Source organism: Natator depressus, chromosome 6, assembly GCF_965152275.1.
Source record: "Natator depressus isolate rNatDep1 chromosome 6, rNatDep2.hap1, whole genome shotgun sequence".
Classification (NCBI taxonomy): Eukaryota; Metazoa; Chordata; order Testudines; family Cheloniidae; genus Natator; species Natator depressus.
In genome coordinates this window covers 65,795,760-65,917,655 of record NC_134239.1, presented here as the reverse complement: position 1 = coordinate 65,917,655, position 121,896 = coordinate 65,795,760, and the positions used below count along the sequence as shown (strand labels likewise).

At 41.7% G+C, this 121,896-nt stretch overlaps 1 long non-coding RNA gene across 1 annotated transcript; it reads right to left on the bottom strand.

Moving 5' to 3' along the window:
* Positions 1–586: 586 nt before the first annotated feature.
* Positions 587–102,192, bottom strand: LOC141989182 (uncharacterized). Its single transcript, XR_012639929.1, has 3 exons — positions 102,083–102,192; positions 101,080–101,143; positions 587–628 (listed from the first exon to the last, which is right to left on the bottom strand). It is a non-coding gene; the product is annotated as an uncharacterized LOC141989182 (long non-coding RNA).
* Positions 102,193–121,896: the final 19,704 nt, after the last annotated feature.

Genomic DNA, 121,896 nt, shown 5'->3' with positions numbered 1-121,896 from the left:
ATGACTGGAGAGCTATGCTGTTACAGCTAATCATGGAACAACTGCACTTTGTAGAGCTGCAATTTTGGGACCATCCAACAAGCATTGAGCACTTAGACCAGATTGCGATGCAAACCTGGAGGCACTATTAGTCATCCCAGAACTGTCAGATGAAGAAGTCCACACTCCTGGAACCACGTGCCAAGTTCAGGACAGTCCTGCAAAGCACGGATACCAAGATGAGAGTTGCCCTTACAGTGGAGATATGAATAGTGATCATCATATGGAAGTTTGCAGCCCCAGATTGTTATTGATCAGTTGGTAATCAATTTGGCATTAGGAAATAAATGGTGGGGTTATGTCATCAAGGTATGCCAGGCAACAAAGCACGTCCTGCTATACAGGGTGGTCAGACTAGGCAATGTGCAGGAAATAAGAGATGTATTGAATGAGCCAGGCTTCATATTGTTCTCCTTCACCTTCTGATTCCCCTTACCTTAGCTCCTTTCCCTTTGCCTGTCACTAATACTCCTCTCCCTAGTTTTCAAATTCTGCCATCTCGTTCACCAAGTCAGTGTAAACATTCTTGTTCCTGTAGGAGTGCCATACCTGCACGTGTGCTCCTTGCCACAAGGAAATCAAACACCTCCTTCCGAGACCAGGCAGCAGCACAAGACAAAGAGCAAGAGATATGCTTTCAGTGAACAATTAGCAGATAACAGATGAAGACTACACTGAGCATTTAGAAAAGTTTTGAGACTGACTTCTAATTACTTAGATAGAATTTAGCATGGATACATGACAGGTTACGCTAGAAAATAAGGCAAATTTTGCCAATACAACTTTCTTATGCAGACCTGGCTTAAAACCTCTCATGATAAAAATGAAAAGCATTCAAGCAAAACTGGGTTTACCTTACCCTTTCAGCTACTCTTGTGTGAACATGAATGTAAATTAAGCCCTGAGGGACAAAATCCAACAAGCTACTAAATTTGTTTATGATACAGGTATCACTTAATAAAAACAGAAATGTTCTGCATACCTCTAGCAGAAACTCTCTCTGATATCAATAATTTAAGAAAAAGATTATATGTACCTGTTATAACAACATTAATCCAGGGAGAACAGTCTCAGAAAAGATAGTCCTCAATCAGTAAACTTCAGCAAATGGGTCAAATGTCAATTCCTAAAAGCAAAGATTTCAAAAAAAAGGTGTGCAGCAAAACAGCATTCAGTGCCAAATATATCCCTGGGGTTACTACTGACTTCAGCAGAGTTATTACAAGTACTTATTTGGCCCTCAGTGTTCAAATTTCTCCTCTTAACAGATTATCTCCTGATTTTAGCTCAGGGATGGTTGCAAAGCAGCATGTATGGTGGAACAGCTGGCAATGTGGTCCAAGCCAAACTAAGGAAGTAGTAATTTAAATCTTAAATTAAAATCATTTAGTTCTTCTGATTTGTCTGTATATACTTGCTATCTATTAGAATCTCTGGTCCTTATACTGGAATTTACCACATTATAATCCTTCTGTATACCCTGTAACAATTTATTTATTCGGGATTAAAAGGTTTTGCTTCAGATGATTACTGTATAAATTATAGCAACTAACATATATAGCTTCTATCTCCAATTAATCTTACATCTTTGGGGGTGGAGTATCAAACGGGAGGTCAGAGAGCTTTGAGTGGGATGAAACAGCTGTGCCTACTTTAGGATGTATGCAGTGTTGTAGCTGTGTCAGTCCCAGGATATTAGAGAAACAAGGTGGATGAGGTAATATCTTGTATTTGACTAACTTCTGCTGGTGACAGTAGATGCTTTCAAGCTACACAGAGCTCTTCCTCAGGTGTGGGAAAGGTACTTAAGAGTGTCACTGCTAAATATAAGATCAAACAGAATTATATTACCTCACCCATCTTGCCTCTCTACTTTAAGATATATAATTCAGGAATTTAGGAATATGGGGTATAATTTGTGAAGTCTAAGCAAATTCCAAGGAAAGACAATGGATGCATCAGGGACAGCACATCCAGCCTCCAGCAACTTGGAAAAGAGGAAGCCACTAGCCCACCTTCTCCTCATCATCACCTTGATTAATCTTCAATTAGAAATTTTAAGGGTCAGCCAAATAAAATCTCCACAGGAATCAGTAAGTGCATTGGGTAATACCACTCTTCAGGGAATATCATCTACTTGAGGGAATCTCTGGATGGTGGAGAACAGTCTCTAGAGACAGATCTCTCAGGAGTGTCAAACAGGGATTAAGGTCCTGCAATGAAAGCCTGAGAAGTGCATCTGAAATAAGATCACATATTCTACTTTCCTCTGTGGAGCTTGAGGAGCTCCAGATTTTCTGATCCCTTCAAAGATTCTACTCAGGTGAGGATGAAAATCAAATAAAGCTTTAAAAAGGCTCATGTATAGGCACCTGCTGGTGCTGCAAAAGGCAGGAAAAAACTTGGAAGCTGGCAGGAGGGAACTAGTAGAGGTGCCAAAATTACTTTGTGAGACGGATCCACCTGACTGATACTGAAGTGGACTTTACAGTGTATTGCTCACTAGACAAAACCAAGCTAAAAAAAACTGTGTATATTCAGTCTGAGAATTTTGGATGTTCTTCCACCAAATACATATGCCAATCTGGTAGTACTATGGATTGACTATTCATTGTTAAAATCTTTGTCTTGCCCCATCCCCTTGCACTGAGACTGTCAATTTTTTAAAAGTTGTCGAAGACCCTATAGAAAAGCTGTAACAAAAATTGCTGAATATTTGACTTGGCTTTCTTTATCATCCTTTGTGAAAGGATTAGCAAAATGTCACTTCTAATTACTTCAGTTCATGCTTCTGAAGGTAAAAAATTGAATAATCTTTTGTGAATTTATCATTTCTTGCTTCTATTACATATAGTATATTCGATAATATATTCTATTCTATATATTTTTAAATAAAGTTTGAATTAAAATGTACACCCTGTATACAGTTCAAAAGCAAGTAAACACTCCACCTATTAGATGAAACAGTTGTGACCCTGTGGATACACACCACAATAAAAAGTTTTTTCTGAGGCTTAAAATATTACCTGAGTTTTTAAAATTTAGGATTATACATTTAGAAGAAAACATGCTATCATCTAAAACGACCTTAAACTGGGCTATATTATAAAGGAGGAAGAAAATAAGTTTTAAAATTATATATTCCTAATGAGATCAGGTTGATCTATACAGCCTATTTAACAAAGATGGGGTCGTCCTCCACATATCCAAAGAAAGAATATTGCTCAGGCAAACATGGAGTAAGCTTCCATACATTATCTATCAATGTGCCTCAACTCTAAACAGCAGGATTCATCCGTAACAGAAAGAAGGTAGTTTAGTCACTTGTCCTTAGACTACAACAAGGATTCTAATTTATGGCAATATTGGTGGTTCTGTGATGTAGAAATCTGTATTAACTGGAACCTGAAATGACACCATCAATTTTTTTCAAATAGGCTGAGGGTTCTCCAGCCTCTTAGCCTACAGAAATTTCGCTGAGAGAAATCCTCTTCATGAGTCACCCCCCCTCACAACGGCCCCTCATTACTCTGGTCTCAATCAATGCCATTCTTCAAATCACACGAAGGCACTAACTGAACTTTTAATTACTACCAACCTGGACATAATATGTATGAGTAACAGACTAAAAGCTTTTTGTCATATCAATAGGGTCCATAAGCCTCCACTGTCATTCCGCCCCATCACTTAAAAAAACCCAACAACCTTCGTTAGACTTACTTTTCAAAAGACAGACTTGACTTTCAGCATTTTGAGGCATTTTATTAAGTGGAACTTTTACAATTCCCAATTTAGTGGAATGCTCATATGCATGCTGGCTATTGTGTTTTTACTCATCACCTGTTAGCTGTTTACAAATATAAATTTGTTAAACAGAAGATTGGGATGTAAGTGCAGTGGGATGTCCAGAATGCAAACTAAATACACCCAAATATGCCACCTAAGATCACATGAGTTTACAGATTGTGTATTTTCCCCACTTTTGTTGCTTTTAACATTCAAGCATACCACTGATCTTTTTATAGCTACAAATATTATTGTGGTAAACAAATCTTAATACATAACCAGTCAAATCATAAATTGATTAAGCATGCTCAATGGAGGAAAAGATATGCTATACAATTATTACGGCCAGCAAATAATGTCAGCATCAGAAACACAGTTGTAGATGTTAGCATCAAAAACACAGGAAACAAAGGTTTTCAATGTCAGCTTAAAACTATACAAAAGGCAGGCACATGAATGCTGAGCATTCAAAAAAAGCGAAAAACACAATCAGAGAAAGGATGGCGTCAAACCAGCATAATCAACATTGAACTTGGGACCTGAATCTGACATGACCTCAAACCTTTTCCTTCCCATGATGACCAGAGTCCAGAAACAGGAAGTGCAAGAGGCATTTATCAATTTCTCAGATGTTATAATCTAAACAAGACAAATGTAAACTATAGTATTCTGAATCAGATGCAGCCGCACAAAGAATTGTATACTTACCATCATGGAAGAGTATTTTTGGCTGTACAGTACAAGATTAAAACAAACATCTGGGTATTATGAGAATTAATGGAATATTCCTCAGAAACTGACTGTTCACAATTAAATGTGCCCGAATGTCATCCATTCAATTTATGCTTAATCATTAATTCACCACCAAAATTGTAACTGTAGCCAGGTATGGAAGGAAGACTATATTTTTACTACTAGAAACTACTAAGATAATTATTATAAAAATTTCTGAAGTTCATAAAAACTAAATTAATCAAATCTGATGTGTATTTTACAACTACATTACTTCAAAGTTACAGGGTTGGCAGCTTATAAAGGGAGTTTTTATATATATATATATATATATATATATATATATATATATATAAAAAACATATACACACACACACACACACGACACTCACGTTTGAGCGCACACACGACACTGTCAAAAAATTGGGATTTTTTTGTTTTTGCCATTTTTATTTAAGTTACGTAATTTAAGTTACGAAACACTTGTTTTTCTGTTAAAAAAATATAGGAAGCTGGATGTTTGCTTTAAAACAAACTCCTCTCTCAATAAGATACAGTCCTTTACTCCACCTTCCCGCCAGGTTTTGTGTGCCAGACAATATTTGGAGTTCAACTGCCAAGAGGATGTTTATAAGCTTAAAGGATGTTTATCAATTGATTTTGATTAGTTAGAAGTCAGATGCTGATGCCTTGTTAAAAACATTTTACAGAATGCCTTCTAGCAAGCAACACAATTACAATTCAAAATACATTTAAATAAAATTATTTGACTCACTTAGGTCCTGATCCTGCAACCAATCTGCACAAGTGGCCCCTTTCACCCCCGTGGAGCCCCACAAAAGTCAACAATGCCCTATGCAGACTCAGCTGCAGGAGCAATGCCTCATGTAGATTCAGTTGTCAGTTTCTTTTATATCTAAGCATTACTTTATTAAGGAATAAGGCTCAACAAAACTGCTACCTTGAAGTATTTGGTTATCAATTACTTAAGCATTTGGTAAAATAGTAATTATAGAGAAGTTGGTTGCCTTCACATTGCCTACAATACAGTTGATCATTCCATAAGACCTTTGCTTCCATCTCCAACAGATACGGAAAACCCCATACATCCATCAAATTTGCAAACTAGCAAAAACCTTAACAGGGACCTACCTCAGCAATGTAAAGGCAGAGTAGCATCCCAAGTGTAAGGAGTGTGACAGTCAGATGTGTCTCTCTGTTGATTTGTTAAGACTGCACTAATATGATTTGTATTTAAATGGCCCTCCATAGTATATAAGCACCTCATAATCTTTAATGTGTTTATTGTTGCAGCACCCTGTGTGCAGTAGGGAAGTGCTATTATCTCATTCTAGAGATGGGGAAATAGAGCACAGAGAAACTAAACGATTTGCCCAGGGTTACACAGGAAGTCTGTGGCAGAGCCAAGAAGTAAAGCTAAGTCTGAGGCCCAGGCTAGTGCCCTAACCACTGAGCCATTTTCCACGAACGTACAAGTCTGATTAAAGTGAACTACATATCGCTTTTCAGTACCTGTTGGAAATGGAAGCGAAAACCCTATAGAGTGTGTTATCAGCAGTGCTGTACGCATTTTGCAAATGGCAAGGAATGCAGGAGATTCACCCCTTAATTTGTTTTTCCATCATTTTTGTGGTTTGAGTCAACTTTAACAACCGCTAAACATTGGTGTATGTTTACCATATGTAGACAGTTTATCATCATACGATATACAATTCGCTTTTTTCCTGTATCTAAGATCAGATCCTTATCAACTGTTCAATACTTAAGAACAGCCCTACTAGGTCAGACCAAAGGTACATCCAGCCCAGTATCCTGTCTACCGACAGTGGCCAATGCCAGGTGCCCCAGAGGGACTGAACCTAACAGGTAATGATCAAGTGATCTCTTTCCTGCCATCCATCTCCGCCCTTTGGCGGACATAGGCGAGGAACACCATTCCTTACCCATCCTGGCTAATAGCCATCAATGGATTTAACCTCCATGAATTTATCCAGGTCTCTTTTAAAACCCTGTTATAGTCCTAGCCTTCACAACCTCCTCAAGCAAGGAGTTCCACAGGTTGACTGTGCACTGAGTGAACAAAAAAAATCCTTTTATTTGTTTTAAAACTGCTACGCATTAATTTCATTTGGTGGCCCCTAGTTCTTATATTATGAGAACACGTAAATAACTTTTCCTTATTCACTTTCTCCACACCACTCATGATTTTATGTACCTCTATCATATCCCCCCTTAGTCTCCTCTTTTCCAAGCTGAAAACTCCTAGCCTCTTTAATTTCACCTCATATGGGACCCGTTCCAAACCCCTAATCATTTTAGTTGCCCTTTTCTGAATCTTTTCTAATGCCAGTATATCTTTTTTGAGATGAGGGGACCACATCTATACGCAGTATTCAAGATGTGGGCGTACCATGGATTTATACAAGGGCAATGAGATATTCCCCGTCTTATTCTCTATCCCTTTTTTAATTATTCCTACATCCCGTTTGCTTTTTTGACTGCCACTGCACACTGCATGGATGTCTTCAGAGAACTATCCATGATGACTCCAAGATCTTTCTACTGATTAGTTGTGGCTAAATTAGTCCCCATCATATTGTACATATAGTTGGGGTTATTTTTTCCAATGTGCATTACTTGAAATTTAATGTGCATAAATGTAATTTGCCATTTTGTTGCCCAATCACTTAGTTTTGTGAGATCTTTTTGAAGTTGTTCACAGTCTGCTTTGGTCTTAACTATCTTGAGCAGTTTAGTATCATCTGCAGACTTTGCCACCTCACTGTTTACCCCTTTCTCCACATCATTTATGAGTAAGTTGAATAGGATTGGTCCTAGGACTGACCGCTGGGGAACACCACTAGTTACCCCTCTCCATTCTGAAAATTTACCATTTATTCCTACCCTTTGTTCCCTGTCTTTTAACCAGTTCTCAATCCATGAAAGGATCTTCCCTCTTATCCCATGATGGCTTAATTTATGCAAGAGCCTTTGGTGAGGGACCTTGTCAAAGGCTTTCTGGAAATCTAAGAACACTATGCCCACTGGATCCCCCTTGTCCACATGTTTGTTGACCCCCTCAAAGAACTCTATTAGATTAGTAAGACATGATCTCCCTTTACAGAAACCATCTTGACTTTTGCGCAACAATTTACGTTCTTCTGTGTGTGTCTGACAATTTTATTCTTTACTATTGTTTCAACTAATTTGCCCGGTACTGACATTAGACTTACCGGTCTGTAATTGCCAGGATCACCTCTAGAGCCCTTCTTAAATATTGCCATTACATTAGCTATCTTCCAGGAATTAGGTATAGTAGCTGATTTAAAGGACAGGTTACAAACCATAATTAATAGTTCCGCAATTTCACATTTGAGTTCCTTCAGAACTCTTGGATGAATGCCATCTGGTCCCAGTGACTTGTTACTGTTAAGTTTCTCAATTAATTCCAAAACCTTCTCTAGTGACACTAGATTTGTCACCTACAAAAGACGGCTCAGGTTTGGGAATCTCCCTAAAATCCTCAGGCGTGAAGACTGAAGCAAAGAATTCATTTAGTTTCTCCGCAATGACTTGATCATCGTTAAGTGCTCCTTTTGTATCTCGATCGTCCAGGGGCCCCACTGGTTGTTTAGCAGGCTTCCTGCTTCTGATGTACTTAAACATTTTATTACCTTTTGAGTTTTTGGCTAGCTGTTCTCCTTTTGCCAAGAGTTAATTTGCCAAGAGTTAATTTGGCAGTGTTTAAGCTCCTTTCTATTTACCTCACTAGGATCCGACTTCCACTTTTTAAAAGATGCCTTTTTATCTCTCACTGCTTCTTTTACATGGTTGTTAAGCCACGGTGGCTCTTTTTTAGTTCTTTTACTGTGTTTTTTTAATTTGGGGTATACATTTAAGTTGAGCCTCTATTATGGTGTCTTTGAAAAGCGTCCATGCAGCTTGCAGGGATTTCGCTCTAGTCACTGTACCTTTTAATTTCTGTTTAACTACACTCCTCATAGTTCCCCTTTCTGAAATTAAATGCCACAGTGTTGGGCTATTGAGGTGTTCTTCCCACCACAGGAATGTTAAATATTATTATATTATGGTCACTATTTCCAAGCGGTCGTGTTATAGTTACCTCTTAGACCAGATCCTGCACTCCACTCGGGACTAGATCTAGAGTTGCCTCTCCCATTGTGGGTTCCTGTACCAGCTGCTCCAAGAAGCAGTCATTTAAAGTATCAAAAAATTGTCTCCGCAATGCGTCCTGAGGGACATGTACCCAGTCAATATCGGGATAATTGAAATACCCCACTATTATTGAGTTTTTTATTTTGATAGCCTCTCTAATCTCCCTTAGCATTTCATCGTCACTATCACTGTCCTGGTCAGGTGGTCAATAATAGATCCCTACTGTTGTATTCTTATTAGAGCATGGAATTACTATCCATAGAGATTCTATGGAACGTGGATTCATTTAAGATTTTTATTTCATTTGATTCTACATTTTCTTTCACATATAGTGCCACTCCCACCGCACGACCTGTTCTGTCCTTCAAATATATTTTGTACCATTGTACAAAATGTGTCCCACTGATTGTCCTCACTCCACCAGGTTTCTGTGATGCCTATTGTATCAATATCCTCCTTTAACACGAGGCGCTCTACTTCACCCATCTTATTATTTAGACTTCTAGCATTTGTGTACAAGCACTTTAAAAACTTGTCACTGTTTATTTGTCTGGCCTTTTCTGATGTGTCAGATTCTTTATGTGAATGTTTCTCCTCTGATCTGGCCCTTACTTTATCCTCTTCCATCCGCTCCCCCTGACTAAAACCTACAGAATCTCAATCGATAGACTCTCTTCTAAGAGAGGTCTCTGTCCAATCCACATGCGCCTCTGCAGCAATTGGCTTTCCCTCATCTCTTATTTTAAAAACTGCTCTGCAACCTTTTTAATGTTAAGTACCAGCAGTCTGGATCCACTTTGGTTTAGGTGGAGCCCATCCTTCCTGTATAGGCTCCCCCATCCCAAAAGTTTCACCAGTTCCTAATAACTTATATCAGAACTGGAATGTATTCAAACACCACATACTTTATGGGTCTAGTAATCCAGACAGTTATTGTCAGTGAAATTATCTCTGCTTCTTAAAGACATCGTATTAATTGTGTTAAGAAAATACATTTTAAATCCTTACCATACATTGACTTTGGTTAAATACTGATTTCATCATCAAATTAATAGGATTAATTAGAATATTTAGAAAGAAGTATGTTTTTAAATAACCCTCATGTATAAAAACATGAAAAATAACTATATAATATATAAACTAGTGGTATTTGTAGCAGTTTACTAAAATTATTTTTGGTTTGATTTTATGCTACTGAAGATTTTCAATCCTCTGTGACCCAAAAAGGGCAAAAACGTGTATTTTTCACTGGGTAAGGTTCTTACAGGTTGTAAAGTCCGTAATTTCCCAGCGGATCAGAGCAATTTGTGTCACACGAATATTGTATGTTACAGAGTTTATAAATTACTAATGGAATGGGGGCAATTTGGTGGTTGTGTGGGAGGGGGTAGAATGTCAGTTGATCATAACTTGCTCCAGAACATTTAATGATATCATGGTAGATTTCAACAAAGATGGATGAGATAGGACAGCCCAACTTGCAGTGGCACAGGGAATCTAAATGCAGATACCAAAACTCTGGACCAATATCCTTGGCTGGCAAGCCACTTCAAGTCAATCCTCTTTAATACATGGAAAGACATTAGCAGCTCCAGAGGCAGAGATGGAGAATCATAGCTGTTTTTTAAAGTTACTTGGCCCCTTTTTTTTCCAAAGGTACCTTCAAAAATATAAACCAATGTTTCAACCCTAGGTATATAAACAAAACACAAAACAAAAACAAACAGAAGTCTGCTAGATCCACAGAGCCAGTTGCTGGTAAGGAGATTCTCTATGAAGGCTCCAGGACACTGGAACTTCCTTCCTTCTTGGCCCAAAATAGTCCAAATTTGATGACCTTCCAGGCATGTTACAGAAGACACTTATTTGGTTACGATTTTGGAGAGGGCTGAACACATTCTCCCCAGAACCATGAGACTGTGGAAAAAAACAGCTTTATAGGTGGCAAGCTAGCTGAGTTTCTCCTTTTGAATTTGTAGTTAATGATGCTGAGGTTTTCTTTTGTTGTAATATAAATTATGTGTCAGTGTGTCTAGAAGTCTCATTAATCAAATCAAAATTTAAAAAAACAAACCAGAAACTGTAGCAGAGGGCAAGGGAGACTCAAGATCCATACATACACTATTTTTAATAAGATGAGTCAGATAAGATTAGGGTATATCTTCAAGAATCTTCTCACTGAGCCTCCCCAAACATTATAGCAGCAATGTGATCATGGAGGACAGGAATTGATATGTTTTACGGAGGGAGGGGGAGAGAGCAGAGCTAAAAAGTGTTTTGGTCAGAGGCATCTAGAGGGATCAAATGTTCAGATAAGAGAACAAGCTGCCATGATACAGGGCCTTTGAGGTGATGGTAGCACAAGGGCAAAAAAGGATGCCAAAGGACACTCTCTGGTCAGACTGCCGGAAGGGGAACCAAGATTCTTTTAACAAAAAAGACATGCTCCTAATGAGAGGGAAAGGGCAGGAGGGAGAAATTTAAATAAAAAATTTTTAAAAAAGAAGCAATGTTTGGCAAATAGAAGAAAAATAATTTGGTGAAAATTATATTCAAGCTTCTAAGAAAACAGGATAGAAATAAGTTAAGTATTTGAAAGGATCCCATTAATAAGCAGGTAAAATATTTGTAAACATTTGCTAATATAGGGCCCAATCCTGTGAGATGCAGAGTACCAGGATACTGGCCCCCATCTCTCCCTCTCACAGGATTGGGCCCATCCTGTATATCAATGTTGAATATGTCAAGCTTGATTAAACACTGTCTAGGAGGTTGAAGGGGACACAAATATCTGAAGAGTATAAACACCAAACAGGTAGAGAAAGGATTGAGAGTAGTAGAAAGAAGTAAAATTAGAAGTAATGGAATGAAATTAAGAGGAGGAAAATTTTGGCCAAATATCAGGAAATAAAGCTTGACACCAGATCTGTTAGATCAAGGGGTAGTGTCCTATGAGCCGTGGTGGAAACCCAGTCATTTTGAAAATGTAAAATCAGACTGGACAAAACATTAGCAAATTTACAACAGGGTCTAATCCTGTATTGGCAGAGAGATAGACTAAGTAACCTACATAGACCATTTCCAGCTCTACCTTTTCTAAATATTGTTCTTGTAATTCCCACCGACATTAAAATTAAAGTGTGCCTTGAGAAAACAAATACACCCAACAAAATATTTTCCTCTATCTTTTGATGCACTGCATATAGTGACTACAATGTTTGTAGGGCTCTATAACCTGCTTATACGCTTTAAATAATAGCTGAGGGTTTCCTAGGATTGGCTATGCATGAACCAGTGCTGGAAACGCCACACTTCAGATTTTGGTTTGTTCTCAGATATAGTACATCCCAAGTACATCCCTTTGTCATTTACCACCAGAAGAAATCACTGCTAAAATGAGTACTGAACATAAAAAATAAAAAACCAAAAAGACTAAAATTGGGGGGGAAAAATTAAGTGAAGATGGAAAAATACCAAGAAAATTGGTTTTGCAGCTAATGCACAAAATGTTTCCATGAGAATCAGCACAGTATTTTCTTAAGTTAAGCCATACAGTTCTACTTTAACAGATTTCCTGCAGCACAGAGAAAAATGTGCAGCTCCATCCACTACACCTACAGAATCAACCATCTGAAATAATTTTAAAAGGAGTGAAGAGCTTCTCTATGGTTCACAAATCCATGACAAATGACTGACTTTCTGGGAAAGGAGAGGGGAAGCAGCAGGGAGGTTTGTCGGCTTAGATATTCTTGAGATTTTTCTTTTGGGAAGACAAGAGAGGGATACCTTGACGTACTTGAGTTTCCATCATCCAAGTATGTATTGAGTAGGTCATCCAATAACGTTTGCTCCTCTTACAGCTCAAATGCATACATTAATGCGGACATTATAGTCACAGCAGGAACCTGAGCTGAAGGTGAACAAGAAGAGGTGAACCACACACGATTATTTTTGAGTGTCAAACTAAGTACACCTTTCAGTCCTTTAATCAAGTATGTAAAATCTACCTATTCACAGTGCATGTGTAAGCGGGGAATAGTCCCGCTCTTGTGAGGAACTTTCCTGGCTTCTGCACTACCGCGGTGAAGTGGGCTAGCGAAAGGATCTGAGCCTCACTCCCACTTCCTTTACCCAGTGGCCTCCCCGCCCTTGAGGACTCCCCTTCTGCTCTCCTGTCTGGCAGAGTCCTCATAACCCCAACAAGGCTGGGCCCAGGCAGGATTCCTGAGGGGCTTGACCCCCAAACCTGCTGTGGTCACCTAGGACAGGGGCTAGGGTGTCCCCACTCGGGGTACTCTCTCTGCAATGGGCACTTCTCTGACCCACTGACCATTACATACAAGTTAAAGTTATTTAATCAACAATTAATTTTAAAAAGAATAAGGAATAATGGGAAAGGTTAAAGGAAACACATCAACCCGCTCTGTGGCAGGGAACATCACAAACAGTGTCTCTGGAATGTCAGGGCAGTTCACAGTCTGTTCCTTCTAAGTCCCAGGCCGCCTTCTCAGGCCCTGGCCGTGCTGTAGGGATGCTATGGGTTGGACACTTGCTCTGGTGGTGGCCACACATTCTCAGGCTCTAAGTGGTAGAACCCTTCTGCCCAGTGTCGCCCCCGCCCTGTCGGGGTTACGATCCAAGCCTGGCCTGCAGAGCCTCTTGGCTGAGGCGTCTCCCTGTGCTGGGCCTGCTGCCCAGGGTCCCCCTCGCTCTCCCCAGCTGCTCACCGCACCCAGCTCAGACTGCTCCAGCCCCCGCTGCACCAATCTGTCTCTGCACTGCAGCTGCTGCTCTGCCTCCAGCTCCCTGGGCTGCTTCTTTGGCCCCTCTGGCTTCTGGTTGCTACAGCTCTGCTCCCAGGACAGGTCTGCTCTGCAGGCTGCTTCTGTGACTCTGCTCCCAACACTGACCTGCTTCGTGGGCTGCTTTTCTGGCCCCTCTGGCTCTGGTTGCTGCAGCTCTGCTCCCAGGGCAAGTCTGCTCTCTCTGGGCTGTGCCTCTAGCTTTGGGGCTGCAGCTCTGCTCCCAGGACAGGGTCTGCTCTCTCTGGATCTGGCACAGCTCTGCTCCCCAGTTTAGCTTGGGCCCCTGCTTTCTCCTTAGCTCGGCCCCACTCTGTCTGACCCAGGCAATTCCAGCTCACACAGAGGATGGGACCTCCCTGGCCTCCTGACTCCCTGATTAGCCTGCTCGCCCTGTCATTCAGGCTGACTTGGAGCATTGGCCTCTCTCCATTGTTCCTGGGGACTGTCAGTCTCAGGGTCCTGATTTCTCATAGACCCTTCCCCTTTTAGTACTGGGAGCTAGCCAACCAAAACACCCCCACTGACTGTTAGTAAGGGGGCAACAGTTCCCTTACACGTGGTATCATGATGCAGGGGACCAGACTGAAAGGTATTCTTAGTTCCAAGCCCTCAACCACTAGGCAATAAACTAACTGGTTATGGCTCTCCCCATGTATATATTCATTTCTAGGCCAAATCAATAGATTTCACCTAGAACAAAGAAGGAATAATAAAAACATGCCAGTAGATGGGGAAGGTGATCAAACAAAGACAGTTTGTGTTTAATGCAATGGAGGACAGGAAGTCGTCAGAGGGATGCAAAGAGGGGGCAATGTGGTCAGTGATGATCCAGGAATACGATCCTGGCAACAGAATTCTATTCTAAGCAGGTTCTTACACTGTGCTTATCACCATAGTATCGGAACACCTTCCAGCAGTGCACGATTAAACATTTATCACATCTCCCCAGGGTGAGAAACATGGGCAGTGGAGTGTTTTGTTTTGGTAGGGTAATGGTTTGAAGGAATTTTTTTTAGGATTGTTTGTTTTTAATATATATGTCACGACAGATTTATGTTAGAAAGCAAGGAACGTACCTTCAGAAAAATGCACCTTGCACTTGGAGTGGAGATGGTGAAGTCTGATGTTCCTTAGTTCCTGGGAGGGTTTCATTCCACAGTCTTGGACAGATTGCCAAGAAAATTCCGTCTCCCACACATGAGTTTTACCCTTATTATAGAAAGTTGCATTATTCCAGATGAGCAATATAGTCAACCAGAGTCTTTATTCTGGAGCCTCAGGAGCCTCCAGGCCATGGAGCACCCTGAAGATAAAAGACTGGGACCCTAAACTTTAGTCAATATTCTATGGGAAGCCAGTAGAGAGCGTGTCAAACTTCAACATACTTAAGGAGAGGAATGTGGTCGATATTAGGGCTAGAGCAGAGGTTCTCAAACTTTTGTACTGGTGACCCCTTTCACACAGCAAGCCTCTGAGTGCGACCCCCTCCCTTATAAATTAAATACACATTTTTATATATTTAACACCATTATAAATGCTGGAGGCGAAGTCGGGTTTGGGGGGATGGAGGCTGACACCTCACAACCCCCTGAGGGGTCACGACACCCAGTTTGAGAACCCCTGGGCTGGAGAGAGGATTACTGTAATAGAGATGCAGGATGAGGGCATGGACAGACACAAAAGACTAAGAGCAAAATTTCCCGTAGTACCTAGGTAAGCTGAAGTCCCTCTGAAGAACATTGGTGATATTAATAAAAATTACAAATATGATGTGAACCTCTGTCTATTTGATTTTGATCCTTGTGCCTGATACATAGGTGCAACTCAGTTCTCGGTGGCTTTACACATCTGCAGGAAGATAGACAATGGTCACAGATAGCCCAATCACTGGTACTCAAAACAATATATGTGTTAATTCCTTTGAAGGTGTATCCCCACCACACTCTGTTCAACAGGATGGCTGGTAGGCTGATAACTCCCAGTGTTGCAGAGATGTGGGGGATCCTTGAAAATAGAATTTGGAACCTGTTAAAAGCTTAATTCCTGAGGTTGATGGGGGAGACAGAGTCTACAGAGAAAGAGATTGTAATCTGTTCTCCAGAACAGCAGAGGTACCAGGGATAAGTCAGGCCTACCCAAGTGATTGCATGGGTAGATCTTTTCTTATTTCAAACTTCCCTCTCCAGTTGCTGTATTACTATGAATATTTTGTTTTCAAGAAACTGTTTGGTGTCACTGCACTTACCTACTGCTCACAGCTCATGAAGGGGTATCTACAGCAAGTGCCCAACCCAGCTGGACGTGCTGAAGACACATGGTTAATAAAAAGGAGAGCAGAATCCGAGGGGGCGGGGGAGACATTATAAAAGTGGGGTGCGTTCACGATTCTACTCAGAGGAGTGAAGCCACAGGGCCTGTCATTTGAAAGGATGCCCATGAAGAACCACAGAACTGGAAGGGACCTCGAGAAGTCATCTAGTCTAGTCCTGTGCACTCATGACAGGACTAAAGTATTATCTAGACTAGGGGGGTCTCAAACTGCTGGTCGTGACCCCTCAGGGTGTCACAAGATTATTACATGGGGAGTCATGAGCTGTCAAGTCTCCAACCCAAACCCCACTTCACCTCAAGCATTTATAATAGTGTTAAATATATTTTAAAAAGTGTTTTAATTTATAAAGGTGGGGGGTGTCACGCAGAGGCTTGCTGTCTGAAAGGGATCACCAACACAAAAGTTAGAGAACCATTGATCTAGAGCAGGGTCGGGCAAATTTTTTGGCCTGAGGGCCGCATCAGGTTTCTGAAATTGTATGGAGGGCTGGTTGGGGAGGATGTGCCTCCCCAAACAGCCAGACATGACCTGGCCCTCGTCCCCTATCCAACGCCCCACTTCTCGCCGCCATCCCCCCCCCTCCCGGGACGCCTGCCCCATCCCCGCTCTCTGTCTCCTGACCGCCCCCAGACCCCCGCTGCCCCATCCAACCCCACCTCTCCTTCCTGACTGTCCCCCCCAGGACCCCTGCCCCCATTCAACCCCCGTTCCCCACCCTCTGACCGCCCCGACCCCTATTGATGCCTCTGACCACCCCCCAAACTCCCCTGCCTTCTATCCAACCCCCCCCCGCTCCCTGCCCCCTTACCACGCAGCCTGGAGCACCGGTGGCTGGCAGCGTGGCTGCACCAGAACAGGCAGTCGCGCTGCGCCATGCAGCACAGAGCACCGGGTCAGCCTGGGCTCTGCAGCCCCGCCGCCCAGAGCATTGCGCCACGTGGCAGTGTGGCTGCAGGGGAGGGAGGATAGCCTCCCGGGCCAGGAGCTCAGGGGCCCGGCAGGACAGTCCTGCGGGCTGCATGTGGCCCACAGGCCGTAGTTCGCCCACCTCTGATCTAGACCATTTCTGACAGGTGTTTGTCTAACCTGCTCTTAAATACCTCCATATGATGGTGATTCTACAAGCTCTCTTCTATTCCAGTGGTTAAATACCCTGACGGTTAAGAAGTTTTTCCTAATGTCCAATCTAAAACACCCTTGCTCCCATTGCTTCTTGTCCTATCCTCAGATGTTAAGAAGAACAATTTTTCTCCCTCCTCTTTGTAACAACCTTTTATGTACTTGAAAACTGCTATCATGTCCCCTCTCAGTCTTCTCTTCTCCAGACTAATCAAACCCAATTTTTCAATCTCCCCTCATAGGTCATGTTTTCTAGACCTTTAATAATTTTTGCTGCTCTTTCTGGACTTTGTGCAATTTGTCCATATCTTTCCTGAAATGTGGCACCCAGAACTGGACTCAGTTGGACTACACTTCAGTTGAGGCCTAATCAGCGTGGAGTAGAGTGGAATAATTACTTCTCATGTCTTGCTTACAACACTCCTACTAATACATCCCAGAATGATGGTTGCTTTTTTTTTTTTTTTTTTTTTTTGCGCAAGTGTTACACTATTCACTCCTACCTAGCTTGTGATCCACTATGACCACCCCCAGATCCCTTTCCACAGTACTCCTTCCTAGGCAGTCGTTTCGCATTTTGTATGTGTATAACTGATTGTTCCTTCCTAAGTGGAGTACTCTGCATTTGTCTTTATTGAATATCATCCTATTTACTTCAGTCCATTTCTCCAGTATGTCCAGATCATTTTGAATTTTAATCCTATCCTCCACAGGACTTGCTACCCCTCCCAGCTTGGTATTGTCTGCAACGTTTATAAGTGTACTCTCTATGCCATTATCTAAATCACTGATGAAGATATTGAACAGAACCAGACCCAGAACTGTTCCCTATAGGACTCCACTCGATATGCCCTTCCAGTTTGACTGTGAACCACTTATAACTACTCTCTGGGGACAGTTTTCCTACCAGTTATGCACCCACTTTATAGTAGCTCCATCTGGTTGTATTTCCCAAGTTTATTTATGAGACTGTCATGCGAGACAGCATCAAAAGCCTTACTAAAGTCAAGATATACCACATCTACCGCTTTCTCCCTGTCCATAAGAGATTGAGAGGTCAACCATATAGCTAACCTGAGAACCATGACACTAGCATTTTCAAAAGTGAGACACAGACAGTTAAGGAACTAAGTCCAGCTGACTTTCAATGAGACTTAGGTTTCTAAATCACTTTTGAAAATGAGTCTTACAAAAGTTTTTGAAAATTTTATACTGAATCTTTGAAACATATATGTAAAGATAGTAAGACTTGGATACAGCCTGAGTGCGTGGGCACAGACAGAAGGCTGACACCCAGATTTCAAGCCTGAAGGCAAGTCTGCATTTAAAATACGGCATCGATGCAGCTATGCCTCTTTAGCACTTAAGTGAAGATAATAATGTGTCAATGGGAGAGCTTCTCCCATCGGCATAGTTATTCCACTCCCTCCTGTCAACATAATGTTCATTTACAATTACATTCTGAGACCGATCAGTTAACCAGTTTTTAACCATTTAATGTCTCATGTTGATTTTGTATCATTACAGTTTCTTAATCAAAGTGTCCTACATAATCAATTCAAATGCCATAAAGAAGTTTAAGTATATAACATTATTGCCTTTAGCAACCAAACTTGTAATCTCATCAAAAAAGGCATCAAGTCTAACAAGATCTATTTTCCATAAACTCCCATGTTGACTGGCATTTCATTATATTACCCTATAATTCTTTATTAAGTCGAGTGTCATATTAGGCAGTCTGTTATTTTGCCCAGCCATCAGTGTCAGGCTCACAGGCTTTTAATCACCTAGGGTCATCCCATTTCCCCCTTTTTAATATTGATACATAAACTTTTCTTCCAGTCCTCTAAAATTTTCCCAGTATTCCAAGACTAACTGAAATCAACATTAGCAGTCTATAGTGCTTCTCAACCAGCTCTTCACGAGAGGGGCAGAGTAGTTCAAATGTTTCTGGAAGACATTCATTTACCTGTATCATGACCACTCAAACAATGATACGGAGAGCAAACTACTCACTTACTCCTTGTTTTTATATAAAATTATTTGTGCTTTTTCCCCCCCTTACATTCTTAGACAAAAAACAGTACACAGATGTCTGATTAACAGGTAATCAAAGTTGTTGGCTTAAGCCACGATCCTCCAAAATCACACAGGTGCCTAAGCATTTGCAGCACTGGGGCCTCAGACATCTGTATTTAAGTCAACATTCTCCATCAAGACAAAATTAGCCCTGGAACATAGGTATCAGTTTGCAAGCTCTTGCGCTTACCACAACAGCTGTGCTGTACGAGAAGATTCATTATTAGTTCAGTAGTCACAAGTTACTAAACTATCCCTATAAACATCAAAATTGACCTGCAAAGTTTTTTCAAGTTGGTACTCTTACTTAGCTTATGAAGTTCAGTCTGAGGATCCACCTCTATTTTATTTGTCAAAATCCATGTTTTCATATTTTTTTTAAAACAACCACCACAAATCTGACCCTTCACAATTCCTTTGTGAAGAAGAGACAGAGAGACCCAAGCTCTGCTGTATGCTGACATCACTGTTACTTGCATGCTAAAAAATACAAATACTATTTCCTCACTCTCACATATATAGTTTACTTGTACATTACTACATTGATTTGGTTAAAGCAACTACATTGTTGTGAGAAAGCCGTTGCATTACTACCTCCCAGCCCAGAGTGTGAATATGTATGTGAGGAGTGGGGTGGGGAGGCTCACAGACTAGGAACAATCAGATTGCAGTCAGTAATTAACATGTCCACAGGATATGTGATACCACTATTTTAAAGAAAATAAAGTTATACAACCCTCTATTCTCAGCAGCTGGTGTATCTAAAAAGCAAAGTTTAAGGAAGAAGAAGAAAAATATTTGGGTTAATTTATTAGAAAGCTTTCAGTGTGTGAGTGGTGGTAGAAAACGTCAAAAAAAGTTTTGCAGATCACCATTAGCTTTCACCCGTTTTTCAGAATATGTATTTTTAACTAAAAAAATGAATAATATGAATAAAACTATGTTCTCTATCCCATAATAATAAAAAGACATTGGGTCATTGAGCTCATCAGCTATTTTTCAAGCACTACAAGAACCAAACAATGACATAGAAAGCAGGAAATGTTAACAGTTATACTCTACCTTGGATTTTTAACAGCATATCACCTATTTATGTTTAACAGGAGGTTGAACAGGTTTTAGCTAACATGGGTTTAAATTATTTTCTCCCTGAGATATTCTTAAAGATATTACTTAGCCCTTGACATCTTACAGCTTCACAATTATATTGTACAAATTAATGGTCCAGTCCTCCAAACACATGTGTAGTTTATGCTCCTGTGAGTAGTCCCACCGAAGTCAATGGGACTGCTCAGAAGCTTAAGAAGTTAAGCACTTGTGTAAGTATTCGCAAGCTCGGGGCCTAATTTAACCTTTAGGCAGCACTGCATATATAGATGGACAAAATGAGATATAAAGAAGTGAAATGACTTTCTCAAGGTTTACAATGAGTCAGTAGCAATGCCAGAAATAGGATTCAGATGTTCCTGTTTCCAAGTCCTGAGCTTATTTCTCTAGATTGTGTTGCTCCTCAAATAAAAATTAAAAAAAAAAGAATACTACAAATATTAGTCATCTGCTCATCCATGTCCTGTATCAGCCCTGCAAAATTCTATTCATTCATGTGGAGCAATAATCTTGTTGATAAGGAAGTAAAATAAAATAAAATTTTATTATATTGGGATTTCAGCACCAAAATGTGCTAATCACAAGAAACAAACTCCCCAAAGAGCTTACAATTGTCACGGTAAAGTGTAGGCATGTAGATTTTTGTGCCTAAAGGGGAAGTTACTCACCTTGCAGTAACTGAAGTTCTTTGAGATGTGTGTCCCTGTGAGTGCTCCACTCTAGGTGTCGGTGCATCCCGGCACCGTTGATCGGAGATTTTCGGTAACAGTGCCTAGTCGGGACGCAGGTACTCAGTTGGTATCTCCCATCTCATTGGACTCTTCCTGAGCACCTGCGTCCTGCACCCCCTTCAGTTCCTTCTCTACCATGAAGCAATTATACTAGTACTCCAAAGTAGAGGATAGGAAGGAGGGGAGTGGAGCATCCACAGGGACACACATCTCAAAGAACTTCAGTTACGGCAAGGTGAATAACTTCCCCTTCTTCAAGTGCTGTCCCTGTGGGTGCTCCATTCTAGGTGAATGTGTAGCAGTTCCCACTATGGTCGGTGGGACTTTGAAGACGCGGCAGTGAGTACTGTATGGCCTACTATGGTGTCTGCTGTGGTATCCTGCGTGATAGCACAGTGTTTGGCAAACGTGTTCAGATGACCATGTAGCCACTTTACAGATGTCAGAAATGGGTACGTTATGTAGGAAGGCAACAGATGTCGACATAGCTCGAGTGGAATGAGTTCTAATGCCTTCGGGTGGTTGAATATTTTGAATACAGTAAGAGGATCTGATGCAGTCAGAGATCCACTTGGACAGACGTTGTTTAGAGATAGCCATACCTTTCAATCTTTCAGTGATGGAGACAAAGTCATGGAGATTTACGAAACGGCTTAGTCCTGTCTAAGTAAAAAGTGATTGCTTGCTTGACGTCAAGAGTATGCAGGTTTGCCTCGTGTGGAGTCTTGTGAGGTTTGGGATAGAAAGCAGGTAAGTATACAGGTTGGTTAAGGTGGAAGGTGGATATCACTTAGGGATAGGGAGAAATTTAGGATGTGGTCTCAGAGTGACTCTGTCTTTGGAGAAGACTGTGTAGGGAGGATGGGCCATCAGGGTGCTTATTTCACCTACTCTCCTTGCTGATGTTATTGCAACTAAGAAAGCTACCTTCATGGATATATGGAGAAGAGTGAAGGTAGCCAAGGGCTCGAATGGAGGTTTCAGGAGAGCATGAAGAACGAGGTTAAGATCCCATGTAGCTGCCTCTGGGTAAATATCAGGGTAGAGATTTTGCAGGCCCATGAGAAATTGTTTTATGGTGCGATGGGTAAAGAGTGAATAACCTAACAGGTCATGGAAGGTGGTAAGCACCTCCAGGTATACTTTGATAGAGGTGAGCGAAAGTCCGTCCTGTTTTAGTTTCAGGAGGTAGTATAGAATGTTAGGGAGGGTCACCGTATTGGACATTGATTACGTGAGCACCAGAGGGCGAAATGCTTCCACTTCTGCAGGTTAAGTTTTAAGAGTGGAGTCTTTTCTACTGTGCAGGACGACATATCGGACTTGCTCAGAACAAGCTAGTTCATGGGTGTGGAACCATGAAGGAACCACTCTGTCAGGTGGAGCTTTTGGAGCTGCGGGTTAAGAACCCATCCATTGTCCTGGGAAAGGAGATCTGGTCTGTTAGGGAAAGCCCGTGGATGATGGGAGGACATGCGGAGTAGGTAAGGATACCACGTCTGTCTCAGCCAAGCCGGGGCAATAAGGATGACCCAGGCCTTGTCGTCTACGATCTGCCAAAGAACACTGTGTAGCAGAGGAATTGGTGGGAAGGCATAGAGGAGAGAGTTGTTCCACGGGATGAAGAACGCGTCTCCTAGGGATGCAGTCCTGAGTCCTGCTCTGGAGCAAAACAGGTGACATTTTCGATTCTGGGTTGTGGAAAAAAGAGGTCTATTGACAGGGTGTCCCAGAGGGAGAAGAGCTGTTGAAGTATTGCAGGATGCAGTTCCTGTTTGTTTTCTGTCAAGAAGCGCCTGCTGAGTGCATCAGCAGTAGTGTTGTGATAGGTAGGAAGTGATGATTTGTATTTGATGTTGTATGCACCAATTCCATATTCGGATGACTTCCATGCAAAGGGAATGTGATCAGGTTCCCCCTTGTCTGTTGATGTAGTACATACATGCTATGTTGTCTGTTAAGAACCGAATAGATTTGTTCTTTGTGAGCGGAAGGAAGTGAAGGCATGCTCACCTCACTGCTCTGAACTCTAAGAGATTTGTGTGTAGTAGGTGTGTCTCTGATGCAGACCACCGGCCTTGTGCCCCCCTAGATGCGCTCCCCAACCAATTAAGGAAGCGTCCGTGGTGAGCATGAGCATTGGGGATCGCTGCTGGACGGAAACCCCTGTGCAGAGGTTTTCTGGTCTTGTCCATCAATGTAGGGAAGCAAGAACATTGGGAGGAGGAGTTGGAAACGTCCCTAAGGTGTGTCTGTTGGGTTTGAAATTGGAATTGAGCCAGCCCTGAAGACATCTCAGGTGTAGCCTGGCGTACTGGACCACAAAGGTGGTGGCTGCCATGTGACCAAGGAGCTGTAAACAGATTCTTGCCTGTGTCCTGGGACGAATAGAGAGCGTGCGTATGAGCTGCGTGATAGCAAGGAACCTGTGATATGGGAGCAAGACTCTGGATTGAGTTGAGATGAGCTCCAATGAACTCTGTTGTGTAGGTGTCAGGGTGGATTTTTGGATGTTTATTTGGAGGCCTAGGCTGTGAAAGAAGGAGATGGCGAAATGCATAGCTTGAAGTGTCTCGCCACAGGAGTTGCCCTTGATGATGCAATTGTCCGGGTAGGGAAAAAGCACGATCCCATGTTTGTGGAGATGAGCCACGACCACGGCTAGAGTTTTGGAAAAAAAGACTCTCGGTGCTGTGGAGAGGCCGAAAGGAAGAACTCTGTATTGAAAATGGTCATGACCGATTGTGAATCATAGGAAGCGTCTGTGAGCTGGATGAATTGATATATGAAAATAAGAGTCCTGTAGGTCGAGAGCTGTGAACCAGTCCCCTTGATCCAGTGCAGGAATTACTGTGCCCAGTGTGACCATCTTGAATTTTTGTATCCTCACGAATTTGTTCAGTTGGCATAGATCTAGTATAGGCCTCCATCCCCCGGTCTTTTTCTGGGTCAGGAGATAATGGGAGTAGAGCCCTTTCCCTCGATGTTGCATCGGCACAGGTTCCAACTGCGCCTAGATGGAGAAGGTGAGCCACTTCTACACAAGCAGGTGTTCATGAAAGGGGTCCCTGAAGAGGGACGGGGAAGGGTAGGAGGATAGGATATGAATGGGATAAAGTAACCGGACTGAACTATTTCAAGGATCCAGCAGTCATGTGTAATACGCTGCCAGGCATGCTGGAAACTCTGGAGGCAGTGGCAAATGGGCAAGTAGGCTGTGGAATCAAGGGGTGATCGTGCAGACCCTCGACCAATGTTTCAAAATTGTTTATTCCCAGATGGGTGGGAGGTGGTTGCTTGAGCTTGATTTTGTCTGTGCTTAGGGGGTCTAGCGCGATTCCTCTTTACGTCGTATGGCTTGGGTTGAGGCCGATAATATTGTTGTGTGCGCGGTCTTTGGTATCGTTGTCTCCTAGGAAGAGAAGGGTGAATGCCCAGGGTGCACAGTGTCGCTCTAGAATCTTTCATGGTGTGAAATAGTTCATCGGGTTTTTTGGAAAACAGTTTGTCTTTATCAAAGGGGAGGTCCTCCACTTCGGTCTGCAAATCTTTAGGGATGCCAGATGCAGAAAGCCATGGAGATCTGTCCATAACCACAGCAGTTGTAGTAGTACAGGCTGCTGTGTCCGCCGTGTCTAAAGAGGCTTGTAGGGCCATTCTGGAAATCAACTGGCCCTTGCTCAGAATTGATTTAAAGTCTGCTCTCCTATCGTCTGGAATGTAGGAGGCAAATTCAAAAAGTTTACTGTAGTTATCAAAGTCATAGCTGGCGAGGAGTGCAGAGTAGTTTGCAATCCTGAATTGTAGTGTGGAGGACGTGTAAACCTTGCAACCCAAGATGTCAAGGCGTTTAAGGTCCTTGTCTTGTGGGGCGGGCCGATATTATGGCTGTTTCGTCCTTTGTGCAACTGCATCCATGACGAGAGAGTTCAGTTATGGGAGAGAAAATAGCAAGTCAGCATCCTTAGCAGGAACACAGTATTTACGTTCGGCCTCTCTCTAGGTTGGTAATAAAGAAGCTGGAGTTTGCCAGAGTGTGTCAGCTGGTTTAAGGAGTGCTTCATTTATAGGGAGCGCGATCTTTGAGGATGCAGAGAGTTGAAGGATTCTGAGGAGTTTGTGTTGTGTCTCCTGAACCTCTTCTAGCGGGATGTCTTGACTGAGTGCCACCCTCTTAAAAAGCTCTTGACATTGTTTACAGTAGTCCATGTTCTGTGGAGGCGGGGGAGACAGGGCTCAGTCTGGAGCAGATGGAGAATTAGGGTTCGTAGCTCACGTTCTCAGGAGAGGGTTCAGGTACTCTAGAAGTGGACAGAGCTGGAGATCAAGACACAGAAGCAGGTAGTGGTTTCGTGGAAGAGGTCTGAGGATGAGTGGTAGGAAGATGTGGCCAAGGGTACCACTGAGGCCAAGGCATAGGGTAGGAGAACCCAGGTGCCATCCCCGGGGAAGTATGGAAACTGAGGCTGGTGGCTGTGGACCGTAGCCCAAGGTGGAAGAGGTCTTCTGGTGGAGGAGGAGAGGCAGGTAAGGAGAACTCCGCCTGCTGCTGTATATCGGGTTCGCTGTCAGTGAAGGTAGCCAGTTCAGGTAGTGAGAGCGGCTGTTCAAAGAATGAGCCCTGTGTATCCAGGAGCAAAGAGTTAGGCTCAGGTGGCACTGAGAGGTCACACTGAGTGAGTAACTGTTGCTCCTGCTCCCTGGGCTGCGCTCTAGCACATTAGCAAGTGAAAGTGAAAGTGTCAGCGGTGCCATGGGTCTGTTGGAGGTGCCCTGCAGGGGGTCCGCTGCTGGTACAGGGGCAGGAGGCAGGCTCGGTGCCGACGTTCTTCCCAGCACCAGGGCAGAGCGCGCAGTTGGCACCAGGGCTATTTTTAGCACAGAGGGGGTTGGTGCCGACTTCCTTGTCGGCACCGAGTCAGAGCGCGCAGCCAGCACCGCAGCTGTGTTTAGCACTGAGGCACTCGGTGCCGCGGAGACCTTCCCAATATGGGAGGTCGGGTTCCTGCCTCTGTGGTCTGCAGGGGCCGTGGCTGAGGCTTTAGAAAAAGCTGAGGTGCCTGCCTGTGACACTATCAGCACAAAGGGTAAGGCTCTCACGGGAGACCCTTTACCCTTGTCAGAGTCTCTCCTACGAGACTGCTGTGCTTCTTGCCTCTGCTCCAGAGAGGGTGAAACAATGCTCCCAACTGGTTCGGATCTGGCCAGGGAGCGTGTAGGAGCGGATTTAACTTTCCCCGACTCTGAAAGCGGCTGCGGGGATTTTTCCATCGGAATAATTTTAAGCTGCAGGTCCCTGTCACGCCGAGCCCTTGACTTGAGGCTCGTACAGTGGAGGCACTTTGCAGGGATGTGGGTTTCCCCAAGGAACTTCACACAATGTGAGTGCCCATCCGACCGTGGCATGTAGTCCTGACAGGAAACACACTTTTTGAATCCTGAAGCCCCTGGCATTGTGAATTAGAGATGGCAGGGGAGAGTGTCTCAGTGGGAGACGAGCCTGAAGCGAAAAGTTTTTTTGTTTTGTTTTTTTAATTAACTAACTATGTAACTACACTAAAGGAAGGGAAACAACTGGGATGTAATGAATAACTATTTCTATATTCTTTGTTACTTTTTTCCTACAGAGACCAGGGAAGAGAAGCAGCACTGCCCCAACTCCCGTCTTCAGCCGGGGACGGTTGAGAAGGAACTGAGTGGGGTGCGGGCACTCAGGAAGATTCCAGCGAGATGGGAGATACCAACTGAGCACCTGCGTCCCGACCAGGCACTGCTACCGAAAATCTCCGATCAACGGCACCGGGATGCACCGACACCTAGAGTGGAGCACCCACAGGGACAGTACTCGAAGAAGAATTAGAAATTTCACATGCCAATTTTTTCAACTCTGCCCTAAATGTTGCATGGAGTAGCCCCAGTACATTCAAACCAGCCTCAATACATTCAAAGAGCTGTTCTATGGCCCACAAGTGCTTCCATCCCCATTAAGAAAGTCCAAAATAACTAAATTTTTTTATCTTTAATTATACTCAAAGTTTCCAAAAGTTCTTACTGAACGGGATTCCTACTTTTTCATTTTTATTAATTTCTCACTATAAAATCATTACAGGTTACTCTGTAGTGCCCCAAAAATGTGATACATTTCCATTCATTTGACTTGAGGGCATAATGAAGCCTTCACAACTATGTCCACCATTCAGCTCAACCTTGTATTCACCACCAAGGTCAGAAACACGAATGTTATAAATGTAATTAAATTAAGTCTACAATCCATTGAAAAGTATCAGCAAGGACTATATTTTCAGCAACAGCTTCTTATATTGTGTGTTCAAGACTGTTAATTGGATAATCATCTATTTGAATTCTCTGCACAAATTTGTAAATATTTTTGTAGGCCCAAAATTGGAAACGGATTTTAGGCCAGCTGAAAACTTTACTCCGGCAGTCAGTGGGGGTGAAAGATCGTGTGACTGAAAATTGTATTATTGTTAGTTTTAAACTAAAAAAAATAAAAACCCCTTTCTAACTTGAAGTCTTCCTACCCTCCATCCTCATCTGGAGATGAGGGTCTTCGGGGGATGGTAGTACAAGGAAGAGGGAAGCTGTGGTTTGGGTTTAGTTTTAGAATGTTCAGAGATCACATGCATGAACTAAAAAAATTCTTGTAAATCATTACAAGAGTTTAAAATCAAATCCAGATGCTCTGCTTATGGGGCTCTACTTGTATTAATAGAAGGAAAGATAAATAAAGACCCCACAATTTAGTTAAAATTTGATATATTTTCAAGACAAAACAAAGGTATTTTCTCTCAATTTCTTCTGTTCCAACATTCCTCTCATTCACATTATGAGAATGGAATTTAACCTCTCCTGAGAAAGGAATGATATGGCAGGAACAGCCAATAGCTGCAAATAGTGGGAGGGAGATTTCATATCAGCATTTATTCAATTTCAGGAAAGCAAATAATGCATTCAGGCTTGTTCTGATTTTTTATAAAGAACAAGCAAAGCATTCTCTCTCCAGTTTACCTGTATACCTGTTCCAAACTTATGAGCAACCAAAGTACTGAATTTTTACTTCAAGTCATACCATCAAATATGGCCTAAATTTAAGGATTTCTAAAATTAAACTTTCAGGATCAACACAAATGTGTTTCCATGATTGTTTTTTAAACAGAAATGGAAACTTACTTCCCAGCTACCCCAATCAACATCTGCCTCCCACATTTAACACAACGTTTATGAGAAAATAACTATAAACCATGATGAAATACCTAATTAAGGTTAGAGTCCAAAAGAAGAAAAATTAAGATAAGCAGTAATATAAACAGCTAAAAGCAAAAGTAGATTATAGTTTCAGTGTTAATGAGTTAAGGATTTATCTGTAACATATGCAAGGATTTGTTCTTTAAATGTTTTAACCAAGATTTTCAGAAGTTACTAGCAATTTTGGTACCTCAATGTTTAGGTGCTGACTGCTGAACCCTCAGTCTTTGAAAATCAGGCCCTTTCAATGTGTTACAAGTTGGACATCTAATAAATGAGACACCCCCAAATCACGATCACTGTTGTATATCCAGGCCACGATTGTCAAATTACCAGGATCCCTTTAAAGTCATACAGTGTCTATGACCATGGAATCTATTTCAGTCACTTTTTAGGTAAACGAGTCACCCAAATAATCATATTCCTTAGATTCCTGCACATTTCAATTCTCTTCTTGCAAGCAAGAAACTGACGGGCAGACAGAGAGGAGGGATCAATCAATATACAGTTGCGCAAACACAAAGAAATCCAATCCAAGTCATAGCTACTAGGTAAAAATTTAAATTATGGCTGCAATATTGATAAAAATGTTAAGGAAACACTTTTTCAGGATCAAGAGTTCATTTTTAAAAGAAATTCATATTCAAGGTAAATAATTTGAGCACTACAACCTCCACAATGCCCATTTTAATAAATTTATCATATTTGTAAGCTCAATATCTACATCTGAGGTTTCCAGTGACCATAATGCACAAGTGTGTGAAATCAGAATTAACCAGCAAATTTTGATTATGGTACCTCAGTATTAGATTAATCAAAAGCAGCAGCAAACCAACTTGACTGAATCCTAGTCACTCTAAGACTACATTCCTAACACTCATTCCAATAGTAAGGTAGAATTAAAATGTAAGTCCACTCTGTACAGTTTTGTACAGTACATTGAAATGCTTTATTCCATTTTACAATATTCTTTTCTCTATAAACATAGAAACCCATATAATCTTCTAAAAAGCTCAGAACAGAGACAGTATGGTAGATAGTATGTTATGTAACAGAACATATTCCAGCAAAGATTAAATTTCTGTTACGGAAAAAGTAAATGAACTGTCAAGCTTGGGGAAAAAATGGTTTCAACATATAAGAAAAAAAACATTCAGATTTATACAGAAAATGTAGGCATATACAGAAAACTGACGGTGGAGTCAACTACAACAAAATATGTAATTCACGTAACAAACATTAGGAATATGACAAAATGTTAAGAAAGGAAGTTCCACTAAAGCCAACTTCCAATGCCCATGTAAAAAGTGGTTTTTAAAATGTCAAGGGAAGTTCTTCTGTTGTGATTTAGTAATGGAGGAAAGATTTAAATGTTTTAAAATGACCTTGTTTCTGGTGAGAGGTTTATTATTTGAGTGCCATTCACACTCGAAAGGAACACTGTCACTGCCCAAGGGAATTTAAAATGTAAATCAAACACAGGCAATGCAAGGCAGATCCATACATATAGTACACCAGGTGAAGGTCTAATCTTTAAATGACTAATGCTTCATCACTGGCCGATTACTGAAAAGCTCGGTTTTAAAAGAGGGATGTGAAGAGAATGGGAAATTGGTTAGAGCATAAAGAGAAGAAGCATAGGGCAGCAGGCAAGAAGTTGCAAAGCTGGGAGCAGAGGAGCAAAAAAGGAGAAATTAACGAGGAAGATAGAAGAAGTTTAGGCATTGATCCAGAGCAACCCATGTCTGCCGATCGTGGGAGGGAGGGCCCAGAATGAGGGCAGCCGGCTTCAGCAGTTTTACTGAGCTTCAGTCCGTGTGAGCATGCTCAGTACAACCCAAGCAGCAAATGTGGGGGGGAGGGGGCCGACCTTGCCCACCCACCTCCAAAAACGTCCCCTCTGCATTGATCCTTCAGTGAAATCTGTATTGGCAGATCCCAGCACCCTGTATGGACTGCAATGGGAGCCTGTGCAGAGGTCCACCTGCACGTAGCTCTTTGCAGAATCGGGAGCCTCAGACAACGATTGAAAGAAATAATAAACACAGGCACAGCTACTTGGGGCTTTTAAGGTGAAGAGATGAATCTTGACACCAAAAAGGACAATAGGAGATAGTCAGTTAACTAGCGCAGTAATGTGAAGAGCGTGTTCTGAACATGTTGCTTTTAAGAGGTTGTCTATATTTAAAATGCTACAGTGACAGGAGAAATCTCCCTTTAACCTAGTGCTGTCTACACGATGCATTAAGTCAGTTTAACTGTGTTGCTCAGGGATGTAAATTTTCACACCTTTGAGTGACAGTTATACCGACTTAATTTCCTAGTGTAGACCAAGCCTCAGAACATTGTAGCTGCCCTTTTTGTATAGGTTGGAGGCCAAAAAGGAGAAGGGCTTGCAGCAATAAAAGCTATTGAAAAAGCATAAACAAGGGTTTTACCAGTAGGGAGGGAAATGGTGGATTCTGGAGATGATACAGGGAAGAAGTTCCAAAAGCATGGTCCACAGAAAGTTGGCTTGGGACATGGGGCTTATTCAATTCCAGCTGCTTCTTCAGTCACCCAGGCTTTTTACTTCAAAGAGCCTAGAATCCTGAAAAACAGCTGGAAATGACAGGGACCCTACTCGGGATTACTATAGAACAAAAAGGAAAAAAAGTAGCTACTCTCAGATACAGAATTCAGCTGCCAGCCACCAGGGGCTATCTATCACACTATTTGAATTTTGTTCCTGTTTGTCTCCAACTGCCATGCTCTTCTGATTGCTGGTTCTCAAATCCCCTAGCTTTATGAGAAAAACTCATTTAAAGTTGAGTATATCTATATTTTCAGACAGTACTGCTATCGACTCATAGGAGAAAGTTATACTATGCTTTGTATATGATTTAGATATCCTTGAACAAAGTGTATAAGATAGAAACCTCATGTGGCCTGTTTGATGTTTTTCTCTTTTTTTTAAATGTATACAGCTGAACAAGTATGAACTATTGAAATACAAGTGGACAAAAAGTTCATAATACCTCAGCTGAGAAAATAATTGAATTCTTCATACTAATAAGCTCCGAACTCCTGTAGGCAGTAGGATAGAATTCTATTAAGTAGTTATTGTGTTTAGCTTTTTTATTTTCCTTATTATTGACAGTTATAAATATAAGGGACTGCGAGGTCAAGCATAGAGTGTTATTTGCAGCGAATTTTTTGGACAGTTTGGATCAAGAGTGGATTTTTCCCCATTCATTCATTCCTTGTCGCTATACAATGCTCATTTTATAGCTAATCTTATTCATTTTAGATGCCAATTCAGAAATAAGAGGCAAGACTTGCTTTCAACTTCTAAGCATATTAGCAATCTGACCCAGTTTACAAGATCCTCCCATAAAAAAGTTCAGCTATAATTTAAATCTAGCTAGTCTGCAATGAAGAGACTGATTCCACCTTGATGTGCAAATGAACCTCAAGAAACTTCCTTATTCTAGTAGGTTTCAGAGTAACAGCTGTGTTAGTCTGTATTCGCAAAAAGAAAAGGAGTACTTGTGGCACCTTAGAGACTAACCAATTTATTTAAGCATAAGCTTTCGTGAGCTACAGCTCACTTCATCAGATGCATACTGTGGAAACTGCAGAAGACTGTCTTCTGCAGTTTCCACAGTATGCATCTGATGAAGTGAGCAGTAGCTCACGAAAGCTTATGCTCAAATAAATTGGTTAGTCTCTAAGGTGCCACAAGTACTCCTTTTCTTATTCTAGTAGTCACCAATACAATATAGTGTATGCACTTTCTCTTATCTGATGAGCAGCAACAATCTTACGTTACAAGTTTATCCCAGCTTATTGCTTGAAAAAAAAAGTTAAAGCAGTATATTACTTATTAGACATGTCAAATGAGACAACATATTTCCAAAAAACACCTCACAGATGGTAGATTCATACCATTTTTAAAAATCTGAAAAGTAATGGAATAAGTAAAGACTATTTTCATGATCAATAACTATACATATATAAAATATTGGCCGCAGCACAGTAAAGTTAACTTTATTGTGAAATATTGCACTTGAACTTAGGAATCTGAATATTAAAATCAGTTACTTTTTTGTATCCCTCAGGGGATGATTTAAAACCTGTACTCTAAAAACCAGACATTACTAAATATCATCATTGTGTACCCAGACACCTAAATAAAGATTAGGGCCCTTACTAGGTGCTGGACAAACATATAGTAAGACATGCTCTCTGAAGCAATAATTATTGTCTAAACCACCTATACCATTTTGTGCATTACACTGATGATAAATATTGAAACGGCATTGTTGTCAGCAAGAGAGAAAGGTTGCAGAATAGTTACTAATCAATACCTACAATTTTTTCCAATTTCTTATTTTGATTGGTTGTGACTGATCTGCATAATGCCTGTATAGTTATTGCTTGACCATACACTATGAAAATACGTGTACTCAAGCTGGTTTACAACTATTATAGTATTTAGCAGTTCAAGGAATCACAATTGCCCTAGTAACACAGGCCTGAATAAAGTAGGGACCTGGCTAACACTCAACTTAAGCAGAGGAAAGAATATATGAAACTGTCTGAAAATGGGACCTTGTCCATCACTGAAGGCACCTGCTCCCAGGAGCCAAGTAGTTCACAGTCTCAAAATCCTGTTCAACACCTTTATTGTTCCAAGAGGCCCTAATAGTAGTAGTGATTAAAAATCCCTTCTACGCTCTTAAACTGACCAAACAACTACACCCATCTCTATCTGATGTATCTATTCACAACCGCAAGCCACACGTTTTATTTGTCAATAGATTTTAAAACTTAATTGCATGATTAAAAAAATTAATCTTGATTAATAGTGCTGTTAAACAATAACAGAATACCATTTATTTAAATATTTTGGATGTTTTCTACATTTTTTAAAATATATTTATTTCAATTACAACACAGAATACAAAATAAATATAAAGTGAGCACTTTGATTACAAATATTTGCACTGTAAAAGCCAAAAAAAAAAAAAAAGTATTTTTCCATTCACCTAATGTAAGTACTGTAGTGCAATCTCTTTATCACTAAAACTGAACTTACAAATGTAGAATTTTATACAAAAACCCTACCCTCAAAAATAAAAACAAACAATGTAAAACTTTAGAGCCTATGAGTCCACTCAGTCCCTACTTCAGCCAATCGCTCAGACAAAGGGGGGGGAGGGATAGCTCAGTGGTTTGAGCATTGGCCTGCTAAACCTAGGGTTGTGAGTTCAATCCTTGCAGGGGCCATTTAGGGATCTGGGGCAAAAATTGGGGATTGGTCCTGCTTCAAACAGGGGGTTGGACTAGATGACCACCTGAGGTCCCTTCCAACCCTGACCTTCTATGATTCAAACAAGTTTGGATACAATTTGCAGGAGATAATGCTGCCTGCTTCTTGTTTACGTCACCTGAAAGTGAGAACAGGCGTTCGCATGTTGTAGCCGGCGTCCCAAGATATTTATGTGACAGATGCGATAAAGATTCATATATCCCTTCATGCTTCAATCACCATTCCAGAGGACATGCGTCCATGCCGATGTCGGGTTCGGCTCAATAACGATCCAAAGCAGAGTGGAACGACTATTTTCATTTTCATCATCTGAGTCAGATGCCACCAGCAAAAAGTTGATTTTCTTTTTTGGTTGTTTGGGTTCTGCAGTTTCCACATCAGAGTGTTGCTCTTTTAAGACTTCTGAAAGCATGCTCCACAACTCGTCCCTCTCAGATTTAAGATGGCACTTCAGATTCTTAAACTTTGGGTCAAGTGCTGTAGCTATTTTTAGAAATCTCACATTGGTACCTTCTTTGCATTTTGTCAAATCTGCTGTGAAAGTGTTCTTCAAATGAACAACATGCTGGGTCAACATCCGAGACTGCTATAACATGAAATATATGGCAGAATGCAGGAAAAACAGCAGGAGATACACAATTCTCCCTCAAGGAATTCAGTCACAAATTTAATTAATGCATTTTTTTTTAAACGAGCATCAGCAGCATGGAAGCATGTCCTCTGGAATGGTGGCTGAAGCAGGAAGGAGCATACGAACGTTTAGCATATCTGGCACATAAATATCTTGCAATGCCGCTACAAAAGTGCCATGCGAATGCCTGTTCTCACTTTCAGGTGACATTGTAAATAAGAAGCAGGCAGCATTATCTCCCATAAATGTAAACAAACTAGTTTGTCTTAGCAATCAGCAGAAGAAGTAGGACTGAGTGGACTTGTAGGCTCTAAAGTTTTACAATGTTTTGGTTTTGAGTGCAGTTATGTAAAAACAAGAAAAATCTACATTTGTAGGTTACACTATCATGATAAAGAGACTGCATTACAGTACTTGTATGAGGTGAATTGAAAAATACTATTTCATTTGTCATTTTTACAGTGCAAATATGTGTAATAAAAAATATAAAGTGAGCACTGTACATGTTGTATTGCGTTTGTAGTAGAAATCAATATATTTGAAAATGGAGAAAAACATCCAAAAATATTTAATAAATTTCAATTGATGTTCTATTGTTTGACAGTGGGATTAATCATGATTAATTTTTTTGAGTTAATCGTATGAGTTAACTTTGATTAATCGACAGCCCTAGTTTTATCACATCAAATCTAGTCTATTACAAACGACTACCTGGGTCTAACTCCGGGGGTCATCTGGAAGATGCAGCATCACAATGCAGCGTGCCTCTGGCGTGGAGACAGCAGGAATTAACACATGATCACCAGTACTCCACACTCTGCATTGGGTGATGAGTCAAACTCCAGATCTAGTTCAGGGCCTGATTCCATCCTCAAAGGCTAGCCCTGAGTGAGCTGAGGCCCAGCTAATTCAAGGGCCATCCCTGTATATATGCCCCATCTCACTTGCTAACATTCAGTTGGAATATAGATATCCATGAGTATGAAACTTCAGTAGTAGAACAGGTTGACCCCAAATCTTAACACCTTCAGAAGGTGCTGTGAGGTCTTCAAGTGACATCTCCAGTACAGAGGTTGTGAACCACAACCTTCCATCTTTCACTATCACAACACAATCATACAACTTCCACTCTCCTTTCTGACATAGATGGCTCTGTTTTTCTATTCCTGATTTGCCTGCAACCTTGCCCGATAGTATGAGTGAAGGAATAAGGTTGCTCTGTGATCAACAAGCAATGTGCCCACAAAAAAAAGTTACGTACAGAAGATCTCCATTAATTGTGCTCTTTTTAAAATTCATCCTTCTGATCACCTCATTCATAGTTATCTACCAGTAGTTAATTTTTAACATCCTTCTTTAACATCAACACTCAAACACTTTGAGTTATCTCAGTGTTCTTTTTAAATGCCCAGCTCTCACATCTATACAGAAGGGATGACCATATGTAGCTCTTCAGCAACCCAGTGAGGATGTAGAGTTGCAACCTTTGACAACACAGAAGTCTTTGTAAGTTGCTGAATACGTTTTTTGCAAGCAGTTCTTGATTTCTTTGTTGCATCTTATCTGATGTTATTTGACTTCCTAAAGAGGGGAAATTATCCACTTGCTTCACCATGGCTGAGAGGCAAATCTCTTAGAAAAAGCATCTCCCTAAAAAGCCATATAGGGAAGACATCCAATACAGAAGGCCTCAGTCACTAGCACACTAGCTTAAAATGAAGGAAGGAGAGGTTTACTTGTTGAGACACAGTTTTGATGCACGTTTGTTGTTACACAAAATATTATGGTAATAAGCACCACAAAATCTTTTGCAAAAATAAAAATAACTCCACCAAAAAGTTACCCATCTGTAACCACATTGTAACTGTGCAAATCTCTCTACTCTGACTAGCTACTATAATAGCTGACCAAAATGACCAATGAGGAGACAAGATACTTTCAAAAGCTGGTAGGAGGGAGAGAAACAAAGGGTTTGTGTGTCTGTCTACATTTTGTCTTTGCCGGGGATAGACCAGAAATGAAGCCTTAGAACTTTTAGTAAGTAATCTAGCTAGGTATGTGTTAGATTATGATTTCTTTAAATGGCTGAGAAAAGAATTGTGCTGAATAGAATAACTATTTCTGTCTGTGTATCTTTTTTGTAACTTAAGGTTTTTGCCTAGAGGGGTTCTCTATGTTTTGAATCTAATTACCCTGTAAGGTATTTACCATCCTGATTTTACAGGGGGGATTGCTTATTTCTAATTCTATTTTTATTAAAAGTCTTCTTGTAAGAAAACTGAATGCTTTTTCATTGTTCTCAGATCCAGGGGTTTGGGTCTGTGGTCACCTATGCAAATTGGTGAGGCTTTTTATCCAACATTTCCCAGGAAAGGGAGGGTGCAAGTGTTGGGAGGATTGTTCATTGTTCTTAAGATCCAAGGGTCTGGGTCTGTAGTCACCTAGGCAAATTGGTGAGGCTTTTTACCAAACCTTTTCCAGGAAGTAGGGTGCAAGGTTTTTGGGAAGTATTTTGGGGGGAAAGACGTGTCCAAACAGCTCTTCCCCAGTAACCAGTATTTGTTTGGTGGTGGTAGCGGCCAATCCAAGGACAAAAGGGTGGAATATTTTGTACCTTGGGGAAGTTTTGACCTAAGCTGGTAAAGATAAGCTTAGGAGGTTTTTCATGCAGGTCCCCACATCTGTACCCTAGAGTTCAGAGTGGGGGAGGAACCTTGACAGCGGTAAATATGCGCAATGCCCTGTAATGGGTTGTTAGATGAGGTGGGATCCGAGTTACTACAGAGAATTTTTCCCTGGGTGTCTGGCTGGTGAGTCTTGCCCACATGCTCAGGGTTCAGCAGATTGCCATATTTGGGGTTGGGAAGGAATTTCCCTCCAGGGCAGATTGGCAGAGGCACTGGGGTTTTTTCGCCTTCCTCTGCAGCATGGAGGATTCACTTGCTGGAGAATTCTCTGCACCTTGAAGTCTTTAAACCATAATTTGAGGACTTCAGTAGCTAAGCCATAGGTTAGGGGTTTGTTACAGGAGTGGGTGGGTGAGATTCTGTGGCCTGTATTGTGCAGGTGGTCAGACTAGATGATCATAATGGTCCCTTCTGACCTTAAAGTCTATGATTCTATGCCCCTCTTGGAGTAATGCCGAGCTGCTGGACCTCATCAGCATTTGGGGAGAGGAGGCTGTTCAGTCCCAGTTGCAGCCATAGGAATTATACCACCTACAGACAGATTTCACAATGCATGACAGAAATTGGCCATGACCAGGACACATTGCAGTGCAGGAGCTGTGGAACGCCTGCCACAAGGCACGGGAGCCAAACCACCGCTGTGCCCACAAGCTGTTGGTTTTACAAAGAGCTGGACGTGATACTCGGCGGCAACCCCACCTCCACTGCGAAGACCACCGTGGATACTTCGGTGGCTCGCGTGCCAATCGACAGTGGACCGAGCCAGGAGGAGGAAATCTTGGATGAGGATGTGGACGAGGAGGGGGACCCAGAGGCAGAGGATGCCTTGGAGGTCAGAGATGCATGCAGACAGTAGCTGTTTTCTACCCAGGAGGAGGCTAGCCAGTCACAGCAGTCGGATGTTCACGAAGGGCAAACAGGAGAGGAGGCCCCTGGTAAGTGGATTTGATTTTGGGAATCGCTGAAGAAAGTTGTTGGGGGCAGGAGGGTTGCAGAAAGCAGGCTTGTCTCCCACTGCATGCCTAGTCAGAGTGGCGGAACAGGGTGTTCATTGACTCCCTCACTTTACGGGAATCTCCCTCAGATCGCAAGGAAACTCTCGTGGAGATATTGGGCAATCTGCTGCCGCAGGTTCTTTGGCAGAGCTGCTTTGTTTCTTCCCCCATTAATGGTAACTTCCCTGCGCCACTCTGCCATCATGGGGGGGAAGGGGACATACCATTGCTGCACACAGGCGAGCGGCATAGGGGCCAGGGCGGAAGCCACAGGCTTAGAGAAGACCCTCCCCCTTGATTCCCTGCTCACCCTCTGCAGCAAGGTATCTTCCATAACAATCACATCCTGGGGAAAGTGTGAAGACAGCAATGATTATCTGGCCCCCACTACAGTGCTGGCTCTCCCCAAGAGCCACGTGCCCAGTGTACAGTAGGGTCCGGGAACACATTTACCCTGCCCCTGGGGCTACTCACCATTTTGGGGGTCTTGTGGCTCATATATGCTTGCCTGGGGTTAGCCAGTTAGTGACAGGTGTGAGTGTACTGGCTGTGTTTTAAACCACTGAATCAGTGTTCTCTGTGTTGCAAACAATATTGCTTCTGTAAAATGTTGCATTTAAACTTTAACAGAGATGACCTTGGGAGCCCAGCCTCCTCTTTGTTATCAGCAGCTGAACAGCTGCGCAGAATTAGAAAGCGGCCAATAAGAACTAAGGAAGACTTTCTGCGTGATGTTATGATGCACTTAGCCACAAAGAAAGAGGAATTGAAGGAGTGGCGGGACAGCAAGAAGAGGGACTGAAAGGAGAACGCGGCACACCAGAATGAAGCCACGGAGCAGCTCTTAAAGGTTATGGCACACCAAGCAGACATGTTCTAGGCGATACTAGCACTGCAAACCGAGCAGCTCCGCGCCCGCCCTCCCCTGCAGCCGCTGTCGCAAAACTCTTTCCCATGCACACCCCAGACACCACCAACACACTCTTATCAACCTCCTGGCTCCAGTCTATACCCATGGCATTCCACTCCTCCCCCATCATAGTCCAGCACTGCAGACTCCTACTACCCACTACACTCAACACCCATCCCTCTGTAGTTTGGCCCTGAAAAGCAACATACAATTATGTTAAACCCACATATTGCATTGTCTGCACCAATCACCTCCTAGCATCACAAGCACTGCACTCCCGAGCACAGCAACAAATATTAGTGACTTTCAGCTTCAAATTGCTGCCTCAAGGCATCCCTGATCCTTATGGCCTTGCACTGTCTCCCTCCAATAGCTCTGGTCTCTGGCTGTTCAAACTCAGCCTCCAGGCACTGAGCCTCTGCAGTCCAACCCTGAATGAAGCTTTCACCCTTCCATTTACAAGTATTAAGGGGTGTACAGCACGCGGCTATAAGCCTAGGAATGTTGTCATCAGCCAGGTCCAGCTTCCCATATAGGCAGCACCAGCGGGCCTTTAAATGGCCAAAAGCACGCTCAGTAGTCATTCTACACTTACTCAGCCTGTTGTTGAACCACCTATTGCAGCAGTCAAGGTTCCTGGTGTATGGCTTCATAAGCCACGGCAGTAAGGGGTAGGTGAGGTCACCCAGGATCACAATGGGCATTTCGACTTCCCCTGTGGTGATCTTCTGGACCGTGAAGAAAGTCCCTGCTTTCAGCTTCCTGAACAAGCCAGTGTTCCGAAAGATGCGTCCATCATGTACCTTTCCAGAGCAGCCTGTGTTAATGTCAGTGAAATGCCCAGGGTGATCCACAAGTGCCTGGAGAACCATTGAGAAATATCCCTTGCGACTAATGTACTCGGTGGCTAAGTGGTCTGGTGCCAGAACTCGAATATGTATGCCATCTATCGCCCCTCTGCAGTTAGGGAAGCCCATTTGTGCAAAGCCATCTACAATGTCATGCACATTCCCCAGAGTCACGGTCTTTCAGAGCAGGATACGACTAATGGCCCTGCACACTTCCATCAACACGAGCCCAACAGTCGATTTTCCCCACTCCAAACTGGTTAGCGACCAATCAGTAGCAGTCTGGAGTAGCCAGCTTCCACAGTGCAATCGCCACACGCTTCTCCAACAGCAGGGCAGCTTTCATTCTCATGTCCTTGTACCACAGGGCTGGGGCGACCTCATCACACAGTCCCATGAGTGTGGCTTTCCTCATCCGAAAGTTCTGCAGCCATTGCTCATCATGCCAGACGTGCATCACCATGTGATCCCACCACTCAGTGCTTGATTCCCGAGCCCAACAGTGGCATTCCACTGTGGTCAACACCTCCGTGAATGCCACAAGCAATCTCATGTCGTAGCTAGTACGTGTGGGAGATCAATCTTGCACTCCTCTTGCCTTTGTAGTTTAAGGAATAACTCCACTGCCACTCGTGATGTGTTGGTCAGAGCGAGCAGCATACTGGTCAACAGTTCGGGATCCATTGCTGCAGCCCAAAAAGAGGCAGGGTGCGCAGTACACAAATCATTGAAAGATGGCGCCAAATGCGGATGGAAGCACAGGGATTGCTGGGATGCGAAGCAATGAATTACGGGGCATTGGGACAGGACCCAGGATGCCCTGTGACCCCCTCCGTCTTCCCACAACTCTTGGCGGCAGAAGAGAAAAAGGTGCTCTGTGGGATAGCTGCCCAGAATGCATCGCTCTGAATACTGCTGCAAGTGCCGCGAGTGTGAATACTCTATTGCGCAGGCAGCTGCCAGTGTGAACACAAAACAGCAGTTTCCCTTCAGTGCTCTCTGAGCAGCGCTGTAACTGCCGGCACTATAACTCTGCCAGTGTAGACAATCCCTGAGTAAATTTCCCAAACCTGAAGAGCTCTGTGTAAGCTCGAAAGCTTCTCTCTCTCTCCAACAGAAATTGGTCCAATAAAAGATATTATCTCACCCACCTTGTCTCTCTAATATCCTTGGACTGACACAGCTACAACACCACTGCATACATAGATATCAATATATTTAAAACAAGTATGCTTCAGATGAACTACGATAGGTTAGTAATTCAAAAGACTGGTGAAAATGTCATTGGTTTAAAGAAGGATTCTCATTTATTTAAATTATACTTGGAACAGAATGGGAGCACACACTTTCAGGCTTTCTTTATAAGACATAAAAAAGCAAAATGAGGACACAAGCCCAATCTTTCCTCTGCAGGTCACCTTTAAAGCCAGATAATTTCTGACTTATTTTAGTCTTCAATCGCAATATTTCTAAGGTTTCACCCCAGCTTAAAGTTACCAGTGTAATATTCTGGTTTGGATTTCAAAAATAAAGGAAGAACTGACATTGTCAGAATAAAAAGGAGAGAACAAAACTAATGTCCTTTTAAAAAACTGTAGGAGACAAAATGGGGTAAAATAAAATGCAATGAGCCCTAAGCAACTTGCAACTTGCAAAATAATTTGAATGGCAGAGGGCAATAATTGCTGAGAGGAAGTGGGCCAACAATTCACAATTAACAATATTTGGTTAACTTAATCTCTCTCTCTGTTCACAAAGACACTGATTTTTATGAAGTCTTCACAATTTGAAAGTTTATATTCTGTGCATATGAATTTCAGCCTATAAATGGTTCACATTGTTTGCTCAATGCCTAATATTTACAATTAAACAGTTAAGTTTTATGCTGGCTCATCATTATATAATAAAGAATACCAAAACCTGTCACTTGGTCTCATTCCATTCACTGACTGACTGACCTTACCATAAAAGGCCTCTTCTGCACACCATTTTACATTTTGTGATTAAATGAATCTCTGCTGTAGATCCAAAATTCTCTCAATTTTGCCCAAACAATGCTTTTAAAAATCAAAGAGCGTAGACACAGTCAAAAGGAAACTCTAGTTAGAAGTTATTCAAATATTTGTGCATAATTTTTCCTCACTATATGCCCAGCTCTCTGCCCATCCATTCTTTCTACTATAAAGCTTACTTAACCTTCAGGAACCCCTTTAAGCAATCTACCAAACAGCAACACCATTCCCAGTGTCTACACTGTGGTACATAGGTTTCAGAGTGGTAGCCGTGTTAGTCTGTATCAGCAGAAAGAACGAGGAGTACTTGTAGCACCTTAGAGACTAACAAATTTATTTGAGCATAAGCTTTCGTGGGCTAAAGCCCACTTCATCAGATGCACGACATGCATCTCATGAAGTGGGCTTTAGCCCACGAAAGCTTATGCTCAAATAAATTTGTTTGTCTCCAAGATGCCACAAGTACTCCTCGTTCTTTCTAATGTGGTACATAGTTACTTTAGCTATTGTGTTAAATGTCAGTTATCTTCAGCCAATGTACATAACATTCTCTCTCATTTCAGTGAATGTGTTTAAAATCAGCTACTGTTACTGCGCCTCATTACTCAGTACTCACTAAACAACATTCAGGAAAAGTAGGAGGTAACTGGGTTTAGCTGGAGAAAGCACACAGCAAAGAAGCTACCATTCAGGCAAACACATTCACAGAATGTTTGAGCTTCAGAGAAATTAATATGAAAGTCATTGTTAATATAAAATAAAACATCAAGGTGCAGTAGAGTAACTAACTTAGTCAAGTAGCTAGTGATAAATTAGACTTCAGAAGTCTCCTGGTAACTAGCCTTTAAACTATGGCATGGTTGGAAATTACCCTGTACAGTTGCCTGAATTGGCAAATATTACTACCTTCTGTGGGTAAATGTTGCAACAGATGATCTTGAGAAGTGCTGAATGTTCCCTGAACAAATGTACATTTTTATGTTCTTTAAATAATGTAAATGTATTGCTGTTCTGCTCACTGACTGCATTCAGTTTTATTTCCTCTCCAACATATGGTATTGTCCATTTTTTACTCCTTTCAGGAAGGAAGTTTAAGTTTACTGTAATCCAATATATCAATTATGAACAAATAGCCAGTGTCTTTCTTTAACAAAGAAGGAATTTAAAAATGGTTAAAATAGTCATCTACACAGGAATTTTGTTTCCTTTCCATTTGAAAAAATAAGACATGCAATTTGTACCATTCTTTTAAATTCATCTGTTAACTGTGCAGCTGAGAATAATGGAAGGAGAGTGGAGAGAGCAGCTCCTAGCAGTCTGTTAGTAATATCATCACTAGATTATTGTGAACAGCTAGAGTAAATTCAAGCTATAAAAAACTGCTGTCATTGCTGTATTCACATAACCTGACTGAAAATAATTTTCAATAAAATGCTCGATTACAAAAATTTTTTACAGGCCAAACCATCTTTTTATATTTTTTCCTAGCAAATATATCTCTATTTTTCCTATTTTTCTCATTCTCTGTTCTGTTTAATATATTAACTTTTCTTCATACCATAAAACACTGCTAAAGTGTTGCCAGCAACATAAAATATAATGGAGCCATTATAGTCTCCGGAAAGAAGTGAACTGTTTAATGTCTTTCCATCTTTCCTTCCTCTTGTGTGCCAAGTTAACTTTTGCTAAAAATCTCAAATGCTACAATGTTCTACAGAAAGTTCAACAGAACCTGCAAGACTGTGGCTTTTGAGAGCGTACTTTAAAAATATTTGGGAGAGTTTGAACTTAGAGTTCAGTTTTCATGAACTAACTAATGGCACTGACAAAATAAATCTCCACAAGCTTCCCCAACTCCAGACATAGTCTTGCCAATGCATCACAATCCTGGACTGCAACATTTCTAATAGTCCTGTCCCTCCATCGCTCCTGAGCAAAGACTACAAATCCATGAGACGTGGTGATTTTGTGACGGAGGCAAACATTCATCAAAAACTAGACTACAATGCATTTCCTTGGGATATAACAGGTTTAAATCAAGGTCTAAGACAGACAATGTGTCATACTTAAACCTTCATCCAACAACCTATTAAAAAAGCATATTTAAAATTAAAAAGCATATACAAATTATATCTGGTTTCTCAAATGGGGGTCTGCAAGGATACTCCAGGGGGTCCGCAGGCCTTACTGATCAACTTCTTCCCCTCCCTCCCAGCACCTCCTGCACACAGGGGAACAGCTGATCTGCAGCGTGCAGGAGGCACTGGGGGGGGGGGGGGGAGAGTGGGGACGAGGTGTGCTCAGGGGAGGGGGCAGAATCATGTCCGGGGCCGCCAGCCCGTCTGATCAACTCCTCCCCTCCTGTCCAGTGCCTCCTGCAAGCCAGGGAACAGCTGTTCAGAGGAATGCAGGAAGCACTGGGAGATGGGGGGGGAGGGAGGAGCAGGGGCGGAAAGAGGTGGGCTGGGGCCTTGGGAGAAGGGATGTCGTGGGGGCAGGGCCTCGGGCTGAGTGTGGGGCTTGAGAGGGTCCGTGAAAAATTTTAAATCAAATCAAAATAGGTGTCCTCGGGTTGCTAAAGTTTGAGAAACAGTCACATAGGGTACTGTTTCTCAAATTCCAAGACTAGCCTTCCTAAAGGGAGCAAGAAGAGGGTAGAAACAAATCTATGGAAAATGAGGGACTGTGGTTTTTTGGCAAAAATAAGTACTACTAACTATGGGTACAATATTCAAAAGCATTTAAGTGATTTTGGACTCTAAGTTCCATTTTCAAAAACAATTTAAACCAACATCACTTTTGAAAATGGGTTTTAAGTGTTTTTCACAATGTTACCCTACTGCTGAAAGACAATAGGGTATGCCATATTAGGCTACTGAAGCATACTTTTCATCACCCAAGAAATGCACCCACTAGTATTGTCTCAGAGTATGTTTAAAAAAAGAAAAAATGAAAAAATGTTGGTGCAATAAACGTTGATGGGGGAAATGCCGATTTACCAATATGGAAAAGTGCTTCCCACTTTTATTATGACAAAAATTCTTTGAGAAACCAAAGGAGGGCTTATGTGCCAAAGGACAGTTTACATAAACAAACACAATGGTCATTGGTCTATGGTACAGGTAGTAAGTGGCATCTCAGCTCTTTGTATAACTGTACAAAGCAACCACACTGAAGACAACGGAATACATGGGGGGAGAGGATTAGACAGGGTGACAGTTTTGACAAAAGTTAGACCAAGATTAAATACTTCCTGTTACATTACACATCTGCTCAATGTGGAGGACCCAGCCACATGTGGTTATGAATTGGTGCTAGGCTCAATAAATAAAAAGCCAACAAGGATATAAACAGAAATCCATTTCACAAAAAATAATAATATTGGATATTAAATACTAATATTTTATGTTCAGTATAATTCCCTCCACTTGCTGTGCCCAAACTAAAAATGATCCAGTAGGTCAGGTAAGAATGTTTAACATTGTGGCCATAATTAAAATGCTCTTTTGATATGCAAAACTTTTCATTTATTCTCCAGTGCAACCTCTTCCCCTGCTCCAAAAAAGAAAATGTCTTTCAAATTAGAAACACACTTTAGTCACCATAGGTATGGTTACACAGCAGCTGAAAGCATGCTGCCCAGCACAGGTAGACAGACACAGTAGCTGTGCTCGAACGCACACACTAAAAATAGTGGCTGTAGCAGCAAGGGTGGTGGTTTAGGCTAGTCAGCCAAGTAAACCCCACCCAACCACCTGAGTAAATACTTGGGTGGTTAGCCCAAGCGGATACCCATGCCACCATGGCCATACTGCGGGTTTTTTGTTTTTGTTTTTGTTTTTTTGAAGACTAGCACAAGCACAGCTAGTACATGTCTGTTTATCTGGGCTGGGAAGCACTTTTCCAGAAGCTGCGTAGATGCCTCATTACACACAATTGTGACTTAAAGTTACTATATAGTCCCAGAGGTGCACACAGCATTTTACAGATAACTAAAATGACACATCCCTCTCCCCAGAAATGTGGAATCTAAATTAAGCTTACCACAGTAAAGGGGACAAACAGGATGTGGAGAGATGGTAAAGGACAAGAAGAATTGCTACACAAAGATTGGGAAATGTTATTAATATTAGAGGTGCATATGATGAGTTCCTCTTCTCTTTTTTTTTTAAACTGTATTAAAATTTAAAGATGGATTCCAGCATATCTTTGGGAGTGGAGGGTTGGTAACCAAAGGCTGAGCAAATAGTGAGTTTAGAGGAGGAATTTGAACAGACTTTGGAGATAATCTAATATCTTTAAATACCTGAGGACTGTCCAATCAACTTGTTCCCTGCTCCTCTCAGTGAGTAGAGCTTAACTGTGGACAAAGTAGGCTTTTAAGAGTAAAGTCTACAAATGAGTCATAAAACCTTACACAGTTACGCTCCCATATAAATTACTTGAAAGTAGTCTTGGTTTGTCTTTGTTGCCAAACATGTTCCAGAATTGCCATTACTCAATCTTTACAGTCTGTAGAATGTATGGTAAATGCTTAACTATCAAACTACACACCTTTGACAAAATAACCCATGATTCTCCTGACGTAAAGCTTACAGGGGACCCTGTAATCCTTTCCTTTACATCAGAACAGTACGTTTCTAAACTTTAAATTAATTTCTGCATCCAGCAGAATCTTACATCTGTTGAGTTCCAACCCAGCAGAGGGAAAAAAAGGAATGACTACATGAAATGGAGAAATTTAAGTATTGTCATCTGATTAAATTACCTGAATCTTTTTCATCAGTGAAACAAACCTAAATAGTCCTAAAATACCAAAAAAACCCAAAACCCACCCATCACAAAATTTAAGATTACTTTATCACCCAATCCTGGAAAGTGCCAAACATTTGGGGACCGAAGTTCAAGACTCACATTTAGGATGAGGAAAGGCTAAAAATTATTCTATGTTGGCCCAAATTTAAGTTACATTGCCCCAGGGAAGGGGCAGAGACCTGCGAAGACCTCACTGGAAGAGTCAGGAGTGGTCTTGACTGGCACTCAAAGACAGGAATTTTTAACCACACAAGCGGTTAAATTTGGCAAGAGCAAAGCTGAAAAACAAGGGGGATTAGAGTCAAAGGTTTAGAGTAGTGATTTTCAACCTTTTTAGGCTCAGGACTCGTTTGTAAACGTTTATGGCCTGTTGTAACCCAGTAAAAAGTCTGGGGCTAGAGGCCCTGGGGTTATTTCAGTTGGATTCCGCGCCCTGGGGGGGTTGGGTCCTGCCTGGCACTCACCCCACAGTGGCAGCTCCTGTGCTGTGGGGCTGGCTGGGCTTGGTTATGAGCTCTGGGTGTTGCAAGCTCCAAAGTCACAGCAGCGCTCAGGGTTTTCCCACTCCTCTTACTGGACCAAATTTGTAAGAGTGGAGTTGTGACCCGGCTCAGGGGATTACAGCGCCACTCACTCAAATTTGGCCTACCCAGACTCCCGTCATCATGACCGCTGGGCCAAACCTGAGTGGTGCTCAGGCCCCGTAGGTTGCATCACCACCACAACAAAAAAAAAAAAAAAAAAAAAAAAGAGAGCTGCCACTGGCGTGCCGCCGAAGAATCAAAGGTCCAAGAGCGCAGCTGCCGCCGTGCCGGCAGCGCTTCTTCAGCGGCGCTCCTCCTGCCACGTACCCCCAGGGATGGTCTTGCGCGCACCCCACTTTGAAGACCACTGGACTAATAAAAATGATAAAAAATGTCATTAGTATGAAAAAAATCCAAAAAAGCAGCAGCTTCACCAGACACTTTTAACTCTAAAAATGATATCAACAAAACACCAGGAACGTGTCTCCCCTTGTTGAATGGGAGAACAAAATAAACAAAAACATTTAAAAAAGTCAGCAGAGATAGAAGAAGAGCCAAGAGTCTCAGTACAAACCTCATCAGCTGACCTACAAATTAAAAAAAATTGAACTTGTCCCCTTTTTTGCTTCTTTATGGATGTAGGCATGAAAGATTTTCAAGGAATTGAAAAATATAGTTTTAAAGGTAATGTTTTAAAAATATATAAAAAATCAAACACTAAATAAATTTCATACTACTGCTAATGTCATGTTATCTAGTTCTTCCTTCATATTATCTATCACCACCTTGCACAGATGTAGACAGGCATTATGTAGGGTCTTTAACCTAAGTTTCCAGAAGCTCTTTGCAAACATGAATTAAGCCTCGTAACATTCTTGTGAGGGAGGGAGGTAATTTTCTGTTTTTATAAATGGGGAAACAAAGTGAGGGAAAGCTACTTTCCTCAAGACATACAGCATGCCTGCAGTGGAGTCAGGAGCAGAACCCTAGAGGTCACACCTCACTCCTATGTTTCCAGTCACAAGACAGCATTCTTTTTGGCTCCATCTCAACTGGGCCTACAACTAAGGTTTGCTCAACTCATTTTAAAACACTGTTTTAACCACTGTATAGCTAGCCAGCTTGGATGGGGACAAATGATGTTTCAAATTATAGGGTTTTAAATTTGATTTTAACACTTTGTCCCAATCTTTACTGGATAGCTATGCAGAACAATATTCAAAACCAGTTCAGCCACAGCCAGCCTTTGGACTCTCCGAAGACTATGCCACAGATATCCATGACTTGTATGAACTAGATGTGATTCTCAACTTCATTTTTAAACACAGGCTTTTGGCCCTTTTCTTTTCAAAGACAGCCTAGGAAACATAAAACAAACAAGTTGATAATGTTGAAAAATAGAAAGCTGAGCTTCACTTCAGCAACATCTGACTGGGATGGAAGACCTGAAAATCTCATATATGTAACACACTTTTTATTGTAAAATAAATCAGTTAAATATGGGATACTGTCAAGGTTCCTCCCCCACTCTGAACTCTAGGGTACAGATGTGGGACCTGCATGAAAACCTCCTAAGCTTATTTTTACCAGCTTAGGTTAAAACTTCCCCAAGGTACAAATTAATTTTATCCTTTGTCCTTGGAATATCCACTGCCACCACCAAACTCTAACTGGGTTTACCGGGAAACGTAGTTTGGACACGTCTTTCCCCCCAAAATCCTCCCAACCCTTGCACCCCACTTCCTGGGAAAGGTTTGGTAAAAATCCTCACCAATTTGCATAGGTGACCACAGACCCAAACCCTTGGATCTGAGAACAATGAAAAAGCATTCAGTTTTCTTACAAGACGACTTTTAATAGAAATAGAAGTAAATAGAAGTAAAGGAATCATCTCTGTAAAATCAGGATGGTAGATACCTTACAGGGTAATTAGATTCAAAACATAGAGAATCCCTCTAGGCAAAACCTTAAGTTACAAAAAAGATACACAGACAGAAATAGTCATTCTATTCAGCACAGTTCCTTTCTCAGCCATTTAAAGAAATCATAATCTAACACATACCTAGCTAGATTACTTACTAAAAGTTCTAAGACTCCATTCCTGTTCTATCCCTGGCAAAAGCAGCATATAGACAGACACAGACCCTTTGTTTCTCTCCCTCCTCCCAGCTTTTGAAAGTATCTTGTCTCCTCATTGGTCATTTTGGTCAGGTGCCAGCGAGGTTACCTTTAGCTTCTTAACCCTTTACAGGTGAGAGGATTTTTCCTCTGGCCAGGAGGGATTTTAAAGGGGTTTACCCTTCCCTTTATATTTATGACAGATACATATTCCAATTAATCATCTTGCTAACCTACCCAAAACCCTTTAGCCAACTATATATGCATGGTGGGATAATAGTGGGCAGAAAATATCTTGGGAGTGAAAGCATAGGAAATATGTTGGTGTCCTGCCCAACAATACTAAACTCACCTCTGTGTACAAGAAACATGTTTTTAGCCCCAGTGTAGGAAAGTGCCTTACAGTAGAACATAACAGAGCTACGGACAACGAAAGGGAACCGGGGGGGAAAAACAACCAAAAGCAAATCACACTGTACGAACACACTCTCTCTCTCACACAGACACACACACACTTACTGCATTGGTTTGTATCAAAACAAAAAGGTAATCATTTTCCTTGCTTTCACCAAGCAACAAGTAAGTATCCTGCTGCTTCTCTCAGATATACATAGCAGACATTGCAAGCAACTGGAGACAGATCATCCTGTCTGCACAAAAAACTTCCTTAATATAAACAAAAAGCAAAAAAATTAAACCTCTTATAAGAAAGTTTGCCTGGACAAACTGTCCCCTTGACAGTTCTGTGAAACAGTTTTATATGTTTAAAATGAGAAGCCACATATTAAATTTAAAATCCCATACAGGTATTGAAATTGAAAACTATAACAAAATTGGGATATCTCCTTTCTTCAAAAGCAGTACATGGTGGGAAGTTTTTTCACACAGTTATATTTAGAATTATGATCTGACACCAAATAGTTAAATACAAAAAATGTCTGAAAATATATTAACTTCAAAACTTTTAATCATCATAAAATAAAAATGTACACCATTTCTTACATTAATTTATGCTCAAATAGCTGGGCAATTAAGTTGTAGTGTGGAGGAGCAGTGAAATCCACAGTCCCAGCACAAGAACAGTGTGAGGGTGCTGTACATCCACCTTCTGTTGCAGATGCTATTAATTAGAGCAGCACTAGTTGCCATTCCACACAATTTGCATGGTATACAGGTGCCATATAAACACAGATCCACAGACTGGCCTGCCCCCATAATAATGTGGCCATGTGCATCAATCTATGAAGGACTGATGTGGAGTGATGTAAATGGCCATGTGTCAGTCTTTGGTCCCGGGGTGAATTTTACACTATATTCATGACTTTTCGTTTGTTTAAAAAGTAGACTAAAAAATAAACCAATGAGAATTTTAATACAAAGATGTATGTTTAACAATCTGACCAAAAAGAAAAGGAGTACTTGTGGCACCTTAGAGACTAACAAATTTATTTGAGCATAAGCTTTCGTGAGCTACAGCTCACATAAATTTGTTAGTCTCTAAGGTGCCACAAGTACTCCTTTTCTTTTTGCGAATACAGACTAACACAGCTGCTACTCTGAAACCAATCTGACCAGAAACCACTGCACAAATCTCAGAGATGCACTCTTCTATACATTTTATAGTATTCTTTTCTGCCATTTCCAATTTCTAAATGTCCTTAACTTAAATAAGTAACTGGAGAAGGGATTGTTTTGTATCAAACTATGAAACTTAACGACTGTTGGAGGACTTTGTAAGGTTATTTCAAATATACAATAGTTAAAAATATTTTTAATATGAAGTTTATAAAGGAGTTTGAATCAAGTTCCAATTATTTGAAATGACTTATTTTTTGCAACTTGTTGTGTTGGTATTTCCCCGCAGAGGCCAAATTTTTTAAAAGCTGAAGCCTGAAGTCAGGCTTCTTAATTCACCTACCAGCACCTTAATAAGATGTTTGCTACCACTTGTGGTTTAATTGTATTGCTACAGATAAGCCGTAGCTTTCTCCAGGACTGCATATTTTTTCATAACCAGCCATTTTGAAATGAAGGGATACAGAAGATTATACAAGTTTCAACCTTCTTTCCATTCTTCTCCAACCTTCCAAATCAGCGTACTCCAAAGCTTAAAGCAACTCTAGTGTAAAGCTCAGCCATCTCCATAATTTAAAACTACAAACAGAAACAAATGACCAAGGACACGCTTCTTTTCTCCCTTTAGTAAAAAGATGCAACAATGATTTTTATTTTTTCAAATTAAGTAACATTTATTTCAGTTCCTTATTTAAGGCTCTTGTTCTCCTGACTGAGCTATACATAAAGGTCTGATTTTTAACACCTTTTCAAAGATTTAGCCTGCTGTATTTTATTTGATAAGCTGCCAAGAACCATTTTATATAAAATATCCACTCCCAGCATAGCACAGATCTAACATGTTGCTCTTTTTAGGAGCATCTGTTCGTTCTTCCTTACATTTAAAGTAGTTGGTTTTTTTGTTTGTTTGTTTTTTTTTTTTGGGGGGGGGGGGTGTCCTTGCTGCAAAGTGTCTATAAAAAGGAACAATATGATCAACTCTCTCCCACCAACCAACATCACATCTTGTACATGTGTCCTATATCCATTACATGTGTTCAAATGCAATGATATCTACAATGCTAATGGTCTCTAATGCTTAGTTTCCAAGAACATATGGAAATCCACAAAACAAACATAAATAAAGGATTTGTTCCTTTTCACAACAAAACTAAGGAACAAATATATTGTTACAAAATACATCTTCTAAAAAGCAGTGTTTACTGCTCAATAGACCCAAAATACAACAGCCTTTTATGTAGGTTTAACAAACAGAAGTGAATGTCAACAAAAATGAATATAAAAAGGAAAAAAGGAATTAAATATAATATGCAGAAAAGCCTACCTGCCTGAAATTTAAAAAAACACATCAAATTTCATTACAACTCTTTTTGATCTGACTTTCATTTGAAGACATTCACTCAAGAACACACCATCTGTTACTAGTATAAGATTCTAGTCATTATCTCTGACGCAGTGGACCCGGCACTTTCACTAGTTAAGGACAATAGGCAAACTTTGCAGTACATTCTCCAAGTTTGGTAGCCTCAAAGTATCAGTGTTTTCTTGTGTGTGTGTTTTTTAAATAAAAAAATTTAACATACAAGTTTTCAGCCTTACAGAAATAATGCTCAAACACAGAAAGGGAAGTGGATTCACTAAACCTGGAAAAAAAAAAAAAAAAAGAGCTAGGATTATTTTAAAAAAGGGAGAGATCAAACAGAAGGATTATTCCAAATTGGGTGTGATGGAATGCCTCCCTATATTCACACCTTACACACTATTGTAATAATCTTTGTATAAGGTATGCCTTGTGGCCTATCTCAGAACATACATTAATTTCAGAGCTTCCTATCAAGCTCCAGCTAAACTGCTTTTTTGTCCATGGTCTCAGAATTTACATCACTTGGAATACCCAAGTCATGGTATAAAGAAATTTATGTTAGAAGATATACTTCGCAGGAATATGGTCTCTCATACAAGCAATTTTGGATTCCCTCAGGCCCCTTTAGGGGGAGTCCATTACGTCCCCCCCATCTTGAAGCAGTCATCTTCTCCCCATTTTTACCCTCCTCAGAACACACAAATTTTGAATGACATATATAAATGGCCGCAGTTCTTATGGACAAAAACATTGGATGATATGCAGAGCCCACTTACATTGCCGTTTACTGGACTGGTAGATTACCAGTGAAGACAAGGCTCCTGCAAACTCAAACCGCTTCTGAAATACAAGACCATATAGATCATAGTTTCCTGGATAGCCCCACTTCAAGGTAGAAATGTGCAAAAAAATAAAGAGTTAGACACTCAATTCCCACTGAAAGGTCTAACTTCCCTTTGTCCTTTCCGAAAATCTCATTTTTAAACTTGTTTCAAAAAGGCTAAAATTTAAGCATGAAAGTAGGCCATCAATCATTCTCAGATACTTTCCATAACATATATTCTGCATGTAGCTTTTACGCTAGAAGACTCATTTTAATAACAGACCTCATAATATGGTGTTTTTACTTCAATTTTTATGGTTTAATTTCTGCCATATAAAATCTCATCAAAAGCTGGGCATGCATATTGCCAACCCATATACAAAGTTTTGGCAAGCCATGAAGAAATCAGACCTCTTTCACACAAAGGCCCTCTGTGCTATGCAGTGATTGTTGTCAGTTAAATATTAACCCAGAGAGAACCCCAACCTGTCAAAGCTAAGAAAGCCCCATAGGCCCAAATCTGAAAATGCATTTCTTATTAAGGAATGACCATTCACAGTTTGTCTACCCCACAAATCAAAACAAAAACAAATTGTTCATGCATTAGTCAAATTTCAATTTTATCTAAAGAGAATTGAGGACTGGAGGAACTGTAATTCCTAATCTGTCTCTAATGTCAAAATGAGAAGGATAAAAAGTTTTGAAGGCAACAACAACTGGTTAATGGAAGTATCTACTCGCTGTAAGAATTCTCAGTCTATTTCTGATTCATACTCTCAAACAGTGGTTTGGATATCATGGACAGAAAAATGATGGGTCCACAGACAAGATATGAAGAACAACTTCCCAGAAGCCAGTGTACTAATTTTCTCTGCATTTTCCTTACAATTCTGTCATAAGTGATATAATCTTTTCACTTCTGCTCACAGTTAGTAGTACTATACTCTGAAAGCAGCCTGTTCATTTCAATACAATTCCTTGTAGAATAACGTACTACTAAAAGTGAGCATGGGTGGCAGAATCAGGCACTACATTAGTTAAGTCCTCAAAACTTGCTTACCTGAAGTCCTTTATCCTCAACTGGTGCAAATTTCAAAAGCCATTCTTTCCTTATTACTCTAAATTCAAGTTAGCTCAATCCCTGGTTCCAAGGTTCACTTTTATCTTCACATCCAGTTCTTCTCCATTGCCAAGAAATAGATATAGGGTAGCTTCTGAGCTTGGAGTTTCTACTTTCTGGATTTGAAAATTATTTTCTAATATTTTAAGAATGTTTTGATAATGTATGTTTAGCTATATTTTTAATCAAAAGATATCTGAGTATTTAATATCTCCCAAAAAGTACAGTACCCAAGAACTCTCCAACACACAGAAGGTTGTCAGCACTTGACATCAGTGGCAGATTAGCCAGTAGGCTGACGGGGCCCGTGCCCAGGCTCCCCAGCCAATTGGGGGGCCCAGGAAAAATGGGCACCCCCATACCCTGACCCTGCTCTGCTCATCCGGGGGTGGGGAGGGAGCAGAGGGCTTTGTCATTCCAATGCTGCATTCCCCCCCTCCCCACAGCATGTTTCGGGTCACAAGGAACAGACAGAGCAGCTTTTCCCCTCTGCTCTGGGTCCTGCCTCAGCAGCTGGACACCATCTCCTGGGTCCCAGGGTCCACCTGTTTCCTCTACAACCATGAGTGTGTGGGGGTAAGAAGAGAAGGGGATACAGGAATGGGTGGAGGGATACAGGAGCCCAGCATGTGGCATTCCCTGGGCAGCAGCAACCCCAGCAGCACCACAGCAAGGACATCACTGCAGAAGTTGTTGCCAGCAGCAGCTGGGCTGCCCCATTATGCTATCCTGTCCCCCCCAGCACCAGCAGCCCAGGTAGCACTGTAGGCGGAGAGCGAGAGCCAGCGAACCAAGGGAACTAGCTTCAGCACGCACATGTGCATGGGCGCACTTTACCGTCCCAAATATAGCAGTCAAACTACACCTATTGCCATGGTGGGGGGGGGGGGGGAGGAGAGAGACAGAGCTTCTCAGGTCTTGGAGACGGGGGGGGAAGAGCAAGATTGCAGGGCTGCGGCCGGAGACGGGGGAGGGGCATAATGGGCTCATCGTGTGTGGAACAGAGAGAGATGGCAGGGGGAAGGGGCAGAATGGATGAGGTGGATGTGGCTTTTTTTAAACAACTAACAAAACCATCCAAAGCACAGGCCTTGGTAGTGATGGGGGACTTCAACTATCCAGACATACGTTGGGAAAATAACACAGTAGGGCACAGATTATCCAATACATTCTTGGAATGGATTGGAGAATTTTTTATTTCAGAAGGTGGAGACAGCTACCAGGGCCAAGCCTGTTCTAGATTTGATTTTGACAAATATGGAGGAACTGGTTGAGAATTTGAAAGTGGAAGGCAGACTGGGCGAAAGTTATCATGAAATGATCGAGTTCATGATTATAAGGAATGGCAGGAGGGAGAACAGCAAAATAAAGAATGGATTTCAAGAAGGCAGACTTTAGCAAACTCAGGGAGTTGGTAGGTAAGATCCCCCAGGAAGCAAATCTAAGGGGAAAAACAACAGAAGACAGTTGGCAGTTTTTCAAAGAGACATTATTAAGGGCACAAGAGCAAACTACCCCACTGCGTAGGAAGATAGGAAGTATGGCAAGAGACCACCCTGGCTTGAGCAGGAGATCTTCAATGATCTAAAAATCAAGAGAGTCCTACAAAAAGTGGAAACTAGGTCAAATTACAAAGGATGAATATAAACGAACAACACAGGTATGTAGGGACAAAATTAGAAAAGCCAAGGCACAAAACGAGATCAAACTAGCTAAAGACATAAAGGGTAATACGAAAACATTCTACAAATACATTAGAAACAAGAGGAAGACCAAGGACAGGGTAGGAGGGGGAATAACAGAAAATGTAGAAATGGCAGAGGTGCTTAATGACTTCTTTGTTTCAGCTTTCACCGAGAAGGATGATGTTGATTGCACATCTAATATGGTGAATGCCAGTGAAAATGAGGTAGGATCAGACAAGGCTAAAATACGGAAAGAACAAGTTAAAAATTACTTGGACAAATTAGATGTCTTCAAGTCACCAGGAACTAATGAAATGCACCCTAGAATACTCAAGGAGCTGATTGAGGAGATACCTGAGCCATTAGCTATTATCTTTGAGAAGTCATGGAAGACAGGAGAGATTCCAGAAGACTGGAAATGGGCAAACATAGTGCCCATCTATAAAAAGGGAAATAAGGACAACCCAGAGAATTACAGACCAGTCAGCTTAACTTCTGTACCCAGAAAGATAATGGAGCAAATAATGAAGCAATCAATTTGCAAGAATCTAGAATAAAGGTGATAAGTAACAGCACAGATTTGTCAAAAACAAATAGTGTCAAACCAGCCTGACAGGGTAACAAGCCTTGTGGATAGGGGGGAAGCAGTAAATGTAGTATATCTTGATTTTAGTAAAGCTTTTGATAATGTCCCGCATGACCTTCTCATAAAAAAAACTAGGGAAATACAACCTAGATGGAGCTACTATAGGGCGGATGCAAAACTGGTTGGAAAACTGTTCCCAGAGAGTAGTTATCAGTGGTTCACAGTCATGCTGGAAGGGCATAACGAGTAGGGTCCTGCAGGGATCAGTTCTGGGTCCGGTTCTGTTCAATATCTTCACCAATTATTTAGATAATGGCATATAGAGTACACTTATAAAGTTGGCAGACCATACCAAGCTGGGAGGGGTTGCAAGTGCTTTGGAGGATAGGATTAAAATTCAAAATGATCTGGACAAACTGGAGAAATGGTCTGAAGTAAATAGGATGAAATTCACCGACAAATACAAAGTATTCCACTTAGGAAGGAACGATGAGTTGCACACATACAAAATGGGAAATGACTGCCTAGGAAGAAGTACTGCGGAAAGGGATCTGGGGGTCATAGTGGACCACAAGCTAAATATGAGTCAACAACGTAATGCTGTTGCAAAAAAAGCAAACATAATTCTGGGAGGCATTTGCAGGAGTGTTGTAAGCAAGACACGAGAAGTAATTCTGACACTCTACTCCACGCTGATTAGGTCTCAACTGGAGTGTTATGTCCAGTTCTGGGCACCACATTTCAGAAAAGATGTGGACAAATTGGAGACAGTCTAGAGAAGAGCGACAAAAATGATTAAAGGTCTAGAAAACATGACCTATGAGGGAAGACTGAAAAAATTGGGGGTGTTTAGTCTGGAAAAGAGAAGACTGAGAGGGGACATGATAACAGTTTTCAAGTATGTAAAAGGTTGTTACAAGGAGGAGGAAGAAAAATTGTTTTTCTTAATTTCTGAGGATAGGACAAGAAGCAATGGGCTTAAATTGCAGCAAGGGAGGTTTAGTTTGGACATTAGGAAAAACTTCCTGTCAGGGTGGTTAAGCACTGGAATAAATTGCCTAGAGAGATTGTGGAATCTCCATCATTGGGGATTTTTAAGAGCAGGTTAGAGAAACATCTGTCAGGAATGGTCTAGATAATTAGTCCTGCCACAAGTGCAGGGGACTGGACTAGATACCTCTTGAGGTCCCTTCCAGTTTATGATTATAACGGGGTGGAGCTGTGGGCGGGGCTGCAGGCAGAAGGGGCGGGACAGGGCCTCAGGCAGAAGGGGTGGAAAGGGCCAGGCTACAGACAGAAGGGATGGGGAGGGGGCCCCCCCCCCACTTGCTGCGGCCCAGGGTCCCACAAAACCTTAATCCCTCTCTGCTTGACATGCTCAATAAAAATAATAATAAAGAACCTTTCTTTGCTGGAATAATTTTTGGCACATTAACCATTAATGAAAATTCTCTCAAATTCTTTAGGTTATCAAATATCTTTATTGTGATACTATTGGTCCTGGAGGAAATGAGAAAGCAATCATTTTTTCTGATAAGTGAATTCTTTTAAAAATTCCCACTGTTTTGAAATTAGACATTTTCTTTAGGTGCCTAAATTGATTTCATGCTAAAAGGTTCCACTATTTGTTTACATTATGACTTTCCAACCCTGCCCTCCCCCCCCAAAAAAAACTACACAACACTCATTACTAAACCAAATCATACACATATATTGTGGAAATACACACAAACTGCCATGTGTACATTCACTGTAGGTTATATAACAAAAATCAAACGTCAAAAGTCTTGTGTGGCAACATGATTTCAGTTATTTGAGGGGCTGGAGAGATGAACTAACACACAAAGGTTGACACAACTTCAACTATAGAGCTCCATCATAATAGTAATATTTGATAGTGTTTAAATTATTCTAAAGTCACCGTAAAATAGATTTTTATTTCATTAACACTATGTTCTAGAATGATTTTATAACCAACATTACCACTGAATTTAGTGTTGCTTTGCTATAGAAATCAGGGAACCTTGCCAAAGAATGTATGTCTGATATCCACAGAGTATGTGCAACGGGCCTTGATCGTAAGTGTAGCTGGTAAGAGGTCCAGGTTTAGCATCAGACTCAAAATCTGATGCTCTTTACACCAATGGAGCATTCTCAAAACATTTCAGGAAAATGGCCATGATTGATTTTCTATTTACAAATTGTGCCATTTCAGGGTCTCAGGTGGACAAACAAAATTTAACAAAATGACTTTAAAGGCCAAAGGGGAAAAAATAAAAGAAAAAACTTTTATCCTACCCAAAAAGTCAGCCCAGTCAACCACGCCCTATCCCCAAACAAGCAAAAGCCTAGGGAAAGGGCTTTCCAGTGTACCACCAAAAGATCAACAAACGTGGGCTCTGTCAGAACAGTAGGAGAAAAACATTCAAGGATCAAGAACCCTCCAACACCTGCCACCAGCTAGCTCCCAGGTGTTTAAATCTGTGGACTAGAAATAACTAACATGACTTCAGCTGCTTTGATGGTACATTGGGAGAGAGAGCCAGTCTCTCACATAGCTAGAACTGAAGCCACATGAGCATAAGTATACTTTGTGTATCTGCTTACAAACACAAATTACAAACCATCTTAAATTAAAGCTTCCAGACCAACCCAGGATGCTTCGGGTCATCAAACTAGTCCTTCCAAATGCATTTTAGATTCCTACTTCAACAAAAATAATACATACTAACAACATATTTCTAGTTTCAGAGTAGCAGCCGTGTTAGTCTGTATCTGCAAAAAGAACAGGAGTACTTTGGCACCTTAGAGACCAACAAATTTATTAGAGCATAAGCCTTCGTGGGCTACAGTCCACTTCATCGGATACATAGAACAGATATATATATATACACACACACACACACACAGGTAAGTTGGAAGTTACCATACATCTTACCATATGTTCCATTCTGTGCATCCGATGAAGTGAGCTGTAGCCCACGAAAGCTTATACTCTAATAAATTTGTTAGTCTCTAAGGTGCCACAAGTACTCCTGTTCTTTTAACATATTTCTAGGTGGTTTTGTTTAGAGTCTTTCATGGCTACGAAACACTTGCTGAATGTTGCTCACCTGCACACAAAGTCCAGGTGCTATGAACAAAATTGTCTGAACACAGCTTCAGAGTTAGATTATTATTTTATTCAAGTGCTTCATCTATGGTAGCATGGTGTACTGTAATAATACTGCTTAACTCCTGTTAAACCCTTGAGTCAAGAGTAGAAAAATAATGGTGTTACAGTAATTATATAGTTACAAGAAGCTAATGACAATGAAAGGAGGAGTGTACACAAGTTGTTTTTAATCACCACTACAAAATTATAGCTTTTAAAAAAAATCACTTATTACCTTTTTTACATAGATCACCCCAAAGGCACCCAAAAAGGTGAATTTAAATAGTTTATATCAATCCACCTGTTTTTATTTTTCCTTCTATAACCAAAATATATAAAAAGCTGTAGCTCCAGCTTGGGGAAAGTTGTAATATTATAAGTAGGTTATGTGAGAGTCAGTAACCCATCTGTCTCCTTGCAAAAGAAGAATGGAAAAAACAGTATTTTTAAATTAGGTATTAAAACAATCCAAGCTGTCAGCTATTACTTTGCCCATTGTCCAACATGATGACAGAGCTGCACTTAGTATCTAATTATTAATGTGCACTTTTTACAGTTTTTTATCTCCCAAGTTAATTAATTTAAGGTCATCTCTGTTCGGAAAAACTAACTTCAAAAAAGGCACCACCGGACTGCATATTTGTCTGATTTCCAGGTCTTCTTTGATTAGTCTATATATAAAACTTCAAACTGACCCTAGAAACTGAAAAGTTAAGTTCTGACAGTTTAAAAATTCGAAACAGCACAAGTAATAGCACAAATCAAATTCTGTTCTCTATTAAAACACAGAAATTGCCATACTAAGATGGACCAATGTACATCTACAGCCACTATCCTGGATCTGGCAGGGCCCAATACAGATGGTTAAGAAAAGGTGCAAGGAAAAACTGCTTGGCAATTAGGACATAACTTTTCTTCCTAACATCTTGCAGTGGGCCTATCCTGAACCATGTGGGTTTTTTTCTGCTATAAAATTTCACCCTATCAAATTTATCTACGAACTATTGTCTACAAGTTATGCGGCAGATCCTCAGCTGGTGTAGATCAGCATAGCTCCATTCATTTCAGTTCTTTTGGTATGTGGAACAGAATAGGATCTCATAGCTGCATTAGCTCTGCAGTGATAACAGGAGTAAAGACTTACTTTTGTCAATGAAGTAAGCAAATATGTACACAGGGCAGACACATTTAATAAGGCAATACATTTTACTCCATCAATTTTCAAAATAGACCCACATTTTAAATTACCTAGTTCACTAGTGTCTTGTTTCAGCCTCAGAAGGGATCAAACTGGGTCAGTTCACAATGGTTCTGAGAACTGATATATTTTTCTTGAAGCTACCATTTTGACTCCACAATCCAAGCTTTAATTTTAAAACAGTCTCTAGCCCACCCGGGTTCCAAAGATAACTTAAATAATTAACCTAAAATAAGAACCTGATAGTATAGAATCTGCAGCCAGTTTAGTTCAAAGGAGTAAGTCAGGTCTAATGATGAAAAAGTATTAACTATTCTGCAGCTAAGCAAAGCATGCAAGAAAGGTGTGACACAACATTATGCAGATCTACAGAGAATAGAGTGTTTCGGCATCAAGTGGGAGGAGCTGGTTTGTGAGCAGAGCTTGATCCATTACTTCATCTCCACCCACCCCCTTTAGGCTCCTGATTATAATAAATATAGGCACTCAATAGACAAAAACATTCTCCAGGAGCAAGCAACACAGCACATGTCACCACAGGAAAGGTTTCTTTTTGGATAGGTCAGTAGTAGCAGCAAATATCCTCACTATTCCCATGATTTTATTCCCAGCAACAGATCAGAGGTGAGGATATTCTCTCTATTAGTGGATACCAGTCCGAGGCTTTGGAGCATTTATTTTGCTGATCTTCTGCTTATGTACTTTACAATTTTTTTTTACAACAAACACAGGAAAAAACAATAAGCTTTTATTTCAGAAGTACATATTATACAGCTCCATACTGGACTTGCAATTAATTTTCAAAAAGAAAAAATTAACTTACACAAAATCCCACTATCCATGAAAACACTAATGACATTAGGATTAACATGTGGATTTTCAGAATGCCAACCTAGAATTAACAGACAGTACTTGAGACACTGTCTGAAACCTCTCATTTTTATACACTGTTCAAACTCAAAAGGGTGTTATATTCAGCTAAAAAACAAAACACCATACAATAGAGAAGGCTTTTGAAGTGCATACTAAAGCCTTTTGAGACACACTAACGAATGCAAACAATCTAGAATATTACAATCACCTCGCCCCCCACTATTTCAAATGAACATGGTGGCTATCTAATATACTTAAAGCTTAGCACATTAAAAATCTCACACAAGGATACCAACTTTCAGAATACACATTAAACTTGGAACTTCTTTATCATCTTCTGTCCTTACAGTCCAATTCTGATTCATCAGCCAGTCATCAGTGAATTGGCATGCAGAATAAAATATATTAGCTACAGAGCATTAGTATACTAAGTCAGGCTTAACTGTATTCAGATGTTTTATCCATTACTATCAATTGTTCAAACAAAATAATCTTAAGTAAACTTGAGAAAGTGTTGTATTTGTTCCTTCCAACAACGTCACTAAACTGGATTTATATTACACAATAAGTGTAAGGAACTGTTTACAATACATTAACAAAAACGATGCCTTTCTAACTGCAAGTCACGGAGTGGCCAAAAACTTCCATTTATAATAGGCAGGGATATACTATACCTAACTACAGGTCTATTAAATATTTCCAGTTCTGCTGTGCAGCAGCTTGTGCTTGACACATCATAATCCAACAAGTTAAAACACATTCAAAGTTACTTCATGTCATTACCACAGATATATTAGAGCCAAGAGGCACACCTAGTGTACGCTATTATTCAACTTAAACTACTCTCCTGGTCAAAGATGAGGCAACCCCACAGCATCACTTCTCCACAAACAAAAACAAACAAAAGTTACAATTTATCATTCTTGGTGCAACTCTCAGGAGGGAGAGCAGAGACAGCATCTTGAAAAACAGGTGAACTACTTGTCTGTTTCAGCAGGACTCCACCCCAGGATTTAGCTCACTGTAACTATCCTACAGGAAAACCATACAGTAGTTTAAATGTTTACTTTCAAGTCAAGCAGTTCTAGGACTCCCTTTGTCCATTAATTCGCCTTTATAAATCACAAAGAAACCAACATTTGTTTTCAATCTTTTTAAAAATATATATAATATTGCTACATTATGGGTTGTTAAACAGTACTAACATTCACTCATAGTTGGCAAATCTGGTGACCTGTCATTTAAGAAAACACAATCACAAGAGACAAACATGTCACTAGAAACTGTAAATTAATGACAAAAGTTTGAAGTAGATACTTGGCTAAAAAGCTTTGCAATGGGCTATGTCTTTGAGTTCAAGCATTGTTTTTAACCTAGTTATAATATAGTTTGGCCCAGTCCACACAAGCAGGACCAAATTACATTACAACAAAATAGAACACAACAAAATTTAACCACTACGACTCAATTCTGTTTTTATTGTGTACACAAGGCCCCACTGAATTCAGTGTACATTGCTTTTAAAAACTTATCTTGCTTTCCATTCATAACTACATATCTAACTACAGCATTGCTGCAGGTATCACTTACATCTCTACCTACACAGTAAAAAAAAGTGTTGGGGGAAATGGCTTACAACATAGTAGTCCACAATTAACACATAGTATGCGCTTGTACCATAAATGGGAATCAAATATTTTAGCCACAATCCAAAAACCAGTCCAAATTGTAACTATGTTCCTAAATACATGTTCAGGAACATGTCAATGGGAGGGTTTCTCCGGTCAACATAGCTACCACCTCTCTTGGAGGTGAAGTACCTACGGTGACAGACCTTCTCCTTTCGGCATAGATAGTCTTCACTGAGCACTGCAGCACTATATATGTAGAACAAACCCTGAGTCAGGCTATATCTACACTACAGCCTATGTCGGCAAAATTTATGTTGCTCAGGGGTGTGAATATTTCACCCGAGCGATATAAGTGACACCAACATAAGCACTTGTGTGCACAGCACTATGTCAGCGGGAAAGCTTCTCCTGCTGACACAACTTACGCTGCTCATGGAGGTGGGTTTTTTATGCCAAGGGGAGAGCTCTCTCCCATCGGCATACAGTGTCTTTACCAGATGCGCCGCTGCAGCGCTGTTCATATAGACATGGCCTTCGTTTCCCAGACCTGAAGAAGAGTTCTGTGTAAGCTCAAAAGCTTGTGTCTCCCATCAACAGAAGTTGGTCCAATAAAAGATATTACCTAATCTATCTTGTGTCTGGGAAATTATAATCAGTTCACTTGCAGTCACATCTTAAAGGTGCCTCAAAAACATGTATATCCACTACAAAGCTATTATAAGCTGTCTTCCCATTCTTCATGTCTGCCTTATTTTAGGAAGCTGAGGCAAAATCCACCTGTACAAAGGAAAGCTACTTTCCCCCATTCCGTTATCCAGTATGGAACACTTGTATTTATTGAAAAAACTACTAAGTCAAATCTACCTTAGCAGGCAGCACTATAATTTGTATTCAAAACTCTGCATTGCAGGAAATACATATTCTTTTGTAAAAAAAGAACAGTCTTCAATATCTGAAACCATTGTATGGAGGCAACTTTGCTGTCCATACTCATTTGTATCATCATATGACTATTTTAAATTCTAAAATCTATAATTAAAGAGAAAACATTCTGCTATTGACTCCTTGAACAACTTAGAACCACAAAACACAAGCCAGTCAGAAATAACTGCAATGAATCACCCACAGTTATGTCCATGGAAACACTAAATCATTAGGAACATCAGAGAACGCAGACACTGTTTAACTATACACTGTGGAACAGATCTTCAAAACGATCAGAAGGTTCTGTTCTCAATTCCACTTCAGCTCAACTTTTTTGCAATGTGGGTGTCAAGGTTCCTCCCCCACTCTGAACTCTAGGGTACAGATGTGGGGACCTGCATGAAAAACCTCCTAAGCTTATCTTTACCAGCTTAGGTCAAAACTTCACCAAGGTACAAAATATTCCACCCTTTGTCCTTGGATTGGCCGCTACCACCACCAAACAAATACTGGTTACTGGGGAAGAGCTGTTTGGACACGTCTTTCCCCCCAAAATACTTCCCAAAACCTTGCACCCCACTTTCTGGACAAGGTTTGGTAAAAAGCCTCACCAATTTGCCTAGGTGACTACAGACCCAGACCCTTGGATCCTAAGAACAATGAACAATCCTCCCAACACTTGCACCCCCCCTTTCCTGGGAAATGTTGGATAAAAAGCCTCACCAATTTGCATAGGTGACCACAGACCCAAACCCTTGGATCTGAGAACAATGAAAAAGCATTCAGTTTTCTTACAAGAAGACTTTTAATAAAAATAGAAGTAATTAGAAATAAGAAATCCCCCCTGTAAAATCAGGATGGTAGATACCTTACAGGGTAATTAGATTCAAAACATAGAGAACCCCTCTAGGCAAAACCTTAAGTTACAAAAAAGATACACAGACAGAAATAGTTATTCTATTCAGCACAATTCTTTTCTCAGCCATTTAAAGAAATCATAATCTAACACGTACCTAGCTAGATTACTTACTAAAAGTTCTAAGACTCCATTCCTGATCTATCCCCGGCAAAGACAGAATATAGACAGACACACAGACCCTTTGTTTCTCTCTCTCCTCCCAGCTTTTGAAAGTATCTTGTCTCCTCATTGGTCATTTTGGTCAGGTGCCAGCGAGGTTACCTTTAGCTTCTTAACCCTTTACAGGTGAGAGGAGATTTCCTCTGGCCAGGAGGGATTTTAAAGGGGTTTACCCTTCCCTTTATATTTATGACAGCGGGCTTTTGAGGTTTCTCAATTTTTCCAGGCAAAAATATTTTGACAATCAAAAAAAAACAAACTATCACATTATTCTAAAGCTGCAGAACCAGGACCTCCCTAGGGCTTGTTACTGACAGCAGTTCTCAGAGTACCACCACAACTCCCAAATTAAAAGGAAATTTTCTGCTTCTACAGGGTTTTATAACTGGTACTGTATGTTGCTTTATATTCATAAATCTCAAAATAAAGATACCAGGAAATGCATCAAGTTTCCTTTTAAAAATATATTCAGGTCATTTTTTTAGTTTATATTCCTTTGGTACACAAAGCAGCTCATCTTTGCCACATTTCTACGGTCTAGATTTAGCATACAACCATAGTGACATCTTATCTAATCCCATCTCATAGGTGAAAATCTCAAAGGCACATGCAGCCTTCACAACTTCCTTTACCCATTCCAGCTATGTACCAGAAAGCCATACTCTATGCTTCAGTAGCCAAAATGTCTGTATGTCATTTTTAAAACATCAATTTTGAATTCTTACCCTGTTCCTTATTTCTCCTAGTTACTTGTATGTTAATATGAATTCTTGAGGTTTCTGTTCTTCCTGTCAGAATCAATACTAAGTCAACTTCAAAAGAGGAGTTCCATCTGCAGATTTTTAAAACATGGATTCTATTTTGTAGCACAATTTAACAGAGACAAACCTCCCTCCCAACAAAAACGCAATTTCCAAGCAAGGAATCTGTTTTCAGTAACTCAAAATTGGAATGGATAGCCATTTCACTCTGTGTGTTACTTAGGAAGAGTAAGCCAAATAACTGAATGAATTTTCATACAACTCAACCCAAATCTGGTCCTTCCATCTACTTTAATATTCCTCCCCACCCCACCCAGACACACACACACACACCCCGTGGCTGCAGCTCAACTCCCCCATGGCTGAAGTCCATAACATCTTGTTCAGAGTTATGGACAACCCCCATTCCCGAGGTGTCCGTAAATTTGAGGTTCTACTGTACTGTGATTGGAAAGAGTTTCTGTTTGTATTAACATTGCTCCAAAGCACAGGTGGCCTTATGTTTCTATTTTCTATCTTCAAACACTGCAACCTACAACTTTAAACCTTGAAACCTACAACTTCAAATCATTCAAAGACAGCGCCAAACTAACCATTATTTTGTGTTTTGTTTTTAATTCCCATATTTCTTCCATTTTCAGCCTGTTCACTAAGTCTGTCAGCTTCCTCAACTTTTTATTGAAATACTAGAAGAAACCAAGGTACCCAGATATTACAGTGATAGTGATGCTATGTTAAGAACATACATAGACATTATTCGAGATCTACAACTCCAAGGCCATGAAGAATCTCTAAACCACCAATAGTATTTCCTAGTCTGATTTAATGTAGTATGATAGGTGAAAAATGTTGACTTGTGAAGCATTTTCTTAAAAAACAGCTGAAACATTTCATTTTGAAGCCCACATTCAACTCAGAGGTAGTATCCTGGATTAACACTGCACTCTTACAGAACTTTCCAAGCTTTAAAGTGCTTTACAAATATCTAATTCATTTTAATGTATTTGCATGCATTAAATATCTAATCTTTGATAAAGGAAGGCTTTATGGAAGTTTGATTAATTTTGAAACAGGTAAAGCCTGCCTAAGTAGTTAATTGAGTTGACAGGCCTGATTTTAGGATAGTGACCTGCATGATCAACTTCAGAAAGCATAACAATGGTCCAGACCCAGGTCAGTGCAGTCCAAGCCTGTGGAAGGGATTTCTCTTAAGGAATTAATTGATAGAAGCTCCAAAATCCCAACAAAAGCTATGCTTTGAAAAGTTGGTAAGAGAGAAACATCGAGTAAAACTACTAAGTTTTTTAAGCACTACACATTCCCAGTGCAAACCTAAATAGAATTGCAGTAGCAGCTATTAAGTTCACTATTGCATAACAAAAATGAATCACCAGGCTGAAGAAAAAAGCACAGGATACAGAGGCATCACAGTTCTATTACCCCATTGGTAGGTGCTCTACCAGCATGACAAGCAAAAAGGGAAAACATCCATTCATCCTTCTATATTATTGGTTCAAACTCAGACTACTTTGTTTTATAATTGAATTTCACACTTTCATTATTCTGGTTCATGTGTCAAAGCATGTATACAATTTTTACATGAGCCTTCTACACATATTCCCCCACACAACCTAATGGTCCCTTCAACTATATCAGAACTGAAGGGCACTAGGACACCACAGTACAGAATCTACTGTAAACTTTCCATCTGAGTTTACAAAGGGTTGGAATGTATTTCAATTTGGAATATATGTTCTGTTAGTAGTAATTTGTACTTCCCCTTTCTCACCTCTGAGGAAAGATTTCACAATATGTCATGATCATATCATAGTCAAGCTATCAGTAGTCATACCATTCTATGCTAATATTATCTTACTAGAAGATCTTAACCAATGTAGCTATGCTATTACAGGGTAAGGAATTGGAATTATGTTTTGCTAAAAGGGGAAATGGGAACAGGGAATGGGGCTGGGGAAATTGGAATCATGTTTGGCTAAGGGCAGGAATGGGAACAGGGACACAGGTGTAAGGTTCTGTGGTGTCAGAGCTGGGAAGGAGGATACTAAGGAAGGAAACTGGAATCATGCTTGCTGGAAATTCACCCCAATAAATATCAAATTGTTTGCACCTTTGGAGTTCGGGTATTGTTGCTCTCTGTTCATGCGAGAAGGACCAGGGAAGTAAGTGGGTGAAGGAATAAGCCCCCTAACAGCCTGACTCACCTCTTGTCATCTGTTAATTTCTCCCTTCTTCCCAGAGGTCAACCAACCAAACTAGTTAATTATTGCTTGGTTTAAGAAATAACCGCTTCCTAGGAAAGATTCACATACAGCAGAACCTCAAAGGTACAAACAGAGTTACAGACTTAGGAAGTCATCAATTGGGCAGCAGTGGAGACCCAACCCTCCCCCCCACACACACACACACACACACAAACCAGCAAACACTGTACTGCTTCAGGCTTTAGCCCTGAAAAATCACAGCTTCGGACACGGGTGGGGGGTTGGGGCTGCAGCTCCAGGGTGAGGGCAGTCAGGGCGAGCTGGAGGCTTCTGACCATCAGGAGCACCAGGGCTCAGGGCTTTAGATCTGGGGGAGTGCTAGGGTTCGGAGCTTCAGTCCCACAGCTCCAGTCCCAGTTTCAGCCTTGAGGGGGTCACCAAGGCTGGGGGCTTGAGCCCTGCAGATCTGTTCCTGGCTTCAGCCCCATGAGGGTTGCCAGGGCTCTAGCTATGAGGGGAGCACCGGTTTCGGCCCCAGCACTCCCCCGTAGCTAAAGCCCCAAGGCCCAGTGCCCCAATCCCCACCCCCTTTGAGACCGGGAGCGGAGCCGAGCCGTGGGGCTGAAGCCCCATCCCCAGTGCATCCCGCGGGGCTGAAGGCGAGAACAGAGCCGCGAGGCTGAAGCTCTGAGTCCCAGAACCCCCCACAAGGCTGAAACCGGGAGCGGAGCCACAGGGCTGAAGCCCCAAGCTCCAGCACTTCCCCCAGGTCTAAAGCCCTGAGCCCTGGTGCTCCCAGGGGGCAGAAGCCCTGAGCCCCCCACCCTAGCAGCCCCCAGGGTCAGAAGCCCCACGCCCTGGCGGCGGCAGCCCCAACTCCCCCGTGGCTGAATGTCTCATTCAGTTACAGCCCATTTCCATTCTCAAAGTGTCCGTAACTCTCAGGTCCTACTGTACTCAAGAATGGAACCAAGCTTTTACAAATTGTTTTAAGTATTGTTAGCAAAATATACAGACGGTGCATATAAATCAGACTAGTTCTTTTATCTACTGTATTTCAGTAATGCAATATAGAACTGCTAGTGAAGGAAATCAGAGTGATGCATTGTGACATAAGTGGGGGATTTTCTTAGTGTTTTGTATGAGTGTGTGTATCTCAGTTTCCCTGTGTGCTGCGTGTTTAATGAGTGGTGGGAAAGGGGGTTTGTTGTTACAAAGGACCAGGTGTGACCTCGCCTGGCAGTCAGGCCCTCGGACAACTGCCTGGAGATGACCTGATGACCAGCAGGCCCACCCCAGGGTAGCAATCAGCCAGTTCTGGTCAGTTGGACGACAAAGGGCTGAGGAGAGAGGACCCGACCAGCCACGGGGAGGGGAGAGGAGGGGACAGGAGGACAAAGGACGGAAGAGAGGTCCCCATCTATCCGTTTTCCTGGGATGGAAGACAAAGGACAGGGAGCAGCTGTTGGGGGAGATGATATAGGATGATCAGCTGGAAGGTGGGGGCTTCAGGACTGGGGAGAGAGAGCAGCCAATGCCCACCTGGAGGCGGGAGAAGCCTACATATACTGTGCTGAGGGATGCTAGGCCCGAGAGCCCTGAGAACATCCTATGCTGTGTTCAGATGCTCAATAAACCATTCTGTTTTACACTGGCTCAGAATCACCAGAGTCTAGAGATCGGGATGGCATTATTTCCTCTGGGTGTGAAGACTCCAGTGGTCCAGAGCAAGTGGACTCACTAAGGGGGCCCACGGCAAGAGACAAGTGTGCTGAAGGCTCAGAGATGTCCGGTTTCAGGAGGCGGAGGAAAGAGGACTTCCGAAAGGGGGTTCCTCCCAGGGACCACATGGAGCCAAGAGAGAGCACGAGTCCTGTGAGTCCGTGACACACATTACCAAAGTAATAATAATAAAGCTTTCTAAAATTACTACATATATAAAATATTAATAATATATATATACACATACACACCTTTTCCTGAGGTCGAAAAGGAGGTGAGACAGACTAGATGAAAGTCTCTTAGTAAGCTAACAGGAGTAAAAAATAGGCCTGGAAAGGCTCTACTATAGACCACCTAATCAGAAAGAGGAGATGGATGAGGCATTTCTATAACAAATAAATGTCCAAATCATAAGACCTAGTGCTAATGTGGGACTTTAACTATCCAGACACCTGTTGGAAAAGTAATATGGCGAAACACAAAATTTCCAATCAGTTGTTGGAATGTATTGGGGACAACTTTCTGTTTCAAAGGGTAGAGAAAGTAACAAGAGGGACAGCCATTTTAAACTTGATTCTGACCAACAGGAAGGAACTGGTAGTGAATCTAAAGGTGGAAGCAATTTGGGTGAAAGTGACCATAAAATGATAGATTTTGTGATTCTAGGAAAAGGAAGGAGTGAGGGCAAAGAGAATAAAGACAGTGGACTTCAAAAAAGCAGACTAAAACTGGTAGGTAAGTTCCCATGGGAAGCAAATCTAAGGGATAAAACACAGTTCAGGAGAGCTGGCAGTTTCCCAAGGAGATAATATTAAAGGCACAATTGCAAACTATCCTGATGAGAAGGAAGAATAGGAAGAATAGGAAAAGGCCAACAGGAGCTCTTTAATGACCTGAAACCAAAAAGGAATTCTACAGGAAGTGGGAACAGAGACATTGCTAAAGAGGAGTACAAAAGAATAGTGCAAGAATGTAGGGACAAAACCAGAAAGGCCAAGGCACAAAATGAATTACTCCTAGCAAGGAACATAAAAGATCTTTCATAGCCCTGGTCTACACGGCGGGGGATATCGATCTAAGTTACGCAACTTCAGCTACATGAATAACGTAGCTGAAGTCAACGTACTTAGGTCAACTTACCATGGGGTCTTCACTGGGGTGAGTTGACTGCTGCCGCTCCCCCATCACCTCTGCCTGCACCTCTCACGGCGCTGGAGTACAGGAGTCTATGGGAGAGCACTTGGGGATCGATTTAACGCGTCTAGACTACACACAATAAATCAATCCCCGCTGGATCGATCGCTGCCCACCGATTCGGCAGGTAGTGAAGACATACCCATAGTAAAAATAAAGAGAAAACTATTGCATCCCTCAAACTAACACAACCACTCCATTCCTTTGATGATAAATAACCAACTCTCTTCCACCATTCTGATTCCTTTGCAAATTACTTTCTTGCTTAGAGAAAGAAGACACTTTCTTACTTTCTATACACTTAGGCTGTGCCTATATCAGACTTTTTAGGGAATCTCCAGGCTGCGGCAATCAGGAATAAAACCCAACAGTCTCCTGGGTCCCAGTCCAGAACAGCCTCTCTTCTTGCTATCCTCTGTCTTGTTCATGATCCATCCTGTACATGTATAAAGCCAGCATCCTGTATGACAAATAGTATGTAATCATATACACAGACACCAAGAACCACATCAAGCAGTGAAGCAGCTCAGAATCTTGGAAGTGCAAATGTGCATAAAAGCCATCTGAAAAGCACAGAACCTGGCCCTTGAATTATATTTCCAGCTCTGCCAGAAGTGACCTTGTTCAACCTCTTATCTCCCACCTTTAAAATTAGGGAAATGATGCTCACCTGCAGGCTAAGTTAGGGGTATGAGGCCTTGCTCCATAATAAGATCTCAGAAGGTCACAGAATTAACACTAGTCAGTGGAGGAGCTGAGCCCAGCACACTTGCCTCTAGGCCAAGGGAGAGAGAGTATAGCAGCTGCTGCTGCTCTATCATCTCCCTCTCCAGAATGTTAGCTCTGTGCCTGACGGCATACTCAGTACAAATGACAAAGAGAGCTCTGTAGGACTGAAGTATGATCAGTGCAGATGGAATCGGAGATTTTGGAAGCAAGCATCTAGTGAGCTATACTGAGCATCTGCAAATAACCATGTTCAGAAGCCTACAACTTGGCCAAATTTGGGTGGATTTTTGGGAGGACAGCAAAAGGCATATCACTGACCGCAATATCATCATCTCCCTTCCAAATTTCAAGTTCCTCCTCCAAACTCTTAATACTGTATACTAAATCTCTTCAAAGAAACTGCTGGGGGAAAATAATTAACACTGGCAAGACTATGTACTTTTCCCCCTAGCTTCATTCTCAAACAACTGAACTGCATTAGATAATTCAGCCCAAGGCAGAGTGTAGCTAGACACAGAAACTTTCAAGCCCAATGATTGAAGTTTATCAAAAAGTCATAAGCAACTAAAATAGGGGTTTATAACAAAGTGTTAAAAAAAAAACTAACTACAAGCATTCCTAATAACTAATTATAATGGAGTCACCATCCACTATATAATTCCCAAAGACTGCACACTCACTGCTCGCCTGAGTTATGCAGCACTGCCCTGACTATACAAACACCAACAGACAGCAGTTCAGCTACAGACATCAGGTGCAGGACGGTGATGGAGTATGCATTTGGGACCAGACAAACAATGACAGGAGAATCTTCAGTCTGACTATCTGCCTGTGGTATTCTGCACAACAATTGTGAAAGCAAGGAAGAGATGTTTAGGAGTGTCAGTCAGAGGCCTGCTGCAAATTATGCAGCACTGGACAGACAAGAGTGTGACCCAAGGTCAGTGCTGCATGCACTAGGTATGTAAACAGATAGACAAACAGTGCAATTTGCCTTTGGTTCTGCAGGCACTCTTAAGAGTTCCTACAGGATCTCTTATGCCAGCAGCTTAATTCAAAGGGACTAATACTGGATAACTAAAAACAGGCTAAAAACCTCTAGCTACTGAGGACTCCTGCAAAAGGAAAGGAAAGCCCAATTTGAGCAACTGAAGAGAAATTTGCTCTAGAGTCACTCCCTGATAACACAGGGCACACTATGGACCTGGAGAGAGATAGCGAGTTTCCACAAGGATGTGAGGAAGTTAGCACAACTTCCCATTCCCCCAAAAAATATAAATCACCGAGCTAGAGAAGTGATTTCATCAGGGATTTGTTATGACTACCCTCCCACAAGTGGGGGGAAGGGGAAAGAATCAGAACTAAAACAATCTGTTACCTCCATTAAGACTGCTTCCTTGAATTGGCTGGTTTGATACATGGGGCCTGGAGAAAACCAAGGTTCCACTGCTTTTGCCTGAAACTGCTTTACAGCAAGCTGCATTCTAATAATTATGCCAGTGTTTCATGGATAATGAAATGTAACTGCCATCACGTAAGTGCCCCAGTCAGGCTGCGCAGCAGAGCGAAACAAGCCAACAGCTACATTATATTGTACATGCTGGGGCCATGGTGTTCATAATCCTGCTTTGCCCTTTTTAATATTTCTGTGGTTTAGTAACTTTTTAAAAACTTATCTGCACTTGTCTGCCATTTTGAGTCCAGCCACACAGCACAGCTCAGCCAACCACTGAGCACTGTATTCTGGATAATTCAGCTATTAGTCTTCGTCAGGGATGGAGCTGACACTTCTGCTCCAGCAATGGATGAGAGGGAATTTTCACCTTCACTGAGGCTGCATCCCCCATTTCACAACAGTAACAGAGTTCATACCCAGAAAACTAGTTCAGCAGTCCCCAAATATGCAAAGTTTAAAACAATAAAAAATAAAACACACACACGCAGTAATGCACCTTGGACAGAGGAGGTTCCCTCATCTCTTCAGCTGTCAGCTCCAAAACTTGCTTGCCTGTTCTCTCAGCAATCTCCCGATATTCTGGTTCAGAAAAGAGGTCTTGGAACAGTGGTACAGACGCCTGGTACAGTTCCCTTTCAATCCCTTTCACATCTCAACACTGTTTCTTTTGCAACCACTGGGCGAGGTTTTCACTGAACTATTCAGTAGGACACTAAGATATCTTCCCTAAGTGCTAAGAGTTCAATTAGAACCCAATACCACATAGGAGTATTATTTTATATATGTCAATACTCAATTTCTTGTCTTTTTCCTGCCCATTCCCCTAGATTTGTTACGGCCCTCTGAAGTCCCACACAGTTCTCCCTCATCTTCACCACAGTACGTGTGCATCACCTGCAAGTTTTCCGTCTCATCTTCCGTCCACTTTTCCAAATAAACTGATTAACATATACAGTAACATCTGCCCCTGTGCCTATCTGGCTCAGAGCAAGTGCAAGCCACACAGTGGTTCAATTGTCTGTGCACTGTTGAGAGCAATGTGTGTGTGAACACTTAGTGTATTGTAAGCATGCTTAGGGCCCATCCAGTGGTTAGCATGCCAAATTTTTCTCGCATAAACAAGGTTTTAGCTGTTGCACTGATGTTCCCATTTTCAGGCAACACTACAACCACATATCTGTCAAAATGACAGTGTTAATCTAAATTTTCTGTAGTACAGCCATGAAGAAAACACAACTACCTTCTTTGCAATCAAGTATGTAAAACAGTTCACAGGTAAAGAGAAGCTCAGGGTCAATGAGGAAAAAGTTTCAGTAGCCAAAACAAAGCTTGACAATAGAGGCCTGGATTGTAACTGCAACTAGAACTTTAATCTCCTCCATAAGTATTAACATAGAATTAAAAACATATTGGCTTAATTATCAGGTATCAGGGCCTGCAGAGAACCAGTCTCAAGGCTACCTCATGAGCACAGCTGGCTTACAATAGGTTGCCTGACTGGCTACACCACCTGATTGGTAGGAAGACTCAGCAGACCAGCTCTTAAGCCCAGCTGTAGCAGCAGTTCAATGGCTGCCCAAAGCATTTGCCCATGGCTACATTCGTCATTCCTTGGCTACAGCCTTGCCTCACTCCAGGTAACCCAGCACTAATCACAAGCCCTGACTCCTGCTCATTAGGCCCAACCACCCACATCCCAGTCTCTGATAAACCATGCTGTGGTCTTACTAAGGTATGGGCTAATTTATCACACATACTGATAAATTACCTCACTGTCATCCTTCAAATGCTAGCCCTTTGGTTTATTCTTCTCTACATAATTAGTCTTACATATATAGAACTCCTCCATCGTAAAAACCGTAAGTCATGGGGCAAAAATTTGCCCTGATACGCACACCAGACAACCCAAATGATAAAGAACTCAAACTAAAATTATACTTGTAAATACAAAACCTCAACAACTTAGCTCTCAAAGCTGATGAGAACAAGTATATACCGTTGCCCCTTTCTGACCTTAGCAGCTAGTCAAAGTTCAGGGCTCTGAGTATGTTCCAGTTTGAAAGAGAAGTTGATGGAGCCTGGTATTTCCTCTGATACAATCTTAATTATTTACAAGGAATGTACAAATGCAAGAACCACCAAGAATAAAAGGAACAGTTTTAGTTTACAGCCCCAAGCCTCTTTAGCCAACAGACCCCAAAGCTCTCTATAGCTTTTTCCAAGCTACTGTGTTTTCAGACTACTGCTTGGCTGTCTTGCTTTTTCCCTCTGCCTCTCTTTGTTCTCGTCTTTTTCAGTTTTTGGTTTCTTCTGCCTTCCCACACACTTTCCAAAATCAATACTCAGCCAAAAAACTCCTAGATGGATTCACACATTCCTTTTGTCTTACGTGGGGGACTTATGCTTAGTTATATTAACTGATGGGTGAGTTCACAACTATCAGTCTCAATGGGTTTTTAATTCAACTCACAACAAGGTTTTGCCCAACTCACAACACAATTCAGTTTTGTTTTGTTTTTTAAACTCAAAATATACTTATTCACAATTACTTTGGACAGGTTCCATAAAACTGTACTTATTTGACAGTGCAACTAGATAACGCAATCATTACTAAACTGGGAGAGGCCCCTGTAGAAGACAAATAGGACAATCCTTTCCGGACATTTTCTTTCTTCCTGAAATGCGTTTCCCTTTTACAGAATACATCATAAGTCATATGCTGTCACCAAAATGGCAAGTTCTTACAATGGAACTGGTTGATTTGTGTAAACAAAAAAACCCACCTATTTGTTGTTCCCTTTCCACTTACATCCATCTACACTTCTGTCTTTAGACTGTGCTCTCCTCAGGACAGGGAATGTCAATTCCTGAATGTCCAGAAAGTACCCGATATATCATGGGTGCTCCTATAAACAAGTGGTAAATAAGAATAATAGTGACCAATAGTTCTAAATTAGTTTTTCATTAATTATATAGTTCTGGACTCTGGACATATTTAGTCCTTCAAGACCTGTGGAAAAAATTTCACAGTTTTCCTCCTTTGGGATTAAAGCCAGGATACTCTCATGGCTTCCTCATTATAGTCCTGATAGAAAGGAGAAGAGGACATAGTACACCATGACCTTCTGAGAAGCACCCAATCCACAGGATAGCTCATCAGATGGCTAACCAAACCCGCACAGGAGAAAAATAAGAAACACAACAGAGGGAAAAGAACTCAGCCCTCAGAAGGCAGCAGCCCCATGTCAAGTTTGCCTCCCCAGCTTCAGATGCCACCAGCTTCCCCTGGATACTGTTGCACTGGACTCCAGTCCTTTCTGTTTCATCTGTTCTGTGCTTCCCCAGTGTGACTGAAGAAAGACAGGTGGTCTACCTCATAGTGAGAGCAGAAAATACCAGAAGGAAAAGGGTAGGGACATGTGGGGTATGGAGACAAATTCTGGTTCCACTGAAATCCACATGAGCTGTGCCCTTCAGTGAGGCCAAGATTTAAGCTCTAAGACAGTCTGATAAGGCTCTAGGAACCAGAGAGTTACCTATTTTCGAACTCTCCAGCTTGTTGGCTGCTTGTATTGGGCCAGTGGGGTTGCCAGTGGAAGGTGTGTCCCCCATATCCTCTTCCTCACATACTGCTGTCTCCCTCACCATGCCAGTGGCTCTGTGGCCCCCATTACCCTCATCCAATTAAATGGCAAAGTTACATCAAATGAAGCTCTATAAAAGTTTTCTGCCACTTTCAATCTATTGATAGATAACAGTGTAAGCTGTGCTAACAGCATTGGGCCCGTAGAGTGAGGGCAGCCTAGGGGCTGTCAATCACGGTGTCTGCAGTGTGACCTTTGTGGATCTACACATATGCGGAAGGGACTCCTGGCCTGAGGCGCACAGGTCGCAAAGTCCTATTACAGTTAGGATTAGTGTTCCATGTTTTCGGATTTTATTTGTTTAAAAAAAAAAATCCGGGAATTTTTCACTGTTTATTTTCCAAACATTAAACCCAGGATTAAATCAAGTTTAAAAATAATTTTTAAAAAAATTGGGAAAAATTGGGGGAAAAAGAAAATACTTTCACAATATAGATTTTACTACAGTATAACAAACTTGTTTATGTACAAAAGGTATTTGTTGTCTTGCTCAGATTTTTCCAGAAATCCTCATTTGCATACGCTCACATAAATTTTCTTCAAAATATCCTCACTCACGTTGAGCCTCTTGTTGTCTTGGAGGTAGACCAACTTTTAAAATAAGTGCTCTGCATCAATAGATTCAGGAGCTACACTCACAGCTCACCCATGCCACTGTGCTGAAGTTGGGAAGCGTATCTTAAAGACTGTTCCAAAAAGTCAGCATATCCGCTTTCACATTGTCAGGGTTAGGCATGTTCATGTAAGTAGTAAATTCCCCTTTCAGATTTGGTATTTCATTTTTAGTGGCAAATGGTTGAAACATTCTGGCATCACGGTCGAAGTCTGCTGCCAAATTCACCTTGAAGAAAGGGTGCAACACCTGGATGACATTCCAAAAACAATCTTTGGCACCAAACACTTCAGGGTTCAGATTACAAGCCACAGTCATCTCCCATTTCCCACTGAGCATTGCACTGAAGGTTTTGAATGCTTTTTTTGTTCTCTTGTGTTCTGGGGTAAGAAAGATTTCCAGAAACAACTGGGTTTTCTCGCCGTATGTTTCTCCTGCAGCTTTTGTGCTCAATTCAGCTGAGATTTTGGTTGTTAGGATCCGGTAAATGTCTGTATTGGCAAATGTGTTGGCAGTAGTCAGAAAAAACTCCAGTGTTTTCTTTGTCACAGTGATTCCAAGTTTTCAGCAATGAACATTACCTTGATGTGCAGAATCTGGCACTCATTTTAGTTACTTTCCAGTCTCCTGAAAAGTTCTGCTTAAGAGTCAACAAACTCAGGATGATCTAGGAGATGCATTAGCACAGTCTATGTGTTATTTACATGACAGGCAGCGAGACACAAGCTCATCCACCAGTGTGGATCAACAGAACAGGTAGGTAATCGGCTATGCACTCGTTTAGCACTGTGTAAAACAAAGCCTTTAACTTGTTCTCGTGCTTGAAAACGACCCAGAAGCCAACAAGGCAAGATTTCATGTCTTTCATTTCTTCTGTACCAGTAGCTACTGACAACAACGTTAATTAGATGAGCAGGACAGGTAATATGTAGCAATTCCAGTTTCTGATTGAGTTTAATCTCCCGTGCAAACTTAGCCATGTAGGAAGCAGAATGCATGATAGTTGTGGCCACATTTTCCCATGTTAGCTGGTACATCTCAAACATGTCAGTTATTACTGCATCAACAAAATGGCTGTCAGCAGAGGGGATGAATATCACATCAGCACAAAATAATGCAGATTTATTCTCTTTGATATCAAAAAACAAAAACAAAAGGCCAAGAATCCGGCAGTCCAAAGCATTAGGAGACTCATCAAAAATTAGACTAGACACCACATTTCCATCAATTCATTCCATGGTTTAGCTACTAAAGCATCATCATTTTCTTTCAGATACTTACTAGTGAGATTGTCTGCATTAGAAAGGGGTTTTGCTGCTGGACAGTATTGTTACATAAAGTCACCAGTAGGTCCCTCTGCAATTAACCGTGGCTGTCCAGCAAAGCAAAGAGCACACACAATTTCATTGACACAATTGTGCTGAGTTCTCTCTTTCATTAAAACCCCAGTGAAAGCTCCTGATACTGACTGTTTATCCCGAAGCTCACTTTATTCTGTAAGCTTCTTGTATCGCTTGCTTTCAACACGCTCCTTTATTGTCAGTGCGAGCACTGACCTCAATGCTCCAGTACTTGCAGTGCAATGCATCCTCTTGACTCCCATCTTTACTTTTCTTTAAAATTTCTAAGCTCTTATTTTCTTATTGGTATTCAGGCATAGATTTGTATTTTTGTCCCATGTTTACCTTATTTATCTTTATCTGTGGAAGACTGATTATTTAAACGGATGCAAAGAAATAGGCGGGCAGCATCTCCTTGTGAGCCCATCATAGCGTGATGTTAATATTGCTTGATTTTCCAACTTCCACCATGTGCGTGTTCTGTGTTTTACACAGTTGAACTGCTTCAATTGCAGAACTACAGGATACAACAATCACGTAAAGCATTAGATTTTTACAAAAATAACCTGAAAAAATATTGAATGGATTGATAAATGGGTGTAACTCAGTAAAAACTGAATTCTTCAATTAAAAAAAGCTGGCAATCAGTTAAAAATGGTAAAAAGCAAAAATGTGGAACTCCAGTTATGATTCATGTGAAGGGTACTAGTCTTACTCTGCACAGTAGCAATTACTAGTTTACCCAGCAACAGTTCCTGATTTGTTGAGGTGTTTCTCTGTACCGATTGTCATTTGTTAATGTATATTATATACTGTTACCAGTTCTTGGTGAGTTATCTGCTAGTTAGGTTGCCCCACTGTGATTCTGACTGACCAACAGAGCCTGTGTTCATGATTTCACTTCTACAATTAAGTTTATTGTTTAAATACTTACCAAAGACTCCAGAATTTGGATATCAGACCAGGCAGGTAGCAGAAGGAACCCACAAAGGAGCACTACTGCCTGTTAAGGGAAAGGCCTAAAACTGCCCAACAGTCAGAGTACAATATTATATACAAGTAACAAGACTCCTCGCCCAAATGCCTTGATAGTATGATAGTATAGGGACTGTCAGACTCCTGACCTAGTGCATGGCCATAATGGCCCATGCTCCTCTCTGGTGGCACTTCATGTGACAGAAACTGGGCTGAACTCCCCTTCTCCCCACACCTTCTAGCCACTCTCAGAATCATCACCTGGACCCATTTTCTTTCTCCCCTGCTCCCCACCATCATTATGGGGCCTGGAGTTTCCCCATGTCCAGGAGAGGGGAGAAAGAGGGGTGGGGTCAGGGCAGGCTAAGCTCCCACCTGAACTCACCAGCCCTAACACCTAGCTTCAGGACCCAGTGATTCATGACCTCTCTGGGATAATGGTCTTCCTCTTGCTGCCAGCTGGTATACTTAGGCTTGGTATATGCTAGGAACTTATGTTGGTATAACTACATTGCTCAGGGGTGTGGAAAATCCACACCTTGAGCAATGTAGTTATACTGACCTAACTCCTCATATTGACAGTGCTATGTCAATGGGAGGGCCTCTTCCGTCAACATAGCTACCACCTCTCAGAGGTGGATTACATACACGGATGGGAGAAGGTCTCCCATCAGCATAGATAGTGTCTTCACTAAGCACTACTGCACTGCAGGGTGAGTGTAGACAAGCCCTTAGTCTTGTAACTTAATGGTATCAGTCTGTGTTGCACTGCTGAAGGTTCATAGTTCAAACCCTGCTGTTGATTCATGTTGGGGGGTTGTTACAATTGCAAATGGAATAACTTGTGTTTTACTTTTCTTCTGAAGAAAATTTAAGGCTGTGTCTACACTGCCACTTTCAGCACTAAAACTTTTGTCGTTCAGGGGTGTGAAAAAACACCCCCCTGAGCGACAAAAGTTTTAGCGCTGAAAAGTGCCAGTATAGAGAGCACTTTATCTCTGGGAGCTGCAATCCCGGTGATAAAGCTGCCACCACTTGCGGGAGAGCTCTCCCGCAGTGATAAAGCATTTCTACACTGCCCATGTCACAGTGCTGCCATGCTGTAACGTGGGCAGTGCAGACATACCTTAAGTAATTACATGCTAAAATAAACTGTTTAAAAAAGCATTTAGGTCACAAAATCCAACACCTGAAAATTAATTGCATACACATCCATAAATGTGCTACCTTAATTCAGATACTGTTTTTTCCACAGGATGGACATAAAAGGTGCTAAGGTTGTATGGGCAGCCATAAATCTGGCATTTCACTTTTGTATGCTATATATATTATATATAGATATAGATATAGCTATACATACACACACACACAAAATGTAGTTGCTGTGTAGTGGCCTTGCGCATTCGAAAGTTTTGCAGCCGCTGCTTGTCATTCTATAGCTGCATAACGATGCGATCCCACCAGTTAGTGCTTGTTTTCTGGGCCCAGAAGTGGCGCTCAACCATGTCAAGCAGATATGAGACTGTTGCCAGCAATTGCGAATTACTCCACTCTGTCTTCCAGCAGGGCTGCTTGCGTGGCATCACATTGTTCTGTGCAGCAGCCCCTGTATCAGCTGTGTAAATATTGTAGGATAAGGCGCAAGGTGTTTGTAATGCTCACAACAACAAGTGTACAGCTGAGTGGGGTCCATGCTATGGCATCGTATGGGTAACCCAGGCTTACGAAAAAAGGTATGAAAAAGGCTTGGTTTGTTAGCCTCCCATGATGCACTTACCTTCCTTCCCTGAAATCAGTGGCAAACGCCATGTTCCCATAACCACCCGCACAACTGTTTTCGTCCCATAAGGCATTGCAAGTCCATACCAAATTCCACTCATCTACATGCACTGTGGGATAGCTACCCATAGTGTAGTGTTCTGTGCATCAGTGCAAGCCCTGATAGTGAGAATGCACTCTGCCGTCACAATGATTATAGTGTGGACCCATAAGACTGAGTTGCTTAAATCGGAGGCTTGATGTCGACTTATATAAAGTCAACTTTACTTTGTAGTGTAGACGTGGCCTTACTGTGTAAAGCCCTAATCATGCAAACACATTTGTTTGATTTTGATAACATGAGTAGTTCCATTGAACTAGTGGGACTACTCATGCTTAAAGCTTGGTATGTAAGTGTTTGCAGGATTGGGGCCTATGCACCTGATCCAATATTCACTGAAGTAGATGAAAAGACTCCCACTGACTTCAGGCTGTCAGCAGATCAGACAAAGCAGGGAGTGATAAGGGTGGTCGTTGACCAGTCATTATGTTAAGTTAATGAAGTTTTCTTTTGCTAGTAGGAGAGGTCATTTCTAATAGTTTTAAACACGAACATGTATGTTCATACCGATGTTTTTTTGTTTGTAATCAAACAGTTATAGTGGTTACACAAACAGTGCTTTTGTATCAGGTATACTACCTGCTTCCAGCACACTAAACTTTTTTTTGCATACCTCTTTCACCAACTATCCTCTCCTACCCTATTAGTTGTTGACGTTTGTCTTTTGTGTGAATTATTGCCGTGTAAATATTGTTAGTATTGTCTACTTTAATATATCTTAACTAATTTAATGTTATGTATTTTCTTGAAGTGTTTGAGACATGGTCCTTGAAAAACTATATGTTTATTATGGATGGAGCGGTCAGGGTCCATTAACTGAGCGGAGAGGCTAGCATTTGGAACCCAGATCCCTGAACAGTGTCAAAATTCTTCTTGTTACAAAACAATCTGGAAAGACTATCACAGGGATCCTTAGGTTCCCTTTGTGCTTTATGCTATGTCTTAGGGGTGATGGTTTAAATGGACATACTATCAATGTGAATGTGAAGCCTTGAATGAACACTTAAGTGATACAGGAAGTATCATTCAGTAGGTGATACTCTTTCCTCCACAACAATATGGGGCCAGTTTCCCAGCAAAGTATTAAGTGCCACTGTGCTGATGAAGGTGCTCTCTTTTTAATGACATAAGAAATGGTGTTGTTACTATTCAGGGTCATTAAAAGTCCTCTTAAAAAGAAAGGCTAAATGTCAAGATTGGGGGTAATTATATTTTGCCTGCCAAAATTCATCCAGGCCTCTTAATTTCTATCTCTTTTCAACTTGTCCTACACAGTTAACAGTGACTATGTTTCACAACAGAGTTGGCTGCATTTCTGTTGAAGAGGATGTGTATCTCATGTATTAATTGTTTGTGTTAAATCTCGAATCCTGCAGGATAGAAGGTATTATCTAAGGCTATGTCTACACTACAGACTATGTCAGCAAAACTTATGTTGCTCAGAGTTGTGAATAAATCACCCCCCACGCAACATAGTTACACTGACATAGGCCCTCATCTGCACAAAGCTATGCCAGTGGGAGAGCTTCTCCCACTGACATTGCTTCTGCTATTCACAGAGCTCTCCTGTTGGCATAGAGCAGAGGTGGGAAAACTACGGCCCGCGGGACCGTCCTGCCCGACCCCTGAAGTCCCGGCCGGGGAGGCTAGCCCCTGTCCCCCATCCCCTGCAGCCTCAGCACGCTGCGCTACCAGCGCTCTCGCCTGCCGCTCCTGCCAGGCAGCGCGGGCTGCGAGCTCCTGCTGCTCTGAGCAGCATGGTAAGGGTGCGGGGGGCTTGGATAAGGGGCAGAGGGTCCCAGGGGGCAGTCAGGGGACAGGGAGCAGAGGGTGTTGGATATGCATGGAAATCCCCGGGGGGGCTGTCAGGGGTGTGGATAGAAGTCGGGGCAGTCAAGGGACAGGGGTGGTTGGATGGGGGTCAGGTCCCAGGGGCAGTTTGGGGCGGGAGTCCCAGGAGGGGGCGGTCAGGGGACAAGGAGCACTGGATGGGTCGGGGATTCTGAGGGCGGGGGGGCAGTCAGGAGGCAGGAAGTGGAAGGGGGCAGAGGCCAGGCTGTTTGGGGGAGGAACAGCCTTCCCCACCTGGTCCTCCATACAGTTTCACAACACCAGTGTGGCCCTCGGGCCAAGTTTGCCCATCCTGGCATAGAGCGTCTTCACCAGATGCGCAGCAGCAGCAGAGCTGTGGCACTACAGTGCTGTATGCTTAGGCATGCCCTCAGGCAGTGTTTCTCAACCTTCTTGTGACCTCCCCTCCAAAACTTTAAAAATTGCAACCCCCCACCTCATCTTAAATATCATTAAGTAAATTACGAAGAACACTCAGGGCCAGCATTAGGCGGTGTCAAGCAGGGAAACTGCCCGGGGCCCCACACCAGAGGAGGGCCCTGCAAAGCTAACTTACTTGTCCAAGCCCGGCTGCCTGGAGACTGAAGCCAGAGCCGCACCACCCAGGGCGCTGAAGCTGGTAACTTAGCTTCACGGGGCCCCCTGTGATGTGGGGCCCCGGGCACTACCATGCTTGCCACCTCCTAACACCCGCCCTGCACTTGCAACTCCTCTGAACCCGTCCCACAACCTACCCCAAGATTGAGAAACACTACCAAAGGCCCCCCATTTCTGCAATTTGCAGCACCTGCACAGGGCTCCATTGTCTTCAAAAGAGATCCGTGCACGTTCAGTAGTGTGCATGTGTGTTCTGAATCCCAGGATAAAGGCCTATATTCCTTTTCACATTAACAGTCTATTTTACTTTCTGGTTCCCCTGTATAGCACAATGTTATGTTCACATTGGATCACAACGTTGCAAAAGAACGTTTAACTTAAAAAGCTCACCACTATACACAAGGCACTTCATTAAAAATTTTTAAAAGTCATGAACACTCTTCTATCCATATTCAATTTCTAAAAGCCTAAATTAACTGATGTCACTTTAGAACAGTGGTGCACAAACTTTTCCAGTCGTTCCCCACCACCACCAGTTTACCATTAATGAAATCTGTCCACACCCCTCATCCATTACAGCAAAGCTAAGGCTTCCTCAGCAGCAGAGCTTGGGCTGAAGGCAGAGTTGAGGACTGAACTGGGGATGGGGGAGGAGCTGGGGCTAGAGGCAAAGTTGATCTGGGGTCAAAGAGTCAGTGAGGGCAGAGCTGGTCTGTGGACAGAGAGGGAATAAGGACAGAGCTGGGCAGGGGGCGGAACGGGAGCTGGGGGCAGTTCTGGCCTGAAAACAGAGCCTGGGGCATGGCACTCCCTACCCACCCCCCATGGGGGCTGGCCCAGGCCCTGCTGCATGCCCCCCCACCCCCCAAATGTTCCCGATAAGCAACATTACAATAGACTCTCGATAGCTAGCGAACTGAAGCAGCAAGCTGGAGTTTTGTGAGAGAGTTCTTCAGGCAAAGGAGGAGCGACAACGTGCCCTTTGGGGTGCGTTTGTTAGTTTGCTTGAAATGTGTCTGCTTGATGGAAGTTTATAATGTGGTCCGTTGTGGGGAGGGAGTGTCCTGTTGAGCCTAGCGGCATGGTAGGCAAGATTGACAGCTTCTTAACCAGGCTTTGATCCCTAATCCCTTTAGGATATGTTAACCAGAGCTACTCAGATAAAACAGGGGTTTAAAAAGCCAGCTCCATAGCAATGAGAGGAGCTAGTGAACAGGAGCAGCAAACAGGAGTTTTGTGAGGAAGTTTAGAGGGGGAGTGGGAGTGCCAAATACACCTAATATTCCCTAAACTTAAGCCAACATACACTTCCCCAACCCAGCCCCCCCCCCCCCAAAAAAGCTGAAGAAGTTAAAATAATGCAGGCAGAAGTCTAGCAGCAGAGTGGGGGCTATCCATTTTATTGCACTGAATACAGCATGTATGATTACCTGCCTTGTGGTAAGGTAGCATGCATGTGCCTTTCGGGCAAGTAGCTCATAGCCCCTCAGAGAGACAGGACGGGCACTTGAGACCAAAGTGGTTGAACTGGAGGAGCCAGGGGAGACAGAGAGGTATATACACAAGACTTTCCAGCACACAGTAAAATGGCTCCACTCCCACTATGACAGCCTCTGTGATATTCAGGAGAATGAATGTCTTGGGGAAGGAAAGCATCAAGCTGGAGCAGAGGGAAATGATCCTATATTGATGATCCTCCTTCCAGATGATGTCATGGTTTCTTCTCACACCGAGGCTCCCCATCCTGGGGAGGAGTCCCCAGTTATTAGGAAAGACAGGTAATAATAATTGGGGGATCTGATTATGAGAAATACAGGTAGTTGGTTTTGTGATGACCAGAAGAACCACATCATGAATTGCCTATCGGCTATGAAAGTTATGGACCTCAAGACATCTAGATAGATGTATTAACAAAGAAACAGCAGAAGTTGATAAAACACAGGTAGGAACTGAAGGGAAACAAATCATATGAAACAGAGTCCGATTCAATTACATCACATGAAGGTAGACAACTAAATATTGACAAAAATTTTATAAGTGCTTGTATACAATGCAAGAAGTCTAAATACTAAGGTGGGTGAACTTGAGTTCCTGGTATTAAATGAGGATATTGATATAATAGGCATCACAGAAAGTGGGTGGAACTTTGATAAATCAGTGGGGATGTGGTAATACCAGGGTATAATAAAATATATAGGAATGACAGAGATGGCCAAACTGAGTGACCATAATGTAATTAAATTTAACATCCTTGTGGGGGGGGGGGGGACACCAATGAAACCCACTACAGTAGCACTGTAGTTAAAAGTAAAAAGTTACTGAGTGCTTCCGCTATATTCCTCTATTTGGCCTAAACAGAGTAAAAGAGGTGGTTAGCGGCAAAAAGGCATACTTTAAAAATTCAAAGTCAAATCATACTGAGGAAAATAGAAAGGATCACAAACTCTGGCAAGTCAAGTGTAAAAGCATAATTATGCAGGCCAAAAAGAATTTGAAGAGCAACTAACAAAAGACAAAAAATGACAAAAAAAAATTTGTTAAGTATATCAGAAGCAGGATGCCTGCCAAACAATCAGTGTGGCCACTGGACGATTGAGATGCTAAAGGAGCATTCAAGGAAAACAAGGCCATTGCGGAAAAGTTAAATGAATTCTTTGCATCAGTCTATACCACAGAGCATGTGAGGAAGATTCCCACATCTGAGCCATTCTTTTTAGGGGACATATCTGAGGAACTGTCCCAGACTGAAGTGCTGATAGAAGAGGTCTTGGAACCACCTGACTTCAATGAGTTCTGTATCAGATCTTAGGCAAGGGATCGGGGTGTACAGAACCACAAAAGCATACTTACTAACCTTCACATTTCAGCCTATGCATCTCCACTCAGGGACAATGAAAAAAGTTCTTCTATATTAACATCAAAACACTTTAAGAAAGGAAGATTACTCATGCTGCAAGTCTGAGGACAGATATATGCAAACAAAAATATTTGTTTATAGGTGCTTCATTGAAGCAAAAATCTCATAAAATACTTCTCAGTTGGTAGTATTCAGAAAAGGCTTCGATGGGAAATTAACACCCAATCTCTTTGTAAACTTCTCTCATACTCCAAATAAACTTTAGAGGAATGACATGTGCACATCTATGCAGACCTAAGACTTTAATAATGTTTGAGTTAAACCAACCCCCAGTCACCATGCAGCATAGCAATTCATTTCCAGCAATACAGCCATCTCAGCATGTTTTATGAGAATGTGCTTCCAGCAATGTAGTAAGTTGTGCTAGTGGGACTTAAAACTAAGAACAATACTATCCAAGCATATACATACAGTAGGCTACCAACTAAAATGGGGAAAATGTTGAGTTACAACATGAGGCTCATTTGTCATTTTTAACAAGGCTCAGCACAGGGGTTTAATAGACCACACATTTCAGTGCAGCCAGACAGTACTTTAAATCTAATTTAATACAACTTTTCTTGAACACCAAAAGGTGGTCAAAATGCAACTTGTAAAACAAAACTTCCCAGTTTTTATTGGGTATTTACCCCAGTTATATCCTGTTTAGCTTAATTTTTTAAAATGCATGTACTTCTGACAGCCTTTGATTTGACAGTTTCTTATAAATGCACTTCAGGTTTACAGATTCCTCATGGTCCTATTTGTTGCATGCATCAGCTTGCTCTGTTCATTCTGCAGTTTTATATACTGTGTGTCTCACTTTATTATTACAGCTCAAGATGTATGACAATAGTTTACTATCAAACTAAGAATGAGAATCTTAGCAGGCAAAGAAAGCCCAAAGCAGTTTATTGAGTTACTTAATATAACATTTTGTAGCACCACCACATATTATGTTGGAACATTATTCTACTAATCTTAGTCACTAATCAGGCAAAAGAATGGAAGTCAGTAACTCTGAGTTCTATTCTTGGCTCTGCAGGTTACCTGTGCACCCTCCAGGCAAGTCACACAACACTGGTATCTGAGTATGCTTATTTTTTGAAAGGGGAAAAATACTATTACCATACTTCACAAGGATGTTGTGATGATTAAACTCTGTAATGAGTGAGATGTGCTATAGTGATGAGTGTTATAGAAATGTAAACAAAAATAAATGCCATCTCAGAATGCACTCTCACTAACACTCATAAGTGAACAAGATCAGGCTAAATCAGTACTGAACCAATACCCAAACATGAGGCCACAGGGCAACATGCTATTCTGTAGGAGATGCCACCTTCTGGATAAAATGTAGAAATAGGGTCCTGAGCACATGAAGTCAATGAAAATCTCTTGGCACTTTTCACAAAATACACAGATGTTAGCTTCAGGGTCTTGACTAAATTCCAATTTGGTAATTAGTTGGCTAATCTCATTTCTCTTTATATTTTAAACCTACTAAAGTATTCTTCTCTTACTTAAACTGTTGTGCAAAACAACTGTTGTGTTTAATTCCAGAGATAGCTATTGACACCCACCCTTGTTTCTCTAATATCCTTGACCAAAACAGCTACAACACTGCAAACAAATATTCAATCATCATTAATAAGCATGGATCAGACATATTTGTGAAGGGCTACACTATAGTACAGCTATGGACCTTTGCAGTCTACTTGATTTCTTTTCCAAAGCAAAGAAACCTTTAAATACAAGTCAATAACTGAATTAGAAACAATGACAACTCATATCCTCAAGTTTTGCCCATACTATACATACACACCTTAATGACTTTTAGGACCAACAGATATACCAACCAAACAGCAGTGGCGCTACATGGTTAGCACAGATTTGGTTTCTGCCTTTGGAAAAAGATACACTCCACTGACACCAAGCTTTGCTGTCTTATGTTCTCAGTACCAAAGACACTTGATTAAGGCCTGGTCTACGCTACACAGTTAGGTCAATGTAAGGCAGCTTACATCAACCTAATTAGGTCAATATACACACTATTGCCTTGTCCAGCCAATGTAGGCTCCCTACTACATCGACAAAATAACTGCACCTCCATGAGAGGCATAGAATTTATGTTGGGGTAGTTAGGGCAACACAGCATCTTTGTAGACATTGCCTTACTTACATTGGCTGTTGGTTGCTCCAGCATGGAGCCATGAAATTGACAAAGCTGGACAGCGGCTACCCCCAGCTCCCCACTCCCAACCAGGCTGCAGCCCAGAGGCTCCCCACTCCCAGCTGGGAACGGAGAGCCAAGAGCCGGGGCGGGGGGGCGCAGCTGGGCTCCCAACGGGGAGCCACACGGAACTAAGAGCCATGGCTCTCACCCACCACACTGCCCCTCTTCAGTCAGTGGAAGCACTCCTGGTGAGGACACGCACCACCAACAGAAGGAGGGTAATGTGGACCTAACATAGGGAGACTTAAGGCTGTAGTGTAGACATGCCCGTAAGAGGCCAAAAGATTTTCCAAAATGTCAAGAGCTTTTTTCACCTACACTTGAGCACTAAGGTAACAGCAAAGAAGGTACCTGTTGCTATTCCTTATTTTTTTTAAATAGAAATATTTGCATTGAAAATCAAGAGATGCAAATATAATACACAGTAACTTATGACACAAGTAAGGATATCAGTTTTCTTTAAAAAAAAAGCATGCATTCAAAAAGTATTTTTTACTTGGCAACAACTCTAAGCCCCTAAAATGGAAAGGATTTTTTACCTGATTTATTAGCTACCGTTGAACAGTGTAGATGCATAAACCAACCACAACTTAAACAGGGATACTCTGCATCATATTGTGCATATAATTACTTGATTTTTTAAAATGTTAGCTCTCAATGGTGCTTAATTACTTTAGCTGCAAGCATATGCATGTAACACCCACATACTGTAGCATAGCCAAGAACTTTTGTTGCCACCTGTAAAATGTTACTGAAATAGCACAGCACAGCATCAGAAACTCTACTCTTGCTCCATATAGAGAAGGTAAATGGAATATAGAAGGTCACACAAAAACAAATATACCTTCTTCATTATCCATTGTTATAACTTTATATCTGGTACCTCAAGATGACTATCCAATTCCCAGATCTATTTAAAATAACTGTACATGAGAAACCATTAAACAGAGTTAGAGTCCTTAAACCAGTATCTACACTGGCACTTTTTGCAGAAATGAGCTGCACCAGTGGTGATAGCAATAGCTCTAGTATAAGAAGGCACATGTGTTTTAGCCATTGCATCATCTAATCATAATAGGAAAAGGCCTATGTGAAGCTGAGGGTGTAAAGGTTCTACTATATACCCAAGGCCTAGCAATCAGCTAGGGCTGGAGCTACCTTCTAGAATCTGAAGAGAAGCAACAGCCAAAACTCCAAACTGATTGTGTTCTTTGCAGCATTTACCTGGTTTCCCCCCCCACCCCTCTGTTTCTTCTGGTTGGTTTTCCTCATCCCTCCTCTCACTCTCCAAGAGGGAACCACAGGGAAACCCGGGGGAAAGCATCTCTTTAGCCCCATCTCTTCTTCCTTTACACCTCACATAGTTTCAACTAGCATATTTACACAAATGACTCAAAAATCTCCTACTACTACCGGAATACATCAAAACCCACATTACCCTCCAACAAGAGCCAAATATCTGTTTCTCCACTCTCTTATGCTGGATGTTCTGCTGTCAACTTTAACTTAATGTGGCCAAAGCTAAATTCCTGATCTTTCCCCCAAAACTCTCTTCACTCTCCACTTTACCACTGTTAACACGATAATCTTCCCAATCTCTCAGGCCTGTAACTTTGTGATCACATTGGACTCTTCCATTTCAGTTGCCCCACACATTCAGGCTGTGTCCAAATCTTACCTCTTCTTGTTCCAAAACATTTCTAACATCCTTCCTATCTTTTCTTTTTCTAGACCTTTAGTGCTCAAACTTTTACTATCACACCCCCTACTTACCAGTAACAGAATCTGTCCGTGCTATCCTACCCCCGAATTACTGCACAGTTGCCTCAGCAGAGGAGATTGGGCTGAAGACAGAGTTGGGGGCTGAATTGGGAAAGGAGAAGGAGTTGGGGTTAGAAGCAGAGCTGGACTGGGGACAGAGAGGGAATAAGGCAGAGCTGGGCTGGCGATGGAGAAGGGGGCAGCATGGAGCTGTGGCTGGGACCAGAACTGGGCAGAGAGCGGAGTGTAGCTGTAGCTGGAGCCAGAGCAGGGGTGGGAGTGAGGTGGAGCGGAGCTGCAGCTGGGACCGGAACAGAGCTACAGCTCCATGGGGGCTAGCCTGGGCCCTGCTGCTCCCTCCCCAAACTTTCCTCTATATCCCCCAAGGGGGGTATGCCCCACAGTTCAGAGACCACAGACAAAATTCTCATCTCCTGTTTCCCTAACACCCATATTTCTACTCTCCAATCCATTCAAAACACAGCTGCTAAACATAATTTCCTTGACTTCTCACTCTCTCCCTGGATACCCCTCTTTCACCACATCAACTGCAAGCTGCTTCTCCTCTTCAAAGCCCTCTACAACTGTTCTCCTCCCTAATTCTCTGCTGTTTCTTAAAGCATCATGCATACCCCAATCTGCCCAAGATGCTGGTCTCATCTGATCATCTGTCAGCTTCCCACACAAACATCTCCTTTCACAGTGCCCCTTACGTCTTCTCCCTGAACTTGTTTGTAAGGCCACTGTCTTCTCCATCTTTAAATCTCCTAGCCTTCTGCTTTGACATCCATGAGAAATCAACCATTAATAAAGGCTAGGCTAAAAAGTAATTGGGAATACTTGACACTTACAACATATACAAATTTGCAATTTTAAAAATCAAACACCCAAAATCTCCTCCCCTTCCAATCCTGCACAGGGTTATTTGTCTTCTTTGGCTGTACACTTATTGATGATGGGACTGTATGTGATCAGTCTTGCTTGTGCACTACAGAAATTTAAATATTATAAATAATAAAAATCAACTAACGAGACCAAAATCTAACTTTCATATTGTTTTTTTTTCTGATTTTGCACAGATGATGGTCTGAAGTAAGTATTTGTTTTTCCAGTTTTCAAAGAACTGTATACCATATCAGCTGCTGAGCAAGCTGAAGAGCATGTCCACAATGTATGCTCTCTTGTCCTTGACAGGAATAAACCTGTTGGCAGTTTGAGATAAATATCTCCCTGTAAGTAATGAGATGCTGAAATTAAACACATTAAAAGGAATAAAATGGTAGTTGTCCAACTACAGAAAATTGCAAAATGTCCTTTCAGCTGCTTCTAGTGTGAAAGCATTCACTTGTAAATATTCGGGTATGACCAAACTGGCAGTCAACATATAGTGGCTTTTTTGACTAGTTGTATTTTACCAAAGCAGTGCTCTAAACTAGTATGGATTGAATCTTGTCATATAAGAGTTACCTGTTCATTGCTATTCACTTGTTTTAATAGTCATTCTAAGTTATCACTCAGTTTAAAAATTTTGACTGCATCAACATTTATGTGAATGACAATAAAATGGATATTATGGATTTAATCAAACAGATAATTCCTTTAGCGTTCGGGGGGGAGAAAGGTTGGTCTCTCTTTTTATTTAGCCTAGTATACTGATGGCCCTTTAAAATTCTCTTTTCACATCTGAAAGTAAACACTTGTACCACAGTGCTCATATTAAAGGATGTCATAACAAGTGTTATTAAACGACAAACAAATCTAAGTAGGTTTAAAGATTAAGGGTTTGACTACAGGAGTGGGTTATTCTGCAATAAATTAAGATGTGAATTTAAAGCAGAATAGCAATTCTGCAATATCCTCCTGTGTGGACACACTGGCTATGGCTACACTAGAGAGCTCTCCCATCGACTTAATTAATCGACCCCTAACGAGCAGCAGCAGCTATGTCGGAGAAGTTCTCCCGCCAAGACAGCACTGTCCACACCGGCGTTTAGGTCCCTGTAACTTATGTCTCTCAGGGAGGTGGCTTATTCACACCCTGAGCAGCATAAGTTATAGCGACATAAGTGGTAGTATAAACATACCCTCTTTTTCAGGAATCAGAGTGCCATTTTCCAGGTTAGCTTAATCTGCTTCCAAACTGAATTAAACTAAACCGGAAAAAGGCACTCTTAATCCTGAATAAGTGCATCCACGTGGGGAATTATTCCCCAACAACTATTGCAGTCAATTTCCCCATGTAGACAAGCCTTTAATAAAGCCAAGAAGATAAATTTCTTTTCATCTTAGGAAAAAAACATACAATTCCATTTTCCTTTAGTACATATTTCATAATTTCCTCTAATTAACAGAGGCGTTGGTGTTTTAACAAAGATCACCTCTACTCTTTCTGCATCATACTGCAGTAAAGATATAATGCTGACTTTTTGACATCACAGTAACTTCCATGGAAACAAAGGTATGTGAAATACAGGCTGACGACTTCACTGCAGGGGAGGCAGCAGAAAGCCTAGTGGGACAGTTAGGAAGACAGCCTTCATTCAAACGTGATCTTTTTCAATAACTGGAGAGGGAAAATGCAAAAACAAGACCTGGGCAAGTAAGTTGCTTTTTATATAAATATTTGTCTTCTTTCTCTGCCTTCACAAGTTTGCTTTAGCTTGAAAATTGTTCTCCAGATTTCATTCTTTGCTCAGGCTGCTGACAACCATGAACAGTAATATAACGGTCTATTTCAGAGGTTCTTGAACTTCATTGTACCACGACCCCCTTCTGACAACAAAAATTACTACTCAACCTGGGAGGGGGGACCAAAGCCTGAGCCTGCCCGAACCCCGCCACCCCGGGTGGGGGGGCCAAAGCCCGAGCCCCACTGCCCTGGGCAGGGAGGCGGGGGAAAGCAGTCAAAACACAAGGGCTTCAGCCCCAGGCAGGGGACCTGTAACCTGAGCCCTGCTGCCCAGGGCTTTGAAGCCCTCTGGCTCAGGACTTCGGCTTCAGACCCAGCCCCAGGTGCCAGCAAGTCTAATGCCAACCCTGGCGACTCCATTAAAATGGGGTTAGGACCCCAAAGTTTGAGAACTGCTGGTCTACTTTTTTTTTTTTTTAAGTCACCAAAATATGTACAACAAAAGGTTTAGCCAACTTGAGAATTGAAACTACAACAATACTGCCAATGTAATGTAGTATGTAAAAGATACACTAATTTATGAACTCAAGATGTTTTGGGTTTTTTTGTTTTGTTTTTTAAGGGATGAGAATATTAAACATATAAAACTTGTAGAATTATTCAGTCCTTCAGCATAGCCTAGAAGTTTAAAATCCAATTTAGTCTTTCAAAATTATACATTTAATACTAGAAGCCTGGATTGTATTCAGCAGAAACCTGGCAGGCCCACTAACATTTACTCTGCAGAGTGCAGTATCCACTTACATGAGACATGCACAAATATCTCCTTTGCCACCATCCAATTAAACAGTTGCAGGCAAATATAAGTTAATTAAAGGGACTAAGGAGAAGGGGAAATATAGACTCCAAATAGCATTGCTCCTTAACTGAGTAGTTCATTCTTACAGTCTAAAGAATTCAGACTGCCAATTCAGTAAAGAAGTGTTGTCCGGAACAATAACTAAAAGATATACTTACCGGTGATCAAATTAAAATAATAGTTTACCTGTGAAGTGACAATCTTAGTTATTATATGAATTTGTAAAAAATAAATATCTATTTGCACTGAGACAATACCTCTCAAAAAAAGTCTCAAAAAAGTCTTTACCGGTTTGAATTTACTTTTCCACATTCTCAGGGGCATATAAATTATTATTTGTTGTCCACTAATTTCTAATCTACCTTTTTCTACTGGTACACTAGGTCTCACATTTGTAATACAACAGCAAGTGAAGTTTGCTTTATTCTGCAAGCACCAGTTCTTCAGAAGTTTGAATAGTGCAATAAAGTGAACTCTCAAAGACAGACATTAAAAAGATGATGTTTTATTATTGGCCTCTTACAGAAAAATGTGTAGTTCTTAGGTGTCAGTGGATGAAAGAAAAGAAATCAGGTTTTCTGCCACAGAGGTCTGCAACCTAACAGCCAACATTAAAGCATGTGCATAGCCATCGGTGACACTGCTGATATCCCAAGCAAAAAAAACCACACAAAATGGACTAAATATGAAAAGACTACAAAGCATTTTAGCTGAGCCACAAAAAGTTTTCTACCAAGATGCTTTGGATTTTTTAAAAGACAGCTAAGAAATTCCTACAACTACCACTTCATAATTTAGTGCTTATTTTTTCCATCATTTATCTGAACGAGACAGATTGGAAAAAGTTGGAAGTTGAAAAACAAATTCTTTTTGAAATACTTGCTACAAAAGGTGTAAGATTTGCACTGCATACTTCAGGTGACTATGTGAAATACAAAGAGATTATTTTACATTAAGCATGGAAGTAACAATTGCAATTTGTTATTTTAAGGCTTTAGAAACAAAACAATATATTTTAATTTCAAAAACACAAAAACAAACGTTTTTCAGTATTATGTCAAAATTAGGTAGTTACTGGACAGAAGAGCGACATGTATTTTTTGTCAAGCAACATGTCACCTCTTGCAACCATTAGCTGTACTTGGCTAAGCAATAAAATAGGCAACAGATGTGAAGCAAGATATTTGCTTACTTTTCTGGCTGAAGGAAAGATACTATTAAAACTGACACTGTGATACCAACAGGCAGCAACTATGTTTCAGTGTAAAAGAACTCTTCTTAAACAGATTCGAAAGACAACTTTTCCTTTTAGATGCCCTCAATTTCTACTATAGTTAGTACTTCATACCAAGACAAAAAAGAAACCAATAAGAAGAATAAACTGGTTTAAAAGCAAATGTGTTGTGTGACAGTAATATTTACATCTGTTATCAATATTTAAAAGCCAACAGATGGAACTTTCCCCATGATCTATTTGATTTTAAAATTTTACATCTTCAAACCACTCAAATAGTCCTTAACATCTGTGAGGTAAATGTTATCCCAATTTTACAGATGGGAAAACTAAAACAGAGAGAATAATTCTGTGCCCAAAGCCACTGAAGGAGTCTATCTCAGAGCTGGGATTACAACTTGGAATTCCTGTCTCACAGTCCTATGCACTAACCAGAAGATCACCCCCATCTCCAAATAACACTTAGCACATGATATTTTGAAAGAACACACACACTACATATCTCAACAGAAAAATAATCCAGATAATTTATACACAAACAAGTTGTCTTACAGAACTTTGTATTTTCCAGGACTATGATATATCTGACAGTAATTAACAGCCACATAAAACTCTATGGTTGATACTTATCATTCTAGCGTCTGAACCAGGCATTTAAGTTTCAAAAGTAATATGAATAGAAGCAGAGAGGATGAATTTTGATCTAACAGACAGAAATCTACAGGGGTTTTTCCATATATTTTTTATATATATATATTCAGATCTCTTTGAAACAACACTAAAAAGGATCCTCCATTAGTGATTATGAAACTCACCAGCTGCAGATTTTTTCTAATTAATTAATTAATTAGCTCTATTCAAACGAAGTTCTCTTTAAGGAACATTCCCACAAAGAAAAACAAAAATCTTCAGAACAACTAAGCTAATGTTACACTAAGCACAACAGGTTCATGGTAGATCCCAATCCAGAGTCTGAAAATCCCACTTGCCTACTTGTGTTAGTAAACAGGAAGATGAATAAAAAGGGCCAAACTTGTTAACTTCTGTAGAATTTAAGCTTCCATGTTAAAAAGAAAAAAAAGGTATCTAGCCCTTATGTTAATGTAGATACCCTTCCAAATGTAAGCCAATACAGGATTCTCTTTCTGAGCCCAAAGACAAAGGACTCCAGTGTCTCTGCAACTACTCAGAGGTCTCCCAACTAAGTGGTTCTCAACCAGGGGTCCGGGACCACCTAGGGGGCTGCAAGCAGGTTTCAGGGGGGCCGCCAAGCAGAGCCAGCATTAGACTCACTGAGGCCCAGGGTAGAAAGCCGAAGTCCCAGTACCTGGAGCTGAAGCCAAAGTCTGAGCAATGTAGCTTAGGAAGAACCCTGTAGCATAGAGTCCCAGGCAATTGCCCTGCTTGCTACCCCTTAATGCCAGCCCTGGCTTTTATATGCAGAAAACCAGTTATTGTGGCACAGGTGGGCCATGGAGTTTTTACAGCATCTTGAAAAAGCACCTCAGAAAGAAAAAGGTTGAGAACCGCTGTCCCAACTGACACCAAAGCGACTGCTATCTAGAACCCATGGGTAGAACAAACGGCTATGAATCATATTACTTTTACAAAGCAACTGCTTAGAAAAAGCTAGAACCAGTCGGAGGCACTAAAATATTGTTACTCAAACTCACTGATAGTTATAGTCCCATCGCCATTTTTGGCAGCACCCTCAAGGTATAATATTTAGGCATCCATCTAGCATGTATAAGGTAAAGTGTACAAGCTCTGTCCCAAACAGTTTGGGGTTTTTATTTTAATTAAAAACAAGAACCACCACAGCTTTTCATATCCCATAAGATATCACTTTAAACAAATTCAGTTTAAATGTCCATCATTAGAAATTTTAAATGAATTCACTGATATATTAAGATTAACATACTTAAAATTTCCCATTTAGAGAGATCTATTTGAAGTCAAGCCACTGAGTCATATCTCCCTGGAAACGTAAACCATGGAACAATCTAACATGGTATTTTTTCCTGCTAACAAAAAGGATATTTAACATATGATTACTTTTAAATGCAGAATGCCGCATTGCTAAAGGAACAACAGATTGGGGTTTGTACCCCCTTTAACAAAGAATCTTTAGGCAAAGTCTCTTAAAACCTGGAAAAGAATATGGGCACTTTTCTGGATGGCAAGTAACTTGAAATCAATGGAAGTCCATTTTCATACTAGGTACTATATAGAAATAACAAACAATCTTTCTTCAGGAAGAGGAATTCCAGAACAGTAAAGCCTTCATCCTGCCTTCTGATAGACAGTGCACAGCACTGGAAAAAGTTCAGCTACTGCACATGTGAACAAAAGAAGAATAACCTGAACACTGATTTCAAAGTAAATAAAGCAAGGACATAAAAGATATTATGGAATCATCATATAAATGTTTAAAAAGTTAATCATGTTAACATGTAGACAGTAGCTGCTGAGAAAAAATGCAAAAATTTTAAAAGTCTGGGAGATGCTGCAACAGCCAAAGAAACACCGAAATAAAATAGTGTTTCCAACAAACCAACATGCAGGTTCAATCAGAATAATTTTTAAAGCACTGGAAATATCAACATTAGAAAGCCAACCAATCTGAGAGATCAAAATTTTGATGAGGGAAATGGTGCAACTGTTTCCACACCACAGTGGGATACCCTGGATTTCCAAATAGTTAGCAGCAAACCCCTTATTGAAGGGATTAAACTATTGATATGGAGAAAGCTGTGCTTTTGTCTTCTATACAATCAATACACTATAGTACAGTACAGAAAGCTGAATACAAAAGAGTGAAATGGGCCTCAACTCTTTCACATACTAGAGTAACTTGTTTGTTTTCTCAGTGGCTTGTCCTTTTTTCACCTGGCTTTCCTCTGTTTGCAAGAATCCTGAACCAAATACTCTTGCTAAGGAGAACAAAAACAGAATTAAATAACTGTTTTAGTAAGATAAAATATATGTTCAGTAATAGTAGAGTCTACACTTTTGCAACTAAAAGCGTGTCAGATATATAGTTGAAAAAAATTAATATGATTGAGGAGAGAAGTTACATTAGAATGCAAACAGTTCTTGAGATACCACAGGCGAGAGAGTGCATAGCCAAGGAAAAACCTCTCAGTCATTTTAAAGGCATGGGGAATGGAGGTAAGATTTTTGGACACATTATCAAAATAGACTTTATTACTTTCTACATTTTTGTAGCTATTTTTAAAGAGATTTGCTAGACCAAGAGAGAGAAACAGAAAAAAAAGAGCCGAAAAAAGAAAATCATAAAGAAGTGATGATCATACATGTTAAGACAGAAATAGTAAAGACCAATGAAGAATACAGCAGTGCACAAATCCCAATTAAAATTTCATTCCCATTCTCTATTTCAATTATTTCCCTGTTAGACTTCTTTATTCTGATGCTGACATCTACACCTGCTAGTAGTCACAAACTCCCACCTTTGTGCAGATTCCTACATTCAAGTCACAGCCAGTGACCCCATTTTGCTTGTCACCTTGCAATATAAAAGATTCACTTAACCATAACTGTTAACCACGTATTTCCATCTGAACTAGTAATACTAACTAAACAGAAATTAACAGCAGTAGCACCTACTCAATGCATTGCTGAGCAATGTACTAAGTACATTTTCCTTAATCAACTGACCATGTGTAAGCCAGTTACACAGGCAACTTAAATTTTTCTGTTCCTAATTATCTATTGTTATGAAGATTGAATTCATTATTCAAATAATGTCTATCATGTAATTCAGACACTTCTACTTCCTGAACTCTATGAAAGCTCCCATTAAAAAAAAACTAATTAAAAAAGGAAATGCAATGTGCTTTTTTGTATTACCAGCAAAAAAATCTCAAATTCCCACATTGTGTTTCTGACTTAATGACTGGTATGAGATCTGATGGCCTAAGGCATGAAAGCCTTGACAGTGAAATACAATTTTTAAACCATTTCTCTGAGACTTCTAATGCAAACTTTTGCTTCATTATTTCCACTTTTCTGATCCTCCCAAAAGGGGGGGGGGGGAAAGGAGCTAGTTTGGCTTGACTGCACCTTCTAAATAGAAAATAATGACCAATCTTTCCATCAAACAAGACGACAATCATATGGTATTCGATCAACACTTATGCTGACTACAAGCAAATGTACTTATGCTGACTACAAGCAATTTTCTCCTTAGAAAATTGCTTTATGATTTAACCTTAAGAAAGTTAACACTTCACTCCCACGTAGCAGTCACAATGGTCAAGGGTCTGAGTCAGAGTTTCATCATGAAAGGATTGCTTTCTAGAGGAAACACCAATCTAAGTTCACCCAGATAGAGCTGGAATCTAATGAAATCTGACACCTTCACCTCCCGCCCCCTAAAAGCAAATTTACATTGTACTATCAGCTAAGGACACAGCTCACAGATACACTTAGGCCTGCATGCATTAAGGGATTAATTAAAAACAGCATTACTAAAATATTCAGTGTAGATACTATTTTAAAGAAATCTTGTGAGCAGTACTACTCACAGAAATGCGCACACACATTTTAGAAAAAAAATGTCTTCTCCATGTAAAAAGTCACACACACACAGTAGTCAAGGTTACACAAGGAGATTTTCCTTTAAGTTGAGCAATTCCCCTTTTTGTACCGCTGCTTTATCAGAAATGAATAGATGCATTCCTCATTAAATGAACATGATCAACCTTATGATTGGTCAGTGTATGTGTATATTTTATTCATGAAAAGATACACAGTGAGAAATTCAATGCAACTAGTTTTGAAAATATAAAATGGAAAAGGGTGAAGAATGAGGTTGAAGTCTGCCCCCTCCTCTTTTGTCTCTTTCCTGGTTTTCCTCAAACACAAACACAGCAACTACCTTATTCCATGAGATCCAGTTTAAGGCATCCCCTGTATTTCACTTCTCCAGACTTCAAGGAGAAAAATTAACCACCTCCAAACATTTCATTCCTCCACTCCCTTACCAAGGATATAAACATTTAGATTATCGGCACTGCCTTCAAATGAGCTAATCATCATTACTGTGGTGTCAAAATAGACTCAAAACAACTACAAAGCAAAAGCTGGCTTTTAACAAAATGAATAAAAAGTAAAGCTACTTGTATACTTATAGCACCAAATAAATAACTTACTTCTTATAGTGGAAACAGCCTAAAAATCAGATTATATCCCACCCCAGGGATGTCTCTCTGATTTCAGTAAGACACCTGAAGAGAAATGTAAAATTTAAGAAAATTTTTTTGTTTGTATTTAATCTGTTTTACTGCTTTCGTTAAATAGTACATGCAGTACTATAAGTAATGGGTATATTGCCTAAATCATCATTTCCTACTGTCATTTCAGAGCAACCTGAGCCGTGGTTCACTTAAAAGAGCTTACCCCCTTTTCCTTTCTTCCCCTCCTTGGGACCGTTTAGAGCCGTTCCCATTTAACGTTCCCCTTCCTAAAGAGAAAACACACATATACACAAAAGCCGTCACTACTGCACCTCCTCCTTCCACCACCACCTCCCTCAGTTTTGTTCATAGAGGAAAAATACCATCCAGACTGGGGGGGGGGGGGGGAGGATAAGTCCATGCCACTTTTTGCTGAAAAAGGAGGTATCCAAGAAGCAGCAGAAGAAGGTGGGGGTAGAAAAGCTAAGTTAATATTGCTGCTTCTCCTTCTCTTGTTTAAGTTGGGGGCAGGGTGACTGAGTGTGAGGAATCCTTATGTCCAACCCCCTCTTTTTCCTCCTCCGCCTGTCTCATCGGAAATCGGCTCCAGTCAGAGCCCCTGGCCCCAGGACTTTTTCCCTGATCGTCTTGGGGCTGTTAAAGCCGGGGAGGGGGGCAGAGAAAGAGCGATCCTCTCCTCGCATAGAATCAATACATCAGCGCTCCACGACCTGCCCCACAAAAATCTGGGGGGAGAGCAAAAGACAGAGAGATGGGGTACAAGGACATGCTCTTCGCGGGGTCAATGCCACGCAAGGCTCGAGGACTCCCCACGTACACATGGCAGTTTTGGGGGCCAGGGTCTATCTGACCCAGGGATGGGGGAAGGAGATAAAGAGATTAAATTAAGAGGCTTGGAGGGGTCTCTCCCCATGAGTGGCCAGTTCTCTCCAGGACCCTCCCCACCACCAAACTCTGGAGACTGCGGAGGAGGCGGCTTTGGCTAGGGAAGGGGGCCGGCCGGTCTGGTCTGTCTGCTCACGATCAGCTCCATTCACTCTCCCCCAGGCTCGGGCTGGTGGGTCGGGAAGGGGAACAGGGTGCCTCTCTCCAGCTCAGGACGAGCTCCACGCAGGCCCCCCCCCCGGCTAGGGGCTGAGGGACGAGGAGCGGGTCCTGCCCCCGCAGGCTCCACGCTACCTACCCAGCTCCCGCTCTGAACTCACCCAACAAAGTTGCTGCGACTGCTGCAGGAGCCTCCGCGCTGCGCTCCCTCCCCAGCTCCCGGGATGAGCTCACCCCGGCGCCTGCTCCGCCTGCTGCCAGAGGCGCTCTCGCGAGAGGAGGGGAGAAGGCGGGGAGCAGCCTTCCTGCAGTTGCTATAACAACGGCCAAGCGGTGGGCCTAGCGGGGAGGTTGCAGCCTGCGCAGGGGCGTCTCTGTAGCTCCGGGGCTCGCCCGACCATCACTGGAGCATGCGGGGATCCTTTTCCCCCCTCTTCGGGGTGAAAAGTCCGCGCAGCAGGCGCCCGAGGTGGGACGAGGCCGCACCGCGACCCCAGCCGTCGGGTCCCGGGCTCTAGCCAGCCGAGTTGGCCACGGAGAGGCCTTGAGAGTCCGGAGTTCGGGGAGGAGCGGACAGGTGGCAGGGCAGGAGAGTTACACCAGGTAGTCAACAGCAATGTGAGTTAGGGACACGCACAGGGCCCTTCGGTGGCTGGCACGGGTTTTCACCGCCGCTGGTTCAGTCTGAATGTATGCGTAATTTTAAAAAGAAAAAACCCATAGGCTCTGCATCCTTGAGTAATAGGGATACTACTGTTGAAATGCACCCCCCCCCCAAGACAAGCCCCATGCATCCCCAACCGCAAGGCAACTCTACTACAGTCACCCCACTTCAACAGATAGTAGAGAGCAACCACACATAGATTAGATTGATATCATCACACCTCTCCTCACTCTCTGGCTTGACTCAAACCCTCTCTCTCACACACATGTGGTGTGCTTTTTGTGTTGGTGGGCAAACACCTGTGGTATTTTCAATAGTTTTGATCTGTTATTGTGTAAACTTCGGAATTGAGAACACTGCTGCATCTTTAGCTGGGTGCAAACTTTTAACATTAGATATCCTGTGTTAACCCTACTGATTAAGGTTGGTGGGATGTCTGTGCACATCCAGACCTCTTGAGACATCCGAGTAGCTCTATGTGCAGTGCTGGGGAGAAGCTGGTAGTTGGGGTACATGTAGATATCAATGACATAAGTAAAGGTAGGGGAGATGTTCTAGAGGCAAAATTTAGGCTGCTAAGTGAGAAGTTAAAGTCCAGGACCTCCATGGTAGTATTCTCTGAAATGCTTCCAGTTCTACACGCACAGACAAGCAGACCTGCAGGGTTTCAATGCATGGATGAGATGACAGAGAAAGGACCAGGGATTTAGATTTATTAGGAACTGAGGAATCTTTTGGGAAAGGAAGAATGGGTTACACTTAAACCAAAATGGAATCAGTTTGCTGACATGTAAAATTAAAAAGTTCATCGAGAAGTTTTTAAACTAAGGGCTTGGGAAAGTTGACAGGAGCAGAGGAGCACAGAGTTTGGACAGATACATCCCTTATCCTACTGATGAGGAGAGAATAGAAGTTCATAAAATGCAGGTAGGAACTGAAGAGAAACAAGCAAATGAAAGGGAGTTTCATTCAATTACATCACATGAAGGCAGACAATTAAATACTGACAAATTTTATAAGTGCATGTATAAAATGCAAGAAGTTTAAATACTAAGATGGATGAACTTGAGTGCCTGGTATTAAATGAGAACATTGATATAATAGACATCACAGAAACTTGGTGGAATGATGATAATCAATGGGACACAGTAATACGAGAGTTGGTCATGCTGGTGGAGGAGTGGCATTATATATAAAATAAATCATAATCTATTATAGTAAAAATCTTAAATGAATCAATTTGTACCATAGAATCTCTGTGAATAGAAATTCCATGCTTGAATAATAAGAGTATAGCAGTAAGAATATATTACCAATCACCTGACCAGGTTGGTGAGTGTGAAATGCCCAGCGAGATTAGAGCAGCTACAAGAACAGAAAACCCAATAAACAACTATCCCTATATTGATTGGGAAGATGTCACCACAGGCTGGGATGCAGAGATAAAATTTCTAGACACTATTAATGAGTACTTCCTGGAGCAGCTAGTCCTGGAGCCCACAAGTGGAGAGGCAATTCTTGATTTAGTCCTAAATGGCACACTGGATCTGGTCCATGTGGTGAATATAGCTGAACTACTCTGTAATAGCAATCATAATGTAATTAAGTTTAACATTCTGGTAAGGCTGGGAATACTAAAGAAAGCCACCATAGCAGCATTTTAACTTTAAAGAGGGGAACTACACAAAAATGAGGCTATTTAAGTGGAAATTAAAAGGAACAGTCACAAGAGTGAAATGCCTGCAAGCTGAATGGAAACTTTTTAAAAACACAATAATAGAGCTTCAAACTATATGTATACCCCAAATAAAAACCACCACCATCACTAAACAACACAGTAAAAGAGGCAGTTAGAGACAAAAGACATCCTTTAAAAATTGGAAGTCAAATCCTACTGAAGAAAATAGAAAGGGGTATGAACTCTGGGAAGTCCAGTGTAAAGGTATAATTAGGCAAGCCAAAAAAGAATTTGAAGAGCAACTAGCAAGAGTCTCAAAAACTAATAGCAATTTCTTTTTTAATACATCAGCAGCAGGAAGTCTGCCTAACAATCAGCCGGGCCAATGGATGATTGAGGTGCTAAACAAGCACTCAAGGAAGACAAGGCTGTTGCAGAGAAGTTAAATGAATTCTTTGCATCAGTCTACACTGCAGAGGATCTGAGAGAGATTCCCACACCATAGCCTTTCTTTTACAGTGACAACTCTGAAAAACTTTCCCAGACTGATGTGTCAGTAGAGGGGGTTTTAAAACAAATAGATAATTTGAACAGTGATAAGTTACCAGGACTGGATGGTACTTACCCAAGAGTTCCAAAGGAACTCAAATATGAAATTGCAGAACTATTAACTTTGGTATGTAATCTATTGCCTAAATCACCCTCTATAGTAAATCACTGGCAGATAAATTCTTCTGATTTTTACAAAAGTCTACAGAGGCAATCCTGGTAATTACAGGCTGGTAAGCCTAACTTCACTACCAAGCAAATTGATTGAAACTATAGTAAAGAACATAATTATCAGGCTCATAGATGATAACAATATGTCAGGGAAGTATCAACATAGTTTTTGTAGTCATGCCTCACCAATCTATTAGAATTCTCTGAGGGTGTGTAACAGGTGCTTGCTACTCACTGCTTGGCAGCGCCTCCTCGTAGCTCATCTGGGGAATTAGCTTGCCACTGTCTGTTCCCCGTCCAGCAGTCACTCAGCCCATTGCCTCAGTCACTCACTCTGCAGTCCCTTTCTCACTAGTCAGGAGCTTCTGCACCTCTCCTTTGTGGCTTAGCCCTCCAGTCAAGTCACAATTGCGTTCCCCTTCTGGGGTCTCTCCAAGGTCTCGCTCCACACAGACTCAGGCAGACGCTAAATCCACTCTGCGGACTGTGCCGCTCTCACAATGGCTTGTAGGGGAACTCTAGCCTGCCCTCTACTCTGAGTTCCAGTCCAGGAACCCTCAAACCAGCAGTTCACATCTATGGTCCCTCAGACTTTACTGCTCCTTCCCTGGACTGCTTCCTGCATTCCTATTAAAGGCTTCTACTCGCCCCCCTTGTATCAGGGAGTGTGACTGCAGGCTTCCTCACTGCAGCTCTCTTCCTATCATCAACTCCTAGGCTTTACAGAAGCCCCACCTGCTCATGGGTAGCGGGTATCACAGGCTAGGGGAGGCCTAGCCTCCCAAACAGCCCTGCATGGCCCAGCTGCTTCCTGCTGGTGCTCTTCCCCTGTGGCCGGGCTGGGGCTAGTGGGGGCCGGCCTGCAGCCCAGGACTCCAGGCAGCTGGGGTCTGTGCTCACGCCTGCCCTCCGGGGTTGGAGGGCTGTGCCACCCGCCTGGTGCTCCGGGAGTGGAGGGTGTTGGGAGCCGCACCACCCGCCCAGTGCTCCAGGGCTGGAGGCAACGTGGTTAAACAACAAAGTAAAAGAAGCGGTGAGAGGCAAAAAGGCATCCTTTAAAAAGTGGAAGAAAAATCCTAATGAGGAAAATAGAAAAGAGCATAAACTCTGGCAAATGAAGTGTAAAAATATAATTGGAAAGACCAAAAAAGAATTTGAAGAACAGCTAGCCAAAGATTCCAAAAGTAATAGCAAAAAAAATTTAAAATACATCAGAAGCAGAAAGCCTGCTCAACAACCGGTGGGGCCACTGGACGATCAAGATGCTAAAGGAGCACGCAAAGATGATAAGGCCATTACGGAGAAGCTAAATGAATTCTTTGCATCGGTCTTCACTGTTGAGGATGTGAGGGAGATTCCCAAACCTGAGCCATTCTAGTGCTAAGGTTAACTAACATCACGTGTTGGAGATTTTGCCTGTGTCCAGGAGTAGTAGACCCTACTTGTGTAAGTGCTACAAAGGTCAGAAGTTGACTGAATAAACTTATCTTCCAGAAAGCAGGCCTCATACTCACGGCTGTAACATTAGAGCTAATGGGGAACTGTATACCTCAGTAGAGCCCCGTGAAATTAAAAAAAAAGTTATAATTTTATTTTGGGAGAAGTTCATTTTGTTTAATGTTAGCCAAGCAGAGACGGGGTAGGGTGTTGCAATGCCATTCATATTTGGCCCAGCTGCTCCCCCTGGCTCAAATCATGATGATGGAGGGGTGGCTGGACCAAACCTGAGTGATGGTACAAAAAACTGTAGCACACACAACTGCAGAGAGAACCACACGTCTTGAATCTGTAGTTGTACGGATACCAATGAGCATACTTTCCCTTTTAAGACTAACACTGTTTGCAGTGTTGTTGTAGTAGTGTTGGTCCCAGAATATTAGAGCGACAAGGTGAGCAAGGTAATATCTGCGTATGCTAAACAATCTACTCCACCTTGTATTTAGCTGTGACACTCCGAGTTCCTTTCCCAGACAAGAGGAAGAGCTCTCCTTTGGTCAAAAACTTGTTTCTTTCACCAACTGAAGTTGGTTCAATAAAAGATATTACCCCACCCCCTTGTCATTTTAAGTCTAATGCAAATCTTATTTATTAAATGAAATTCTTGGATCAGGAACACTTTGGATAATAAAAGCCAAAATGATAACTCTGATTTATGCAAAAGTAACGGAAATCAAATGTAACTTGAAGGTATTTTTAAGAAAGATGTTAGTGTTTTTATTTTAAATCAACACTTAGCAATACAGGAATTGCCATACCAGATCAGACCAGTGGTCCACCTACTTGAGTCCAACAGCAGCCAATACCACAGGCTCCAGAAGAAGATGCAAGAAAAACTGAAAAGAATTATGGAATCTCCTACCCATAGAGGAAGTTTTTAATTTGTAAATGAAGAGGGACAATCTCTGTCACTGAAAATAGTAAATACCATAATATTTAAAAAATAACACGTATACCACTTTTAATCCTGAAGGATTCCAAAGTATTTTACATAGTACATACTGTATTACACAAAACATGTGTTAAAAGAACATTATTGAGGTTGTAAAATTAAATACACAAATATTAGAAAATGCCAAAATTAAGATTGCCTGTGCTATTTTAATTTGCACCCTTCCCCACCCACATGTGAATACATTATAATACCGTCTTTAATTCCACAATCATTTGCTATTTTTTCCACAGGACCTCTATCTCATTCATTGCACAGGATGGACCTATTCTGGGGGTGGAGCAGGGTTGTGGAGAGAAGGAGATTGTTGTTTGTAGAACCCAGCTTCATATGATGCAGAAGTTGGAAGGTGTGTGGTGAATGAGATAGGGTGTTGCTCGAAGAGAAAGGATGGTTTCATGGTCAAGGCAGTTGAATGCTACCCTAGAGAAATGGATTCAATCACCACCTATACCAGAGTTCCTATGTGGTTCTAGTCAAGTAACTTACACCAAACTTTTCACAGGTGGTCGCTCATTGTGTGTTCCTCATTTTGCAAAAATGAGAAGTACTTACAGCTGAAACTCAGGTCAATGGGACCTATGATTTAAACATATAAAATGCTAAATAATGCTAAGTTTGCTGAAAAATCAGGTCCCAGGAATTTTGGCACCCAAAATTAGTGGACTTTAATCTCTCTGAGTGCGAATCCACAAAGGGATTTAGGAGTTGCAATGTGGAGTGTCACAGCATTATCTTTTAGGCGCCTAGAAAATCCGGGAACAACACTTCAGTCAAGAAAGCCAAGTTGGTGTGTAGGCTCCTAGGCGGGGAAGAGATGGGCACCTCCTCTCTCCAGAAAAGCCAGCATGTTGGGCCAGGAGCTGCCCAAGATAGCCAATGGGAGATGCCAATCAGATGGGTTTGTGCTAAGCCCCACCTCTCTGAGATTGGTGCCTAAATCCAGGCTACAGGGAGTTCCCCTTAGTGATACATAAATGTACACTCGCTGCCTGGAGTGGATGGTTTAGGCACCTAAGGTATTTGTCGCAGAATGGGTTAGGTGCCTGCCTTGCTCCAGGCAAAATGGGTGGCGGAGGATTGGAAGAGGGTTCTGCCCACTTTATAACTTTTAGTCTAGTGGTTAGAGCACTCACCTGTGATAAAGGCAACCCACATTCATGTCCGTCCTCTGCCTGAAGGGGAGAAAGGATTTGAACAGGGGTCTTCCACCTACTAGGAGAGTACTCTAACTACTGAGCTATGGGGTATTCTGCTATACAGGTTCCCTCAATCTCTCCTGTTGAAGCTGTTCCACTATGGATGAAAAAAGAATAGTTGGATTAGGTAAGTATTTATCCACAGTGGAACAGTCATTGGGCCAGAGAGAGAAAAAGAGAATTGGAATGACTCTGTAGCTCAGGGGTTAGGGCTCCCATGTGGGACTTGGGAAACAATGTGTCCAGTCCCCCGCTCCAGTCACTCTTTTATTATTTATCCATGGTGGAAAGCTTCAACAGGAGAGACTGAGGGAGCTCCACATCAGAATATCCCATACCTCATTAGTTAGAGGACTCTCCTGGTAGGTGAGAAACCCCTATTCAAATTCTTTCTTCCTCTCTGGTAGAGATCGGGGAATTGAACTTTGATCTCCCACATCACAAGTGAGTACTCTAACCACTAGGCTAAAGTTAAAAGAGGGGCACCGCTTTCTCCTCCTGAGTTTTGAATTGGACCCCATCTTGTTGGCAACCTCTGATCACACTTACTAGATTGGGCCCATATGATTTAGGTGGCTGACGGCCTGTCTTCCCTTAGTACATGGATTAGTCTGGGGCGTAGGCAGGAGATAGGCATCCAGACTCCTACTGGGAGGCAGCAATGCACATGCTTAGAGGCTGAAACACAAGCGCCTAGGGAATTTTTACCCTAAAAAACTTAGGCACTGAGAGCATTTAGGCACCTACGGGGTTCAGCTGAAGTTTTGTGGATTGCAGTGGAGCCAAAACTAGGACTTACACACCTAAGTACTTTCGTGGATCCCATCCTTATATGCCTCAGTTCCCCGTCCACAAAATGGAGATAATAATACCACCTCAGTTGTGAAAATAAATTCATTCATAGTTGTGAACCACCCATACTATGCTGATGAATGTTACAGAAAAGCCCAGGAGGGAAATTATAAATCCGTCTTCAGAGCAGGGTTTCAATAGCATTCAGTAAATAAGGCATGGGGCCACACATAGCAGAACAAAAGTGAAAACAAAATAGTGAATAACTGCTCATTAATTGAGCACTGTGCATCTTGTTCACTGAGTAAGGCACGGGTTCTCTGGAAAATAATAGTATATGTTCATGTAATTAAAGGCTGTATCATAAGGCATATGTACAAGGAGAGTGAATTAAGGTTGTACAGTCAGCGGAGTCATTGAGAGCACAGGAGAGAGAGCCTCCCTGCTCTCAGTTCAAGTGCCCAGATCCAGCAGGGCCTCCAGCAGCACAGAGTTGCAATTGGAGAGAAAGTTCTCCTCAGCCCTGAGCTGGAGAATGTCCGGGGTGGACGGGGCCATGCTGGCTGGGGCCAGGGTTGGCTGGCCTACCTGCCACAGGGACTCGGGGCGCCTGGCGCTGGGGCCGTTCTGCCCTCCTGGCACTCTGGGGCTGGCCGTGCTGCCACCTTGCACTAGCTGCCCAGCACTCTGGGGCTGGGGGCAGTGCGGCTGTGCCACCCAGCCTCTGGTCATCCATCACTTGGGGGCCGCAGTGTGGGTGCTCTGAGGGTGGGGGGCAGAAGGGGAAGGGGAGAGGAGGGGCCTCAGGCACAAGGGGAGGGGCTGAGGGCTAGTCTCCCCCAACGGCTGGGTCACCAACTGCCCATACCCTGAGCTGTTTTCAACAACAACTGGATCATTTTGGTTGAAAATGTTCCCAAACCATTCAGCCTGAGGCAGACACCCAGCAAGGAAAAGGTTGACAAAGTTATAAGAAACTGAAAACTTAAAGCAACCTTAATAATCAGCCCCATACCATCAGCCCAGGCTATAACAAGAAGTTCTCTTGCCACTGTAATGCAGTTACCGCTCAGATAGGGAGGAGACACACAATAGGTATTTAACATCAACATCACTGAACAGTTTGAGAGAGGAAGTGAAAAGTGTGCTAGCCAACTAAAGCAGCAGTGATTTGGTAGTTTTTATGATTTATACAAGTCACCCATAAAATAAATCATTTAATAACGTACCCTAATTTGCAATATAAGTTCTCAGGGAAAGATACTTACCATTATATATAAATAAAAAACATCAGCTTTCAGATACTTTTTTTTTTAATAATCCTATAATTCAAAAAGACTGTTTTCCAAACTGATATTGTACATCCAGTTAGTTTGTATGTGGCTATTAGGGGTTCTGAACAAAATATAAAATGTCAGATAAATATCTTCAAGAAATCACTCTTATACACAACAAAATTAAATTATAGTGAAAATGAATGATGTTGGGAGAAATTACAAATGATTTACCACTCATCTGTTTGAAGGATAGTTGACCCAGCTATCACTTTTTGCAGATCTGCCAGTCAGCCCAAGTTCTGGGATTCATTCCTATTATTGTAATAGAATCGCAAATTAGTCAATTTCAGCGTAGCAGCCGTGTTAGTCTGTATCCATAAAAAGAAAGGGAGTACTTGTGGCACCTTAGAGACTAACAAATTTATTAGAGCATAAGCTTTCGTGAGCTACAGCTCACTTCATCGGATGCATACAGTGGAAAATATAGTGGGGAGATTTTATATACACAGAGAACGTGAAACAATGGGTGTTACCATACAGACTGTAACAAGAGTGATCAAGAAAGGTGAGCTATTACCAGCAGTCTCTCGTTGGAATCTGTTTTTGAAGTTTTTTTGTTGAAGAATTGCCACTTTTAGGTCTGTAATCGAGTGACCAAAGAGATTGAAGTGTTCTCCGACTGGTTTTTGAATGTTATAATTCTTGACTTCTGATTTGTGTCCATTTATTCTTTTATGTAGAGACTGTCCAGTTTGGCCAATGTACATGGCAGAGGGGCATTGCTGGCACATGATGGCATATATCACATTGGTAGATGCACAGGTGAACGAGCCTCTGATAGTGTGGCTGATGTGATTAGGCCCTATGGTGGTGTCCCCTGAATAGATATGTGGACACAGTTGGCAACGGGCTTTGTTGCAAGGATAGGTTCCCGGGTTAGTGTTCTTGTTGTGTGAGGTGTGGTTGCTGGTGAGAATTTGCTTCAGGTTGGGGGGCTGTCTGTAAGCAAGGACTGGCTTGTCTCCCAAAATCTGTGAAAGTGATGGGTCATCCTTCAGGATAGGTTGTAGATCCTTGATGATGCATTGGAGAGGGTTTAGTTGGGGGCTGAAGGTGATGGCTAGTGGTGTTCTGTTATTTTCTTTGTTGGGCCTGTCCTGTAGTAGGTGACTTCTGGGTACTCTTCTGGCTCTGTCAATCTGTTTCTTCACTTCAGCAGATGGGTATTGTAGTTGTAAGAATGCTTGATAGAGATCTTGTAGGTGTTTGTCTCTGTCTGAGGGGTTGGAGCAAATGTGGTTGTATCGTAGAGCTTGGCTGTAGACAATGGATCGTGTGGTGTGGTCTGGATGAAAGCTGGAGGCATGTAGGTAAGTATACCAGTCAGTAGGTTTCCAGTATAGGGTGGTGTTTATGTGACCATCGTTTATTAGCACTGTAGTGTCCAGGAAGTGGATCTCTTGTGTGGACTGGACCAGGCTGAGGTTGATGGTGGGATGGAAATTGTTGAAATCATGGTGGAATTCCTCAAGGGTTTCTTTTCCATGGGTTCAGATGATGAAGATGTCATCAATATAGCGCAGGCAGAGTAGGGGCGTTAGGGGACAAGAGGTGAGGAAGCGTTGTTCTAAGTCAGCCATAAAAATGTTGGCATACTGTGGGGCCATGCGGGTACCCATAGCAATGCCGCTGATCTGAAGGTATACATTGTCCCCAAATGTAAAATAGTTATGGGTAAGGACAAAGTCACAAAGTTCAGCCACCAGGTTAGCCATGACATTGGCTTGAATAGAGACTGGGAGTGGCTAAGTCATTATGCAAGGTAACCTATTTCCCCTTGTTTTTTCCTATCCCCCCCCACCCCCCCAGACGTTCTTGTTAAACCCTGGATTTGTGCTGGAAATGGCCCACCTTGATTATCATACACATTGTAAGGAGAGTGATCACTTTAGATAAGCTATTACCAGCAGGAGAGTGGGTTTGTGTGTGGGGGATGGGGGGTGAGAAAACCTGGATTTGTGCTGGAAATGGCCCAACTTGATTATCACACACATTGTAAGGAGAGTGATCACTTTAGATAAGCTATTACCAACAGGAGAGTGGGGTGGGGGGAGGTATTTTTTCATGCTTTGTGTGTATAAAAAGATCTTCTACACTTTCCACAGTATGCATCTGATGAAGTGAGCTGCAGCTCACGAAAGCTTATGCTCAAATAAATTGGTTAGTCTCTAATGATTTTAATAGGGCTCCCAATGATGGAATGTTTGGAAGATCAGGCTCCATTACAGTGTGGTGGCTGCATTTCTGCTATGGAACAAGAGATCCTTACTGGTCTCTTGCCTCTAGAGCACCTTAGGATGAAAAAAAAAAATCAGTATAATGGGAAAATACTAATAGAGTGAATGTTCCAGATACACGCTTTAAGTTAACTTATCTCTGAGCCTGAATCTTATATTTCAGATGAAATACAGCTATTACTACGCACATGCTGATCTGTAAATGTGATGGCTGTTGAATCTTCTGTCATGGCTTCCTTTCCTTGTAGATGCAAGCATCCATGCCTCATTTAAATCTAGGCATTTTCTGAAATCAGTGTTATATAATTACAAACTGAAGTAGTTGCACTGTGAATCCAATAATAATCTGCATACGGCATCAGGATGATCTACATATCAACACCCAGCACAGTGAATCCACAGCACCAACAACCCTGATCATTCATTTTCTTAGAAATGCCAAAGGTATTCAGAACAAAAGGGAATGAAATGTGGTAAGGATCCATTTATATTAGGAATAAGGCAATTTTCAAAAGCAGGTCCACTAATCTTCTCCCCTTGAAAACAGTCTAGCTGCTTGTGTGTACAAAACAAAAACAGTTTCAACACTATTACAGAAAGTGATCTCAGTCATGCTTTCTTTAATTGTGCCAAAACAATTTTATCCTGTCCAGGCAATGTAAATCATGCTAAAGGGAATCCACAGCCACTGTGAGCAATGAGGTAATTTCACAGTGTAGCTGGGACTAAAGAATCAGACATTTGTGATCTTCCATATTCTTGGATTAGACAAATATCTCTCAGGAACAGAAATATAATGAATGTTTAAACTGTTTTTCTCTAAATCTAACCCTATCACTTTCAGATGCGGAAAACTATCATCTTGAAAATCATCAGAGCTCTTATTGGCTAATCATGCTCTGAGAGCATGCCAATGTTTCCTGCAGCATAAGTCATTGATGGGTATCATAGACCACTGTACCAGTAGATGGGAGGCACAAGTGAAAGAATAATATAGCACCCTCTGCTGCACACACTTTATCCACAGCTATATAGAGTTGGATGAACAGACAGAAGAGAAGTTGACCTATGGGTAGATATGAGATCAGAGGTGGGAGCAAGCCTATGGAGAGTTTTGAAGAGTCAGATGGCACTTTTGAATTGGATTTGGAGATAATTAAGGAGCTAGTGAAGATTAGGACTGGAAGATTAGGGTGAAGTGGTTTTGCGTCCTAGAGTGAAGAAGTCTGGGTGTACCATTATCTGAACCTCAAAGTTTTTAGACTGATTGTAAGAGTTAATGCAGTGTGGTTGTAGCCATGCTGGTCCCAGGATATTAGCGAGACCAAAGGTGGATGAAGTAATATCTTTTATTGACCAATTTCTGTTGGTGAAAGAGATACCTCTGAAGAAGAGCTCTGTGTAAGCTAGAAAGCTTGTCTCTCTCACCAGCAGAAGTTGGTTCAACAAAAGATATTACCTCACCCAGCTTGTCTCTAAGAGTTCACTGCAGCAGTTGAGACAAGGAAGTGATTAAGGTCTAAATAAGAATTTCAGCAGAGGCAGTGTCAAAGTAAATAGAGATTCTAGCCAAGTTCTAGAGGTGATGACAGGCAATGTTACAGTAAGGAGAGATGTGGGAGGAAAAAAATAAGTTCAAACTCAGTTTAGGATGAGTTCAAGATTTCTTGCCATGGCAATATTAGGGTCTGTGTTAAGGACAGTGATTGAGGAGTCACATTAGGTGACCAGATGAATGTTTGTTTTTATCATGAAATTATTTCATTGTTATTTAAGGAATAAAAATCCCTCCTGCACACCCACACACATTTTTTTTGTTGACAAACAAGAGAACATAAGGGTATGATCCAGCAAAATCTCCTCCTGGCCCACTGAGTCACAGAGACTTCACAGCTCTTTTATGTTGTGAAGATATTATTCACTGAGGAAATGCCTTCTCAACAGCAGGACCTTTAATTCCACCCATCCTGATTCCTATGTTGCAGAACCCTCACAAATAGGTCCTCACAAAAAAAAAAATCACTATTGTAAGTTGTGGGTTCAAAGTACAGAAATTGGTCTGTTAGTACAAACACCCAATGAATGCTGACAGGTTTTAAAAATAATCCTACAGTCAGACAAAACCTTCTCCACAAGATTAAGCCAAAACATATTCTATTTTAGCCTAACATAGCTCGATTGCTTTTCAGAAATAGCAGACTAAACGTCTGAGACTCGTAGGTACTAAGAACCTCTTAAGGCATTCTGAAGGCTATCAAACTCATTGACATTAATGGTATTTGAGATCACTTACGATTTCTAAGAACGAACTCAAAACCTGGGAGAATTAGGCCAGTGGCAAGCACCTGGGAAGCTGAAGAGAAAAGTTCACAGGAGGCCATAGGTAAGGAAATAATTATCTCTTGGTTTTCCAAACTATTTACAGGATTCTTGTTCAACCAAAAGAAGACAAACCAATAAAGTCTCTGGCCACTTTAACAATGTGTTGTTAAAGTTTAACAAACTCCAGACAACAGCTGGTCACATGTTTTTTATTGTAACTTTTTCAACAAAATATTACTTCTTTTTAAACAAACATTTTTGTGAAAAAATGTAATTTCATGCAAAGTTTTCTATCATTTCCATGAAAAAGCAAAATCTGAGAGCCAAAATGTTCAGTTTTTGGTCATTTTTTTGTTTTTGAAAAGTGAAAACTGAATTTTACTGAAAATCAAAGTTTTCAAAAAAACAAAATATATCTATCTTCACTTTTTTTATTTAAAAATAAGAACACAAAAATTCCAATATATATATTTTTCTCACAATGATAATGCTTTTCAGTTGTACCATTCTCCAGAGGAATGGATATAGCTTTCATAGATACATCCATACACAAATACTTTAGTAAAATTTGCAAAATTTATATTGTTTTTAATGATACTGTGTAGGGGAGTTCTTTATGTTTCTCACTGCAAAAACAGCCTAATTGCAGCACGATATCTATGAGTCATATTAATCTGAGACATCTGTTGATGCAGGAATTCATAGGCCTTATATGAAACAAACAAACAAAGAACTTTAATAGATTAGTAATTTTAAATTCTTGCCTGCCATGATCTCTAGACTCATAGGAATGTAAGCAAAGTCTAAAAATGAGGTAAGCTTTAGATGTCCAGACTTCTTGTAGGTCGTGTTTCTCTGTTAGAAAACCTATACTTTACCAAGTTCAAGATTCTTCTAAAGTATATTGCCTCCAGTACCCGCTGTATTGAACAGAACAGATGGAAATACAGTAAAGCCTGTATCCTACCCTCCAGTAATTAATTCATGTATATCTCATCTTTGAATATCAACATGGCATTCACCACAAACTGGACTTTCAAGGTGCCATATGTAAAGACTTTTTATTATAGAATCATAGATTATCAGAGTTGGAAGGGACCTCAGGAGGTCATCTAGTCCAACCCCCTGCTCAAGCAGGGCCAATCCCCAACTAAATCATCCCAGCCAGGGCTTTGTCAAGCCTGACCTTAAAAACTTCAAAGGAAGGCAATTTCACCACCTCCCTAGGTAACGCATTCCAGTGCTTCACCACCCTTCTAGTGAAAACGTTTTTCCTAATATCCAACCTAAACCTCCCCCACTGCAACTTGAGACCATTACTCCTCGTTCTGTCATCTGCTACCACTGAGAACAGTCTAGAGCCATCCTCTTTGGAACCCCCTTTCAGGTAGTTGAAAGCAGCTATCAAATCCCCCCTCATTCTTCCCTTCTACAGAATGAACAATCCCAGTTCCCTCATAAGTCATGTGTTCCAGTCCCCTAATCATCTTTGTTGCTCTCCACTGGACGTTTTCCAATTTTTCCACATCCTTCTTGTAGTGTGGGGCCCAAAACTGGACACAGTACTCCAGATGAGGCCTCACCAATACCGAATAGAGGGGAACGATCACGTCCCTCAATCTGCTGGCAATGCCCCTACTTATACATCCCAAAATGCCATTGGCCGCCTTGGCAACAAGGGCACGCTGTTGACTCATATCCAGCTTCTCGTCCACTGTAACCCTTAGGTCCTTTTCTGCAGAACTGCTGCCTAGCCATTCGGTCCCTAGTCTGTAGCGGTGCATGGGATTCTTCCGTCCTAAGTGCAGGACTCTGCACTTGTCCTTGTTCAACCTCATCAGATTTCTTTTGGCACAATCCTCTAATTTGTCTAGGGCCCTCCATATCCTATCCCTACCCTTCAGCGTATCTGCCTCTCCTCCCAGTTTAGTGTCATCTGCAAACTTGCTGAGGGTGCAATCCACGCCATCCTCCAGATCATTAAAGAAGATATTGAACAAAACTGGCCCCACGACCGACCCTTGGGGCACTCCACTTGATACCGGCTTCCAACTAGACATGGAGCCATTGATCACTACCCGTTGAGCCCGACAATCGAGCCAGCTTTCTATCTACCTTATAGTCCATTCATCCAGCCCATACTTCTTTAACTTGCTGGCAATAATACTGTGGGAGACCGTATCAAAAGCTTTGCTAAAGTCAAGGAATAACATGTCCACTGCTTTCCCCTCATTCACAGACCCAGTTATCTCGTCGTAGAAGGCAATTAGGTTAGTCAGACATGACTTGACCTTGGTGAATCCATGCTGACTGTTCCTGATCACTTTCCTCTCCTCTAAGTGCTTCAGAATTGATTCCTTGAGGACCTGCTCCATGATTTTTCCAGGGACTGAGGTGAGGCTGACTGGCCTGTAGTTCCCCGGATCCTCCTCCTTCCCTTTTTTAAAAGATGGGCACTATATTAGCCTTTTTCCAGTCTTCCGGGACCTCCCCCGATCGCCATGAGTTTTCAAAGATAATGGCCAATGGCTCTGCAATCACATCCACCAACTCTTTTAGCACTCTTGGATGCAGCACATCTGGCCCCATGGACTTGTGCTCATCCAGCTTTTCTAAATAGTCCCAAAGCACTTCTTTCTCCACAGAGAGCTGGTCACCTCCTCCCCATGCTGTGCTGCCCAGTGCAGCAGTCTGGGAGCTGACCTTGTTCGTGAAGACAGAGGCAAAAAAAGCATTGAGTACATTAGCTTTTTCCACATCCTCTGTCACTAGGGGGTTGCCTCCCTCATTCAGTAAGGGGTCCACACTTTCCTTGGCTTTCTTCTTGTTGCTAACATACCTGAAGAAACCCTTCTTGTTACTCTTAACATCTCTTGCTAGCTGCAACTCCAAGTGTGATTTGGCCTTCCTGATTTCACTCCTGAGCAATATTTTTATACTCTTCCCTGGTCATTTGTCCAATCTTCCACTTCTTGTAAGCTTCTTTTTTGTGTTTAAGATCAGCAAGGATTTCACTGTTAAGCCAAGCTGGTCGCCTCTCATATTTACTATTCTTTCTACACATTGGGATGGTTTGTCCCTGTAACCTCAATAAGGATTCTTTAAAATACAGCCAGCTCTCCTGGACTCCTTTTCCCCTCATCTTATTCTCTCAGGGGATCCTGCCCATCAGTTCCCTGAGGGAGTCAAAGTCTGCTTTTCTGAAGTCCAGGGTCTGTATTCTGCTTCTCTCCTTTCTTCCTTGTGTCAGGATCCTGAACTCTACCATCTCATGGTCACTGCCTCCCAGGTTCCCATCCACTTTTCCTTCCCCTACTAATTCTTCCCGGTTTGTGAGCAGCAGGTCAAGAAGAGCTCTGCCCCTAGTTGGTTCCTCCAGCACTTGCACCAGGAAATTGTCCCCTACACTTTCTAAAAACTTCCTGGATTGTCTGTGCACTGCGGTATTGCTCTCCCAGCACATATCAGGGTGATTGAAGTCTCCCATGAGAACCAGGGCCTGCGATCTAGTAACTTCCGTTAGTTTCCAGAAGAAAGCCTCGTCTACCTCATCCCCCTGGTCCAGTGGTCTATAGCAGACTCCCACCACGACATCACCCTTGTTGCTTACGCTTCTAAACTTAATCCAGAGACTCAGGTTTTTCTGCAGTTTCATACCGGAACTCCGAGCAGTCAAACTGCTCTCTTACATATAGTGCGACTCCCCCACCTTGTCTGCCCTGCCTGTCCTTCCTGAACAGTTTATATCCATCCATGACAGTACTCCAGTCAGGTGAGTTATCCCACCAAGTCTCTGTTATTCCAGTCACATCATAATTCCTTGACTGTGCCAGGCCTTCCAGTTCTCCCTGCTTGTTTCCCAGACTTCTTGCATTTGTATTTAGGCACTTGAGAACTTGCTGATCGTCCCTCTTTCTCAGTATGAGGCAGGAGCACTCCCCTCTCATGTTCTCCTGCTTGTGCTTCCTCCTGGTATCCCATGTCCCCACTTACCTCAGGGCTTTGGTCTCCTTCCCCTGGTAAACCTAGTTTAAAGTCCTCCTCACTAGGTTAGCCAGCCTGCTTCCGAAGATGCTCCTCCCTCTTTTCGTTAGATGGAGCCCGTCTCTGCCTCGCACTCCTCCTTCTTGGATCATCATCCCATGGTCAAGAATCCAAAGCCTTCTCTCCGACACCACCTGCGTAGCCATTCGTTGACTTCCATTGTTCAATGGTCTCTACCCAGGCCTTTTCCTTCCATGGGGAGGATGGACTAGAACACCACTTGTGCCTCAGACTCCTTTGTCCTTCTTCCCAGAGCCACGTCATCTGCAGTGATCTGCTCAAGGTCATTCTTGGGAGTATCATTGGTGCCCACGTGGAGAAGCAGGAAGGGGTAGCGATCCGAGGGCTTGATGAGTCTCGGCAGTCTCTCCGTCACATCATGAATCCTAGCTCCTGGCAAGCAGCAGACTTCTCGGTTTTCCCGGTCGGGGCAGCAGATAGATGGCTCAGTCCCCCTGAGGAGAGAGGCCCCGACCACCATCACCCGCCTCCTTCTCTTGGGAGCGGTGGTTGTGGAACCCCCGTCCCTAGGACAGTGCATCTCATGCCTTCCAATCGGCGGAGTCACCTTCTGTTCCCTTCCCTCAGATGTATCATCTAGTCCACTCTCCGCATTAGTACCTGTGGAGAGAACATGAAAACGGTTGCTTACCTGTATCTGCATTGCTCCCCTTTCTTCTTCTGGAGGTCACATGCCGCCAAATTTCTTCACATGCTGTCAAATTCCTTCATTTTATCCCCAGTCCAGTTGTTGCATCCCCCTCCCTATAATTTAGTGACACACAGTAGTGACAACAGCTCAGCAGCAAGGATTTTGGACCAAAGATGATTTTAAGCAGGAGCACCAGTCTACTTTTTCAAAAACTGCATTGATTATTTCACACTCATTTCATGTATAATTTGAACCCTAAATGGAACAAATACTGCAGTTCTTTATTTAAAGCTGCACATACTTTGCTATTCAATACTGACCAAGTGTAGATGAAGATAGTAAATGAAAGTACATATGCAACAATTGTATAGACTAGGTTTGCTTCCTGGTGCAAGTGTCCTTGTGATTGTCCCCTGCCCAAGAGAAAAGGGGAGCGGGGGGTGGGGGCAGAAAACTGTTCCATGAAATCCATTACTGGCATGTAACTTCGTTGACTACTGTGGAATTACTTGAGATTTACACTGATTTAATAGCAATCAGAATCTGGCTGTAAAAGCAGAGAAACAGTTGGCTAGATCTAATATAGCGTTTCAGATGTAGCAATCTGTTCCCTTTGCTTTTAGATAGGTCCCTGCTGCCCTTTTAAAAATGTAAACATGTAATTACTGTAAGCATAAGCAATAAAATATTCTTGATGTTATCTTTCAGATGAGATCTTTAAAACTGGAGTCCCCTTTGTTCTATGTGAACACTGAACATCCCATAACACTACTCATTAGATTAAATGTTTGCTGCAGAATCTTTGGCCAAAACTACTTCTCCCCATCTTCTACAACACATTGTGTACTAGTTAGCTACACCCTCCATTTTAAGAGGTGGCTGCATTTTGATGGGGCTTTACTGATATACGTCCTAGTCCTGCAAACACTTATATGCGTGAATAGCTTTATGCACACAATGTTCTAATGAACTTAGTGGGACTATCCACACGAGTAAAAGGCACCTGCCTACGTGAAGTGCTTTGGGATATTTGTCGTATCTTCAATTCTTACAGTAATTGCCTACTGACAGTGAAGCTGACTGAAGGGAGACAAATCCATTTCCTGGCAATTTCTGAAGTTTCAAGATTTGTTTTCATTTTGGATTGGAACAAAAACAAAACCTGCTCTACCTGATTCTGAGCAGAGTTTTTAATCTGAAATCAATATGAATGAAGCAGAGCAGGGACCTGTTCCTTGGTTTCCGATATCCCAGGCCAGTACCCTAACCACCCAACTACAGAGTCAGTAGCTGCCTGTATCCTCTCCTGCCCCAAATCCTTCCCAACAAAATTTTTGTGGCAACCTATTGCTTTTGTTATTTGCAACCTTATATTATTATTTGCCTCTCCCAGTTGACAGCAAGCACATACACAGAGCAAGAAATTCTCCATCTAAGCTCCATACTCCAAATGAAGAAATTCTCCATTTAATTCTCCACTTAAACTCTCCATTTGCTTTTTACTGAGACAATCATATTTTATGGGTGAAGGCTTTTAAAGCTTTGGAAATTGCATTTCAAATAAATTCAATACTGCCATTAACTTTGTTTTTAATGGGCTGGTCCCATGGCCTGTTGATAGTATTTTGTGAGATACGATGAAATCCAAGTTAAATTTTTTGATTTGGAGATTGCCACCTGAAAAAAAACAACACTCTAATGACCTCTGCCAACTGATGAAGGATCAATGTTCATCATGCTCCCCAGTATGCTAATTTCCTGTATGGCAGCCCCAAGGGCTGCTGCTGTTACACTTACTAGACGAGGGGTGGCCAACGTGAGCCTGAGAAGGAGCCAGAATTTACCAATGTACCTTACTAAAGAGCCACAGTAATACATCAG